Source organism: Eleutherodactylus coqui, chromosome 10, assembly GCF_035609145.1.
Source record: "Eleutherodactylus coqui strain aEleCoq1 chromosome 10, aEleCoq1.hap1, whole genome shotgun sequence".
NCBI lineage: Eukaryota > Metazoa > Chordata > Amphibia > Anura > Eleutherodactylidae > Eleutherodactylus > Eleutherodactylus coqui.
The window spans coordinates 57,333,391-57,450,297 of NC_089846.1; the positions used below are offsets into that span (position 1 = coordinate 57,333,391).

General features: G+C 45.8%; 3 protein-coding genes across 3 annotated transcripts in view; 2 read left to right on the forward strand and 1 right to left on the reverse strand.

Moving 5' to 3' along the window:
- Positions 1 to 14,666, forward strand: part of PPT2 (palmitoyl-protein thioesterase 2) — a 23,648-nt gene extending 8,982 nt beyond the window's left edge. The window contains exons 7-9 of the mRNA XM_066581060.1: positions 4,131 to 4,215; positions 4,302 to 4,356; positions 11,642 to 14,666. Of these exons, the coding sequence (XP_066437157.1) occupies positions 4,131 to 4,215; positions 4,302 to 4,356; positions 11,642 to 11,785 (284 nt within the window). The 3' untranslated portion in view covers positions 11,786 to 14,666. The remainder of the gene's footprint in view (positions 1 to 4,130; positions 4,216 to 4,301; positions 4,357 to 11,641) is intronic.
- Positions 14,667 to 18,578: 3,912 nt separating this feature from the next.
- Positions 18,579 to 33,783, forward strand: LOC136580473 (golgin subfamily A member 6-like protein 4). The gene is made up of 11 exons (XM_066581061.1): positions 18,579 to 18,712; positions 19,159 to 20,282; positions 23,592 to 23,699; positions 24,897 to 24,971; positions 25,056 to 25,160; positions 25,851 to 25,988; positions 26,437 to 26,616; positions 26,720 to 26,932; positions 28,554 to 28,745; positions 30,768 to 30,861; positions 32,573 to 33,783. Exons 2-10 carry the CDS (start codon positions 19,161 to 19,163, stop codon positions 30,858 to 30,860), a joined length of 2,226 nt encoding a protein of 741 aa, XP_066437158.1. The 5' UTR covers positions 18,579 to 18,712; positions 19,159 to 19,160; the 3' UTR covers position 30,861; positions 32,573 to 33,783.
- Positions 33,784 to 36,242: 2,459 nt separating this feature from the next.
- Positions 36,243 to 106,911, reverse strand: SLC44A4 (solute carrier family 44 member 4). Its single transcript, XM_066581062.1, has 22 exons — positions 106,854 to 106,911; positions 95,537 to 95,585; positions 94,831 to 94,904; positions 64,510 to 64,588; positions 63,124 to 63,223; positions 62,882 to 62,998; positions 61,913 to 61,973; positions 59,540 to 59,645; positions 59,006 to 59,089; positions 58,502 to 58,614; positions 51,173 to 51,295; positions 50,647 to 50,746; positions 50,473 to 50,565; positions 47,724 to 47,826; positions 45,251 to 45,504; positions 43,172 to 43,266; positions 42,959 to 43,062; positions 42,138 to 42,211; positions 40,060 to 40,130; positions 39,682 to 39,776; positions 38,892 to 38,976; positions 36,243 to 38,058 (listed from the first exon to the last, which is right to left on the reverse strand). Exons 1-22 carry the CDS (start codon positions 106,873 to 106,875, stop codon positions 37,931 to 37,933), a joined length of 2,130 nt encoding a protein of 709 aa, XP_066437159.1. The 5' UTR covers positions 106,876 to 106,911; the 3' UTR covers positions 36,243 to 37,930.
- Between the last annotated feature and the right edge of the window lie 9,996 nt (positions 106,912 to 116,907).

Consider the following 116,907-nt stretch of genomic DNA (forward strand, 5'->3'; position numbering starts at 1 on the left):
AAACGATTGCACTGCGATGGATGGATCGTAAGAACCCCTCACTCTCAATGTGGAGAAAGCTGGTCAATTCGGTGGTGCCATATAATTAAATAGCCTACAAGGGACGTAAGTGTCCTGGGAAATTGGATAAAGTGTGGGGTCTGTGGTGTGATTTTCTCCCCCCCCCCCCACTTATATTCACAACAATTAATGTCTTCTGGAGCTCAGACGTACTCCCTAGGATACGCATTCTGGAGCGGGACCTGTGGCCTCTGAGATTTGGCTTATGTGTATCTGATCAGGCTTTAAAGAATTAATGTGTTATTTATGATGTACTGGAGTGACTGAACCTCCCTACCAATCTAATTATACAGTGATGTGTATTTACGTGCTGCACCTGTCTGACTGTATGTTTTTCTATGCTACTTAATTTTCAATAAAACGAGTTTAAAAAAAAAAATCAATGTAGGCTAATTAAAAAGAAAAAAAAAAGTGTATGTACTTTGCTGCCTGGCTCTCCCACTTCTATCCTGCAAAATTCCAACCCTCATCTTAGGCTATTTTAACATCCCCACTAATGACCCCATCTGCCTCTCAGTTTCTATCTCTCACCTCCTCCCTTGGTCTCTCTTAGCTCACAGCCTCTCCCACTCACAGGGATGGCAACACTCTTGATCTGATCTTCCTCCGTCTCTGCTCTGCTTCCAACTTCACTAACTTTCCTCTCCCGCTTTCGGATCATAATCTCCTCTCTTTCTCTGTCACACTCTCTAACATCTCTCCAGACCCACCTACCTATCGTACCTACAGGAACCGTAAGGCCATTCACACCCAGGACTTTGCTGAATCCCTTTAGTCCTCTCTGTCCCCGATCTTTCTCCTCTCCTGCCCCAACCTGGCTTCAGCTTACTACAACACTGCTCTCAAACATGCCCTGGATGAAGCGGCGCCCCCCATGACCCAAGCCATCTGATGTAGAACGCGGAAACTCTGGCTCACGCCTCAAACGCGCTTCATCCGGCGGTGCTCTAGAAGTGCTGAATGGCTGTGGGGGAAGTCACAAATGTTCAGACTTTCTTCACTACAAATTCATGCTCAGAACCTACAACCTCGCCCTCCACTATACCAAACAAGTCTATTTCACCTCTCTCATCTCCTCACTATCGCACAACCCTAAACGGCTCTTTGATACTTTTCACTCCCTTCTCAGCCCTAAACCGCAGCCCCCTGTGACGGATCTCAGTGCTGAAGAGCTGGCTGCTTACTTCAAAAAGAAAATTGATGACATCCGTCAGGAAATAACTTCCCAATCCCAGACTAGCCCTGACCCTAGTCTTGTCAGCATTGCATCTAGCTCCTGCTCACTGTCTGTACTTAAACCTATGACAGAGGAAGAAGTCTTCAAATTGCTCTTCTCTGCCTGCCCCACTACCTGCGCTAGCGACCCTCTCCCCAGTGGTCATCTCCCATCTCACCACTATATTCAACCTCTCTCTGACCGCTGGCATCTTTCCCTCTTCTTTCAAACACGCCGTCATATCCCCACTACTAAAGAAGCTGACTCTGGACGCGACTGATGCTGCCAACTACCGACCCATCTCTAATCTTCCCTTTTATCTCCAAACTAATAGAATGTCTGGATTTCTCCCGCCTTGTAAGCTATCTATCAGAGAACTCTCTCCTCAACCCCCTACAGTCTGGCTTCTGACACTTGACAGAAACTGCCCTTACAAGGGTATCCAATGACCTAGTGACAGCCAAGTCGAGGGGCGATTACTCCCTACTGATCCTCCTCGACCTCTCTGCAGCATTTGACACTGTTGACCACGAACTCCTCCTCAGTATACTCCGCTCCATTGGCCTGAAGGACACTGCTCTCTCCTGGTTCTCCTCCTACCTATCTGACCGCTCTTTCAGGGTCTCCTTTGCTGGTTCTACCTCCCCCCCCCCCCCCTTCCCCTTGCTGTTGGGGTCCCCCAGGGCTCGGTCCTCGGGCCCCTCCTTTTAGCCATCTACACAGCCCCTATTGGACAAACCATCAGGAGATTTGGCCTCCAATACCACCTCTACGCTGACGATACCCAGCTATACACCTCTTCCCATGACATCTCTGCACCTTTCCTCCAAAACCTCACCGACTGTCTGTCCGCTGTCTCTAACACTATGTCCTCTCTCTACCTAAAACTAAACCTCTCTCAAACTGACTTATTGGTATTTCCACCGTCCACTAACCGACCTCATCCTAACATCTCGATCTCAGTGTGTGGTGCCACCATAACTCCTAGACAACACGCCCGCTGCCTTGGGGTCATATTCGATTCTGACCTCTCTTTTACCCCCTACATCCAATCTCTTGCCCGCACATGTCAGCTGCACCTCAAGAACATCGCAAGAATCTACTCTTTTCTCACTGTAGACACGCTAAAAACGCTTACTGTTGCCCTCATCCACTCTCGGCTCAATTATTGCAACTCGTTGCTGATCGGCCTCCCCTGCACCAGACTCTACCCTCTCCAATCCATCCTGAATGCGGCAGCCAGGCTCATCTTCCTGTCTAGCCACTACTCGGACGCCTGTGCCCTGTGCCAGTCACTGCACTGGCTGCCCGTTAAATACAGAATTCAATTTAACCTCACTATCTTCACCCATAAAGCCCTCCACAGCGCAGCGCCCCCCTATATTGCCTTCCTCATCTCAATCCATCACCTAGCCCGGGCTCTCTGCTCTGCTAACGAAACTAGACTGCGCACCCCTCTAATTCGAACTTCTCACTCCCGCCTCCAAGACTGCTCCAGAGCAGCATCGGTCCTCTCAAACGGACTACCAAAGACTACCCGAGCAATTCAGGACTCGCAGAACCTCAGGCATGCTCTAAAACGCACCTCTTCAGGGAGGCATACCACATACCCTAAACCAGGGGTCCTCAACTCCAGTCCTCAGGGACCACCAACAGGTCATGTTTTCAGGATATCCTGTGGAAAGAACACCTGTGGCAATGTCTAAGGCACCGACAATATTTATATCACCTGTGCAATACTGAGGAAATCCTGAAAACAGGAGTTGGGGAACACTGCCCTTAATAAACCCCTCTGTACTCCGCCTGATAACATGCTCCCTGACCTACTGACTGCAATCCCTGCTAGCCGTCATAAACCGCTCATGCAGTCATACCGATTCTGCCGTCACACGGCTAAATGTCTGACCATTGTCTATGTGTATAATATCGCTCACTCTCCACCTCGCCATACCGTGCACATCTCCAGCCCTTTACCTTCTGTATCACCCCATTACTTGTAGTATGTAAGCTCGTTGGAGCAGGACCCTCACCCCTATTGTTTCCATCAACTGATTACTATGTAACCGTGGTTCTGTAATTTTTGTACTTTTGTCTTTCTGTATTCCCCCTGTCTATGTAAGCGCTGCGGAATATGTTGTCACTATATAAACAAAGATATAGATAGATTATATATATATATATATTTTTTTATTTATTATAAATACATTTTTGGAGGGGTGACTGTGGCGCTGAGAGAATCTTTTCTAATATACACTGTCAGGGACATGTTCCCCCAGCAAGTACTGAGAAAGAGGTTCATGTACCTCAAAATGCATTTACAAGCTTTTCTTTTCATTTTCTTACTAATACTTAATAATTAGTAATAAACTAATACTTCTTTTGGCCAAAATATATATGACAGTCATCTTTGTCTGAAGGTTGCGCCATGGGCTCCCCTCCAAAAATAATATATAGATATCTAATTTTATTTTTATTTGGTCTGCGATTCCATCCGTTCACCTTTCTGGGTAGAACATTTCGTAGGTGGGCTGCACCTTCCTAAGAAAAAAGTTCTCCATTCTTTCCCTGCTACCATACTCCAAGTTACTCACTTCAGACTTTTCCACATCGTGTTGTTCCATTTCTTCCCGTTTTTTTTCCCCCCTATTTTTATATTGAAATCAATGGGACTTAAAACTGAACGTTTTTTTTTTTCCCCCCCGCATTGTAGCTTTTTTGACAGAAATGCAAAACGGAAATCGAAAATGGTGATGTGAACGAGTCCTTACAAATGTTATGGTGGCAGAGTCTTATTTTATTTTCTACCATTTTCTGCCCTTCTTTACAAGAATTCATTCTCCCACTCCCCTCACAGATTGGAAGAAGAACTTCCTACGCCTTCGTAAGTTAGTCCTCGTCGGTGGTCCCAATGATGGCGTCATCACACCATGGGAATCCAGGTACAGAGATGTTGGTCTGCAATGCATGCTAATCCATAACCGCGCATGTTAGCGTCATCTCATGGCGTCACTTTTTGTCTTTTCAGCCACTTTGCATTCTACGATGAGAATGAGAAAGTTCAGGAAATGCAGCAGCAGAAGGTTTGTACTTCCCATGAATTCCTTCCTTCTCTGAAATCTTTACTTTGCGTGAAAAATAGGCTGTTACCAGGCAGGTATAAGATCAGGGCATCTGGATGTTCCAGTTTTTTAAAGGGGCATTCCTATCTCAGCAATTTATCTTTCATCCACAGGATAAGAGATGCCTTGCTTGACCGGCGTGGGTCTGACTGCTGGGACCCCCGCCAATCCCGAGGTTTCAGCCCTTGAGTGTCCTTAAGGCCCAATGTCCACAGGCGGATTTGATTTGTGGAACCCGTGCGGAAGATCTGCAAATCAAGCCGCCCATAGGGATGCATTAGCTTTCGCAAAACAATTTAAAGCATGCAGATGTGATTTCCCCCCCCCCCCCCCCCCCCTTTCCCCTTCCCTTCGCATGGGAAGGAATCGCAGCATGCTCCATTTTTCTGCGGATTCCACAGGGACGGCTTCTATTGAAGTCTATGGAAGCCGCCTGATCTGCGGCACACTCGAAGCTGTCGCTGTGGACGCGACGTGGATCCGCAGGAAAGTGGGAGATTTAAAAATAATAATAAATTGCACTGCGCATGTCAGGACACATCCGCCGTGCTGAAGAAAGAAGATCTGCCCGACACAGAGGAGACCTGTGCTGGATCTGGACAGGTAAGAAAATATGTTTTCCTGTCCATGTCTGTGGGCACGGCTGGATTCCGCTGCGGAATTCAGCAGATGGAATCCGTGCGTGCAAGTGGACATCGGGCCTAGGGGTGTTGAAAGGAGGCTTCACCTTTGCTCCATTTACTTCATTAGGACTGCCAAAGATAGCTGAGTTCAAACACTCAACTATCTCCGAGGCTTCCATTGAAGTAACTGGCACTTGCTTGCAGTACTCAGAACGGCTGCCATAAAAGATACAATAAAACAAAATTCCATACAGGAACCAGCCAGGCTTTTTTACGTTTCAGTGTACAGCCTTAGTCATAACCTGCTAGGAGTTAATTACAGCCTTCCTTTTAAAACCTGCTGAGTCACAAAGCTGAGAATATATGCAATATATTGTATGACGGTTTACATCATATACTATATAATACAGACCTTTAATAATGGTAGATCAAATCCTGACGCTGATTTAACCCTTTGGATGTCTACTTAGGATAAAGATCTCTGTTGTAAAGCTTTCTCCTATGATTGCTGCCCCTATTGAGTTTGGAAATTCTTTCAGTCTCCATCACACATAAATCACTTGTGCTGCCTCCATGCAGATCAGTGCTAGAATTAGTCACATCTTATATGTACCTTCTAATGCACACTTTAAGCATGTTGGTGGTAGAACAATATTGAACGTGGCAGCCTGCAAGTAGTCTCATAAACCACATAGGATGTACTGCAATTTATATACCTCAAAATCGGATATTCCTGGCTGGTTACTGGAGATGAAATAGTTGCCCTTCTGTATGTATGTATAGGTTATACATTTATTGTGGCCGTATCTGGATGCCCCGTATTGAGGACCAGGTTTTACCAACCCTTTGTCTATCTAGAAACAAACTAGGAAATAATCTTGCTGCCAAATAAAGCGCCATCTGGGACAGAAGCCCGAATACTGTGCAGTTATCTTCCTCACAACCTCATCCTGCAAGAGAACTTTGATATCTGTTATCTGTGTAATGCTATTAAATTGCCTACTATAGGTAGTCCCAGAGGTAGGTTGGTTATTCTGAGTATTCCTGTTCTCATCACTAACCGTGTCTGCTGTTTATTATCCCGATTGAGCTTCATCCAGTCTAAATTCCTTGCTCTAATGCAGGCTCTATCTACGGTTAGTTTTAGATAGAATGACTATCGCTCATGTGCTTTCACACAAGTGATGGGCGTTCAGTAAATGGGCAGTTGTTCATAAGACTGAGTGAGCAAGAAGTCGTTAATTAGTTTCAGCTCACTGAAAGAGAGCAACTTCTCTCTCGGTACCCTGTCAGATGCCATGTTTGCACGGCACGACCATTGCTAGTTATCGCTTGTACGAGTAATTATTTGGGTGACTATCAGCCTGTGTAAGAGTACCCTAAAGATTGTGGACTGTATCCTCTTTCCTGTAATCTACATGTAACTTCTCAGATTCTCTATAGTAAATAGTGATATGTAAACAATGCCTGCAGAATGGCAACAATTCTATTCTCCATCACATGTCGGGAATGACAGAATTAGGCCAACAGCAATGCATCACCTGCAAGTTCTTTTCTATGTGGCAATACAGATTACATCCCCTTCAGCAGACAAAGTGATATCCAGAAAGAAAATGGGTTTTACATGTGATCAAAAAACTCTGACCGCCCCCAAATAAATAGGAGATCGGCAATATATTTCCTGTTTCAGATTACTGCCAAAAAGAATGTGCTTTGTGCTGAGATCAAATGGGACTCCTCCCAATTCACCATGTGTATGTTTGTTAACGAGGGAGAGAACTCTGCCCCCATAGGGGCTGTCCTTTTCAAATATTAAAAAAACACTGTTGGAAGTGAAAACGTTATGGGTGAGCAAAAACTGTACTTCTATAATCAAAAATTCCTTTCCCTCTGAACCGCTGTATACTTACTGTACTTGTCCAAGAAAATGTCTTAAACATTCAATACCTAAATGTTGCAGAATGGAGAAATATAGGGCCATGACATAATATGTGCCATGTGTAACCTTCCTGCCATTGTAATCCGCTCATTATCTCTTATGTAATTTGGGATTTTTTTTTTTTTTTTTGTCATATACAAAATTTTACCAACTTCTGACCCAAGCCCCCGATATAAATGTCCTCGCAAAGAAACTGTGATTGGGCTGTCAAAAAATTTGGTGTTGAATGATAACCTAAGGCCGGTTTCACACAGCCGAGAATCTCGTGTGAGATACATGAATATGAATCCCATGTCCTATCTTTGGGCGTGCCCTCGCATTGCCCATTGTTTTCACTGGGGCCGGCATAGCATCGCGCCGCGTGCTAGGTGCACATGAGTACGATGCAAGGTTTCCCATCAAAAACAATGGAAAACACTCCGCTATCCTCTGCTGCGGCTAAAAGACGCAGGGGATGATCGCTACTTCCCTGAAGTAACGTGAGGCTGTTTTAACACAAAAATGCTTCGCATCTGTGGGGACATCGCACATTGGCGAGCGCGATATTGGGCCGAGGTTCACAGCCTGATATCACACAGGCCCGTGTGAAATTAGCCTAAAGAGATTTTCCGGGAGTAAACTATTGAAGAACTAGTCTGAGGATAGTTGATCGTTAGGGGTCTGCCGCTTGGGATCCACAAAGATCAGCAGATTGAAGTAGCAGCGGTGCTGATGTGAGCACCACTGTCTCTTCAGGCTCTATCAGGTACAGTGTCTGGTATTGCAGCTCACTCAATTGGGATGGAGCTTCCCTCAGGCCATGTGGCCGATGAATGTGATATCACAGACCTAAAAAGAGGCCACAGCACTCACTGGAGCGCTACAGCTTCTTCAATCAGCTAAATTGGTGGTGGCCCCCGGCTAATCAACTATTGATGACCTATCCTTAGATTAGGTCATCAGTATTGTAGTCCCAGAAAACCCTTTCATTCCCTATAGGTTGATTCATCTGATATAATCCCGAATCCATAACCAGTTTCCGGCTTATCAGCTTTCCTTATATTGAGGTCCTGATTATTCTCCAAATCCAACAGGGTTCTGCGCTCCTTTTGTAGTTAAATCTGCTGAAGGGGATTCCGTTTGTACTGCCATATAGAAAAGAATCTGCAGGTAACGCATTCTTGTTGGCCTCTTCCTGTCATCCCGACGTGATGGAGAATATCCCCACTGGAATTCTTCACATATCACTACTTGCTATAATCTGAGAAGTCACATGTAGATTATGGGACACACTATACAGTCTACAATCCTTAGGATCCTTCTACACCAGACGCCAGTTGAGCGCTTGAGACCCTTGGATAGAGCCTGTGTTTGGCCGGATTTCTATTGTGAAACCTGCGGTCGTCGTCCACGCGGAGAATCCGCACCAAATCACACGCATTGAAAGGTATGTACTCTTGTTTTTTCCTTCACACTCACGGATACAAATTGCATATTCCGCCAGCGGAGGAAAAATCACAGCATGCTCTGTTTTGCTGCGGACTCCATGTGGACAGCCTCCATTGAAGTCAATGGAGGCCACCTGACCCGCAGCCCATACGCAATTGACATTGTGGATAGGCCGCGAGTATCTGCGTCATCGCCTAGCAACAGTGCGGAAAATACTATTATTTTATATTTAAAAATCAGTCCTGCGCACGACCGATGGCGAGTGTCTGCAGTCATTTGCATTACAGAGTTTGCGAGTACGCAGGATCGCCTGCCGAGCTCACAGCTGGATTCCACTGTGGGATCCAGCTTGTCCGTGAGCAGCCGGCCTTTAATTAGGGAATTTAGATCAGATGAATCTTGTTGGGGATCATAAACAACGGACATGGTAATGATAACAGGGATGCTCAGAAGGAGAATAACCAACCTACCTCTGTGACTACCTACAGTAGGCAATTTAATAGCATTAAGCAGATCTATATCCCCATTCTCCTGCAGGATGAGGCTGTGAGGGAGATTATTACCCAGCAGTTGGGCTTCTGTCGCAGAAGGCAACGTATTTGGCAACTAGATTATCTCCATGTTTGTTTCTGGATAGAAAAGGGGTTGGTAAAACCTGGTGCTCATACGGGGGTTGCAGATCTTTCCACAATAAGTGTTTAATCTGTACATAAATACAGAAGGGCAACTCTACTTCATCTGCGGTAACCAGACTGGAATATGAGAATTTGGGCTACATAAATTGGAGGTACATCCTGCATGGTTTATATTGCTGCTTGCAGGACCTGCAGTGTTAAATATAATGGTTTAAGCATGCGTTAGTAGCACATATGTGTTGGGACTAATTCTAACACTGTTGGGTGTTCCATGTTGTTAGTGCATTTTTGTGGTGTACATGGAGGTGGCACAAGTGATTTATGTGTGATGGAGACTGATAGTTTCTAACCCCTTTAGGGGCAGCAATCGTAGAAGAAAGCTTTACAACAGAGAATCCTATTGGACCTTCATCCTATATAACGGACAGATGAAAAAAACGAATCTTATCGATGATTTCACCATTTGATTTACCATTATTAGGTGGAGGAGTTATACAGTCTTTCACTGCGACAGAGGAATCAAAAAGTAGAACCGTTTTCGCAGCGTAATTCCCTTTAAAACGTAACTATAATAAATAGTCTAAAACAATGGCTCAAAGGACAAACAACGTCTAGTCAACGCTAGCTCTAGTCTTTGTTTTTTGAGGGCCCCCACATTGGGCATGGTACCACCGATACCGTCCATTTGTGCCACTCTTCAAGATTCCTCTAGTTTTACAACAATCCCATCTGGATATTCCAGACTAGAGCTAGCGTCGACTAGACGTTGTTTGTCCTTTGAGCCATTGTTTAAAACTTAACTTTTAATAAATAGTCTAGAAGGGAATTACGCAGTGAAAGAGGAGTTATACAGTATATGATTTTAATTGATATACTATATATTGCATATACTCTTGGATGTTTCATGGTTTTGTTTGGTCATGTGACTCAGCTTGAATTTTAAAAGTAAGGGTGGGACTAAAGGCCCTTTTACACACAGTGATGATCGCTCAAAATTCACTCAACCGCCATCTTTTGAGCGATAATTGTTGCATGTAAATATGCCCATCTTTCACTTTTCTGCCACATGATGATTTTATGTTCGGCATAAAATCCATCATTCAGCAGAAGCGCTGATAGCAGGGACTTCACGCTGTGTTCTTCGCGGAAAGCGCTGATAACATTGTCTCGCCTGTCAGCCCCACAGCAGAACAAAGGGAATGTATTCAGAGAACAGACTACCCGCTGTTCTCTGTATAGCTCCCAGCATTAGTACTAATTAGTAGTTCATGCGAAATGATCGCTCAAAAGCCATCTTTTGAGCGATCGTCTTTGTGTGTAAAAGAGCCTTAATTCCCAGCAGGTTATGACTAAGGCCGAACGCCAAAAAGCGTAAACCATCTGACTTGTTCTTGTCTGCTATTTTGTTTTATTGCACTGGAATAAGACTCCTAACTCTTATTGGAGCCTGGTGCTGGATTTTCTGCAGCTTCAGTGCTATTTGGCAGCTGACTCCATGCAGATCCATTCACAGGCGGAGAAGGAGGTGGGGAGCTGGATGTTTATCTTCCTTTACTAGAACAAATATGGCGTTCTGAGCTCTCGGAGGTAAACATTATGAGGCTGCAGTGTTTGTACGGACTCCATCGGCTGATCGGCGTGCAGGGGTCCCAAGCGGCAGACCCCCACTGCTCAGATATTGATTTTTAAAGCCTTGATAAGCCCTTATGGTCGCAGCCTAGTTTGGTATCTAAGGACAGAATGATTTTTGGTAATTTTCATCTGCACTTTACAAACACCATAACTTTTTTTAAATTCTATCAGCCTATGGGGATGCGTTTTTTTTTTTTTTTAGATCTATCACAATCTATATCTTTTATTGGTACCATTTTTCGGGAGCATACATTTTTTATAGATTGTATATATGTATATATAAAAATTTTTCTTTTAAAAGTGTTTGCCATTCGAAAATAAAAAGTATTTTCATGTTATTGTTAGATTCAGCAATACCAAACATGACTTTTTATATTAGTTTTTTTTAAGCAAAGAGGAAAAAGTGTGCAGAAAAGTGTTTTTTTTTGTTTGTTTTTGTTTTTTTTAATGTAAGTTTTTATTTTTTCACTTTTTTATGTCTGTTTAAGGGATGTGAATCTGTAATCCTATAATCACTTGGATAGTATACTGCATTACTTCTGTACACTGCAGTGTGATTTCCTTGTCAGTACTTGGGATGGCAGATCCTCCCTGTGTTAACTCCATACATATTGTGAACAGCATGCAGGGGGTAAACGGTGGGAATCATTGTTCTTGCCCATGCCAGCTGACAGTCACAGCTGGCTCCCACTGTGGATGGCGTGTGCTCAGCTTCTGAGCCTGTGCCACCTACATGACATAAACCTACAACATTTTGCGGGAATACCTTCCCACCCATGACGTTCTTGTATGTCATGAGACAAGAAGTGGCTAAGGGGATTTTTTTATTTTTTTTTTAGTTTCAGTTTTGCCACTTTTTCCAATTCCTTGCCACTTAACAAAGATCTGTTTGCTGTCTGTTAATGATGCATCCGGAAGCTGAAAACCTATGAATTCTAATTGTACTCTGCTAAATCTAGTCCTACTTTATGACTTTCTGTACCTCTCAGGTGTACACAGATGACAGCTTCGGTCTCCGTACGTTGGACAAAAGAGGAGCCATCACCGTGTACTCGGTCCCTGACGTCACGCACACCATGTGGCACTCTAACGAGACTGTATATAAGGAATGCATCGAGAAGTGGCTCACTTAATATTGCTGGTGCGCACAGAGGGATTACAGGAAACCTCCTGTCTTACTTCTTCCTAATGCAGATTGACCCGGACTCGTGACACCTCCGTGTTCATCATCTTCTATCTGTCGTGGTCCGCTGCAGTCCTCTCCGTACTTCTCCCCTACCTTACTCCACCCCCAGGCCGCCCATGAACTATAGGCCATCGTGCAGCTCAATCTGCCTCCTGCCATTTTACCTCCCAGCATTGGTCTCCATGATGTAACTGTGGAATGGATAGATAAGGGTACTTTTATAACCCCCCCCAAACCTGACTTTTTGGAAGCCTAGAGTTGTTTTTTTTTGTCTCCTTTTCTAATATTCGAAAATGAATTCTGGGATACAGTTTGCACAATAGGCAGGAGGTGATCAATGCTTGAGGTTGTACAAACAGGGATCCTCTACCTCTGCGCCTCCAATCCACTGCTGTCACATTATGGGCTAACAGGGTGCTTTTTATAGTACCTTCATAGGAGTGTCGGCTGGCCCATGGACTCTTGGGTGCTGAAGTTCGTGGTACGCCATACTTGGCTCTTATATACTGTAGAGGTAGACGGTTTGTGCTGGGTTCCCACTGATCTGTTATATGGGTCATGCAAACATTTTTGGAATTGCTCTAATATGTTGAAAATGAGGACGTTTTGACATTTCAGTCTAAAAAAGCTCTGCTGTTTTATGTATACAGCTCCTACGCAGACCTTGCAAAGAAGAGCCAGCAATTGAGGTGATCCCTTCCCGACCTCCACCATACATGTACGGGGGATGTCAGGTGGGGGTGTATAGAGCGGGCTCAGGAGTCGTGCCCACTGTGCACAGTTTGACAGCAGATAGCCTGACGCAGCGGGTTAGGGTTGGCGATATCTCAAATCTTGACCGTAGAACCATTTAAAGTCTGCTGTTTGTGCTGACAGTGATGTTTAAATGGCCTGAGAGAAAGAGAAGGAGCCTCCCTCTGTCTCCCGGACAGCCCCTTCCTGCTACGAGATCGTAGAGTGTCATTTGGTTACTTGAACAGCTTGGAGCCTTTTTCTAAGAAAACATTTAAAAAACCTTGGTCATTACCTTTTTGAGCACCACAAACTACATTATGGGGCTCAAAGATGATAAGGCGGACAGGGAGGTCCACAGAGCTGCTTTTTATACTTACCTGGTCCCCCATTCCAGAGCTGTGCTCCCGAGAAATCTGCGTTCGTATACAGCGTGACTCTTTACAGAAGGCTGGGTGCAAGCGCTCTCCAATAAAGACGAACGGGAGAGCACGCTCACACAGCCTTGTGAAAAGATTAATGCTGTGCGCGTGTGTTCCTTTCTCAGGGTTCAGCACAGCAACAGAGGACACGGTGAGTATGAGACACTGCTCACCCCCCTCCCCACCTGTTTGAGTCCACAATTTATGGGGCTCAAAGCCGATGATAGAGGCCCTTTAAAATTACAATATAGTGCAATACTGAAGTATTGCAGTTTATTGCACATGTGATCTAATGATCGCCAGTTCAAGTTTCCTGTGGGGCCTAAAAAAAAAAAATTAAAAAAAGACAGTTAAGATAAGTAAAATTAAAATTTTTTAAATAGTACATTGAAAAAATATTAAGAAAAAACTTTTTTCAGTCATTGCGTAAAATTTTAATAAAAATAATTTGTATCGCCATCTCTGTTGAAGTCCATTCTATTAAAATATCACATTATTTATCCGCAATAATGAATGTTATTAGAAGAGAAAAAAACGCAATGCCAGAATTGCACTTTTCCTGGTGGCCTAGTCTCCAAGAAAAAAAAAAATTATTAAAAAGTGATCAAAAAGGTGTACACCTAAATGGTGGCAATAGATATTGCAGCTCGTCCTACAAAAAACAAGCCCTTACCGCAAAATGAAAATAATTATGGGTCTCAGAATAGGGCGACTAAAAGCTTTTTTTTTTTTTAAAGGTATTTTATTTTACTATTTCTTATTTGCATTTTTATTTATTTATTTTTTTTAAGTAGAACAACATTAAAAAGAAAACATGATTTTTATCCCACCATGAATGCTGCAAAAAAAAAAAAATACTATCTCGCACCTATGTTGAAATAGGGCTCCCACCAACCTCGGCCACCCTGAACGTGGTGGTCAGGATGATGGGAACAGCTGAGCTAGGCTGTTTCTGTAACTCCCATGGAAGTCCATGAGGCGTCATCGCAACCACCTTGTATTCAGTGAGGTTCCAATGTTTGACAGAGACTGTATAATCAAATTCTGCACTTATGTGTTAAAGGAATTTTCAAGAGTTTGTAGTCAGCAACTATAGATGCACATAGGTCTGCATAGGAGCTGCATACACAAAACCGGAGATTATCAGAGATGCGCTGGAGCAATAAATTGGTTGCAAAGGTGGTACGATGGGAGATTTGACAGATCCATTTTAACAACACAGCTGGCCTCATCAATGGGGATACAGGCAGCGATGCTACAAGTGCTGGCTCTGCCTACAGTATTGTCGCCTCCACAGTGTGTAAGGAGTTGAACCGGAGCTGAAATTTCCCTGTGTTTGCTGCAAAAATAAAGCCCTCATCAATGCAAGTGTCCCCTCCACTCAACGGACGTCGGGGCAGATTCTTTTTATACCTTTTCTTAGAAGTTTGTCAGGTTCGCGTTGCCGCAAGACTGGACCGGGAAGCTCAGGACGCAGGTTATTTATGTATTTATATATTTCCTTGAAGACGCACTGTACCCAAGGCACAAGAGCTGACACTCCTGGACAAGAGGGACTGTGTTCGCTGGTTACGTCAGGGAGTTTACTGCCCAGTTAGACTTGTAATAATTGTATTTTTTTTCTGCTTTTTTTATGGCTGTTTGTTGTGTTCAATAAAACATTTCTGCATTTAACTGGTCACTGAGTGTTTTCTAGGTCTGCAGCGTGACAGCAATCAGACATTTAGACAAAGAAGTGTCATGGGTTTCATGCTGCCATACTTTTACGTATGCAACAAGAGGAAGGTGTGCTTAGAATGATGAGACCAATCTGCGCCTGGGCGCAAATAACATGTCATGGGCTTGTTTTGTTTTTCTTTCTTGAAAACAGCGCCACTCATGCCTACAGGATGTGCTTGGTATTTCAGCTCATTGAGGGTGAACACCCACTGGTGATACGATATCCTTGCGATATGAGAGTGAGTGAAAACACAAGATAATGAAACCAATGGTTTCATTCTTATTAGCAATGTTTTCAATGTAATCTCGCATCACAAAGAATCATCTGCGATATTGCCTATTGTTTTCAGTGGGGCCGGTGGCAGCTGTGCTAGCACCATTGAAAACATAGGAAGTACATTGCGCTCCCTTGACACAGCTGTGACAGCTATGGCAGGGGATTCCTTCATCCCCGCAGGGATAAAGGAATGCCCTGTCACAGCTGTGACAGAGGTCCGTGATGCTATCCCATTGCTTTCAATGGGATCGGCGCTGCTGCAGCCCCATTGAATGCAATGGAATAAAGGCTACCACCGCAGCAATGATTTTCGGGGAAGGGCTTGAAATATAAGCCCTTTCCCAAAAAAAATCATGGCTAGCTGTAAAAAAAAAAAAAAAATTAACTTGCCCAGAAGAGCCATCTGGCTCTTCTCTCTGGCCCCGACTGTCGTCTTCTGTGTTCTGGAGGCCGGAGATTGAAAAATCCCCACCTCCAGAAAGCGCTGCTCTGATTACCTGAGCGCTGTGACCAATCACAGGCAGCACTCAGCTGTCATTCGTTCAAATTATGTCAAAATCCATGGTTTGTGGGCACAGATCTGCACGTGGATTTTGCCAGTTTTCGCATCTGTATTCTGCATGCAGATATTGTCCATTTTTAGGGCAAAATCCGCATGCAATTCCGCGCCAAAAACCACAACAAAATGTCACAGATTTTAACGATTTTGTTTTTTAGGCAGAATTCGCCGCAGAAAATTCCTTTGCAATACTGCCGTATGAACATACCCTAAGGTCCTCTCACACAGCGTTAGTGAAATACTGCATTTGATTTCGATCAGTGTTATTTAACCGCTTTGTACAGTGTTCAACAGCGTTTTTTAACGCACTGCGTCATTGTAATGGGTGATGAGGGGGCATTAAAACACTTAAACGCACAAAAATAGAGCAGACAGCACAAAAAAAAAAATTACAGCATAAGGGCTCCTTCACCCCGGCGATACAATCTATGGGAAATACGCGGCTAAAGATCACAGCTATTCTTCATTCATACAATTTTACAGTGCGTACGGGCGACCATAAAAACGCATATGGTCATGTGAAAGAGCCCTTAGGCTGACTTCACATGGGTGAGCGCGATACGAACATGTGATTTGCCCGCAGATGTGAGGTGCTTTTATATCAAAATCGCATCGCTTCGGGAAAGTGGCGAGCCATGCCAAAAATCTGCAGCAAAACGACCATGTAAAGATAGCGCCTTCACACGGGCTAATTTGCGTGCCTGTGCAAAAATTGAATGCGTAAAATGCAGTGCATAAAACCGCTTGATTTCAATGGGTTCATTCTCAGTACCTTTTTTTTTTTTTGCACGTAAAAAACTGGAACATGCTCTATTTTGTGTGTATTTGTGCAGCAAAGGGCCCCATAGATGTTTATGGTGGGTGTGCACATAATACGCAAGGGTATGCTTGAAACATAGCGCAAACCAGTAGGGAAAAGAACACATCTGGACCTCGGTAGGCTAAATGGGCTTTTAAATTGGGGCATAGGGGTTCCCCCGTGCCCATGCGAACATGTCCTGTACAATACAGTAAAATGCAAAATACTACAAAAAGTAGCCCAAATACATTGCTCTGAAGCATGCGTAATTGCGCATATAACCGTCTGAAGGAGCGAGGTAAGGGTAAGAACACAGATAACAGCGGCCACGTGCAGCCAAAGACTGTGCCAACATTAGCCACATCACAGTTGGCACAGTTTCTAAATAGTTTTTTAATGATGCCACGATTCTGCAGGTTAAAGGTCAGAAGTGCGCGGCTCTTAGCACTGCCTATTAATGGCCATGTCGTTTCACTGGCTGTTTCCCTGCGAAATCATGCGCCTGTTAATGTGGCCAATCATGGCCAGGTTTTTTCCATGTGCGGCGGCTGCTGCGATATATGTCCTTGCCCTAAAGCTTTAGGCCAGGCTCACACAAACGGGTGGAAATCCCTTTGTGGATTTCCGCAGCAGAAGACCTGCGATCATTCGTGAAAAGTAATTGTGAATGGTCGCAGAAGATCGTGGATGCGAGCGTTTTTCCGCACGGATGTTCGCATATGCACAGCGTATCATCTGCATGAAAGAAAGATCTTTCCAGCCAGCAATCTTGTTTTTACTACCTCTTTACATATGACATAGCGAGCATTTCCGCCACTCGTACGCAATGTTAATTTCTTATGGACGCTAGAGCACTCTCAGCCATTCACTTCAATGGAGGCCATCTGTGCGTAATCCGTGCTAAAATAGAGCATGCTGCGATTTTTCTTCCACTTGCGGAATCCATAACTCCTACCCGCACGTCTGAGCGAACTGGTGAAAGTCCACACCTTTCAATGCCCGCGTATTCCCGTGTATGGTTCACCGATTGCGGAATCCGTAATTCAAATCTGCCCGTGTGCCCTAGCCTTAGAAGCACAATCATAATCATTACGGGGTGAAGATGCCCCCTGTTATCTAGTTGGCCCCATAAAGCTATTATGTCCCAAGAGCTTCAATTAACTCCCACCAGGATTGTCACCAAACTTTTCGGGCATCTTAAATTTAAAGATGTTCTGCAGCACTTTGGATCTGTTAACAAACTTGCCAGTCAGTAATCTGTAAAAAAAAAAAACAGGTGCCAACCCCTGTGGGCGTGATACAAGCAGCCATATTGGTTGTCACCCAGGGAGTCAGAAACGCCTACATCATGTAGTGGATGCAGATTCACTCTCCTTCTTGCGCAGTCTCTTTTCTCTGCTTTATTACACGATCGCCCATATTTAAGGAAGCCTAATGGCATTAGAATAACAGGAAAATGCGCACAATTTCCCAGATGCTTTTAAATGTCCTGTCTTTTTAAAAGGAGGCGTGGTCTGACTCTTCCCACCTGTGCAGGTGAGTCACACCTAAGGTAAATATTTGTGAACAGATTAAACCAACATTCCACAAGGGGAGGAATTGTTGTCTAGACTGTACCAAGTTTTCGCACTATATGTGTTATTAACCCTTTCAGAAACTGAAGCCCATACGGCATCAGAGTATTAACTCCTGATTTGCCAAACACTTCTTCCTGCACCTTCTGGCATTAATAGTCCTACAACCTCATGCACTGTGAAAGTTCTGGGGACGTCCGCATTTGCATGTATGTCCCTTTAACTTATTTTTCTCTCTAGATTTCATTGGGGTAAAAAAAAAGGCAAAATAAGTAAAGCAAAATATATTTGCAGCAATTCCTCCTCAACATCACATGCTGAGCCTTGTAGTGCAACAGGCCTATTAGGGATGAGAGCGCTATACTTTGTGTCTAACAGAGCTCTAGGCAGAGATTAGAGAAGCTATTTATGGTATAATCTCGCCAAACTGCCCTTTAACCCTTTAAATGCCAGGAAGCTCTCAGAGCAAATATGTTTCCATCGCTACATTTCATTACTAAGTGTTTTGTATGCCGCATGCAGAAGTTGATTCATTGTGGCAAACCTGCAAAATAGAAACTTTGTTTTGAGTGTCACTGGAAGGGTTAAAGCGGCCCAGGTAATAACCTGGTGCAACACCTCTGCTCCTCCCTGCTGGGAGTTTCCTGGAGGGAGAGGTGAGCTGGCAGAGGGGAGAGTCAGTCTGCTGAATCCTGCACACCGGCCTGTCATGGGGGCATAGGAGTCTCAGAGCAAAACTGGATTACTTCTGCATGTGGAAGGAGACATAAGAGCCCATCCGTGCCAGTGAAGGTGGGTGGGGGCTTACTGGTTGGCAGGGACTGATTAGAGCAGCTGTAGAGGAGAGGTGAATGGATCTGTGATGACAGGCTCCTCGGCTCGCTGCACCATGTTATTCACTCTGGGTGGAGAAGGAACAAAGTTTTACGGGAAAGCGCCAGTAGAATAAGCTGGCAATCCCATACCGGCCTCCTCGCATTCCCTTCCTGCAGTGTTATGACAGATGAGTCAGTGCTGTGTAAACGTGGACAGAGTTTACTTATTTACTATGTGCGACAGAACTAATTCACACCGCTGGCCGGAGAGGGACGATTTGCACGTACATAAGTAATGCAGTGACCGTCATGTGTCTGGCGGGGATTTGTCAGGATTAGAAAGTTTTTGAAATATTTTTGAATTCTTTTTCTTCCCCAAATATTTACTGCTTTCGACTAATTTCTTTCCATTTCCTCCTCTAGAGATGTCTGACCTTTGCCGCCTCTGTTCTTCTCAACTTCAAGGATCACGCCGTAAATGGCTCTTCCGGGCCTCTGGATCTCTCCCTACCTTATTCTCGCATGTCCTTGGGACTCCTGTCCTCCGCAGTCCCCCTGGAGTATCCTCCAGGCCTGGCAAAGGGAAAGGAAGCCCAGAGGATGCAGAGTTTCTCTGTGGAAAGTGCTGCCACTCGCTTAACGTCTACCATCGTTATGACCTGGTTTTGTCTCGTATGCGGGAGCTGTACGAACAGAGGTCCACTTGTTTAGCGAGTGAGAAGGAGAAGCTTTCGTTTAACTTGCGTACCCTTCATGCCAGGGCCTGGGGCCTTCCATTACCGGAGCACCATGTGTATCGAGGCTCTTACAATGATCTCAGTTCTGCTGGCTCCTGTAAGTCTCACAATAATTTGCTTTCTCCAGGATACCAAAACTCCTATTCAACTTCTTCTTTTCCTGACCGCCTGGGGTCTTTCCGCAGTTCTTTGAGTTCATTGTCTTCAAAATCCTACCAACATCTTCTGGACCAAGACCGCTCCTTGTGGGAGCACGAGAGCTGGTGGGATGACCCCTACAAGGGCTGCTCCAATTGCATCAAGGGTGAGAAGTGTCATTCTTGTTCCTCCTGGAGAGTTTCTGATGCCAGTTACGAGTCGGTATGTACCGTCCCTCGCAGAAGGAAACACAGCAGAAGAGCAGATGACGGCTCAAAACTTCCAAGGAGCAAATCTTTGGGAAGTTTTGGTGGAGAGAGCAACAGCAGTAAGGGCTCCCTCCTCTCCTTATCGGTGTCCTCTTTGGATTCGCTTTCTTTAACGGGTGAAGAAGTGGAAAGTGTGTTTTGGAAAGAAAAGTCTCCTTTGGCTACATCTCCTCCTTCGTCATTCTCTTTTCCTAAACCTGTATTGGGAGATGTGTTGAAAAGCTTGAAGGAAATTAAGTACAGTCCAGTTAAAACACCAAAAAGGAGCAAGATACCTGTCAGGGGTCAACAGAGGGCAAGGTCAAATAATTTGGTCCAAGATCTAGAAGAAGACCACTATGAGAGGCCACAGATTGTAGAACCAGTCGGAGACGTGGATGCATACATGGTAATCGGACCTGAGGTACGTAATAGTAGTACCAGTGAAGAATAGAGTGGACCATGTGCCAATGATGGGTCATGTGGGTAGTACATAGGTGGGTTCATCTGCCTGCCCAATTATCGTTATAGTTGCCCTTTACAATAAAATACAGATGCCTAGGGTGTGCCAAGACAATAACAAACATTACTCAAGACAACCTGCTCATCAGGTATCATGAAAATAAGGGTAGGTGACGCTCCACCCTGCACGGTGCATTAAATCTGTGGCATTACATGGGCGTAATGGTCATGATCATAACGGGACACCGTTTTATAACTGTGACACTAAAGGTGGCATTTTGACAAGTAGAGGTACCTATATACTTGCAGTGCATGATGAGCTAGTGACTAAGGCATGAAGGATTTAAGAGGGATTCCACCTGCATCGTATACATATATACGATGATACAAGAGGTCATGTACCTATATAATATATTAATCACAATGAGGCATCACCTGCATCATAAATCCGGGCCAAACAAGTTCCCAGAAATGTTCAGAGGAATCTAATATACCTAGAAATTTACTACTGATGCCTTTCTGGGTTGCTTCATGACTTTTATTGCTTGGCCCTCCATTGAGTCAAATCAATTCCTGGTGTGTGTGTATGAGGCAGAAGGGATTTTGAGGATTTCCACCTTCATAGTGTTAGTTTTATAAAGCTGGCTATACATTTTAAAGGGGTTTACTGGGACTTGACTATTGATTTCCTACCCTCAGGTTGACTGTTGAGAGTGTCCATCACTCGGGATTCCCGCCGATTGAAGTGAGTGCTGCTGTCAGCTCAGCTTATACGAGCACTGCAGCCTCTTCGATCAGCTGACTGGCGGGGATCCCAAGTGGTGGGTAGGTCATCAATAAGTTAGTCCTGGAAGACCTCTTTAAGACAGTGATCAGCTGTAATGCAGCCTATTGATCGTATATGCGATTGCTCATATGAACGATCCCACCAGCAACAGTAAAGAAAGTTATCTGTGAAGGAAAGTAAAAGGTCCAGAGTGGTGTGATAACCTAAAAGAAGGAAAGTCCACTTTCCCACCTCCACTCTCGTTCTTCTGGTGGCTGATTGCCCGTTGGTCTTTGCTTTCAGGTGAACATTCTGACAGTCATGTGACCACTTCTGCAGCGGTCCAATGACTCTGTGTCAGGACATGCACCTGGAAGTAAAGACCAGCCACCAGAGGTGGGAGTCGGGGCAGGTGGGTGTTACTACTTTTATGGTTTTAGGCTAGGTGCACACTAGCTGTAAGTGTGATTTGTGTTTTAGAGGCTTGGGCACAATTCGCATAACACCGCACACGGACACCAGTCTGTGTGCTGTCTGATATACAAAGACAAGGCACATTGACATTTCTCGTCCATGTGCATATCCTCAAGGGCTTTAATGAGACTCTGTGTGGTCCTTGGAATTCCATGGACAGCACATGGCCCCATAATAGGCTAGTGTGCTGAAGGCCTTCAAGAGAAATTTGACTAGCATGGCAAATGATTGCTGAGGTTTTGCAGATCATGCCACATACTTGCAATTACTTGCCAATACTTGCTGAAATTTTCCTACCAATATATTAGGTGTTTGGCAGACTGTAGTCTGCTATTGCAAACTATTGTTTGTGTTACTTTATGAAGTAATGGTTGCCCGATGTGGCTGGTTCATCCAACCACTATCATCTACTGATATGATAGTAGAACAGCATCCCTAATGGTGTTGCTGAATGGGACTATAACTTCGAGCTCCTGACACCAAGGAACACGTCGTAAGGTATTTTAGGAACTATATAGTACAGTGTGTTTCAGCCCTCTCTAGGGTCTTCATCAGGTACCAATTGGTGTCAGGAGCTTCAGGATATGATCCCATCTAGCAGTGGCATTGGTGATGTCTTTTCTATTATCCTATCATTCCACAGAAAGGGTCTGAGATGTTTTGGATGACCCACACACTCCCGTCCCACCTTTTCATCATGGCTTGAAACTGGTGGCACCAGAAAACTGTTACATTCATAGAATATTTGGTGATCATTGGAATTGTGCCCAAAGGAGCACAACTCCATTAAGTGAGAGATTATGTACATCTTGTCCATTTTTTGTTGTTGTTCTTTTACTACTATCTCATGTTTTTGTTTCAACCCTGCTGGAGTGCAAGGATATTCTGTATTACGTCATTTATGCTCCCCTTAATATATGCAGTGAAAGCTCTCTAAAAAGGCCATTCTTCATCTAGACCAGATTTTCCTGTGATGGAATATAGATTTCCTTATAGCTTGTATATTGACCCTTCTTCCTTGAGATGCCCATCATCTCTTACAGCAGTTTTGAATGCACATATTACAGAGGTTTCACAGGTGATGGATAGGACATCGGATGGGATAGATAAAGGAAGATAATAGAATTCTCTAACATATACTCGTAGATGCGAGCGCTCGCCTAGCAGCATTGGGTCATGTTTTGGGTCTCTACTCTAGGAATAACTCTAGACATGAAGGCTTGCGTGTACACAGGTTGAGATTATCACCTCTTTTCATTGAGTAGATTATAACACGCCTTAAACACCAATTGAGGGATTAGAATAATCCTTCACAAACCATGTTAGCAGCCTATACTTAGATGTGTCGTCCTGCATCCAAGCTGCATTGATTAACATAACCTTTGATTTGTTCACAAGGAACCTGTCACCAGGTTAATGCTGTCTGAACCACGGACAGGTATGAACATTGCGGTCATGCATGTCCTATTTTGAAATGCTGCCGTGTTTCAGAATAGCTCTATTTTGAAAATCCAATCGGAGCTCCAAGTTATGGTGGCAGTCACCTGCCTGGGTCACCTAGAGTGACAGCTGTCTCCCTGTTAGTGCATAGAGAGCTGCCACTCTAGATGATGCGGGCAAGGAGTGACCGGCGAGGCACCGCACCCTTGGCACAGCTCTACTTGGAGTGAATCCTCAAGGAATGTTCATTCTGAAATGCTGCAGAGTTTCAGACGAATACATAAATGTCTTCAATGTACATGCTGGTCCTGAGATTCAGCTTTGGGAAAGCATGAACCTCTTTAAAGACCCCGTTAGAATTTTTTTTGGAACCTTAAAGGCATTGTCTAGGATTAGAAAAACACGAAACTTCCCTACAAAGATAGCACCACACAGGTCATGTCTGGTACTGCAATTTCAGTTCAACCACAGCCCATGGACCGGTGTGGTGGTGTTTCTAGAAGACAGTAGCTCATTTCCTAATCCTAGATTACCATTTTACTTTTTTACATATATTATCAGCTTCATATTCATGTCCTGTTTGTCTTCCAGGTCTGCAAGACACAAGCGTCTCATTCCCGCCGTATCCAGGAGACCCTGAGCTGGCTGGGGACACAGCTGAAATTGGCTCAGAGTGGTGGCACCATTTCAGGGCAGCAGGTAATGGTTCAGTGTGGGGAGGACCGCTGTCACAATAGTGGAATTATTTATCAATGGTCCCTAAATACAGAACAGGACTGTCATAGTGCTGTGTGATCAGTACTGGAACATGGTTCAGGTTGTGCAGTACAGACGAGATCCCTCTCTTTTGGGTATGGCCAGTTAGTAAGTGGAGTCTTGAATGCTTACATGATTGCCTCTTCGGACATTGTGAAGGAGCAGAGATTTATGGTGGTAAATAGGCCCAACGAAAGAGCATTGTGAAACTGGTTTCTGCATATTCAGTCCATGGAGAAGGGTACTTCATCTCTGCTCAGTGGAAGTTCTCCATGGCTTAGTCAAAGATGTCCAGTCCTCCTTGTCTGCTGAAGTTCAGCCTGCCATGCAGATGAGTTTTTGCTATACAGCCTACCTATTTTTACATAAACCGGGTAGAACATGTGGCATTTGTGGGCACAGACATCATTGGTGAAACACTTGCTCAACCTCAGTATTCCTCACTTGAATCTCTTAGAACGTACAGATTCTCCTTGAGGAGATCCAGCTGCTAGGGAGTCTTTAGGGCAAAGCACCCTGGGGAAAAGTATGTGCAGATACCCTGTATGTCAATGTGCAACCCTTTTATAGAGCACATGGGTGTCTGGTTTGGCGGATAAACCATATCTTAGTTGAAGGCTTTATAAAGGGTCAGACCTTGATTTACAGGATGGCTACCTATAGGTGGCAGTTGTCTATCTCCTTGAAGTGGTTCTCCCATCAGATTCAACCAGGGTTGCCAACTGTATAAAAATTTCTTTCAGAATAGGGGACTTTTTTCAGGTGACGGTGAAAAATATTAGATGTGTCTGGATTTTTTTTGAGTCTGGGGGTACTATTAGAACTGTAATTATCCTTCTTTTATAGTTCAGGTAATAAGCTCATGTCAGTATATTGAGCTATAGACCTGTATTACACAGTATGCGTTTCTGATGTGTCCGGGAAAAAGAAAATGTTGGCTGCCCATGATTTTTGAATAAGTTGTGCAGGAAAACAAATAATTCAACTTGGCAACCCTGGAAGCAACTCCTTCAGTATACAGCTTCTGGGGTGAGCAGCTGATTGCCCCTCAGATCTCCCCCTCTCTGCACCCCCTGATAAACAACTGATTTTGCACTTGCTCCAGCTTTGGTGTTACTTTGGTTGCTACTTTCCTTCTAGGACCAAGTAAAAGAACAGCAAGAACTAATACGAGAATTGATCAAGAGACTGAAGTTCAAGGATGAAGTCTTGGAGGTAGGTGATCAGGGCAGACTGTATTGTCAGTTGGTAGATTGAATAATGACCCTTCCTCATTGGGACTTGTCCTCTTCCATGTAGGACTCTCTGACCCTGCTGCTGACTCTTCCGGTGGCCAGTGACTCATCGGAGGAACTTATTACAGACTTTGTTGAGAAGTTAAGAGCACGAGAAGAGCAGATAAAGGTGATGTCCAGTGTCCTCCATGCCCCTGATAATATTTAACAGATGCCAACACAGACATTAGTTCATAGCATGATCATATTTGTTTCATCCTGATGTCTCTTTCAAAGCTGTGGAGTCACTGTGTATATGCATTACATTACTTATCCTATACTGATACTGCGTTGCATCCTGTATTACACTCCACATCCACAATTCTATATCCTTCAGAGCTGAAATCTCCCAGTATTCTCTGGGTATTTCTTGTCCATACAGAGTTACCTCTGCTAATAGGCCTTCGTTACCTACCCCACTTGATTGTAGGAGCTCAGATAAGCTGTTGGCCATGTGTTAGTGGGAAAGTATTTTAACTGTTCCTGATCATAACCACCAGCAGACGTGTGAACGCAACCGTATAACAGTAAAACCTCTTGGTGGTCTAAATCTGGTTAAGAAGATGAGGAAGGAAGGAGTGGGGTTGCACTCCTATTATGACCATGTGAAACCATCTACAACACTCCATAGGTTAGTGGAAAATGGGAATCCAGCCTTATATAGTAGGTCAAACCCTCCCAGCAGTTGTTGTACTCTTATATAGTAGGTCAAACCCTCCCAGCAGTTGTTGTACTTATCCATAGATCCATATCTTCATCTTCAGGAATGCGCCCACTAGGGCAATGTCTAATATACTGACACTATGACCTATCTGAGCAGAAAGAAGGGGATGAGTTGGCTGAAATGAAGCGCCAAGGAGAGGCAGAAATTGCACATCTGAAGGAAGGCTTGCGAGCGAGAGAAGAGGACATCACACAACTGTCCAAGGTTTTGCGTGGCAATCAGGACACTATAACAGTGAGTGATTCCTCAGGGCGGTCCTACGGTTCTAGGATTGGTTCTCCTGCCTTGCAGCACTGTGGTCTTAGCAAATCCTGTTAGACAATCATTGCATGAAGTTTGTATGTTCTTTCTGGGCTCATATGGGTTTCTTTTGGTTTCCTCTTCTACACCAAAAATGATACTAGCTGACAACCAATGTGGCCACCATTGTAGATCCCACAGGGAGCCAAGTTTTTCTAGAAAATTAAACAGTAAATCTGCCTATTTTAGCAGTGATGCAGAAACGAGGACCTGCTTCCTCATAATTAGACTTCTCCACCATTCAGGACTCTGAGTGGCAACACTTTTTAGAGTGGTAATTGCACCCTGATCGGTTGTCACCCAGTTGTTCTAGAAATTTTTAGAATGAGGATACCTCTGACCTGTTGCAGAATATGTAACAGTCTTCTCCTCCATCATCAAGGCTCTACGTGACATATTGGGAGAGAAGGACTTCACCATCCAGAGGCTGGAGCTGGCACTGGACTCTGCCACTCGCTCTGCAACCTCTCAAGATGCTTTGCGCCTCGCTGCTTTGCGGGAGAAAGATGCTCTGATTGCAGCGGTACAAGGAGCCCTGAGCAGCAGCAATCAAGATGTTGAGGTGAGTTTGAGCAGCATACCAACTGTCATACCTTTTTATATAAAATATCCTCTGTTTTGCTCCATGATATCACCTTACATCATAGATGTCTCTCCCATTGCAGGCCCTCGCAGATTCTCTTTTATCTCATGGACTGGATGACTTAAGTAGCTCAATTCCTGGACTACCTGCCTCTAATCCTCTAGTATCCCAGCTACAGGAGAAAGGTCGACTGCTATCTCAGGCCCATGCAAACAATCAACGTCAGAGTGTTCAGCACCAGCGAGACATCCAGGATCTATTGAATGCGCTCAATGAGAGCCAGTCACTGCTCCAGGTGAGTGAAAAGGGCTCACGCCTCTGACACTGCAATATAGCTACTGTAATACAAGAATATAACCACTATAATACTGCCCCCTATGTACAAGAATATACCTACTATAATACTGCCCCTTATGTACAGGAATATACCTACTATAATACTGCCTCCTATGTACAAGAATATACCTACTATAATACTGCCTCCTATGTACAAGAATATACCTACTATAATACTGCCACCTATTTGCAAGAATACAACTACTATAATACTGCCCCCCCCCATGTACAAGAATACAACTACTAATACTGCTCCCTATGTACAAGAATATACCTACTATAATACTGCCCCCTATGTACAAGAATATAACTACTATAATACTGCCCCCTATGTACAAGAATATAACTACTATAATACTGCCTCCTATGTACAAGAATATACCTACTATAATACTGCCCCCTATGTACAAGAATAAAACTACTATAATACTGCCTCTTATATACGGGAGTATACCTACTATAATACTGCCACCTACAGTATATACAAGAATCTAACTACTATAATACTGCCCCCAAGTACAATAATTATATGTACTATAATTCTGCCACCTATTTGCAAGAATACAAATACTATAATACTGCTCCCTATCTACAAGAATATAACTGCTGTAATACTGCCCCCATGTACAAGAATGTAACTACTGTAATACTGCCCCCATGTACAATAATTATATGTACTATAATACTGGGGACACTATCTGGCTATAAGCAGCCAGGGCTGTGCACATGCTTCAGGTGGTGTTCAGACCTCTTCCTCCTTGTCTGCTGTAAGTAAAGTATTAGGCACTCTGTACTGTAGTAACACCGCCACCCCCTCACCGGTTCCTGCAGCTGGGAATTTGTGAGCGTGTTTCACATATGAATGATTTCTAATAGAATCTGTGCTGGTTCAGTGAGTGTATTATGAACTGCATGATGCTGGGAGCGCAGGCCCTGAGTCAGCTGGTAGCCGGAGGCCCCTCTCACCCCTGCATGGGACCAGGAGACGGGTCTGGATTTATAGGAATTGGTCAAATGCAGTGATCATGGTTTGGAAGCCCCATGTAAGCGCCAGGTCTGAGAGCCGCTTATATTTGCAGCATAGCTAAAATGGGAAGTGGGTGGGGCTAATTGCTGTTATACAATTTTTTAAAAAATTTTTTTTATCTATAATTATGGAAAATGGACTAAGAAATTACCCACAATTCCCTGCATGTGGAACTAATGTATTGGCTGCCACATGATGGAGCTGTTGTGACCTCAGGGGAATACTGATCTACTGTTTATTCATCAGTCAGTTGCTCTTTAGCTCTGCTTCATTCGGGCGCAGCTATGATGAGGGACGCCAGCTTAGCTGCAATGATGATGGAGTCTGGTAGTCACAATCCTACCTCCTACTTTGCCCTCCCTCATGCTTTACACTGCAGCTCTGCTTGTTCAGAGTTGCTGCTGTGTAGAAGCACAAACTCAGCAGGAAGTTAATGCGTGGAAGCTGAGAGCCGTAGGTTGGAGGCCATAGAGCATTCCCCTTCGTTATGTTGTGTCCTATGCCTCTATGTAATCTACTACAGATCCACCATAACCTTGTCCTTCATCTTCAGGAACAGCTGCGGCATTGTAAGAAGCGGCTGCAGAACGGCGCTCAGGAGCAGAAGACGCTGCGAGAGGCGCTGAGAACGAAGGAGGGTGAGCTGCAGGAAGTGAGACTGAAGCGCAGCACCAACCAGCACAAAGTCGATGCCAAACTACTGCAACTACAAGAATCTGCCAGGGAGAGGGACCAGGCTACCAAGGTAAGGACCCCTGATGCTGGCATCCTCTGTGAGGGCACACATGCAAGTGTCTCTGCACCCTTAACTACGGCTAGCTCCACCTTGTGTTTAGATCTAAGATGACGGTCTCTAAACACAGGTGGATTCAGGAATGTCTGGAGGCTGGGGGAGCTCATGGACTACAGATTTGAATGGCGCTACTAGGGGGAGTTCAATGTACACAGATACATATACAGCCACCACTAGGGGGAGCTCAATGCACATACGTATGGATTTAGGCAGACAGCACTAGAAGTGGCTCACTGTACAGATATATATACAGCCACCACTAGGGGGAGCTCAATGCACATACGCATGGGCTTATGCAGACACCACTGGAAGGTGCTCAGTGTATAGAGATTTATACAGCAACCACTAGGGGGAGCTCAATGCACATACACATGGACTTATACAGCCACCACTAGGAGGAGCTCAATTTACATACACATGGACTTATACAGTCACCACTAGGGTGAGCTTACTGTATAGAGGTATATACAGCCACCACTAGGGGGAGCTCAATGCACATACACATGGACTTATACAGACACCACTATGGGCAGCTCATTGTACAAAGGTATATACAGCCACCACTAGGGAGAGCTCAATGCATATACACATGGACTTATACAGACACCACTAGAAGGTGCTCACTGTACAGAGATGTATACAGACACTACTAGCTGCTGCTCATGGACTACAGATTTATATAGTGCCATTAGAGGGATTTCACTGCACACAGATATTTACAGATACCACTAGGGGGCATTCACTGCACATGGGCGTATTTGCAGAACTCGGAGCAGGCATCCGCCTCCGGATTATGCCGCAAATACTGTCCACAGACCTGCTATGGAAAATCGCTTTTCCATGTCCACGAGCAGAAGTCAATTGCGATTTTCTTCAACCCCCCCCCCCATCCCCCACCCCCTCCTGTTCGCGGATGGAAAAATGCAGCATGTCCTATTTCAGCGTGGATTCTGCGTAGATGGCTTCCATTAAAGGCCATGGAAGCTGTCTGACCCGTGGCCCTTCCACAATGATTCCACGTGACCTCCTAGAGACGCTGCAGCAATTTCTTTACTGCACATGTGCGCTGCCCGGCACATCCGTAATACAGAAGAGATGACTGCAGACAGCTACACATGGGTCACCGGCTGGGCACAGAGTCAGATTCTGCTACGGGATCCCGCATGCGGAATCTGACCTGGCAGTGTGCTTTCGGCCTAACGGGAATTCATAGTATACAGATGTATGCAGACACCACTAGGGGGAGTTCATAGTATACAGATGTATGCAGACACCACTAGGGGGAGTTCATAGTATACAGATGTATGCAGACACCACTAGGGGGAGTTCATAGTATACAGATGTATGCAGACACCACTAGGGGGAGTTCATAGTATACAGATGTATGCAGACACCACTAGGGGAGGACTCCTTACACACAGTTATACAGCCACCAGTAAGGGGAGTTCATAGTACACAGATATATGCGGCCACCACTAGGGGGAACATGCTGCACAGGGATTTATACCGCCACCACTCTTATGGTTCAGAAGTGGGTGATCTGTGAGAACCTCATCTCCTTACTGAGGTTTACAATGTAATCTTCTAGTCCCAGACACTCTCCAGGGGCAACTTCATTCACTGTATATTCATGCAATCCTCCGTCAGGTAAATGCTTCAGCTGCACACATCCCTCTCCTCTGCTGATGGTTTGTTACAATGTATCAGTCTGGATTTCAGGCTATTTAGCTCACACATGATTGTTTGGACTGGTTACAATTGTAACAAAACCTCAGTTGTGAGAAGTATCACTCACATGCAGGGTTTTAGCCTTGGGATAAACCATTACATTCTCTGACAGCAAGCAGAGATCCTAGAAATAACGAAGTGAAACACAAACTAGATTTTTTTTAAATGTGCAGAACTTGAATCATGTGATCAGTCAGCCTGACTTACTTCCAGCATCTGTTAGCCTAACCGTTACTTGTCTTCTAGAAACTGCTGCAAGATGCCGAGAGCAGAGACCAGATGATCAAGAAGCTTCAAGAAAGGCTGACCTTGGCAGGGGGCATGCGAGAGACGCTGTGAGGTGAGTGAGGGTGTCTGTTATGGTGGTGCTGTGTGGCACTAGCTTGGCAGTTGGCACTGGTTGGGTTCCTGCTGCATGTCGGAGACACAGTGGGATGGCATCTTGTGACATAAATGTATTGTGCAGGTGGGCATGGTTGTAACCTCGCCGGTCTCCGATGGGTTGGTAATAGATACAATTGTTGTAATTCCTTACAGTTGTGTCGTCAGACCCTCACATACTAGATGCGACAAGGAGGAATATCTTGAATAAGGGGCGTTTATTAATGGATTGAACTGATCTTTAAATCAGTTGACATATCTTGCGTTTTTGTGCTAATTTTTAAGCTACATCATGCCTTTATACTCCAGTCACATCTAAAGCTGCATTCAGAATTCTGCTGGCAACCATGTGAAAGCATGCTTTTATTCTTAGATCAGACTGTCGTAATGTACCTGGTGTAACGTGCCACAGCAGGGCAGGCTCTGTATAGCCTATGAGCCAGGAGATGGCAGCAGTGAGATGTGACGTCCTGCTTTCTAAAAAAAAGCAAAAGTGTGGTAGGCCACACTGCTGGTAGCATACACATTACAGAGGTACACCACGCTGCTGGTAGCAATACCCAGTGCAGAGGTACACCACGCTGCTGGTAGCAATACCCAGTGCAGAGGTACACCACGCTGCTGGTAGCAATACCCACAGTGCAGAGGTACACCACGCTGCTGGTAGCAATACCCACAGTGCAGAGGTACACCACGCTGCTGGTAGCAATACCCACAGTGCAGAGGTACACCACGCTGCTGGTAGCAATACCCACAGTGCAGAGGTACACCACGCTGCTGGTAGCAATACCCACAGTGCAGAGGTACACCACGCTGCTGGTAGCAATACCCACAGTGCAGAGGTACACCACGCTGCTGGTAGCAATACCCACAGTGCAGAGGTACACCACGCTGCTGGTAGCAATACCCAGTGCAGAGGTACACCATGCTGCTGGTAGCATACCCACTGTAGGGTGAGAGGTGACCCAGTACTGAACATTGTCATAGAATGAAATTAGCAATTTGTAAAAAGAAGCTCTCCATCTGTAGGGGAACCTTTGCTGTTTTGATAGACAAACAGTGATAAGGCTACTATTGTGCATAATATGTCATGTGGATTGATCGCTATAGCCTCCTCCAGCCGCAGCAGTACAGGCACTGCTGTGTGTAATGGACAGTGAAAGAAGGGACAGGAGGAGATCTGGTGCTGCTGAATCAAGTGCAAATGATGCCGGGAGCCCAAGGTAGGTAATAGCTGCCACATTTGAGAACCTATATGATACCTTCTGTGGCCTACCTGGTACTGAAATGTATTGTCCATTAAAGTCATTACCTACCTTCACCTCCTGCCATTGTCTGCACTTGATGAGTAGCGTTGATCATCCTCCTGTTTCTCCTCTAATTTCCAATTGAATGAAATTATACAATTATGGTTACTTATAGCTGCCACTAGGGGGCGCTCACTGTGTTCAGATTTACACAGCTTCCAATGGGTTCACTAGTAGTATGAATCTATAGGCAGAGACCTTCCCCCTAGGTCCTATTGGATGTGTTTTTTGCAGGTGGGCCACATGATCTCATTCTGTACCTTTGCAGGAACAATGTTATTATATTTTTAGATGACTTGAGTTCACAAAATCTTGGGTTACATCATCCATAGCCTTTATTTTTGTCCTTGTCTTTGCTTCCAGATTTGCTGCTTTTCTACTTTTTGGATGGGATGAAATGTGGGCATTTTAACACGTTGTTTACCAGCTGGAGACTCTGAACTGGGATCCTCTCTCTACTGGAGATGGGGGCCATCATGTCCGGAGTAACTTGGGATCATTGGTCAATGGAAAGAGACTACTAGAAATATTTGTGGTGGAATCTGGTGATGAGATATCACGAGGTCAGTGATTGGACGCAAGTTTACGGCAACGTAAGGGAATGGTGGGGGGAATTGCAAGTGTAAAAGGCTGGGATTGACTAGGAGGGTCGGAGATTTGTAATTACAGAAGGTTGTAGTTTGGTCCGAGGCTGCTCATGATTATTATATATGCTTAATTTCTTTACCTTTTGCTGGGGATGTGGGTCGCGCCTGGAGATCTTCTACTCCAGATCATTATATTTTTTACATTAGGATGGTAAGAAATTGGGGTTTTTTTTTGTGTGTGCCGTATCTACTCAGTTGATGTCCTGCAGGAAGACATGGAGTACAGTCCAGACAGAAGAGCCCAAAGTCCTGATCTAGTCTTCTCAAGCTAAGATGGGACAAACTGGTTGACCTTTCTTGATCTGATGGTCATGACTTCTTTGGGACTGGGAAAAAGTGTCGTACCCTCACTGGATCTTCCTCTAATAAGTTACCGGCCATAGAAGCCATTTGGGCTACATAGGTGACATTCGGTCTTCGTACTGCCTGCACTCCTCTACTATGTGGTGATATGGAGGACTTTACTACATCAAGACCACAACTCTGGATGTAGGGGATTGCTGCCGCTGGTAGAATCCACCACTGTTCCCCAGCAGACCTGGTGTATTGGTCGTATTTCCATAGAAGCGGAGACCATTTATATGATCACAGCCCCAGGACTATGGGCATATGTCGGGACCAGACCATGTACTATGTCATGGTTCAGGGATCACTTACTTTAAATTATATGCTAGAATGGGAGCGGAGATGTAACTAATGACGATTTCTTATACTTGTGTTGCATTTTCTTATTCCGATATTGCTCAGGTCTTGGCATTACAGAAGAGTACTGGACATATTTAAGGTAGCAAATGTCACCTTCTATCTCAGCTCCTTGGATGCCTGAGATATGAGAGGTACAGAACATTCGAGTTGACTAAAGTTGCTCCCATGTTTTCAGTGGTGTTTTTACAAGTTTGGTACAACATCATTGAACACCAACTACATCTCTTGGACTCTGTCAAAAGGGGTTTTACCACTAAAGACATTTATCCCCTAGCTACAGGAATGAATGAGCCGCAGTGATCCAAAGAGTGGTGCATACAGAATGCCTTATGAGTAAAGTAGTGGGCATGCTCAACCGCCGCTCCATTCACTTCTACGGGCCAGAGCACATTGTTCTCCTTTCGTGCAATAGAAGTACATGGAGTGCTCCCTTCATAGGGGGCGTTCAGATTGTGCTGTTATCAGGATCCCTGGGGTCCCAGTAGTCAAGAATTTGTCCTCTATTCCCGGCACAAGGGATAAATGTATGTAGTGGTAAGACCCTTCAAGCGACCCTTCATGCCTAGAGAAACAAAGATGGCTGCACCGCTTCATTGACTACTTATTGCACACTGTGCATTAGTATAAATTATAAACATAAGACCGTACACCTACATGGACTAACCAATGCTGGCCTGTCAGTGTCCTAGACAACCAATGCATACTAATACACAGTGTGCATCAGGTAGTTCGAGAAGCTGTGCAGCCATCTTTGTTTCTCCAGATCCCTTGAATAAGGCAGATGGGAGGATATTAAAGAGGGTGGTAGAAAAATGGTACTGCTGGTTTTTTGTTTTTTTTCGTAAAGGGGGTGCCACTCTTGTCCATTGCTTTAATAGAGCTGAATTGCAAATACCAGGCCCAACCAAGGGTGGCACTTTTTTTTTTTGGAAGACAGCAGCCATTGTTTTCTAGTGACCCATATTTCAGGGGTCTTAAAGAGTACCTGCAGAGACCCCAGCTGATATGAAGAATCTGCAGTGGTCACCTGAGCACTGTGTCCCTGCAGCTGCCTTTGAGCTGCTCTCGGCAACTGAAAATACACACATAGACATCTGAGTTTGTCTGCAGCTGCCGAAAGGAGATGATAGCAAAAGGGGCAAAGGACTCGGGTGAGCGCTGCACCCGCTTCATTTCAGCGATCAGTGCGAGTCTTTGCACCTGGACCCTCACGGATCAAAACTTTGTCATTCTGACTTGTGAAAAGTTTTTAAAGTGCAGGTACTTAAAGATTTTAGTGTACAATTTTGATCAATGTTGACTATGACCGTTCTGATAATGTAGAATACCGTATGTGCCTTACGTCAGGGTTTGTCTGGCTGGCCTTACCCTTAACACCATACTTGAATATCATATGACTGTGCTTCCCCAACCCATCACTGCCATGTGCCAGGCCACCCCACACTGCCATCTGTTAAGTTCCAAGTGGTTCAGGGCTGGTATCGGGGATAAATAGTTGGGTTTATTAATTGCCGTGGTATTGGCACTCCACGCTTTCCTTTTAGGAGCAGTGGGGTAGATTACTGCCATACCACATCCTCCCATGTTTTATTTTGCCACAATTGGAAGACTATAGACTAGCGCCATCACTGCCAACCAGTACGTCTTAGTCTATAAACCATTTGTGTCAGGCAGCGTTTCCACCATGTTTTTTGCTATGCTGTGGGATTCTGTCACAACTGTGAAAACAGCACTGCGATGGAATCCCCAACCAACCATTCACTTGCGTTATGAAGTGGGCATAACTGTCTGTTTTAAAAGGGTTCCGTTAATTTCCACTATATTTGGGGCATAGAATAAGTAGACTATGTTATTCTATACTTGAAATAGAATGGAAATGAATGAAACCCTTGTAAAATGGGCACCAAAGTGGAGATTGTATTTGCTCAGGGCTTCCATCACAACACTGATTTAAGCAGCTGTGACTGAATCCCACAGAGCAGTGAAAACCACTGTCTGAACGCTCCCTTATGGAGCTACCTCATCTCAGGAAATAAATGGGTATATAGTCGTATCATGTACTGGGTGACCCACCTGCCAGTCAGTGGCTGCCTCTACACTGCCGGCCTGTCTGCCATAATATAGGCAATTGACTCTATTAAACTGCTGCCATTAATGTATGTAGTAATTCATGTTTTGAGGATGTAATAAGTTATGATTCTGTGAATAAAATGTCTATATTACACAAGTGATATCCTATTATTTTTCTTAATACAGCAAACTGGTATGTTCTGTATTAAAGTGTATAAAAGCAGATATTCTAGAATGTTCCACATAGACCCAGTTCACATTTTGCTGTTCAGTAAATTTCAGGGTTTCCTCTTAAAGAGCATCAGATAAAACCTTTTATGGATATCAGAGAATTCAGTTTTCTTGTAGTACCTACTCCCATCACTAGGTGTCCCTATAAGTAAAGAAGAAATATTGATGAATTCCACCATTGCAGGATTTTCTGCTGCTGTTGGAGAAATGATTCTACCAATATAAACTACTATTATCCAGGCATGGCGTTAAAGGGGTATGCCAACCTAACACATTTCCCGTCTATCCACTGAATAGCTAATTCTGTTTTATACTGGAATACCCCTTTAAGACTACTTAAAGTCGCCTCTGCAACATCATAATGTATAATAAGACAATGAAACATTTGATGACTTATTTATTAAACTCTTATGAAAATACTTTTCTATAAATCTCTAGACCATATACAGCATTATATACATACCAAATAGGATTTAGAACATATAAAAAAAATCTATATGCAGTAGATGTGATTGGATATTTCCACATAACGTACAAAGTATTATACACACTATAAAGTGCATTCCAATGGAAACTTTTTGGCTCATTCTAGCCCCTAACCTTTTGGCTTAATTTTGAAGATTCTTTTTCTTTAAAGGGGTGGTCCAGTTGTAAACTATTTATGACCTATGATAGCCCATCAATAAAAGATCGGTGGGGTCTGCCACCCAGGACCCCTGACAATCAGCAATATGCTGGGTCAGTATGTCAATACAATAAACGGATTTTTGCAGGAAGCAGACAGCTTGGTTTCCTCTGCAGTGGCTAGGCTTGATATTGCAGCTCAAGTTCCCATTCACTTCAATATGATCTGGGCTTGCAATACCAAGTGCGGCCCCTACTGTGAGAACAGAGCTCTCTCTCTCTGCTTCCTGCAGAAATCAGCTCAGTGCACAAGCACCGCAAACTGCTGATTGGTGGGAGTCCTGGGCAACGGCCCCTCCGTCAATTTTCTTTTGATGACCTATACTGCTACTAGGCCATCAATAATTTACAACTGGACAACTTCTTTAAATGCTACTTTGGTAACTGGAGAGATTCCAGACACTGAATATAGAAGCATTAACGCCAACAAGCAGATGTAAAGGCACTTAAAAAATGCAGAAATAGACAGATCTCTGGTGTCACCTTTCAGGCTACATTCAAGCAGCCATAATATGCTGCGTATTTTAGCATCTATATTATAGTTATAGAACCAAAACCATCAATTTGATAAATGATAATTCTAGCCCCATACAGCCACCACTAGGGGGAGCTAACTATATAGATTTATGTTTTTACCAATAAGTTGAATAAATCTGAATGTAGTGAGCGCCCCCTAGTGGTGACTGTAGTTAGTGGGATAGCTCTCCCTATAGCTCTGATGTGCTCACAGAGGCAGAGCTCTATAGTTAAAGAGGAATTCCATCCGAGTTACTTTTTTGATGTCTCATAACCAGTCAAAAGTTGAACTTGGATCTAATACCTCATAAAGAGATGGTCCCAAGAAGACATCCCTAACTCACTTTTGGCTTCTATCACACATATTCAGGTAGTTGTGCCTTCTAGTAGAATGCTAGACTGCATTATTGTTTCAAAATGGCTGTCTTTAAAATAAAGAAATAAAAAGGCAGGGGAGATGAAGCAGCCATAGTCAGTTATGAGGTCACAGAAGGATTAGTCACACACTGTGACAGATTCTCCTCTCTCATATTGGCCACACAGGAACTGCCTAGAGTATTGGCTGAAGGCTTGGTAAAACGGTTGACACATGACTGATAGGGTATTCAGTGATCGCCCACCCTGGAGGGAGTGCTAATGTGGTCAGCTGACTTCTCTCCCAAGCTGCTTATTCCCATAGAGAATCTGAAACTAGTTGTGGCCAATTCCTGTGAATCAACGTGGCTGGCGATAGAGTCTTCAAGGCACAGTTAGATGATTGAAATGTAAACAACATGGCCACCCTGAAATCTGAGGAGGACACTGAATAAAACAGAATAAAAATATTACAATAATAAAATGAGCTATGATCCTCCACTGGCAAATTAACTTATTTCTTCTTCTTCTTTTTGCCCTCTGCTTCAGGTGGTCTGTTTTTCTTGTTTAGGATGGACATCAGAGACTTGGGCATGTAATATGGCTTCTCTGCGGAGCCGTCATTGCGTTCTAAGTCTTCCACTGGGGAAAAAAAAGGGGGTGGTGGAGTTAGGGTAAATGGCACACCATCCCAGAGTGGGTAAGTCGAATAGCATCATAGTGCAGCAGGTCCAGGTATCTGCAGAACATCTGTGCTGGTTCGTTCCTAAGGCCTCATGTCCACAAGCGGGTCGGGTTCTACATCGGAACCGGACCGTGCATACCTGTCCAGGTCTGCACTGCGGATATGTGCAGAAGTAGCGGCGGGTGCCGCACACGTGCAGTAGAGGTGTATTGGTTTTTTTTTTTTTTTAAACTCCTTTCTCATGGAATCCGCAGATCGGACGGCTTCCATTGACTTCAATAGAAGCCATCTGCCCGGGAACCGCACTGAAATGGAGCTTATGCAATTTGATTTTCGCATCCAAAGATCCGCAAATCAAATCCACATGCTTTAATTTAGCTGCGAACATCCATGTTTCCCTATGGGCGGCTTGAACTGCAGATCATCCGCACGGATGCCCTGCGCAGATTCCGCAATTCAAACCTGCCCGTGGACATTGGGCCTTAGTATATTGCAGTACTGGACCGCTAGATAAACTTTAATAGCAATGCTCATGTGGAGGCTTGTGCCAAGTCTGGTCTGCTCTGATGGTAAAGCAATGCACAGTTCCAAAGAAGAATACAATGCATGCCATGTGTCCATCACAGCATCTTCAAGGGATTGTATTACGTATCAAGGCTCACTATACTTGGTGCACTAGTCAACATTATGAAATGGGTTTGTAAAGCAAGTTCAGCTCCATATTGCACATCAAGCTTCACATCTATATTGTAAGTCTTTTCAGGCCACCATAGTGGTAATATATACTCACAGAAGCACAGGAAGAGAGTGTCCACGCACATATTGTACACACTAAAGAAGCCTTGAGCAATCATATATGATCCTACCACCACCGTCTGCAAGGAAAAAAAGAACACTGTGTAAGAATGACAGATCTCCAAGAAGTGTTCTTCAAAACGACAAGCCTGTAGGCCATAGAACATCTGTTATGGGAAGTCTAAATTCAACCCGTTTTCCAGATACCCTATTAAGTGGTTTTAATAATAAACTAATTTAGGAGTCTGACCTCTTGGCCAGAATGGAGAGCAGATACAAAGAGGATTTTTCTTTCTGGCACTGGAGGACTTGGCATGTCCATAGTTTAGACGGACAATCCATTGCTTTTAATAACCACAGTGTAATACTTCATTTTACCTGTGGAGGTGATGTAGGAAATTTAACACTACCAAGATTACACCTTAGATTACAGCAGATCACTGGAGACGCTAGTAAGTAAACACTGTGTGATCACTTTATTGTCAAAGGACCCTTCTAATAAGAAGGGCAAACCCTTTAAAAAAGGTATATGGGCCTACAGTAGAGATGAGCGAGCACGCTCGGATAAGTCAGTTACTCAAGCGAGCCTCTTGTCCGAGCGTGCTCGGGGGGGGGGGGGGGGTCGAGTAACTGACTTATCCGAGCGTGCTCGCTCATCTCTAGTCTACAACTGATATTTATCATGTACCAATCTCACATCCCTTCTCCCAAGGATCTTAGCGCCACCAGAATGGACACTTCTTAAACTATTGACATCCCTCTATGGTGCACCCTCTACCACTCACCAAAATAGGTATCCAGTAGTAGTTCAAAGTTGGTGACTTGAAGGAATCATTTGGAATTGGCAGACGACCAGAAAAGAAGAAAAACGAGAGGACTCCTGAGGAATATAAGTCACAGCACATAAGTGTCTGGAAGGAGGAGGTGCGATATATAAAACAGGGGATACGGCATGATAAGAAAGACTATTCATTGGTGACATATGACGTGACAGAGTTTGGAGACCATGACAGGGAGTTAGGGGTCATGTAGTGCAATGAAGAGGGTTGTGGTAGCAGCACGTGGCCACATAGGGGCACACGTTTGTAGCATTGGAGCCACAGAAAGTGGAGAAATTGTCAAACACCAGCAAGATTTTCTTATTGCATTTTTTGATTCCTCACCTACTCCACCAACAACGATCAGTTTCCCAAAGAATATCAGCAAATCTGTGACCTTGTCCAAGACAACAACCCTGCCGAGAGAAGTGCAGATATCAGAACACATATACTAGACATGTCAGACATGCAAGAAGCTACACTGCAGAAATGTTAGCTGGAATATGCAATCACTGGAGAGGAGAGAAGCTGCTAAAAACACACAGGACATGCTTAGTTATCCAACAGTCAAAGCACTAAGTCACCCATATCTCGCCTAATCACATACTCGACAACGTGGCATATCCAAATCAACATGCCAAGACGAGCTCAACATCAGTCCAACTGAAGTGCTCACAGTCCAAGTCTGGCACAAAAGCTCAACATATCAGGTCTGGCTCAAGGCACACATTACTCCGAACATGCAGAGTCCTACGTTATACTCAACATACCAAGTTCAACTTAATTAGTCAAGCGATAGGTTACTCTAAAATTGAAATTAACACATCAAGTCTAACTATGTTAAGTCACTCAGAATGTGCCAAATCCAAGTCACACATGCGATGTTCTACTCCACACATTGCTCACAAGTCATATTTGCTATAGACAAACCTATCTGCAGAGACGTAAGCCCATTTAACAAGTAGGAGGTACATGTTCACTCAGTGTCCAAAAAAAAAATAAAAATCAAGCCCCTAGAAGGAATCATATCTGCATATCGAATTTTGCAGCAAATCGACATCTCAGGCAGATATGAAAATGATTAGAGTTGTGGTGATTAGATGAACAGTCTTGTCACCTGAGGACCTGGAAGTGGTTGTACCCTTGGCCTATAAAAGGCTCTCAGATGCTTCTTGTATGAAGTGACCTCTTCTTCCCCTTGTGTAGAGCTTGTTGACCACTAGACGCCTCTACGACGCAGAGAAGAGATGTCACCCCGTTACCAGAGTCTGAGAGGGGCGCATTATTGGGATGTGAGAAGCTGGGTGGTCATATCGATGATTGCCGCCATCTGACCAGACTGTAAGCAAGTATTGGGACAAGTGGACAAGGCAACCGGGCTCATGACACCCCCCAACAGACCACCAGTAGAGAAGATCATTCAAAAAGCACGAGCAGCTCAAAATATTTTGTTGTCCGCCATCCAGAGACAGGTGGCACTATTGTTACACTCCTGTGTCTGTCTGAACCATCTAGGTTTTGTTTGGGCACAGATGACAGCTGTCTTCCTGTTTGGAGAATTAGAAGTGATTGCCTCAATCCTGCCTTTGCTGTGGAGCGGCACACTGCCCTCTGCTGGTGTGATGGTTTGGGGGGGCTATTGCATATAACAGTCACTCCTAGTAGTGGTATGAGGGACAATGACGGCTCAGCGATATGTTCAGGACATCCTGCAGCCACATGTGTTCCCCTCATGGCGGCTTCCAAGAGGTATCCAGCAGGATAATGCCTGGCCGCGCACACAAGGGGGTCACAGGAAAGCTTCCATGACATTGTCACACTTCTGTGGCCCACCTGGTTCCCAGATTTATCAGCAATAGAACATGTATGGGACCATCTGGGACACAAACTTCAACAACCTATGAGTTTGCAGGATCTACAGCCTCAGTTACAGCAAATATGAACAGATCTGCCGGAGGATACCATATGGAACCTGTATGCTACCATGCCCGCCCGTATCACATCTTTTATCCAAGCTAGAGACGGTACAACAGGGTACTAGAGCCTCCATGCCTGCCTGTACCACATCTTATATACAAGCTAAAGGGCAGTACAACAGGGTACTAAAGCCTCCATGCCCGCTGGTATCACATTTTGTATCCAAGCTACAGCCGGCACAACAGGATACTAGAGCCTCCATGCCCGCTGGTATCATATTCTGTACCCAAGCTAGAGGCGGTACAACGGAACACTAGAGCCTCCCTTCAAGCGGTCAGTCTTCTACAATTAATTCTCCTTTTTCTCTCATATTCTAATCACTTATATCAATGTTACAATCACACATAATTTGATTCAATTATGACAACTCCTTCTAGGTGCTTGATTGTTTTTTACAATGAGTGTATATGGGCAGACAGACGGGCATAAGAGCTGTGTGGCGTCACCTCACAATGTTCCTCATCAGCAGCTTGAAGGCGTTTTTAGCAGAAACACAGAAATTCTTTCCATAAACTGCAATCTGCAGAGGAAGGAGGAGAAAAGAGGAGAAAGGTAGCAAAGTATTAGGAAATATTGAGCTTGTAAAAGACTGGGTAGGAGATGGTACAATGCCTCTAGCGCACCACCTATTAGAAGGCAGCATTTCTACTAGTCAGTGTCGCGAATGCTACCTGCTAATAAATGGCACCCTAGGGGTACTGTTCCATCTGCCATTTGCATACCACATTTCCCAGAGGAGCATTGCCTGGCCTTATAAATCTCATCATCCTTACTAGGTGCTCTCTCCCCCCGCAAGGAGAAACTTTACTATTCCTGACCTAAAAAGAGAGGAGTCATGAGCAGGGCATACCCCCCTTCCCCAAAATACCCTACTTTGCTTCTGAGCAATGTCGTCTAATATCCCAAAGTTAAAATCTACATAAAATGTTGAGTAACTTCCTAAATCCTTTCCTCGCCTGGCCCTGGCAGAGTTAAATGTCATTTTTTTCTCTCCATTCACATTCAAAGCAGAATTCAAGATTGTGATGGTTTCCTGCTACCAAAGAGCAGTGCATTGTGGGTGCTCAGAAAGGAGCGAGAAGGGAAGAGCTAAACTGTTGCCTATTTTCCAAGGGAAAATCAGGAGGATTTTTCACAGTTGCTTCGGATAAAAATGGAGATGAAAAATAACTCAGAATCAAAACAGTTATGTAAATATTTGCCAAAGTATTCCACGTTTTAAACCGATCACGATCGCTCCTTAATGAATGGTAGAGATGGGCGTTACCATGATGTACGCATTTCTATTCAAGAACTTGATGAACTTCTCCAAACACCAGAAACAGCATTTCAAGCAGCAGAGAAGAAACCGTGTGCAAGGGTTCTGCGCCCCTAGTGGAGAGAGCTGTTATTACACAGAGGTGGACATAGAGAACTCTTTTTGTAAGCCGCCATCCTGCAGCATTTACTAGATGTCGCTGTGTCGTAGATAAAGTGTTACCTTTCAGCTTGTGGTCCAGATACTCCAGGATGATTCTGATCATCTGAACAATGGTGAGTATGAGAGACCCAAACGCCAGCGATCCTGTGTGATACCTGGAGGTAAGAGAGAGGCAAGAAGAGTCACAAACTTTATACGAAGACCATGGGATTTGGTAACTTTGTACTCCAGATATTTGCTTGGCATAGTCCTAAATTCATAGGTTACAATGCTGTGTAATATTTAAAGGGAAAGTCCACCTCCTCAGCCAACTGTGCTAATTGCTCCACTGCATTAAAAATGGGGGCCTTTTGAAGACCCTAAGACCGCCAAGTATTTCTGCCTAGTAAGACGCAAGTACAATGCTAATATACCATAATAAAAGCACGATGCTAAAACGCTGATAGATTCTCCATAACAAACGGATCAGTAATTGGATTAAGTGATTAACAATATTAAAATATAACTTTTATTAAGTATCAATTAAAATAGGATATCCATATCAGACAAGAACCAACAAACCCACAATAAGCAGCATCCAATACGCATTAATATGCTAAATAGTGCGATATCTGATGAGGAATTAGGGCACTGGTGTAACTATAGGGGATGCGGTTGCACCCGGGCCCAGGAGCCTTAGGGGGCCCATAAGTCCTCTCTTCTCCATATAGGGAGCCCAGTACTATGAAGAAAGCATTACAGTTGGGGGCCTTGTTACAGGTTTTGCATTGGGGCCCAGGAGCTTCAAGTTACGCCTCTGTGTTAGGGGGTTAAGAGAAGTTGGGAGGCCCCAAGATAAACTTTTGCACCAGGGCCTGTGAGCCTTTAGCTACACCCCTGAATTAGGGCTTATACAAATAAGAGGAAAAGTGGAACAGTTTCACCAGCATGTAGTAGATCCACCTCCACAAGACAGGGAGCGGAAGTAATATTTTCCAAAATTGGAATCTGTGGACCGAAAACCTGTTGAGGGTTTGATCTTGGTAGGATGCTGGCAAAGCACACAAAAGTATCCACCGGGTTGAACACACTGGGGAGGGGGTGATGTAACAGCGCTGTCCCTACACAACTCTGACAGTAAGCATTAAGATGCTTAATATGCTTTAATATTGTTAATCACTTCACCCCATTACTGTTTTCTGTAAGTACAATGCCAGCAGAAATACCATGCTGCAGTACTAAAGTATTGCAATATATAGAATAAGTGATCAAACAATCACAAGTTCAAGTCTTCTTAAGGGCTTAAAAAAAAGTATAGTAAGTGAAAAAAAAACATTATTTTAAAGTATAAAAGATTTAATACAATTTTAACCCTTTTTTAGTATTTATGTAAAAATAAATAAAAACAAAAACATATTTGGTATCGCTGCGTCCGTAACAATCTGATCTATCAAAGTAAGGCCGCCTGCAGACGAGCGGGTCGGATCCGGCAGCGAGAATTCTTGCCGCGGGACCCGAACCGAGAGCCTGCAGGGACGAGCGCGTACTCACCCGCGCCTGGCGGCCCCGACTCTTTCATGTGCCGGCTGCGGCGCAGCCGGCGCATGCGCAGACCGGAGCCGGCGGCCGGGTGAGTGCGTGCCCCGCACAAAAATAGGACATGCCGCGGTTTGTTTGCCGCACGAGATTTCGCGCGGCCGTCTGCATAGGAGTGCGTATTGTAATGCACTCCTATGCAAACTTTCAGTGGCGGAAATCCCGCGGGAAATACCGCCGCGGGATTTCCGCCCGTGTGCAGGCGGCCTAACAGAGTATTTATCCCGCACGGTGAACGTCATCAGAAAAAAATACACAACGCCAAAACTGAACTTTTTGGGTCATCCCATCTCCAAGAAAAAATGTAATAAAAAACAAATCAAAACATTGTATGTAGGCCGAAATGGTACCAAAAGAAACTACAGGTCATCCTGCAAAAAACAACCCCCCACACAGCTAGATCAATAGGAAAAAAATTAACCGTTATGGCCGTCAGAAAATAATTTATTATTTTTTCAAAGATATTTTTAAAAAGTAGTACAGAAAAAAAACTTTTGAGAGATTACAGATGATCTGCTGGGACCTTGTACCAGGAGGGCCACTCTACATGGATTCATGGCTCACCTCAATGTTCTTATAAAAGCAGCAGAGATGGGGAAGTATGGGATATCTTTAGGTTTGTGGAAAGCCCAATAATAAGAAGCGAAGGCCCCAGCTAGGACACACTGGCCCAGGGCGATGACAAAGTTAATGCACCACAGGAAGCCAAAGATGTTGTAGATCTGCAGGTTGAAGAGGTTTTTCTGGATTCCATCGGCGTTATACTTGTAAAAAATACAGCTCGCCTCGCTGCAGCCGGTACTGGAGGCGTTAAAGGTCTGCAAGAGGGAAACCATAGAAGAAACACTAGAAATATAGCATAAGATAACGCCTTAAAGTGACCATCTGATCTGTTCCTGGATTGGGGGGAGGGAGTGGTTTTACCTGGTATCGTCCACCTGGTTCAGCCGCTCATTCAACTGTTCCTGGGGCCACTCTTCATACATCCAAGATGGCTACGCCGATTCTAGGACTACCTGAGGCACAGGGCACTGGTCTGAGGCATTACATTCTGCTCTGATTGGCTTACACCGATGCACAGGAGTGTCACGGTCATGTTGGAAAGAATGAAGAGGGACCCCGGGAACAGGTGAATTGGTGGTGGAACTGGGAGAACGATAGTAACCTGGTAATTGGATTACCCTTCCAATCCTGGGACAAAATGTGTTCTGGAACCAAAGGGTCGATTTAAAGGGGTCGTCCAGTATTTTATAAATGATGCTTAGTCACATACTGTATGTAGCAATTTATCATTGTTTTAATGTAATATTCCATGTAATGTATACATATCTGTTCCTTTAAAAGCTAAGTGACAACACATATAGCCACTATCACCGCTGCCACAAGGGTTGTCATGCAGTACTGAACAGCAAATCTCTCCAATTATGTAGTGATATCAATGGATTCACCTTCATGTCATTTGATAGAAAGGACTGTAATGGATGCCACACCGGTAACACAAAGAAATAGTTGCCCTTTAAAGATGTGCTTTGGTTTAGAGAATAGCTAACTATGGAGTTAATAAAGGGGGAAGCTTTCCCTGTACAGGACCCTTGTTTATTAACCCAAGCACAAAGCACATACAAAGTGTGTTTCTCACCCTTAGGCCTTATTCACATAAGCATTTTTACGCGGCATGTGAAGCATGGAATTCCAATGCATACAGTCACATGGGCGATTTTCAGGTGCGTGAAAAATAGTCTTGATGAAAAACAATGGAGGCTCCCATGGACTCCTATAGGAGCTGAAAAAAAAGGAGCGGGAGGGAGTTTACCTGCGTCCGGAGCTCAGAATTGAAGACAGCTGGCTCTATTTAAGCATTGGAAGTCATTCCAAGAATGTCTGCCACCCAGTGGAATTCCATGCTGCAGTGCAATTTTATGTGATACGGTCACGTGAATGAACAAGAAAACGCTAATTAATCTCAGGATTCAATCGCAGCTAATCTTCCTTAATGCGGCCAGCGTAAAAATGCATCGCCCATGTCAATGAGGCCTTAAGGAAGTGTTATGTACTGCATTATACAATTAGCTAACTGATTTAAATGAGAATGGTGTAATGCTTCACATGCCCAGAGGTGGTGCTGCAGGGAAATTGAACACTTACTGCCAGTGTTCTACACAGATGACAGCAGATTACTGTGATTAGCGAACTTTCAAAACAAAAAGCCGTGATCTGTTAAAGGGGTTTTCCACTACTAAACTATTGATGACCTGTCCTCAGGTTAAGTAATCAATGGTTGATCAGCAAGCGTCTGCCGCTTGAGATCGCCGTCAAATTTAGGGAATGGATTTGTAGCTGTAATACTAGGCACAGCCACTTTGCTTTGTATGGACTGAAGTGACAGCAGCGCCCACCTAAACGCCGCTGTCACTTCAATCAGTTGATCAGTGGGGATACCAAGCAGTGGATCCTCCTCAATCAAATATTGATGACCTATCCTGAGGATAGGGCCGAATGCACACAGCCGAGTCGGCTTCCATATTCGGGATCCCACAGCGGAATCCAGCCCGGTGCCCCCTGTGTACTAGTCTGCAGTGTTCTTCACCTGTAATGCTGCTGTGCCGGCTAGCACGCCAGCGCACATGCACAGTACAGATGACGCGACGCTGTCGCTAGGTGATGATGCGGATCCTGCGGCCCATCCACAGTGACAGCTGCAGATGGGACGTGTATTAACTGCTTCCATTGACTTCAATGGAAGCCATCCGTGCTGAAATAGAACATGCTGTGATTTTCCCTACACAAGCAGAAAAATCGCAATTGATTTCCGCTCATGAATATGGAAAAGCGATTTTCCATAGCACGGTGTGGGCAGCATTTGCTGCAGAATCTGGAGGCCGACGCCCACTCCGGATTCCGCGATGCAAATACGCCTGTCTGCATTGGGCCTTGCTCGTCAGTGGCTTACTCCCAGAAAACCCCTTTATTTAAGTATAACCAGGTGGTCCAGAGGATACATCGTTTCACATTTTAGTCAAGATGTACATGTACTCACCATTGGATCACAGGTGTTATTACCGGTTATATTCGAGCACCCCGGTGTACTGCTGTTCAAAGTAGACACAACATATAATGGAGCTCCAGAGGTTGCCAGGTACCTGAATGATGCTAAGGAATCACCAGAGCTCTTTTATACTATCAATGTCTTCTACTATGCACTGGGCTCTTCGAACAAGCAGATGATGGCGAGGTGGGGATTCTCATCTTCTGGCCCCCAGCTGCCTGTTCCCTTCCTACCGGCTAATATGATGCACAACACGGGATCATCCCCTACCTTATATCATCTGCATGGCAACTATCTAGAGTCCTTATTAAAAGGTCCCACAAAAAACTGTTTCAAGTGGACATGACCTTCGAGAACTAATGGATCCTCAAATCGAGAAGACCCAATACAATTCTCCTAGCAAAGAAAACATAAAGAAATGACTTCTTATGAAGATCCTTCATGATATACCCTAATGTGCCAAAACTCATGGGACAGAAACAAATATGATGTGATGACAATTTATCTGTTCAGTCGTTGCCAACTTTCAGCCACCTTGTGATCGGCATACGCCATGCTTCCTTGTCTTTGGCGGCTTCCTTCAAATTTTCTGCAGTCATGTTATAGTGTCAAACTTAATTGTGTCTAGCCAGCGTGTTCTTTGGTGTCCTCTTCTTCTTGACCCACTGACTGTGATGAGCATTAATGTTGTTTCCAGAGAATTGGCTCGTATGACACGACCAAAGCATGAAAGCCGTTACTTGGTGATTTTGCTAGCATAAGGACCCAAGATATTACTGCCTTAAAGTAGCTGTGCCTGTGCCGATTCCCTAGTTGTTACTCATGTGGAATAGAAGGACCACGATAACTCGTCCTATCTGACTGAGTAAGGTTAGCTCAATACCATTTAGGCTAAACTCTGCAAAATCAGGCCTTAACCATAGTTATTCTGAACATAGATTAAGGCTTAGATGTATACACGAAAATAACAAACGGGCGCCATGTCAGTCCTGATGGTGGACTGACAGCATTGTCCACCATCAGGACTGACATGCCGCCCGTTTGTTATGCTAGGGTCCGTAATACGGACTTGACGGAGCAACTCAATCCCGCTCCTGTCAATTAGCAGGTCTAGAACTCAGAAGAGATTTACTCTCTAGGCAAGTTTAGTTAATCAAACATCTTGCCTCTACTGACTCTAGGGTACTTCACTATATATATATGAAGCCAAAACTGAGTGATTTGACTCTCTTTTTCCGCTAATATAGTTCATGCGAAAGCAATACTAGCCACCCTCCAGTACACTTATTCTGGAGTGAGTGATCTGACTCTTTTATTTCCATTAATATAGCTCATGCGGAAGTAACACTAGCCACCCTCCAGTACACTAATCCTGGACTAGATTCTGGTCCCTGAGGAGCCCCTTTTTTTGGGCGAAACGCGTAGGGTATAAATTAGCATACTTTATTGTCCTCTTTGACTTATGACGACAGCTGTATGCGACTCCGACTTGAATCAATGAACCGTGTCACTAGTTGGAACAAAAAGTTATGATTGTTCCTCCAACGGGTGGCATCTTTGCATATACTAAATTGAGCTGCTAGTAACACGTAATCTGGATGCATAACCAGATCTCACCTATCATTATAAGGGGAATCAGTTGCATATAACCCCTCTGGTGTATATGTTTGTCTGTTTGTCTATTCATAGAATTTTAAATTTAATTAAAGGGGTTGTCCCGCGGCAGCAAGTGGGGTTAAGCACTTCTGTATGGCCATATTAATGCACTTTGTAATATACATCGTGCATTAAATATGAGCCATACAGAAGTTATACACTTACCCCCTCCGGTGCTGGCGTCCCCGTCTCAATGGCGCCGACTAAAGCTGCCTTCTCCCTCGATTAGACGCGCTTGCGCTGTCTGGTCTTCTGTTCTCTTGAATGGGGCCGCTCCGGAGTGCTCGCGCCGGAGAGCTGGTCTGCGCATGCGCAGAAGACCTGTGCGGCCCCATTCAAGAGAACAGAAGACCAGACAGCGCAAGCGCGTCTAATCCAGGGAGAAGGCAGCTTTAGTCGGCGCCATGGAGACGGGGACGCCAGCACCGGAGGGGTAAGTGTATAACTTCTGTATGGCCAATATTTAATGCACGATGTATATTACACAGTACATTAATATGGCCATACAGAAGTGCTTAACACCACTTGCTGCCGCGGGACAACCCCTTTAATAAAAGTTAATTTTTAGTATTATTAGTCTGTCAGTCCAATTAGTAAGCCTATTACAGGTTTGACCACTTTAATGACCTTTTATACAGACGTAACTAAAAGTTAAAGAATATGATGCTGAAGAGTCCTTATCTAACATATACAATGGGGGTGGTTACCACTATAGGAAGGGCGCTTGTATTAGTAGGAACCAGTATGAAAGACAAGACCAGAAGAGACAGACATTTTCTCCCCCTCTACCAAAACAAAACTTGCAGACCATTGAAGAACTTTCAGAAGAACATTTAAAAGGTGTTGTTGAGGATTCGAAAAACATGACTGCTTCCTTCCTAAAACAGCGATACACCGTCACTTGGATTGGGTCTGGTATTGCAGTACAGCTTCACTAAAGTGAATACAGCGAAGCTGCAATACCACAAAGGACCCGTGGACAGCTGTGGCAGTGTTTGTGGAGGATAGCAGCCTTGGTTTTCTGTTCTTGGCGAACCCCTCTCTACCAGGGAACCGTATGACAAAACGCGGTATTGAAGGATACAGAGCAGTAATGCCCCAGTATGCCACACAGACCATCAGAAGAACAAAGGTGATGACTGGATAAAGCAGGGAGGACATGATGTATCCGATGGCCCTGTGGAGGGAAAGAGACCACAATTACCATCAAAAGCATTGGCTTGGAGCACAAGCTGCTCAGTAGTTGCCCCTCGCTCACCTGCTGGCTTCTTTAATCAGCGCGATGGCGATGAGAATCCTCTTCCGCAGGAACAGCAGGAGTAGTAACAGAATGGCTTCAACCACTGCGAGGATGATTACTGGAGGGGCAGAGGGTAATTATACCACTGTCACAATATGTCATAGTACATAGATCTCTCTTCCACCTGAAAGGATCAAATGTATTATGGGTCTGCCCCCGGCCTGGTGTCCCCCCTATTCTCTATAATCTGTCCAATAAGAGATTGTGGAGCCGCGGCCACACCCCATAAGAATCTATAGCAGATGCTTGGATGTTTCCATGTCTCCTATAGACTATAACGGACCGCGCTGCATGCGTTGCCTTCGCTCCACCAACTCCTTCCTCCTTCATAAGGGCTGATCATAGAGCAAGAAAGGCACAAGACCCCCAGTCTTGTGATTAGTGGGGTCCCCTTACAGACGTGTGTAGGCTATTATAGGGTCTGTACACCGTAATAACTGAACACAAGTGATATGCGAGTAGAGTCATGCAGTGTATGACTTACAGGCTGCCAGCCACGTCTCTTTCACATTGCCATAAACACTCAGGTTGGTGGTGAAGCCCACATTGGTTATAGTTGCCCCTTGTTTATTAAAGGTGTCATACTCCTTATAACAGTGATAGATGCCTGGGAAAAAGAGATAGAAGATAAAGGGAAAATATTAGTGGCAGATAGGAACAGCAATTAAGAAACAGATATTTTTGGTATAACTTACCGTAAAATCTCTTTCTCGTCACGTTCATTGGGGGCCACAGCCTAGACCATGGGATATAGCCACTGCCCTAGGAGGCGACACTAAGCAAAAAAGTGTTAGCTCCTCCCCCCTGGCTATATCCCCCCCTGCAGGCACTCAGCTAATTAGTCTGTCTGCAAGCAGTAGGAAGCCAGTGGGAGTACGATTATGCATATTATGCTTCATACATACCAAAATACATACTTTGGCATAATTCTCTGCCAAACAATGACCAAGGAACAGAAAGTTCCAGCAACCGCCTAAATAAACAAGGGGTGGGTGCTGTGGCCCCCAATGAACGTGACGAGAAAGAGATTTTACGGTAAGTTATACCAAAAATATCTGTTTCTCGTCCGTATCATTGGGGGCCACAGCCTAGACCATGGGACGTCCACAAGCAGTCCCGAAAATCTATATATAACGGGTGGGCACTTAAAGTTTGACCGTGTGGTCAAAGGACCGCCGCCTGCGAGATCTTTCGGCCGAGTGCGGCATCTGATGATGCAGATATATGGACCTTATAAAACTTTGAAAACGTATGTAAGGAAGTCCAGGTGGCTGCCTTACACACCTGAAGTGCCGAGGCTCCGTGCCGGCCCGCCCAGGATGCCCCTACCGCCCGTGTGAAGTGGGCCGTAACCCGAAATGGTGGCGTGCGTCCTGAGTTGCGATACGCCTCTGTTATCAAGGACCTTATCCACTTAGATAGGGTGACCTTTGAGGCTGCCGAGCCCCTCCGAGTCCCCTCCGGAATTACGAAGAGGGTGTCAATCTTACGGAATCCTTTGGTTCTTTTTACATAAATCTTCAATGCCCTCACCAAGTCCAGGTGGTGCAGCATTTTCTCTCTCGTGTGTAGCGGCGTTGGCCAAAAGGAAGGCAAGACAATTTCATCATTGATGTGAAACTCTGAGACTATTTTCAGTAGAAACTCTGGTGACGGTCTCAGTACCACTTTATCTTCGTGGAAAGTCATATATAGGGGGTCTGTATAGACAAGGCCGCCAGGTCTGAGGCCCTACGAATAGCGACGAGGAATACTACCTTCCAGGTCAGTAGTCGCATAGGAATCTCTTTCAGCGGCTCAAACGATTGGTCTGTTATAGTCTCCAACACAAGAATAATATCCCATGCTTGAACCGAGGGTTTCAACGGGGGTGTCGTATGGCCAACTCCCTGAAGGAATGTACGCACAGCCCTTCTGTTTGCGATTGGCCTCTGAAACAGCACCGTCCGTGCTGACACCTGCCCCCTTAGCGAGCCTACCCTTAATCCTATTTCGAGACCCGATTGTAAGAATGCCAGTATTCTGGCTACTGAAATTGCATCGGCTGTACTCGCCGCTCCTCATACCAGGTGAAGAAGCGCTTCCAGATTCTGTAATAAATAGCCGACGAGGCCGGTTTCCTGGCCCGTATCATTGTCTGAATCACCTTCTCCGAGTAACCTTTTCTTCCTAACACCTCGGTTTCAACGGCCAGGCCGTCAAATGTAGAGATCTGGAATCCGGGTGTAGTAAAGGTCCTAGGGATAGCAGGTCTCTTCGATCCGGTAGGTGCCATGGTGTGTCGGTCAACATTTCTATGATGGCCGCGTACCAGCTTCTTCTTGGCCAATCTGGCGCTATTAATCTCGCTGGTTGCCCTTCCTGTCTGATTTTCCACAGGATTCTTGGTATGAGGGGGACTGGTGGAAATACGTACAGGAGTTTGTGTCCTCCCCACGGAATGGTCAGTGCATCCATTGCTGTCGCTTGCGGCTCCCGTGCTCGGGCCACAAATGGAAGAATTTTGTAATTCAGTCTGGATGCCCTGAGGTCCACGTCCGTTGTACCTCATTTCCGACATATTGTCCGGAATACTTCGGGGTGCAACCCCCATTCGCCGGGATCCACCGTTTCCCGACTTAGGTAATCTGCCACCCAGTTGTCTACTCCGGGAATGTAGACTGCTGATATTGAGCTCAGATGATTCTCCGCCCACGTCAGTATGCCAGCCACCTCGTTTATTACTGACGCGCTCCGTATGCCCCCTTGAAGGTTGACATAGGCCACAGCTGTGGTGTTGTCCGTCTGGATGCGCACATCCTCCTTTTTGAGACTGGACCTGAAAAGCCGGAGAGTCAGGTAAATGGCCCGTAATTCCAGGATGTTGATGTGCAACCTTGTTTCTTTCTGAGACCAAACTCCCTGAACCGACTGGCCCCCCAGTGTTCCGCCCCAGCCTGAGTGGCTGGCGTCCGTTGTCAATACTACCCATTGTTTTGGGCCCAGAGGCCGTCCCGCTTGAAGCCTCCCTGGTTTCAACCACCACTTCAACGCATCCTGGACTTGAGGGGTTATCCGGATTCGTTGTTCCAGAGTCAGTGTGGACCTGTTCCAGCAGGACAATATCAGATGTTGTAGCATCCTTGACCGGAACTGGGCAAAGGGGACCGCATTGAAGGCTGCTACCATCTGGCCCAGAATACTCATACAGTGTCTGATGGTTAGCGTTCTCTTCTGTATTAGAGACCGAGCACCGTGTAGAATCTTGTCCCCCTTGTTTGGGGTAGTAACACTCGGTGCTGGCTGGTGTCGAATATCATGCCTAAGAACTCCAACTGTTGTGTTGGTATTAGGCACGCTTTTTCACGGTTTACTATCCAGCCAAATTCTTCTAAAGTTTCCATCGTGACATGTAAACTCCTGATGTTGCCTTCCCGTGACGGTGCTTTTATTAGCACATCGTCCAGGTATGGTATGGCCGCTATGACCTTTGCATGGAGTAGTGCCATCACTGCTGCTAGTACTTTCGTAAAGACTCTTGGAGAGTTTGACAGGCCGAATGGCAGAGCCGTGAATTGAAAATGCCTTCCCTGCGTCTCGAAACGAAGGAATTTTTGGTGTGCTTCCCGAATCGGGATATGGAGGTAGGCGTCCTTGATGTCTATTGAGGATAAGAATTCCCCCGGCTGCATGGAGGCTATCACGGATCTGATCGACTCCATCCGGAAATGTTTTGTTTTGATGAATTGGTTCAGTCTCCTTAAGTCCAGTACTGGCCTGACCCTGCCGTCTTTTTTGGGCACTAGAAAAAGATTTGGGTAGAACCCTTGCTTCTCTTGCGCCCCTGGCACTGGTTTTATAACTCCCTGTGCCAGAAGATTTTCCACTGCCAATTGTAGGCTGGCTACTCCTTCTGTGGTGGCAGGCACTCTGGACTTGCGAAACGAAACCTGTGGCAGAGTCGCGAATTCGATCGCATACCCAGATGCCACGATCTCCTGCACCCACTTGTCACTCACGCGACTCCACCATGTCTCCCGAAATTGGGAGAGCCTGCCCCCCACCCTGGTGACCCTGGGTGGGGGCGGCACCTCATGCCGCATTCTTTGATCCCGCCGCCTAGATGTTCCCGGTCGGGATCGCCATGCTTGTCTCGCCTTGAGGGTTGGACCCTTCCTTGCGTCTGTCGGGGTCCTCCTAGATTGGGACCACTGCCCTGACCCAGAACGGGACGAGCAACGCCGCAAGGACCTAAAAAATGGTTTCCTCTTCCATGGAACCTTTTCCTTTCTTGTTGGAATTTGTGGCAATGACGTGCTTTTGCCGCCTGCGGCGTCCTTTATCAAGTCATCTAATTTAGGCCCAAAGAGCCTATTTCCCTCAAATGGCAACTTTGTCAGGACCATCTTGGACGCTGAATCGGCTGACCAGTTCTTTAGCCAGAGGGTTCGTCTTGCCGTGACGGATGTGGCGGACGCTCGCGCCACGAACTTAGCTGCATCTAGCCCTGCTGCGCATACGAACTTGTTCACTTGTATGATACTGTCTGTTGCTTCCTAGTAGTTCACTAGGTGGAGCGCCTGCTAGAATGTCTTTCCGCAGCTGTTTGGCCCAGGCTATGGACGCTTTACTGACCCATGCAGCCGCAAAGATCGGCTGCAGGGCGGTGCCCGTGGCCTGAAAACACTGATTTCATCAATGTATCCAGTTTTCTGTCTTGAGGATTAGCCAGAGTTGCCACTTCGGCTGTTGGCAACGCCGTGCCTCTAGATCGCCGTGACACTGGTGGGTCGAATACCAGGGGTACCGCCCAACCCTTTTTCAGACTTCCTGGGAATGGGTATGTAACTTCCCAGGTGCCCTAAAAAATTTTTGTCACGGTTCTGCCATTCTTTATTAAGGACGTCAGGGAAATCCTGATGGTCTGGAAAGACCCGTCGCGATCTCTTCTGCCGTCTAAACGACACCGTGGAAGGAGTCGTCTCTACTGGTTCCTCCGTTACTTGGAGGGTTTCTCTTACAGCTATTACTAAGCTGTCCATTAGGCTCGCCAGCCGCGAAACCTGTTTGTCGTCCAGCTCAGAAGCAGACGAGACCGTGGAGCGTTCGTCGTCTTCTGACCCACTGCTCTCGCCCGCTGTTTGCGCCGTATCCTGAGAAGCCCGCAAGCACAATGCTCGGGGGGAGTCCTGGCGAGCCCGGACCGGTCTCGCAGAGTACCGGGACCGCGAAGAATGCCTTGACCTGTGGTACGTATGGACGGACTCCCTGGACCCATGGAAATCATGAGAGTCTCTGGACCGCCTGGACTTGGAGGGTCTAGATGACCTCCTGGTATGGCGAGATTTACGGGAGGTGTCCTCGCTGCTGCGGGATCTCCTTCTTTTGCGTGCCCTCCCGCGCGCATATTCCGAAGAGGAAACTTCCGAGCTGGATTCTAACCGGCGTAAAATTGCCACAGAAGATGTGGCCAGGTCGGAGACGGCAGCGGCCAAGGACCTCGCCCATTGGGGTTCGGGCCCTGGCTCCACAGGGGCGGCGGGGGGCACCGTGATCCCTGGAACCGCGCGTGCCGTGGCACACTTAGCGCAGCGGGGGTCGACTTGACCGCAGGCAAACTTAACGCTGCACGCTGTGCAAGCGTAATGCTTCACCCTCCCCTTGGCCGGGCTGGAACCCTCAGATCTAGGGTCAGACATGGCAAAAGGAAACCCAGGGTAAGTGGGGCTGCTACGTACTGCCACAGGAGTACCTGCAGGGGGGACAGGGGAGGGGTAGGGGAGACACCGCACAGTGCTGCCTTGGCAGGGCTTACCCGGTCTAGCAGCTGTTTTAGCGGTTCCCCTGATCCAGCTGGAGCCTCTGGTCCTGAAGCTTGAAGGCCGTCAGGAGTCGACGTGGGTCCACCAGACGGAGATAGTAGTGCTGGTGACCCGGCAGGTGTGTGGCAGAAACTGCTGCGGTGCTGCTACAGCTGCTGGTGCCCATTACAGGAGATGCTGCTGCTGTTCGGGTGCTCACTCTGTAGCAGAAGTCTGCAGGGCCGTATGAGGGCTGGATGCTGCTGTGTGCTGTGTGCTGCAAGCTGAGAGCTACGCACAGTGCTGGGCTCAGTAGTGCCAGACGACCAGGGTGTCTCGCTGCTGAGAGCGGCCATTCTTCTGTCTGGTTGCTTCTTTCAGGTCTGCCGCGGTCGGAGGGGGCGTGGCTTGCCCCGGAAGTCCGCCCGCGACCCGGAAGTGACGTTTTCCGGCCCGGCGCCCCGACCCCCGCACCCGGAAGTGACCTGCCCAGCCAGCGCCCCCGCGTCCTGCTAGCATGCCGTGCTCCTACCCCTGCTGCCGCCGCTGCCATCCTGCTGCCGTTCTTCACTACGTCCTCCTTGAGGTACCTTGCGCCATCAGGGAAGCCACAGCCTGTCCGCCCGTCGACCTGTCTCCAGCAGTGCTACCCCCTATGCGTCACTGGTCAGGCAGTGCGCCACTCCAGGGAGGGGGAGCCCTATGGCTGGCGGGTAACCGACTCAGATGCGCATTGCATGGTCGGGCCCCTTTTTCTTCTCTGGGTGAGACGCCGCAGAAGTGGTGGAGGCACCCCCTGCCTGCGTCTCCCCCGGGAGGCCAGTAGAGCCAGGGAAAAGCCCCGACTCCCCGGATTCCCGTGAATAGCCACGTCTGCCTCCTAGCAGACACTAAGCTAAAGACTAATTAGCTGAGTGCCTGCAGGGGGGATATAGCCAGGGGGGAGGAGCTAACACTTTTTTGCTTAGTGTCGCCTCCTAGGGCAGTGGCTATATCCCATGGTCTAGGCTGTGGCCCCCAATGATACGGACGAGAAATGTGCTATCATCTCTTTAATCTAGATTATGTCAGTACTCTAATTAACTGGATGCACTGTAAAGTGAGGTCCTCTTGTGCTGGTGGAGTTACCATATACATACATTACTTATCCTGAGTTACATCCTGTATTATACTCCAGAGCTGTACTCACTATTCTGCTGGTGGAGTCACTGTGTACGTATATTACTTATCCTGTACTGACCCTGAGTTACATCCTGTATTATACTCCAGAGCTGTACTCCCTATTCTGCTGGTGGAGTCACGGTGTACATACATTACTGATACTGAGTGACATCTTCTATTATACTCCAGAGCTGTACTTACTATTATAGTGGTGGAGTCACTGTTTACATATATTACTTATCCCGAGTTACATCCTGTATTATACTCCAGAGCTGCACTCACTATTCTGCTGGTGGGGTCACTGTGTACATACATTACTTATCCTGTACTGATCCTAAGTTACATCCTGTATTATACTCCAGAGCTGCACTCACTATTCTGCTGGTGGAGTCACTGTGTACATACATTACTAATCCTGTACTGACCCTGAGTTACTTCCTGTATTATACTCCAGAGCTGTACTCACTATTCTGCTGGTGGATTCACTGTATAAATATGTTACTTATCCTGTACTGATCCAGAGTTACATCCTGCGTTATTCTCCAGAGCTGCACTCACTATTTTGCTGGTGGAGTCACAATGTGTATACATTACTTATCCTGACTTACATCCTGAATAATACTTCTGTGCACAGTGACTCCACAAGCAGTATAGTGAGTGCTGCTCTGAAGGATAATATCCTCAATGGATGTAACTCCGGATCACTGCCGAATGTGTAATATATTTATAGAGGGACTGGAACCTTACGTAGATTAATTCTACATGGAAACTGGGGTTTATTGGTGGATGTCTTCTTATGTTAAATTCTCACAATTTCGTATGGATAGGCAATAAACATCAGTTGATGCTTCAGGTTGATTGCCTGGACTTACCATATGCAATAATCCCTATTACACCAATGATGAGCAGCCACACCAGGATGCCGGCAACGAACCTCAATAAGATGAGGAAGAGAAGGCTGACCAACATAGCTATAGCCAAAGCTCTGAAACATAAGAAGATTGAAGATTATAGAATATCAACTCTTCTACCCAGACTACTCTCAAACACTATGATTTAGTGACCATTTACTTAATACTCTACAAGGCGTGCTATCTAAAAAAAGTAATTGCCTTCAATCACACTTCTTGTAGCTGTTGCCCCATCACTTCAAAGTCTTCAGGTTCCATCATCTCATCTACAGCATATTCTTCACCCTTGTCACCCTCTGTCGCCTACCACATGGCTTCTTTGCACCCTATACACCATGTGATGCTTATACCGACCTACCTTCAGCTGTCACCATCACCACAGCTTATTTAGTGTCCCCTATCCACCTCTACTACTCCCGATTCATTGTCTGCATCTTCAATAAGTTAAGTCCCATCATTACTTACATTAGGATCCAGGGCCATGACTTGGCAAAGTCCTGAAATACTTTCTTTCCAAGGTTCTGAAAGTTGAACGAATCCAATATTTGCCTAAACAGGAAAGAAAAAAGTTAGGAAATGTTCACAGTGGCGGGAGAAATGGGAAAGTCAACTGAACCACTGTATAATGTACAGTAAACTAAAGTGATACAATTTTTGTGCTCCTCTCGAGTCTCGCCTTTCTGCTTCTGCTGTATGAGAAGACCTTACAAGGTTGGCAGTGACATCCTGGCCCTGGCTAGTATAGCACCAATGACTGGGCCTCATTGGAAGCCGCTCAGATCGCTGGATTTTCCCATCTAATGTGGATTCACACAAACTGATCCATGGAAAATGTATTTGATTTTATGCCGCACTCCGGGGTCACCGGTCTAATTTCCATACAAGGAAGCACCAATCATGACAGGGCTGGGGTCTCTAATGAAGAGGCTACTCAGTGTAGGATCGTAACAAGCCACAACAATGTTGGAAGAAAAGTAGTAAAGGAAAGAGGATACTTACTTGGCTGCTTTTGCGATCTCTTCCTTTGTCTGGTTTTGACTCATATTGTTGATTGTGAAATCGGAAGGGAAGGAGAGATTTGCGCTGGGAAAACACCTGTTAAAGACTAAAACACAAAGTCCAGCTCAAGAATACATTTACATCAACTGACTGGAAATCCCATGAAAGGGTGGTCTACACTGATCATTGGTTAATATTTATGTAAATGCATTCCTGGGTTAATGGGCTGGGATTAATGACATCATCATGCAATGTGTGATGTCATCAAATGCACAAATGAGCTGTGTCAGGAGCAGCTAAAGGAGCGCCAAGTAATCTCTTTCATCGAAAGCTAAAAGCCAACGCTCACCCATGAAAATAATTTTAACTTTTTAAAAATAATCTAAATAGGTTTAGTATTCTGTGTAAATGTCATAATACATCCGGTTTTCAGAAACAGAACTCCAAATCACAATACATACACATGACTTTAAAATATAACATGCTGGCTACCTGCAGTCATCATAAGGAGGAGCTCAGGAAAATGCTGCATACAGATTATACATAGAGCCCAATAATAAGTATGCAGTAAGCTCATCAGCTCCCCCTAGTGGCAGCTGCAGGCAGTCAGATTGCTATGTTTTAACACTAAGGTGGAAATATATTAAGACAAGAGATGAGCGAGCACCGAAATGCTTGGGTCCTCGCTATTCGAGTCGAGCTTTTCATAAAATTTGAGAGCTATATATTCATTCTCTCTCTCGCCACAAACTAGCGTTGATGTGCGCAGCGGGGAGGGGTCAAATCTGACACATCAGCGATGGGGAGAGGCGAAAACTGGGGCGGGGTCGAACACAGCGTGATGCTCGCTCGAGTAGTGAGCACCATCGAGTATGCTAATACTCGAACGAGCATCAAGCTCGGCAGAGTACGTTCGCTCAACTCTAATTAAGACCAGCATTTCAAGTGTCAGTCTTAAAGCAACCCTCCGATTTCCGTTCAAAATTCGGTCCCAGGACCACAGTGGGACAGGGTGTATATTGCCTGCAGTTCTTCTCTGCCATCCCTCGGATGCACTGGTTTTAATGTCCTGTTTTGGGTCATCCAAGAAGGCCAATGCAATTTTCAGACTACCTAATCCCCACAGTGCATTGCTGATAGTCTTAGACTACTGTAGTGGCCCAGTACATGCTTTCCTGGCCTCCTCCATAAATTTTATACATGTATGTCTTATGTAGGTGCCCTGTGCAAAACTGTCTTGTCGCTCTGTTAAGTGTATTGCACAGCTGCCGCGTGTGATGGGTTAATGTCTGCAAAGTGTGAGCTGTCTGTAAATGTATCAATTTATGTCCTGTCACGTGGTATGAGTGAGGGTATAAATGTGAGTACTTGAGAGCGGGAAAGGGAGATCAGAGAGTTCCATCTGGTCTTCCATCTGAGTTCCACTAGAGAGAGAAAGCACAGAGGCACATGGGGGCACCTTCAGCCCTCATGTGTTGAAGATGGAAGAAAAGAAGAGATTACCCGAGCGCAAGGATCAGCATAAGCAGTAAGTGAGCCCAGAGAGAGAGAGCGTGAGCCTGTCCTAAGTTTTTCCTATACAAGGCCCATTGCAGAGGTACTCTTCAATTGTTCTCGCCCAAGCGTCCTGAAGTCTGGGACTGTTAGGTGGAGGTACACGTCTACAATTGTCACACACACAGGCGTCCTGAAGTCTGGGATCGCTGTGTGGAGGTACTCGTCTTCAAGTTTGTCTGTATATATTCCTAACTCTACCTGCACGTGGAATACTGTCTGTTTTGCCCTGTATCTTTGGAGCAGATACCAAGTAAAGTTATTTCCAGGCCCTGACCGTTCCCATGGACCTGAGGTACTATATCATTGTCTGTGGCTCAATTATTTCCCCACCGATGTTCATGCCGGTAGGTGCCGGACGGTGGCGTCACCCATGACAACACCTTCACCTGTCCTAATGTTTATTGGGCATCCCCATGCCAGAGGTGTCCGGAAGAGGCTCAGCGCTGCCCTGGCCTTAGCTGCCTTCTCTCCCAGCTCCTCAGCGCATGCCATGTGTCCGGAGTCAACCTACGGGACGCTGCACTACCAATGCACTATACCTGTTCTCTGACTATCTTTGGCAGTCTCATTAACAAGAATGGAGCTGTGGTGCACAGCTCAACTGCTGTTCCACTCATACGGGGACTTTCAGAACCCCTGTTTTCAAAATCAGTAGGGGTTCCGGTAGTCAGACCCTCGCAGATTAGCCAGTTATCCCTTGTCCTGGAGAGAACCTCATTTGGTGGAACAAACCCTTTAAAGTGCACCCTCCCCAAAAGAATAGTTCCTCAGGTTTTGATAGTTAAAGAAAAAAAATACTGGTTAATCAATACTCACATGGATTAGACGGGACCATAAACACAGGACACAGCTCCTTTGCTGCTATGTCAGACACACTCTGAGTACGATTGGAAAAAGACATAAAAATAGAATCACATAAAAATCTAAGTCACTGTAAATACTGTATTTTACAACACTTTGTTCTGTTGCATTCACAGTTCTGTTGTCTGTAAGTGGAAACAGTCAGCAAGCTTGTTGATGGCCCCACCCCTAACAGTTTATTTGAATTCCTATAATGCATGGACACAGTTTTTCCTACATTACTGTACAAGTCCCTGGTGTAAAAATTACATTTACCAGATAGCAAGTCAGCAGAACAAGTTCTATGCAGACAATGAACAAGCAGGAAATGCTGACAGATTTCAACTCAGAAACCTGCAGAATGGTGAATGCAGCTCTAGAGTATTATACAGGCTGTAACCAGGATAAGGCAAATGTGCGCATGCAGCTTTATTCGATTACAGCAGCTATGATGTCTCACAATATGGCTGGCATGCCTTTTATAGGTCCTCAACCTGACAAAGTGATTACTATAGAGGAAAGTGGGTTGCATTCAGGACTCACATCTAATAGTCAGAGCAGAGGGTGGTTACAAAGTGTCTGGAGGACCCAATATTTTCAAATACAAATCACTGACTTCAATTGGCACTATGTAATACTTCATTTTCCCTGCGGGGGCAATGTAGGGAAATAGACCACTTAATGCCAGGTTTTCCCACAGAGTACAGTTGATCATCAGTGGTCCCAGAAACAGAAATGACAGCCAACAATAAGTTGACCACATTGAGTCCTAACACAATGTGGAAACCCACTTTCAATAAAACGAACTGTAATATACTCATGTATTAACCAATATGGAGGCAACCAATACTTGGTTTCAAAATACAGTAAATTAACACACAGTCGATCACTGTAGGTTAGTGTTGGATTGAATAGTACATATAAAATACTCCACACCGTACTGACCAGTTGGGTGGTGGTTAGATTAATGCTGGGCTGACAATACTCCTGAACAAATGCGTCTTTAGGGGAGCCAAGAAAATTTGTGCCTATGAACCTATCCGGGCATTCGGCTACGCACACCTGAAATATAGACAGATATGTTAAGTCACACAAAAGACACGATGGGCTAAAGAAGTAACTTTAGCAAGGACGTCTCTGGATATGGCAGCCAGGGGGCACTGCAGCCATATAATGAGGAAACATACCTGGGTGGTGGGGCATTGTAATCCGTTCATTGCAGATGCCAAGATGTTTATACCAGTGATGCATTTCAACAAGTTATAGTATAACACAAAGGGCTTGTCCCTGCAAGAAAAGAAATACATGTGAAGAGACAGCAGGTAGGCAGAAGAGCACAGGGTCCCAAAGCCTCCATCTTGCCTGAGTAGGGAGTTACTAGAGGGAGGAGACTCTGGGGCATGCAGGGAAGAGAAGCAGAGGTATAAAGTATGACTCATCTGGAAAGATACAAGAGTGAAGGATTACAGGGTCTGGGTCATATGGTAGAGACAAACATGAAGGCCGAAGATAAGCAAATAAAGGTGTTAGGAACCTAGTTCATAAAAAGCAAACATCTTATTAAAGGGATTTTCTCATGATGTAAGATAACCTCACAAGTACGCTGTCCTTCCTGGTTGCTGCCGACAAAAACATTTGACTGTTACAGTCAATCACTGGCTATAGAAGGTCACGGTTGTGGCCTGCCAGTGACTGCAACAGTCACATGTCCTGGCAACCTGGAAGGATAGAGCGGTTGTGAAGCAATTTTACAGTGTGGGAAAACCCCTTTAAATTAAAGGCGGTTTCCAGCTCCAGCGTTTGTGATACAGACCTCCAAATTCCCAGCTTTCCTTCACATTGGCAGAGTTAGGCTGAGATCCAAGAGACATCCGACGGACCCCATTTGCTATAATAAAGTCCATTAGGGTTCCACATGCCTTTCAGCATTTTTTTGGGAAACATAGCACAGCATTCTGCGTCAGATCTCCACTGGAGGTTCTGAATAGAGTCTCTAGTGCAGATATGAAGACATCCTTACCTGATAAAATTCTGCCTCACAACAACTTTCACTAGAGGGAGTATACCATAAACGGATATATACAGCTACCACTAGAGGGAGCTCATTGTATACATAATTATATGTTTCCATTCAAGCCAATTAGAGCAATAATATATAGGCAGCCACCTAGTGTTGGCGGCCAGCAGGCTTTTCAGGGGACCTGCCTGCTCTGCCAGGAGAGCAAGAGATATCCCCTACTTTGGGTGTCTCCTGGACAATCTGAGAGGGAGATGCAAGATTCTGAGACAGCTTGGGTTTATTGCATCAGTTTTTGGATACATTTGTCAACATACAAAAAAATGAATGTTATTGACACCTTGGTATTGGGGGAGGCTGGTGACTTTTGGGTATGCAAATTTCATTTAGGACTTCTACTTGCTAGCAGTTACACATGAGACTTTCATTCCTATTGAGGTAACATTGTAGGACAAGCAGTTTCAGGTCTGAAGAGTGGCTATATAGAAGACATGGGTGAGCAGAAGACAGGAAATGGGGTTTGGGGATTTTGTAATTCAAAAGCAAGAATACTCACTTGTTTTCCCCGACCCCACAGTACATTCCAGTGGAATTTCTGGGATAGATCACCTGGCGAGGATCTCCATACAAGAAAGCTAAAAAATAGGAGGAGAGACTGAATAATGCTCAATAATCACATTTACATCACAACAGGTTTAGATTTACATTAGACCGCACCGATTACTGAAGAAACCAAAAAGGTAGACAGAGTGGTGGTCTCCAACTTTTGCAGTTTCTCCTTAGCTGGAGGCCATTGTTGTACAGATTGTGTCTACATTCATTTCACGTCCAGCTTATTTTGATATGTAGAATTTGATGGAAACCACAAGGCTTGACGATACCAAAAGTAACTGTTGAAAGCCCGGTCCTCAAAATTGGCTCCTAACAAACTGTACAAAAATGATTCCCAACCATTATACCAGTGTAGATCCACTGAAAATAATTTCTAACTATGGGAACCCCAGTCATTGGCATAGTAATAGGGTGTGCAGTGGTGGCATATGTATCTGTACCCAGATCACTGCCATATAGGAAAACATAAGTATTTAAAAAAATGGCACATGGTACACTGGGCCCCAAAAACTCCAAGTGAAAGAAACACTTAAAAATGGTTACAGACTTCTGCTTGGACTCCTACGCCACCCAATGGACTAACGAGCCGTGAGACAGGCCCAATCATGCTACTAAATTCTCATTTAATATTTGAATAAAATTGCACAACTGTTTATACGTACTAATCGCATAAAAAAGGGAAGGTTCTTAGCTCACATTTTGATCAAAACATGTGGGCCTATCTGCCATGTCCATGTTTTGATCAAAATGTGACCTGAGAACTTTGCTTTTTTATACGATTAGTATAATCAACAGCTGTCCAATTTTATTCAGGACATTAAATGTGTATGAGTGCTGAGGCACGTGTTTCTGTTACTGTATCGGTCACAGCCACGGCTTATGTGCACCTTCACATTTAACTTTGTTAGAAGTGCTGAGTTTTTGTCTGTTATTGCATGCTAAACAACTTAGCTTCTATGGTTGGAATGTGAAGGTTGTTCATGACAACAGTGCTGTATGTTACAGTGCTGCATCCCTATTGGCAGATAATCTCTGCCTTGATCTGTGACCTGGTCTGGGCTGAAATGGCTGGTGTGCCTGTTATTTGGAGGCTACTCAATAACAATTGGACTTTTCAGACATCTGAAATTTTTATTTTATGGTCAGTCTAACGGGTTTCGCTGCTTTGGACAATCCCAACTTGTTAGAAGGGTTCTTAAATAGCTCATCCTCAAGATAGATAAGTCTGATCGTGTGGGGGTTCCCCGCTGAGATTCCCATCAATCTAAAGAATGGGGATACCATGCACCCTGCTCCTCACTGCACTTCCTGCAGTAAGGAGATTGAATGAAGCAGTGGTTGTGCATATGCATTAATTTCCAATGGGACTGCCGGAGACAGCCAAGTAAAACTCCCATTGAAATTAATAGAGTAGCAGCCGCATAAGCAAGGCCACAACTGTGTTAAATACGAGTTTACTGTGGGTAGGTGAAGTGACCCCACAGTGATGAGAAGATGGCAACATGGGACCCCCATTCTGGGGACTGATGGGGGTCTCAGTGGTAAGATAAGTATAGGTGATAAAAGTCTATCTTGGGATAACCCCTTTAACAATAAGCAGATCACAAATGGTCCAATTGCTGGGGCCTCCAGCTACAATTCTTAGGATAACCTGGCAGGAACTGGTCAATTCTCCAACAGCACCCCCACAGGAAAAATTAAGTATTACACAAGGCCCATTCACATCAGTGGGTTGTCTGTGTAATACAAGATAGGACTCATTCTCCAGAGTGATACAGTGTCTTTTGTAAACTTTTTCACTCCGGCCAAGAGAGGGGGATTGAGAACAGAGGACTCCATTTATTAAGTCAGAACTACCGTACCTAATGGGGTAAATGAAAATGAGTTTTCTAAACTGAACAACCCTTTTAGGACTTTGGCAGCTTTATCCGAATAGCACAGTGGTTCGACCCATAACCAAATTAGTGGCCCAAAAAGAACCAGGACCGCAGTACTGCTCAGAAATCTGATAATCAGGCCATAAATAAAAGAACCTGTAGGCAATGCTGGACGTTACTACACTATGTCAATATATAGACTGCAGTTCCTCATCAGATCCTGTCATTCTGTGGCACCTATATGTTAGAACCTCCACACTGATCCACCTATGCTTCTCGATGGGCTACAACACCAACCATCCCTTCTATACCACTCATACAGACTGGCAGAGAAAGTGTTAATTTCAATGAAGTGATACAGTTACTGATAAGGAACAAGGAAATGATTCTTGTATTGTTGCTTGGGGATTGTTCATGTGCAATTTTGTGTTCTTATATCCTCGTCTCCGGGACTGAAACTCTTAAGTCTGAGGTTGGAGATCACACACTAAGTTCAGCAGCACTCTTTAAAGGAACTTCTAGAAATAATATATAAATCTCGGACATCCCCTTTAGGCCTCGTTCACACGGGCGACAAAGTTGCATTGCTACAATGCTACAAATTCCATGTATGTGAAGCCCATGTTTTCTCGGTGGGTTACTTCACATATGTGATGTTTTGTAGCATGCGACAATCCCGAAAAAAAAACACGGGTCTGGCGATATGCCTGTGACTCATGAGGTTTTGTAGCCCATGTTTTCCTATGGAGCCTTGCTCTCTGTTGTATTGCATAAAAACGCGATATTCGTGCGGTGCAACTTTGACAGTAGAAAAACGTACTGTCAAAGCCCTAATCTAAGCCCTAGCTGCAGGAAAAAAAAAAAAAAGTAAAATAAAGTAGAAGTAGAAGTGCTGTCAGCCCGGCTGCATCTTCTTCCCGGGTCCCCGTCACTGTTTCTCTTCATTTCTTCTGGCTGGGGATTGAAAAATCCCCGCCTCCTGGAAGCACTGGCTGTGATTGGCTGACGCTTAGCCAAACACAGCCATTCATCGAGCACTGGCTTTGATTGGCTAGGCATCAGCCAATCACAGCCAGCGCTTCCTGGAGGCAGGGATTTTTTAATCCCCGTCTAGAAGAGATGAAAAAGACCAGTGCCGGGGAGGAGAAGATGCAGCGGAGCCCCGGACAGCGCTTCTAGGTGAAGTATACTTTTTTTCTGCAGTTAGAAGCTTATTCTAAGGGTAGGGCTTATATTTCAAGCCCCCCCCATGAAAATCCCCGCATGTGGTGCTACAAAATCACGGTATTGCCACGAGAAGACGCAGCGATATTGCACAGACCAGCAATGCGATAATGTACGCGTGAAGAAGGCTTTAAGGGCTCATGCCCACAAGCGTCGCGGATTTACGCAGCGGGAGTACTGAGATATAAACATATAAATGCAGATGATGAATATGAATAAATGGGATTTTAACAGGAGGCACCAAAGCTTGATTTTACAGGACCAAATCCCGGAGCTACTCCTATGTTCCCATGATAACACTTCTTGGCATTGTGCCCCTTTAGCAAACTAATAGCAGCTCAGCAGATCTATATGCAAAGACTAAATTGGAGAGCTACTCCTTAGCCCAGTGACACATGAGCGTATTCCAGCTTCATTTACACATCCGTAATACAGATGAATGTTGCAGCCTGAATATGGGTCTCCTGACCCAAACTCAGAGCATCGCAGGGTCAGGAAACGAGCAGTCAGGCCAGTACATGTCTGAATGCAACCAGAATACACTGGCCTTTGCTTGACACTTATGTTTCCTTTACCAAAGCCACAACACATATCCATTTACAAATGAGGCATACTGGGAAATAAAATGGCTTTGTTATTGTAGAGGCCACTGCTCAGTACACCCAACTCCACAAAACCCAGTCAACCCTCTCCAAACCACTTCCAATAAGATTCCGGTTTGGATAGTATAGACCAAAGCAGCTATTTAATAAACAAACAGTAATATGTAAAATACATACCTTTATCAGGGTTTCCCAACTCCAGTCCTCAGGGACCACCAACAGGTCATGTTTTCAGGATATCCTATAGTAAGAACACCTGTGGCAATGTCTGAGGCACCGACAATTATATCATCTGTGCAATACTGAGGAAATCCTGAAAACCTGACCTGATGGAGGTCCCGAGGACTGGAGTTGGGAAACACTGAACTATATTAAAACTTGAATTACACAAAAGGCACCAATCACACCAACTAAGGGCTCTTGCACACGTGCGTTTTTCTTGCCCGTTTTTTCACGAGATATCGCTGCGGTTGTTTAACACAAATGTCAATAGGACTTTCTAATGTTAAAAATGCATCGCACAAAAATCACAAAAGCACAAACTTGCGATTTTTGTGTGATGCATTTTTAACATTACAAAAGTCCTATTAACATTCGCATGAAAAAACACAGCGTCATTGTGTGAAAAAAATGCAAGTGTGCAAGAGCCGTAACAAATATAAAGCAATTAAAGGAGGGAGGTCTGAAGCGACAAAGATCTAGCACTAAAAACGTGCTCGGTGTTACCTGCCACCAATCGATCACCAACTAAAAGGCCCCCCACCAGCTAACAACAACCGTATCGTACAAAGCAGAACACCGAAAAATTACTATAGGCCACCATTAGGGTGCGTTCAAACGTTGCGGAACGCTGCGGATTTTCCATAGCGAAAATGTTCACTATTAAAGTGAATGAGATTAAAGCATATCCTGCTCACATGTAGAGGAAAGAAAACCACTGCAGATATTCTGCTGTAACTTTAAGCCCCAATGTTTACGGGAGGATTTGATTTGCGGCACCCGCGCGGGAGATCCGCAAATCAAGCCGCCCATAGGGATGCAAACCTCCTGGATTGGAGGTTTGAAATCCCCACCTCCAGGAAGCGATGGCTGTGATTGGCTAAGCCAGCCCTCAAGAACCAATCAGAGCCAGTGCTCGATGAACCAATCAGAGCCATTCATTCAATGGCTGTGATTGGTTTATTGAGCGTTGGCTCAGCCAATCACAGCCAGTGCTTCCTGGAGGCGGGGATTTTAAACCTCCAATCCAGGAAGGGCTGCTTGCTGTCTACAGAAAAGTGTGCCGTAGCTTCTGGGGAGAAGCGCCGGAGCATACAGTGCCTTAGAGGTGATTTATTGTTATTTTTTTTATTTAAGCACATAGGGCTCATCTTAGCGCTTTGACAGTAGGAGTTGCATCGCACTGCATAAAAACCGTGTTTTTGTGCGATGCAACGCAAAGGAAGGGTCGATAGGGAAACACGGTCTACATAATATCGCAAATCATGGCTTATAGAGCATGCCGTAATTTAGTATTCAATGTCGCAGGCTACAAAACATCGCTTGTGTGAAAGAAGCCATTGAAAAGCATGGGCTCCACATGCGATGCGATTTGTATCAGGAGAAAGTTACACGATTTTGTTGCCCGTGTGGAAGTGGCCTAAGTGATTGGCAGAGATCCTTAGCAGCAGAACTACACTGATCAACTATTGATGACTTAGGCCGCCTGCAGACGAGCGGAAATCCCGCCGCGGGATTTCCCGCGGGATTTCCGCCGCTGAAAGTCTGCATAGGAGTGCATTACAATACGCACTCCTATGCAGACGGCCGCGGTTTGGCCGCGCGAAATCTCGCGCGGCAAACAAACCGCGGCATGTTCTAATTTTGTGCGGAGCACGCACTCACCTGGCCGCCGGCTCCGGTCTGCGCATGCGCCGGCTGCGCGGCAGCCGGCACATCAAAGAGCCGGGGCCGCCAGGCGCGGGTGAGTACGCGCTCGCCCCTGCAGGCTCTGGGGTCGGATCGCGCGGCGAGATTTCTCGCTGCCGGATCCGACCCGCTCGTCTGCAGGCGGCCTTATTCTGAAGGTAGGGTCATCAATAGTTTAGACCTGGAAAACCCAATTAAGCCAAAATCAAGGGAGAGAGGGCAATACTTAACGTTAGTCTGTCCCAAGTGATTTTCCCGCTCCCTGCAAAGGGTCCATAAAACCCACCGGATACTTATTTTGCCTATCCCACACTAGACCTTCCTACAAACCTAGTTTTGTGGGCCATCTTCCTAATTCTTACCCCCAGCTGCAACCACGGGGCACAAAAAGACACCACACGATAAGTTTCTACAAACCTAGTTGTGTGAGCCATCGCATTCGGCTTTTGGCTTGGGCTCTGGCCTTTCTTGTTGGGTGGTCCTGTTTGAGCCAGTGTGATATCCCATCAAAGGTGTAACTAGAAGCTCCAGGGCCCCCACCTGCCATGTGCCATTTATGGGACTGGTGTTGTCTTATGTGGCAGAAGGACTTTGGGCCCCTTCATGTACCAGGACCTCTGGACCCCTAAACTCCTTCTTGGACAGATCCCGGGAGGCAGGTATATTAAGTCCTCTGTAAGAACCCTCATAGACTTACAAGATGGCGCTCCGGCATCAGGCTCTGAGAAATATATTTCCATAGATTAGGTTATCTGAATCAGTGACGGGGCAACTCAGCCAGGACGTATCGCCAGTGTACACAGACAAGGCGTTTTGTTTAACTAGTGCAGATATGCCGCTGTCCCTTCCCACAGCTATTAAAACGGAGCCTGGTGCGACACGGTACCAGATTAGCTCCGGTGACTGGCACTTGCAAATGGCGGCCATATTGTTTATGCTCTTCCTATCTATTTTTTTAAACATATATTCATTTGGCGCACAAAGCCTCGTGCCACACCAATACCATCCATTTATAATGAATGGACAGAAAAGTTAATTTTTTCATGTTGCCGGCGAATGGATTTTGTGTGTTTTTGATGCATCGGTGGTTCGTTCAAATGAGAATCGCTCGATCTTTCACATTCGCTGTATAAGTAGCTGAGAGGGACTGAACGATCGCTGTTTAACCCGAACGTTAAGTGAACGAGCCAACGATGGTTTTTACGCCTGCATAAAATGAATGAACGGAACAAACGTGAAGGATTAGCGTCTGTCGATCATTGCTCGGGTTTAAAGCGATATCAAATCACCTTCGCTTGTTTGAACGATTTACTGAACGAATCAGTCCATCTAAAAGCACCTTAAATCGCACTCGCCTGTGTGAAATTAGCCTAAGCGTGAGATGGCATCACTCAGCGCCTGCAGATAAACTTATCTCTTTCTGATAAGCACGAGCCATTTTCGTCACTTCGTACATTCAAGTGTGTTTTGACTGCTAATTCTAGCAGTAGTGATAAGACTCATGGACTTCTGATCAACTCATCAACTTCTGATCGTCATGCTTCATGTATATACACTACCCTACTAAAAGTAATTGGACACCTCAATAACCAAAAGTAGTATTTATTTCCATATGTTAATACTTTGTGGGGCTGCTCTGGCCATAATGGCATTGGACACTCTCGATGACATAGTTTCTACTAACGCCTCATACACTCCAGCTGGTATTTCCCTCCATTTATCCTGCAGTGTATTTAAAGCCCCACATGTATACAGGTGGGTGCTCTCCATATTGAACCCTTTCACACTATATCCAATATTCAAATGTTCCAAATCATTCACCGGCTGATTTTTGTTATTTGTGACAAGCTGGAATTCAGTTCCTGGACTCTAATCCTTGGAGGCCATTGTTACTGGCATCTATATACGTGTTCACTGACTTTGAATGCCATCTATGTAAAACAGACCTGCCTCGGTTTGTGGCTCCCAAGATACAGAGCAGGTTTGTCAAGCCCTGTGCTCTTTTAAACTAACTTGATCAACCTTGAAAAATCGTTGTCAACCCTAAAAGCAACCCTTCAGTCAGGAGCTCAAAATTGCTCACCTACAGGCGATGATCACCTGCTACTTATTTTTCTCGGATCACGCTCCTTGGCTGCTTTCCATCTCAGCTCCATTAGGACAAAGCTGTGATCTGTGACTAGAGTTTGCTGCAGTGACTAATCCGAAGTAGTCAGGGACACACCCATTGTCTGCCTCCTCTGCAGCCTCAACCAATGATGAGATGGGGGGGGGGGGGGGGTATCCCAGATTACTATAGCACCTTGGCTAACCTTTAGTTACAGATCTCAGTTCTTTCCTCATACAGCCAAGCTAAAAGGAGCCAAGAAGCAAGAGCTGAGGAAAAAATAAACAGCAGTTAATCGTCCCCTCTTAGTACTGACTTACATATTAGCTTTGAGCTCCTGACCGGGGGGGGGTCACTTTAGAGGGAATGTGTCATCAGAAAATGATTGGTTGTATAATTCAAGTTTTTATGTAAACATTTTTTCTAAGAATTTTTGGTGATTTTTAAAATTTTTGGTCATTGTCTATATAAAAAAAAACCCCAAAACCTACAGTCTTGTAGTTTTCACACTGACTACAGAGCCTAATAATAGTCTTCCACTTTCTGTTCTGTAAAGAAAACTTCTCAGTAGTCATCTCATTACTATCACAGGCAGGATTACAATGATAGGATCCACCATTCACAATAAGTGGTAGTCAGAGCTTACCTCCTGCCCCTCCCTGTACAGGTCACAGAACAGGACTAAAACAGTCTCCCCATAGAAGTCAATGGGTCCCCTCCTGTCCATCTTGTGAATGGTTTAAGGCTGCTGTAAACCATCTCTCTAAATGCTGCTAACTGCACCTCAGGGAAGATGGCTGCCCCCATAGTCATGTTGAGAATATAGAATTAAAAAAAAAAATTCTACAGTTAGAAAATAAAACACATTTGAAAAACGGAAAGGGTTTCGCTACCAGACTTTAAAACTAGGTTTAGACGTGGCGGATCCATTAGAGATCCTCGGTGCAAGAGGGGGGGCGTGGCCAGCGACCAAGATGGACGGTCGCATGTGAGTGAAGCTCCCAGGGGAACTAATAATCCTGATATTTATCCTGGCCTTTCAATCCGGACTACCTCTCTGACGGGTTGAGATCAATCTTCTGATCCTGCTGCAGGTGGCTAGCTCGGGCCAAAAGACTGCCTTACCCCTGAACGCCCTGCACTGTGCAGCACACCGGCGCGGGAACAAGGCCGCGCGCCGGCGCCCAATTTCCGGCATCGACAGCCCTGAGCCTGCACTGGGTGTTTGGCGCGCCCAGCCCGAGAACTCCCGCTGGGACATCGCTGCGCGCCGCTCCCTACCTCCTTCACTGTCCGGTGGGTGCCCTTGTCTCGGACGCCGTCAGGGGTGGAGCTGACGGAGCTCACCAGAAAGCGGCGGCCGTACCCGTACTAACCGCCAGCTGCGCTGCACTCTCCTGCGCGCAGGCCCTGCGGTCCTTGGAGCCTGGACGGAGTGCTTCTGTGGAGGCGCCGGCTGAACACAGTAAATCCAAATCGGACCCTGGTCTCGACGGTCGGCAGTGACAAGTATGTCCCTGACAGAGGACGGGGAGAGAGACTTTGGAGCCTATAGGGGCATTTGAATTGGGACTGTGAGCTCGGAGTGCAAGCCCCACAGTAGCAGGCCCTCATACATCCCTGGGGAACCCCCCTTTTGCCAACGGGGGCCATTTTACAACTGCAGCTATGCGCAGAGATAAGCGCTGCTGACTATCCAAAGGGTAGCAGTATTCCCAGCAGTGCCCTATTTAATTGGCTGCTACAATTTGAGGGGCCCCTCTATTCTGACTGTCTCTGCTGGGGCCCATGACAAAAGTCTTCCACGGTGGACTTTGCTTTAGACGGACCCTAATCTGCGGACACAGCGGACCACCATACTACCCCTTGTTTCCACGCAAAGCTACGGTTGGATTAGACCAAAATTTGCTCTGACAGCGATTTGAGATCTTATCCTGAACCCCAATTTGCTAATCATAACATATGAAAAAGTGGACTCTGGGCACTCAATTTACTTAAAGCTTCCAGGAAATTTACGTTTTTTTTTCCTAAACTGATAATCTGCCTTCTTAAGCGGTGCAGATAGTTCCAGTAGTTTAATGTGATAACACAGAAACGCTGGTGCACATTCTGTTAACAGTCTCTACCTTACGACCGCTTATCATGAGCACCCGAGCTAAAGGCTGCACCGCTGCGGAGAAATTAAAAGAATTCTCTCGTGTTGAGGTGTCCGATCATATGCCGCGCTCGTCACGAACTGTCCAGGCAAGAGATAATGTAGCCAACTCTGGGTAGAGCTCGGAACCAACTATGCGCCAACTATTAGAAGCAATGAATACCTGTAAATCCTCTCTCACCGGGAAGATAGAGGTTAAATCGGACGTTACTTTATTAAGACAAGACTTGCAGAACATACGGGGCAGGATACATGAGATGGAAGACCGTGTCTCTAACATAGATGACTCCCTTCATCCGCTCCCGGCGGCAGTACAGAAAGCCATAAGGCAAGCAGAATTTTGTCAATCCAAGACGGATGACCTGGAGAACCGTTTGCGTCGTAACTACTTACGCATAATTGGTCTCCCAGAGAGAGCAGAGGGCTCCCAACCAGAATAGTTTGCAGAAAACTGGCTTAAATCTATGCTGGGTGATGACACCTTCTCTGCCTCTTTCACGGTGGAAAGAGCCCACTGGGTCTCGGCGAAGCCTCCGGCACCGGGCGCCCCACCGCGTCCGTTCTTGGCAAGAATTCTGAACTGCAGAGTTCGAGATGCCGCTTTGCGTCAAGCCAGACTGAAAGACCCTCTCAAACATAATAACTCGGTGATATCTATTTCCCCTGATTTTTCGGTGGATCTGCAGAAACAGAGAGCCACCTTTGCAGAAATTAAAAAGAAATTTAAAGACAAAGGCATGAAAAGATAACACCCCCCCTTTTTTCCCCTTGTCTTTAGGTTGTCTCGGATTGTTGGTTCTTCCCCGAGCAATCATTGCCATGGCAGTGGTCTGATATTATGCCTAAGGGAAGGGAAGTTTTTTCCCCCTTTTTCTTTCCCTTCTTACCCGTAAACCAATCTCCTATAGGCCACTGGTATATCCCCTACTCACTACAACCGCTGCTTTCAAATAGATTGTAGCTTACTCTTTTTTACAGACACCTGCGACACATTATTGTTACCGTATATACCGGCGTATAAGGCGACGGGGCGTATAAGACGACCCCCCAACTTTCACCTTATACGCCGGTAATACAGTGGAGAAAAAAAAAATCATTACTCACCTCCCCCGGCGTTCTGTCGCGCTCCGGCAGGATGTCGCTCGCTCCTCGTCCCCGGCGCAGCATTGCTTTCTGAATGCGGGGCTTGAAATCCCCGCCTCCAGAAAGCTAATACACACGCCGGCAGCCAGTTACAGCCATTCAATGACATCATTGAATGGCTGTGATTGGCTAAAACACACGTGCGCCTTCAGCCAATCACAGCCATTCAATGCTGTCATTGAATGGCTGTAACTGGCTGACGGCGTGTGTATTAGCTTTCTGGAGGCGGGGATTTCAAGCCCCGCATTCAGAAAGCAATGCTGCGCCGGGGACGAGGAGCGAGCGACATCCTGCCGGAGCGCGACAGAACGCCGGGGGAGGTGAGTAATGATTTTTATTTTTTTTTACACTTTTTTTTTTTGTATTACCGGCGTATAAGACGACCCCCGACTTCAGAGCAGATTTTTCGGGGTTCAAAAGTCGTCTTATACGCCGGTATATACGGTAAGCAGAATGTCAATTATTAGCTGTTTAGGCTGTTTCAGTTCAGTTTCTATTAGGTTACAAGCAAGTCTGTGCTGGTATAATCTACCTAATATTGGTAATTTGCTCCCCTATTTGGAAAAATTAATCGTGTCACATTAGCTGGAACGTGCGAGGTCTGGGCACCGACAATTAGCGTAAAGCAGTTTTCTCCTATATTAAGCAATTTAATCCTCATATTGTGGGTTTGCAGGAGACTCACCTCACTATAGATAAAGCTGATGCCCTCAAAAAACCATGGGTACAATGGACATGCCCCTCCTTTCATACTTCTTTTTCCAGAGGAGTTTCACTCCTTATCCATAAATCATTAAGGTGGAATCCTATAAATGTCAGAAGGGACCCTGAAGGTAGATTCGTATTTGTGCACGCAGAGATTGATTCTAAACCCCATGTTATTTTATGTATATACAACTCACCTTATAATAACCTTTACCTTCTACAGGCCGCTATAATATTCGCTCATCAGTTCCCCTCGGCCTATATTATTTGCATGGGAGACTTCAATCAGGTAATAAACCAAGTAAGGACAGGTTCCAACCGTCCCCCAGAGGCCCCGTCATAGATAGCTCTTCTATGCGGCAGCTACTTGAAAGCGTTGGCTGGATAGACCTTTGGCGCTTGCAACACCCTGACACTCTCGAATTCACCTGCCATTCCACGGGTCACAACACGCTATCAAGAATTGATTATATCTTATGTTCCCCAGAATTAGCGCACTATATATCCACTATATCCTCATTGCCCACGAGGTGTATCGGACCATAGCTCAATACTATCTTTAAAATTTGCCAGCTTTAAGATCACTCCCATTTTGGCTTAAATTACTAAATTCTGATGACCAGACGCCAATCCACATATCTATGTTTCTAGAGGCTCATGACGGTAATACACACTATGCCCTGAAATGGGATACCTTTAAAGGCATATCTCAGAGGATGCCTCAAATCCGCCATCTCCTACATTAAAAAAATCAACATCCCAAATTGATAAGGAATTTGAGGTCCAGACATCAGAGGCCGAAAAAACATATCTCTAACTCCACTGACTCCAATAGGGCAAAATGGCTTAGCCTTATCCGCCCCTTTAGGAATCAAATATATGTTAAGACCAAACGTAAATTATTCTTTACGAAACAATATTACTTTGAACTTGGCAACCAATCTAACCATCTACTGGCAAACCTCATCAAACGAGAAAACCAAGCCAACACGATCCTAAAAATCTGCAGGGTATAGAACTTACCGACGCGCAATCCATAACAACTCGCTTCATGGAGTTTTATGCCAATCTCTATAGTTCCTCAAAGGACAAAATTACCCTAGATGTCCTTGACTACCTACAAGACCTGACATTTTCAACTCTCTCTGCTGAACAAGAGGAATTTCTGGAAGCCCCAATTACTCTAGGAGGAAATCCAACAAACTATTAAAGACATGGCGCTTAGTATGTCCCCTGGTCCTGACGGCCTCCCAATAGAAATATATCGGAAATATAGCAAGCTACTAGCCCCATGTCTACATGATACCTTACATCAGGCCCTGCTAGAAAAGTCCCTTCCTCCCTCACTTTATGAAGCCACAAGGACCAGACGGAATGCAGCTCTTATCACCCAATCTCATTAGTAAATGCGGACTATAAAATCTTAACAAAAAATCTGGCCACTAGATTAAACCAGGTAATCCTATCTATTATACATCCCGATCAGACAGGCTTTATGCCAGGCAAATCTACAACGATCAACATTCGCAAGGTTCAGGCGGTCATTCAATTAGGTAGACAATACAATTTGCCTTGGGCTTTGGTATCATTAGACAGGGTGAAAGCCTTTGACTCCCTGGAGTGGAGTTTTCTGGAGGCCTGTTTAGCCCGTTTTGGGTTTGGTCCCAAGTTTAGGCAATGGATTAAAATTATATACAAATCTCCGAAGGCCAATGTGGTAATAAATGGGGTCCCCTCTACTGACTTCCCGCTCTCGAAACGCACCTGCCAGGGATGCCCCTTGTCCCCGGCCCTGTTTGCCATAGCCATAGAAGCTTTAGCGAATCGTCTGAGGTGCTCTACTAATGTGCTGGGCATCAGATGCAGATGATACAATCCTTTTTTTTTAATCGGACCCCAACACCTCCTTTTCTCAAGCCATGATTCATATAGACAAATTTTCCCAATTTTTTGGGCTATACGTTAATTGGACTAAAGCTACAATTTTATACACGAGCCACAACCCTAAAAATTACCCTTACGTTTCTAGATATAATTTAGCCGTAGTCTCCACAGTCAAATATTTGGGGATGATTATGTCTCGAGACTATCACAGCGCTATAGCTGATAACATTGCTCCGTTACAAGAAACTCTAAGGTACAAACTTAAGAAATGGGCTAAATTACCACTATCGGTAGCCGGTCACATAAATCTTGTCAAAATGGCTATTCAGCCCAAATGCCTATATATATTACAGCACATGCCACTGCACGTCCCAAAATGTTTTTTCCAATCCTTTAATTCCCTCATTAGATCATTTATATGGAACTAAACCCGTTCTAAATTAAGCCTTTCATCACTGCAGAGACCTAAAGATCGGGCAGGAATGGCCCTCCCGGATCTCCAGCTATACTACTTAGCAGGACAACTATCGAACATTCAGCCGTAGTTCTTGCACCAGGAGATGCCCACTGCAGACCAATACCTGGCGAAACAAGTAACGGGCAACAATTTACTAAACTATTTAGAATTTCCAGAGTGCGCAAATTCTTCCGAAGTATCACATTACATAAACTGGCTCTTTGTGTGTGGAGAGAAGCGAAGTCTCTTCAGAGATATGGGAATGTGGTGTCTGACCTTTCCCTTTGGGGCAACCCCGGCCTAACAGCCTTACACTCAGTTCCGGATCTACATTACTGGATCGGCTTGGGGGTCGTTTCACTGGGAGATGTATACACGGACGACACGCTTCCCACGTTTACCCATTTACGTGAGATGCTCCAATCCCCGCATCTTCAATTATTTAGGTTCTTTCAATTGAGACATGCATTGAACACGCAGTTTCCCCCGACCTCAACTCAAATCTGAAAATACCCTATCATTGGTATTTTCAAGTCCCAGGGTCCCAAAGGTTTGATTTCAAAACTATACACAAACTTACTCTCAGCAAAGTTAAGCTTTAACCCACTTCCTGTTTTCGACAAGTGGAAACCCCATATCCCATCCTTAACATCTGAAGAATGGTTAGACGTAGAAGAGTCCCACCTATCAGTTTCCCCTGCTCTAAATAACAAATTGATCCAACTATATATCATCCATCAATCATACCTCACCCTAGCCGTTTACTTAAAATGAGGAATACTTATTCAAACTGCTGTCATAGATGCCGCCAACCAGATGTGAATTTTTGGCATTTGATGTGGGACTGCTATTTTATTGGATATTTTTGGTCTAATGTAGTCTCTCTCATAAACCAACTTCTGATACCTCCTCTTAATATGAATTTAGATCCTAAAATAATCCTATTTGGTTTGTTAGCAGAAGAATTATGGCCAATATACACTCGCACATTTCTCAAAGAGGTACTATTCCTAGCACATAAAACGGTAGCCATGCATTGGATGGCTGCAGAACCACCCTCAATCGCGCACTGGATCCAGTTAGTAAACGCAGTAATCCCCTATGAAAAATCATTTACCAAAATACAGGATGTCCAGACAAACACCAGAAGATATTGGGCCCCTGGCTAAGAACGTATTCTACTTTACCCACTGAATAAATGTAATACCACCGAAACAACACGACCAGCACAGTCGAGTTCTTTTTTTACATTTTTTTCTCTTTTTTATTATAATTGTTAGAAGTTTATAGTCACAACCGCTGATTATAATAGACAGGAAATGTATCTCCTAATGTTTTACACTTTGTATGGGACACTATTGCTTACTACACTTGTCAGATATTCAATAACTATTCTGATTTCAAAACCTTGTAGAATCCATGACAAATGACAAGTGTGGCGAGTTAACTCTTTCTTTATAAAGTATCACATCAACATAATCAGCATAGACAGTCTAATAAAGTTAAAAGTTTATTGATGCAATTGATAAAATATTCTCTAGAAATAATAATTCTATTTGCCACTAATACACAGTATATAAACATACAAGATATATGTGATTTGTACTTAATAATTTTGTACTCAGTGAGGCCGGAACCGGGGCACACAGGGCTGTAGGTGAAGGCGAACATGACGGGGTTAACGGGGAGGAAAGGGTTAATTTTTTAAAAGATAATAAGGTGAGGATCAGGTTAAAAAGGGAGGGGGTAAAGAGGGGGAGCAAAAAGGATTATGGGATAGAAAGAGCGGGAAGAAAGGGGGGAGGAGTCATTCCGGGTGCAGCAGAGGAAGAAGACGGACCTGGAGCCGGACGGGGAGAAGAGTCCCACCCACCCGCCCATAGAGATAGGGGTAGGGGGGGTTAGGTATATCGTCATAGCAGCGGTTAGGGAGGGGTCCTTGGAGTCAATATACGAGGGGGTAAGGGGGGAGGCAGGGGTAGTAGAGTTACCTCCTCCCCCCTCTGGTTAGTTCTAAATTGTAGGTGGGTCTGTCGCCTCTTGTTTTTGGCAGGGGGTTACCTGCTAAAGTTGTGGTTGTTGATAGCCGGGTTATGGCTAGATAGCCTCGGGGTCGGGAGGTTGGTGACTCGAGGTAAAATGGCGAGTCTCCCGAGTCAGGTGATTGGAGACGGGAGGCGTGGTTTGGAAAATAGGGTCTCCCGAGTCAGGTTTTTTAGGAGACGGGAGACAGTGACACCTATTTTCCTTGGTTGGTGAGGCGACAGATAGTTTTGGTTGGGAACTCCAAGGATCTCTCCATAGTAGTTAGGAATAGGGTTTAAAAGTGTTATTCATGATATATTGTTATTAGAGATGAGCGAACTTACTCGTCCGAGCTTGATGCTCGGGCGAATATTAGGGTGTTCGGGATGCTCGTTACTCTTAACGAGCACCACGCGGTGTTCGGGTTACTTTCACTTTCATCTCTGAGACGTTAGCGCGCTTTTCTGGCCAATTGAAAGACAGGGAAGGCATTACAACTTCCCCCTGTGACGTTCAAGCCCTATACCACCCCCCTGCTGTGAGTGGCTGGCGAGATCAGATGTCACCCAAGTATAAAAATCGGCCCCTCCCGCGGCTCGCCTCAGATGCGTTGTGAGTTAGCTGAGGGAAAGTGCTGTTGTGTTGGAGCTGCCGTAGGGAGAGTGTTAGGAGTGAGTGTAGGCTTCAAGAACCCCAATGGTCCTTCTTAGGGCCACATCTATCAGTGTGCAGTACTGTGGAGGCTGCTGTTAGCAGTGTTGCACAATTTTTTTTTTTTCAAAATCGGCTGTGCAGAGCATTGCGCCCTGCAGTAATACTACAGGGACAGAAGTGGTGGTTAGGCAGGGAGAGTGTTAGGAGTGAGTGTAGGCTTCAAGAACCCCAACGGTCCTTCTTAGGGCCACATTTAACCATGTGCAGTACTGTGCAGGCTGCTGTTAGCAGTGTTGCATTTTTTTTTTTTTTAAAAATCGGCTGTGCAGAGCATTGCGCCCTGCAGTAATACTACAGGGACAGAATTGTGTAGGCAGGGCCAGAAGACATATATTATTGATTGAATATAGTCAGTGGGCCTTTTCTTTAAAAAAAAAGGGAAACATTCTATTTGGCCTGCCTCTGACAGTCCTCAGCGTTCTGGGTACGTGTGTGGTGGGTAAAGAACGTAAAGAAATCATACGCAGCCAGCTACGTTTAACAGCAGGCTTGCGCCAATTTATTTCCTGCCTGGGAAAAATCACCGCTCTACTGCACTTCATATACACTGCAGTTCTGTGGAACACATTTCTTATCTGATTGAATATAGTCAGTGGGCCTTCCCTTTAAAAAAAAAAGGGAAACATTCTATTTGGCCTGCAGGCTTGCGCCAATTTATTTCCTGGCTGGGAAATCACTGGTAATACAGCATGCTGAGGGGTAGGGGTAGGCCTAGAGGACGTGGACGTGGCCGAGGACGCGTAGGCCCAAGTGAGGGTGTGGGCACAGGCCGAGCTCCTGATCAAGGTGTATCGCAGCCGACTGCTGCGCGATTAGGAGAGAGGCACGTTTCTGGCGTCCCCACATTCATCGCCCAATTAATGGGTCCACGCGGGAGACCTTTATTAGAAAATGAGCAGTGTGAGCAGGTCCTGTCGTGGATGGCAAAAAGTGCTTCGAGCAAGCTATCATCCACCCACAGTTCTGCGCCGTCCAGTGCTGCAAATCCGAATCCTCTGGCTGCTGCTCCTCCTTCCTCCCAGCCTCCTCACTCCACTACAATGACACATGCTCAGGAGCGGGAAGACTCCCAGGAACTGTTCTCGGGCCCCTGCTCAGATTGGGCAGCAGTGGTTCCTCTCCCACCAGAGGAGTTTATCGTCACTGATGCCCAACCTTTGGAAAGTTCCCGGGGTCCGGGGGATGAGGCTGGGGACTTCCGGCAACTGTCTCAAGACCTTTCAGTGGGTGAGGAGGACGATGACGATGAGACACAGGTGTCTTGCAGTGAGGTAGTAGTAAGGGCAGTAAGTGCGAGGGAGGAGCGCACAGAGGATTCGGAGGAAGAGCAGCAGGACGATGAGGTGACTGACCCCACCTGGTGTGCAACGCCTACTCAGGACAGGTCTTCAGAGGGAGAGGCAAGGGCAGCAGCAGGGCAGGTTGCAAGAGGCAGTGCGGTGGCCAGGGGTAGAGGCAGGGCCAGACCGAATAATCCACCAACTGTTTCCCAAAGCGCACGCTCGCGCCATGCCACCCTGCAGAGGCCGAGGTGCTCTAAGGTCTGGCAGTTTTTCACAGAGACGCCTAACGACCGACGAACAGTGGTGTGCAACCTTTGTCGCGCCAAGATCAGCCGGGGAGCCACCACAAACAGCCTCACCACCACCAGCATGCGCAGACATATGATGGCCAAGCACCCCACAAGGTGGGACGAAGGCCGTTCACCGCCTCCGGTTTGCACCGCTGCCTCTCCCCCTGTGCCCCAACCTGCCACTGAGATCCAACCCCCCTCTCAGGACACAGGCACTACCGTCTCCTGGCCTGCACCCACACCCTCACCTCCGCTGTCCTCGGCCCCATCCAGCAATGTCTCGCACCGCACCGTCCAGCCGTCGCTAGCGCAAGTGTTTGAGCGCAAGCGCAAGTACGCCGCCACGCACCCGCACGCTCAAGCATTAACCGTCCACATAGCCAAATTTATCAGCCTGGAGAGGCTGCCGTATAGGGTTGTGGAAACGGAGTCCTTCAAAAGTATGATGGCGGCAGCGGCCCCGCGCTACTCAGTTCCCAGTCGCCACTACTTTTCCCGATGTGCCATCCCAGCCCTGCACGACCACGTCTCCCGCAACATTGTACGCGCCCTCACCAATGCGGTTAGTGCCAAGGTCCACTTAACAACGGACACGTGGACAAGCACAGGCGGGCAGGGCCACTACATCTCCCTGACAGCACATTGGGTGAATTTAGTGGAGGCTGGGACAGAGTCAGAGCCTGGGACCGCTCACGTCCTACCCACCCCCAGAATTGCGGGCCCCAGCTCGGTGGTGGTATCTTCGGCGGTGTATGCTTCCTCCACTAAAGCACCCCCCTCCTCCTCCTCCTCCTCCTCCACCTCTGCCTCGCAATCTAGATGTGTCAGCAGCAGCAGGACGTCGCCAGCAGTCGGTGTCGCGCGGCGTGGCAGCACAGCGGTGGGCAAGCGTCAGCAGGCCGTGCTGAAACTACTCAGCTTAGGAGATAAGAGGCACACGGCCCACGAACTGCTGCGGGGTCTAACAGAGCAGACCGACCGTTGGCTTGCGCCGCTGAGCCTCCAACCGGGCATGGTCGTGTGTGACAATGGCCGTAACCTGGTGGCGGCTCTGCAGCTCGGCAGCCTCACGCACGTGCCATGCCTGGCCCACGTCTTTAATTTGGTGGTTAAGCGCTTTCTGAAAAGCTACCCACGCTTGTCAGACCTGCTCGGAAAGGTGCGCCGGCTCTGCGCACATTTCCGCAAGTCCCACACGGACGCTGCCACCCTGCGCACCCTGCAACATCGGTTTAATCTGCCAGTGCACCGACTGCTGTGCGACGTGCCCACACGGTGGAACTCTACGCTCCACATGTTGGCCAGGCTCTATGAGCAGCGTAGAGCTATAGTGGAATACCAACTCCAACATGGGCGGCGCAGTGGGAGTCAGCCTCCTCAATTATTTTCAGAAGAGTGGGCCTGGTTGGCAGACATCTGCCAGGTCCTTGGAAAGTTTGAGGAGTCTACCCAGGTGGTGAGCGGCGATGCTGCAATCATTAGCGTCACCATTCCTCTGCTATGCCTCTAGAGAAGTTCCTTGCAAAGCATAAAGGCAAATGCTTTGCGCTCGGAAACGGAGGCGGGGGAAGACAGTATGTCGCTGGATAGTCAGAGCACCCTCCTGTCTATATCTCAGCGCGTTGAGGAGGAGGAGGAGGAGCATGAGGAGGAGGAGGAGGAGGGGGAAGAGACAGCTTGGCCCACTGCTGACGGTACCCATGCTGCTTGCCTGTCATCCTTTCAGCGTGTATGGCCTGAGGAGGAGGAGGTGGAGGAGGAGGAGGCGGAGGAGGATCCTGAAAGTGATCTTCCTAGTGAAGACAGCCATGTGTTGCGTACAGGTACCCTGGCACACATGGCTGACTTCATGTTAGGATGCCTTTCTCGTGACCCTCGCGTTGCACGCATTCTGGCCACTACGGATTACTGGGTGTACACACTGCTCGACCCACGGTATAAGGAGAACCTTTCCACTCTCATTCCCGAAGAGGAAAGGGGTTCGAGAGTGTTGCTATACCACAGGACCCTGGCGGATAAGCTGATGGTCAAATTCCCATCCGACAGCACTAGTGGCAGAAGGCGCAGTTCCGAGGGCCAGGTAGCAGGGGAGGTGCGGAGATCGAGCAGCATGTTCAGCACAGGCAGTGCAACACTCTTTAAGGCCCTGGACAGCTTTATGGCTCCCCAGCAAGACTGTGTCACCGCTCCCCAGTCAAGGCTGAATCGGCGGGAGCACTGTAAAAGGATGGTGAGTGAGTACGTAGCCGATCGCACGACCGTCCTCCGTGACGCCTCTGCCCCCTACAACTACTGGGTGTCGAAGCTGGACACGTGGCCTGAACTCGCGCTGTATGCCCTGGAGGAGCTTGCTTGTCCTGCGGCTAGCGTCTTGTCAGAGAGGGTGTTTAGTGCGGCTGGGGGAATCATCACAGATAAGCGTACACGCCTGTCAACCGACAGTGCCGACAGGCTTACACTCATCAAGATGAACAAAGCCTGGATTTCCCCAGACTTCTCTTCTCCACCAGCGGACAGCAGCGATACCTAAGCAATACGTAGGCTGCACCCGCGGATGGAAGCATTGTTCTCTATCACCATCAAAAACGGGGAGATTTGTGCTTCATCAATCTGTGTATTATATTCCTCCTCCTCCTCCTGCTCCTCCTCCTGAAACCTCACGTAATCACGCCGAACTGGCAATTTTTCTTTGGGCCACAAGGCTCACTCATATAATTTTTCCAAACAATTTTTATACGTTTCAATGCTCTTACAAGCGATGAAACTTTAACTTGAACCAATTTTTCGTTAAACTGGGCTGCCTCCAGGCCTAGTTACCACTTAAAGGGGTTGTCCCGCGCCGAAACGGGTTTTTTTTTTTTCAACCCCCCCCCCCGTTCGGCGCGAGACAACCCCGATGCAGGGACCTAAAGAAAGCTTACCGGAGCGCTTACCTTAATCCCCGCGCTCCGGTGACTTCTATACTTACCGATGAAGATGGCCGCCGGGAACCTCTTCCTCCGTGGACCGCAGCTCTTCTGTGCGGTCCATTGCCGATTCCAGCCTCCTGATTGGCTGGAATCGGCACGTGACGGGGCGGAGCTACACGGAGCCCCATAGAGAACAGGAGAAGACCTGGACTGCGCAAGCGCGGCTAATTTGGCCATCGGAGGGCGAAAATTAGTCGGCTCCATGGGAACGAGTACGCCAGCAACGGAGCAGGTAAGTATGAAACTTTTTATAACTTCTGTATGGCTCATAATTAATGCACAATGTACATTACAAAGTGCATTAATATGGCCATACAGAAGTGTATAGACCCACTTGCTGCCGCGGGACAACCCCTTTAAGCCACATTAACCAAAGCGATTAATGGGTTTCACCTGCCATCTTGGTTGGGCATGGCCAATTTTTTCTGAGGTACATTAGTACTGTTGCTACACCAATTTTTTTGGGCCCTCACCTACAGTGTAATCATTGTAATTTCTATGTTCTTCGCCTGCACTCATGGTACAGAAAGGTGTGTGTAGTTGGCCTACACTTTTGCTACATAAATGTAACTGGGGCCTTGTCTATACTGCAGCTACTGAAATGTGAAAGAGACTGTTATCTCCCTAAACTGCTGCAATGGGAATTGTTACTGGGGCTTGTCTTGAGTGCTACTATTACTGAAATGGAACTAAGACTGCGTTCCCCCTATACTGCTGCTAGTGATATGTTAGTGGGGCCTGTCCCTAATACTACCGCTGCAAAGGTTAATAATTCTGGGCTCTGCCTATACCGTAGCTAATGGTATGTCACTGGGGTGTGGAAACAGAGGCTTCACAAAGACATGATGGCGGCGAGGCCATTTCCCACCAACGCTGTTACTGTTAAGGTGCATATAACCACGGACACGTGGAGAGGACACATAGTGCCTCCAAAACATCCCCCTCCTCCTCCAACAATGAAAACATTCTTGGCAAATACCTTTGCATTGGTCCGTCTGGTGGCAGTCCAAGAATTTCACCTTTAACGACACAAGAGAGCACCACCACCACCCCCCCGCCACGGACCACTTAATCATGGCCACATTCCGAAAACCAACTACATAAAACCGCGCTACTAGGTCCGCAGTCACCACCACATTACCACCAACGAGGTTACTGTTAAGGTACATATTACCAGTCTGACTGGGGCATGCAGTGTGGGCCAAAGCCCACCTGTATTGTATCTGACGTTAGCTCTGCTGAGTAGGGCACTGCAATGGGATATATTTATGTACCGCCGGTGGGTTCCAGGGAGCCACCCATGCTGTAGGTGCACACGGAGTTTAACCTACATCTGTCAACTTCTAAAGAACCCCAGTCAGACTGGGGCATGCAGTGTGGGCCGAAGCCCACCTGCATTAAGCACGACATTACTACCTCAGCTGTGTTGGGCACTGCAATGGGATATATTTATGTACCGCCGGTGGGTTCCAGGGAGCCACCCATGCTGTTGGTGCACACGGAGTTTAACCTACATCTGTCCACTTCTAAAGAACCCCAGTCAGACTGGGGCATGCAGTGTGGGCCGAAGCCCACCTGCATTAAGCACGACATTACTACCTCAGCTGTGTTGGGCAATGCAATGGGATATATTTATGTACCGCCGGTGGCTTCCTGGCACCCACCCATGCTGTAAGTGCACACGGAGTGTAACCTACATCTGTCCACTTCTAAAGAACCCCAGTCTGACTGGGGCATGCAGTGTGGGCCGAAGCCCACCTGCATTAAGCACGACATTACTACCTCAGCTGTGATGGGCAATGCAATGGGATACATTTATGTACAGCGGGTGGGTTCCAGGGAGCCACCCATGCTGTGGGTGCACACGGAATTCCCATTGCGGAGTTGTACCTGCCTGTGACTATTTATAAAAAACCGCGGTCTGACTGGGGCGTGCAGACACCTTGACAGAATGAATAGTGTGTGGCACATAGGTTCCCCATTGCTATGCCCACGTCTGCAGCTCCAGATGGAGGTGGCACAGGATTGGATTTCTCATTGCTTCTGTACAGCATTGTGGGCTATCGCCCCGCCCCTTTTAAAGAGGGTCGCTGCCTAGCCGTGCCAACCCTCTGCAGTGTGTGCCTGCTTTTCCTGTGGCAGACGCACTTATAAATAGACATGAGGGTGGCGTGGCATGAGGGCAGCTGAAGGCTGGGCAGGGACAGTTTGGTGTGCGCTGTGGACACTGGGTCTTGGGGGTGGGGGGGTGGGCAGCATGTAACCCAGGAGAAGTGGCAGCGGAGTGTCATGCAGGCAGTGATTGTGCTTTGTTGGAGGTAGTGTGGTGCTTAGCTAAGGTATGCCATGCTAATGAGGGCTTTTCAGAAGTAAAAGTTGTTGGGAGGGGGGGGGGGCCCACTCTTGCCGGTATTGTGGCTTAATAGTGGGACCTGTGAACTTGAGATGCAGCCCAACATGTAGCCCCTCGCCTGAACTATCCGTTGCTGTGTCGTTCCCATCACTTTCTTGAATTGCCCCGATTTTCACACATGAAAACCTTAGCGAGCATCGGCGAAATACAAAAATGCTCGGGCCGCCCATTGACTTCAATGGGGTTCGTTACTCGAAACGAACCCTCGAGCATCGCGATAAATTCGTCCCGAGTAACGAGCACCCGAGCATTTTGGTGCTCGCTCATCTCTAATTGTTATATTTATAATAAATTGGCTGCTGTGGCCAAAATTAATCCAAAAGAAGTTGTTGGTGTTTATTTTAGATAAGCGGGGGTTTAAAAGGGTGGGGGGTAAGAGGTCACAGCGACGACTCCGTTGTACCTAGTCATGTACTGTGTAAAGTTTTTTTGTAACAAATAAAACGGTTAAAAAAAAAAAAAAAAAAAGATCCTCGGTGCAGAATCAGAGTTCGGTACAGTAAGTGTGGATGGTGTTTTTTAAAGCCCCATTTACATTGAGTGCATTTTGCTGTCAAATTTGTCACACATTTGTTGCCTATTTTCTTCACGTCTGAAGTGTCCTTAAGAAACGCTTCCAGGGAGAAATAAAATGGTTTGCCCCTTTACAGACTGCATACTGGTAACAGCCGAAGTACCCCAATAATAGATCTGTAATAGAGATGAGCGAGCGTACTCGCTAAGGCAATCTACTTGAGTGAGTAGTGCCTTATGAGAGTACCTGCCTGCTCGTCTCTAAAGATTCGGGTGCCGGCAGGGGGCGGGGAGTGGCGGGGGAGAGCGGGGAGATCTCTCTCACTCTCTCCCCCGCTCACTCCCGCAACTCACCACTCTCCCCACCGGCACCCGAATCTTTAGAGACGAGCGGGCAGGTACTCGCATAAGGCACTACTCGCTCAAGTAGTTTGCCTTAGCGAGTATGCTCATTTCTAATCTGTAACATCCACATAATAGTGCCAGCCAGAGAGGCCCCATAATAGAACCAGGGTGGTAAAAAAAAAAAATCCACCGTTCCCAGAGAGCTCCATAATGTAAGGCCAATGATACATTTAGGAGCAGAGGTCCCCTTTTGCCAATTTTACTCTATCTCCACTGGTGGCTGTCCCAAAAAAGGATCCGAATAGTTTTCATATTATTCATCATTTCCTACCCCAGTAATTTATCACTCAATGAGGAGATTGATACTAATTTATCTTCTTTTGGTTCAGCATTGGTTTTGTTAAGGCATTCTGACCCAAGGGCCTTATTAGCCAAAACCGATTTCAAATTCACGTTTTGCTTTTTATCCGTGTCCCCCTCTGGCTATAATTCTTTAGGTTTCCAGTTTGAATGGAAGTTTTACATCGACATCTGCCTCCCTATGGGATTTTATCCTGTTTTTACCTTGAGGCCTTACCGGCTTTTCTAGAGGGGGTTGGCACATATTATAAATTCAGGGAGTGCTACCACCTGTAGGACCTCTAGGCTTCCCAAAAGAGGAATTCTATTTAACCCCTTAACGCTCCATGATGTACAGTTACATCATGAAGGGGGATTGAGAGACGATCCCGCTCCATAGAATGTGGGTGGCATTTGACGGTGGCAAGGGTTCTTTTAAATACTTTTATTACAACGTGGGTGCCGGCGGTCTCTTAGAGCCAACACACCAGCAACAACTCAGATTAACCTCGCTGCTGATCGGAGCTGTTAACCTTTTAAATGCCACTGTCAATTTTGACAGTGGCATTTAAATGCCTCGATCGATGTTCGGTGGTCGTGAATGCCCCCTGCCACGATGAGATCGCAGGGTACTGTGCAGTTGCCATGGCAGCCGGGGGCCTTCTGAAATTCCCTATAGCTGCTAGCACAGATTATAATGCAATCTTACACGCAATAAATGTAATACTATTGTATTATACTGCAGGAGCGATCAAACCATCGCAACTTCTTGTCCCCTATGGGGACTAAAAGAAAAGAAAAATGGAAAAGTCCGTTTAAAAAGTTTTATTATCTTCTCAATATTTTAAAATAAGTATTTAAATGAACCCTTTTGCTATATTTTTAATAAAACCAAAACACATATTTCGTATCTCTGCGTTGATAGAAGTTTGATCTATCAAAGTAACGCATCATTGACGCCGCACAGTAAAGGTAGTCAGAGCCCCCTACCCCCAAAAAAACACTAGAATTGCACTCTTTTTTGTTACCCTGTCTCCAAGAAAAAATATAATAAAAAGCAATCCAAGAGTCACATGTACTCCAAAATGGTACCAATAATGGTGACATCATCACAGGTCCTGGTAGCTGCTGTCAGCTTATCCAGTATACAGTACTTTCTACCAAACTGCATAATGGCTCCTCCCACAGCAGTGATGTCACCACAGGTCTTTCAACCCACTGGATCTCTTTTACCAAACTGCACAATGGCTCCTCCCACAGCAGTGACATCACCACAGGTCCTTCAGCTGCCGGATCTCTGGTGGCGGTAGGTCAGCGTCTTCTGTCAGGACTGCTGAGTTGTGTCTGAGATAATAACAGCTTAGGGCTCATGTCCACGGGCAAAATAAGAATTAAAATCCGCAGCGGATTTTAACTCTTCTTTTGCCCGCGGATCCGCACCCCATAGGGATGCATTGACCACCCGCGGGGTAGATAAATACCCGCGGATCGTCAATAAAAGTGATTTAAAAAAAAATGGAGCATGGAAAAATCTGGACCATGCTCCATTTTCATGCGGGTCTCCCGCGGGGACGGCTCCCGCGGGCTTCTATTGAAGCCTATGGAAGCCGTCCGGATCCGCGGGAGACAAAAATCATATTTTACTCACACGCTCCGGTTCTTCTCTTCGGCGCGGCGCCATCTTCTCTCAGTCGCGGCCGGATCATTTTGCTTCGGCCCGGCGCATGCGCGGGGCACGTCACCGACGTCATCATGCACATCCGCCGAGCCGAAGAAAGAAGATCCGGCCGCGACGAGAGAAGATGGCGCCGCAGCGAAGAGAAGAAACGGAGCGGATGGGAGGTGAGTTAATTCTTATTTATTCTCCTTTTCAGCGCTCATGTCCGCGGGGCAGGAGGGACCCGCTGCAGATTCTCCATGGAGAATCTGCAGCGGATCTGATTTTCCCCGTGGACATGAGGCCTTAGTTGTATTCTCATTTTGTTATTTTTGTCTTTTTTTCAAGAGCCCTAACTTTGTTGTTCTTCTGTCGGTCAGGCTCTGTGTTTTATATATGTTGTAGGACCTTTGATGATGTCACCAGGGGGTGGAGCGATGACATTACCAAGGCCGGAGCATGAAAAGCACTCACATACTGACAAACAAGTGGTTGTTAGTAGTTTGATATACACCACAGGTCCTTCAGCCCATCGAATCTCTTTTACCAAACTGCACAATGGCTCTTCCCACAGCAGTGACGTCGCCACAGGTCCTTCAGCCCGCCGGATCTCTGTGGTGGTAGGACCAGTGGAGGGGTGTACTGAGAGGCCAGACGGCTGTCCATGGTGCTGCTAAGGAAAGCCAAGCCTTTACGGTTCCCCAGTTGCAGGCTGAATGGAGTCCACCCCCTAGTTCCCCAACAATAAAGAGGATAAGGGGCTATTGCATGACCGGAATGTATGCCCTGTACTGGGCGTCTGTGCGCAGTAATTAGTGCCACCACCAACGCAGCACCAAATGATCTTGTGCCTGGATCGGTGTACCTTCGATTGCCTCAACTGCTCGTTATTTCACCAAGAGTGGAAGAAGGCCAAGGGGCCACAGAGAGGGTTATAGCCGCATAGTCCGGGGAGGAAGGAGAGCCGCGCACCGCAGATCAAACCCGGTCCTCTTTAAAAGGAACTCTCGTGTCCGTGTCCACTGTAGGGACAGGAAGAACGTCTTCCTGTCCCTGTACAGGTCAAAGGGCATCCTCCACTAGTGCTGTCATGATTGGATGAAGTAGAAAACAGTTTTCCCATGTGCTTGTTTTAAATTTTTAGTTATTACTATTGACAGTCGTACTACGGAATGTCTTTTTCCACAAGACAAATTGCAATCTAGGTAATCTTTTGAGTACGGTACTACACAGTAAAAAAAACATTACGTTAAAGCACTACAATCTCTCTTAGGGCAATTGGTCTTTTCCACAAGGGTGACTCCGATTGGTTGTATTTTTCTCGAAGATTTCTTAGTGTCACTCGGGGACTTAAATCTCCTTCTTTACATTTGTGTTTGTCTCGTACATTGAAGGAGGACTTAGCAATTTGGTTCAAATTTTTGTCTGATTTTAGCGGTCAATCAGTTTGGCGAGTTGATTTTGTTGAAGCCTCAGAATTTCATTTATTTACTGATGCATCAGGTACTCGTGGATAAGGCGTTTTCTGGGATGGGCATTAGACGACTGAGCCACGGTCAAAAACAGCGCGACTAAGGATTATGTGTTACTAGAGTTATTCCCTGTGGTAGTGGCGGTTGTCCTTGGGGGGGCGGTCAGTATTTTCTAATATTCTGTTAAATACTGACAAAGATGTTTTTTGCCATTAATCGTCAGTAATCAAAATCTGATCTGATTGTACAATTGTTGCATCATCTGCTGCTTTTAGTTTTGAATATGTTGTTGAGAGTGAGGCGTGTTTGGGCGCAGCAGTGTAAGTGCAGAGGTTTTGGGTAGCAGCAGCGGATGCAGACGTGGTGGGCTTGGAGTGTCCAACACATCTATGGGGTCCGATATGGGACTAATGTATCAACTACGGGCTCGATCAGTCACACCCAAGATACGGCAAGATTCTCAATGAGCTGAGGAAATATGGACAAAACTTTGTTCTGAGAAGTATATTGATATTTTACTTCTGATGCTAATGTAGCGCTATCGTTTTATGTTCTCTTTTTTGTCTGGGTCGGTCGTACAGCCATGGTATGAAACTTTTAGCTGGAATTTGTATTTTGTTGTTATTCAGAAATGGCGTAATGTCCATCCAATTAATTCTAATTTTCAGGTTAAACAGTTGGTTGAAGGCTATAAATGAGGCGTCTGGGCCTGATCGTCAGTCTCCTATTTCAGTTATTCAGTGAATTAGGGCTCCTTCACACTTGCAAAATTGCACGTTTTTTGAGCGATGTGGGAGGGAGCGAAAACACAATTATGAAACCAAGGATTTTCAATGGTTTCATTCACATTTGCGATGTTTTCACTCAAGCGATGTGAAGTGAATTTTTTTTTTTTATTTAAAATTGCATGTCTTTTCTTTCTTCATTTCTTTTTTTTAATCTCACATTTCCCTATGGAGCTTCCTTTTTATCGTATCACAAAGCACAAACCTGTGATGCAAGTGGCAGCGATGACGCTCAGACAAATAATGATCAAAATTGCTATTTACTGCGATTTTCTCGCTGCAAAATCGCAATCGCCAGTGTGAAGAAGCCCTTAGTATCAGTCTTGCCTCAGGTTTGCTTTTCAGATCATGAAATGTTGTTTTGTTGCGCCTTTTTATAGTTTTTTTTTCCATGCACTTCGCATTGGTGCCAAGGTTTCTTCACCCCCTCTATTACTGTCAGATGTGCGTTTCGGTGAATTATTGCTGCGTCGCTCTAAACCGGATACGTCGGGTCAAGGCGTTTGGATTCGGGTGAACAGTTTGGTTAATTCCCATCTACGTGCGGTTCGTTACTTATTTGAATCTCGGCCCCTACGTAGCAGTTCTCTATTAATTCATGCTGACGGCTCTCCTTTCCCGGTTTCAATTTATTACTTTTTTAAAATAAATGTTTAGTGTTATTGGGATTAAGTAATGCGCGGCTTACTTCACATGCATTCAGAATTGGGACCGCTATGGAAGCTGCCACCTTGGGCTTCGGCAAAGAAGCAATACGAAAGATTGGAAGATGGAATTCTACGCCCTTAAGATTGTACATTCGGCCAAATTTGATAATGTATCACAAAGCGATATATTTGGATAATCGGTCGCTTCTTTGTTTTTTGTGCCTAGAGCAAGTTACTCTGAGAATCATGCACTGGATGGCTCTAGATTCCACATTTTTTGGGCTAGTGTTCGATGTTTAAAACTGGGTAGGTTATTACCTGAGATTAAGAGTAAGAGGCGGATTTGGCCTGACCCTAACATTTTAATATTGCACACTGGAGGGAATGAGATATGCAAGGTTAATATCTTAGATCGCCAATAATGCAATGAGATATATAGTGTGGCATAACAGTGCAGGAGAGCGCCTATAGTAGTGTCAGCCAGTGGACTACATAATAGTGCCAGAGTACCCTCATAATAGTGTCAGTCAAAGCGCTACATAACAGAGCCAGAGTGCCTCATAATAGAGCCAGTGTCCTTATAACAGTATCAGCCATCGAGCCACATAGCAGAGTCCGGTCATTCTGTAACACTTCCCACAGACTCCCTTATTTGACTGGTGAACACACAATATAATGTATACTGGACCCAACCCATGTAGATATATTTACATATCACTGACTATATCTAAATCACGATTTGCTGGCTTACCTATAATTCCAACCACAATGTACCCGAGAATGAACACCATGAACAGGATGCAGCAGATGATGTCTGTGCAGCTCCTATGTTGAGAATGGAGACAGTCAGCAAGACAAAACACATGCAAGTGCATTCATTTCTAAAGAGATTTACTAGTTTTATGTTACTGAAACTTAAAGCGACCCTCAGGTTTCAGAGCAAAATTTTGTTCTAGGACCAGAGGGTCAGTTATATATCACCTGCTGCCGGTCTTCTGCGTTGACTCCTCTCCAACCTACCAGTTCCAGGTCTCATTTTTAGCAGTCCACGATGGCCAACATAATTTTCACACTACCTAATCCCCAAAAAGCATTGGTAGTGTTAGACTTCCAATGCACTATACCTGTTCTCTGACTGGTCAGCACTGCTCACATGATTCGTGCTGGCCAATCAGAGAGCAGTGCACAGTGCGCATTAGGTAGCTAGAAAATTGCAGGGGCCATCTTCGACAGCTGAAGACAGGATCCTGAACCAGTGGATCAGAGGAACATCATTAAAGAAGAGCAGCAGTAGATAATTTACTCTTCCCCCTTTGATGCCAGGACAGCATTTTGTCCCAAAACTGAAGAGTTGCTTTAATCAACGTAAAAAAGAAAAAGTTCAGCAAATGTCTAATAAACAGCGTTTCATTTCATCATCATGAATATGTCCGAGTTAAGGGAGAGAATTCACCCACCGATTGTGGATTGGTCCTTTAAATTTTGGATCGTATTTTGCCGGTTCACCTATGAGGAGAAGAAAGAGATATTAACAGACTTGTAGCTAGAGACTGAGGACAATGATACGAGTCAGAGGCGTAGCTAAGGGCTCATGGGCCCGGGTGCAAAGGTTTATCTTGGGGCCCCCACCAACTTCTCTTAACCCCTTAACGCAAAGGCGTAACTTGAAGGTTCTGGGCCTCAATACAAAATCTGTAACAGGGCCCCCAACTATAATGCTTTATTCATAGTACTGGGCTCCCTATATGGAAAGAAGAGGCCTTATGGGCCCCTCTAAGGCTCCTGGTCCCGGGTGCAACCGCATCCCCTGCATCCTCTCTAGTTAGGCCAGTGGTATGAGTGGTATAGTCGGCGCAGATTATAGTGATCCTTCAGTCGCCCTTGGAGAGGGAAACAGCAACTCACGCCATCTTCAAATCCATCATCACCCAATTTCCTCCAGCCCGTTTCAGATGTCAGTCTACAGTTGGATTGTTCTTATGCACATTAACCCTTTCCAATCCACAGCCTTCAATCAGAATGTCTGACGTCTTCAGATATTCTGACTGAAGGCTGTACAGGTCTGATGTCAGAACACATCCGGCAGGGTATTCTTACTGTATATTACTGGGCACTTTGTTGTCGGAGGCCTCTCCAGCATGTCTCATTACTGCAGTACTGGCCCTAGCCAGCAGATCGTGCCATTGTATAATGGCAGAAAGAGAAAAACCCCTAGGAAACCCTGAATCCAAAATTGGATTGCAAAGGGTTAAATTGACCTACCACTATTATCCAATGGCAATGTCCACCTTAAGGGGTCCTCACTAAATATTTTGCCCACCATAAACCTTGTCCAGCCCTGGTGTGATCCTACACGGCCTCTGCTTCTCCAACGTTAGCAAATAAGTAAACTTGCCTCAATTGTCACATCTCTCTTCTAAGAGAGGATAGAAGGAATGGGGCAAGGAAACCTGGGACCCTTCTGCCCTGGTATGGGGAATTATGGTGGTGGGAAGTATTATCAGTCAAGGACCTTCATTTTTGTTAGTTGTGAAGCTACATGGTTTTGTAGGCAAAGTTTTGGTTTGCAGACCTACATACAGTAAAACCTCTACTAGCATTGACATGTACCAAGACCGATTTCGGGCAAGGCCAATTTTTTTTAGCCAAAATTTTGTCTCTAGTAACATTGGCTGCCTCTAATAACACCGGCGTGTGCAGGCCCACGTGACCTTGCTGCTGAACCCAAGGGATGTCCTGCTCGGCGTCTCCTCCTCCTGCTGCTAATGCAACTCACCCTTATTCATCATCGGCAACAAGTAATACACTAGTGAGGACAGATGATGTATTGCAGTGCAGCAGACGTCACCTGCAGCCCTATGTAACAGCACAGAGAACACAGTGATCACGCTGAGGATAGATAATGATGCCATCTGCAGTCCTATGTAACAGCACAGAGAACACAGTGATAACGCTGAGGATAGATAATGTAGTAGAGGTATTACTTGTATTTGACATTGTGAGCCATAAGACTGACTGTGAACGTGTTACGTATTCCCCCTACGGTAGTCACTCCCCATATCCTTCAACTCACTTCCTCATCATAGGGCAGTAACCGGCAGAGAAATGTGTTAATTGCAGCATATTTATCCTCTTATCAGTTAATTACCGGCAAAATTATACACAACCTTGAATCTTGTTGACAACCTTGATTAGTTATATTCCTGGCAGAAAGTTTTTATGACATGTAGTTTCATCAGGTATTATACACCATGGCTAATAAACACACAGCCATCTTAAAGGGGAGGTGGAGTGGACTTGTGTTGAAGGGAGGGCAAAAAGGGGAAAATGCCCCATGGCCCCCACCATCTAGGAGCTTCCACAACTGTCCTGAGGGCGATACTATATGGACAATTTCTGACTGCTTTATTCGGACACTACGCGGCACTCTTATTTGTACACTTCTTTGTAACGCTTGTTCTATTGAGGGGGGGCTTTGATCTTGGATCAGAGTATTCAGATGATATTGTGACCACCAGATGGTTGCTCATTTTCCTCTATAGTACATACAAATGTATACAAGACCCCATATAGACGTAACTATTCCAACCAGAATGAAAAATGCCTATAATAAGAACTGGATAATGGTCCACCAACTCAGCCATGGACATGACTTGAAAAACATGCCTGCAGCCTACTACTAATGGAAGATGGCACCAAATTGTCCCCATCATAGACATCAATTGGCAACATGAGACAAGACCCATTTCCACTTCCCGTAATTTGTCTTAACATCTCTGTTATTAGAGACGGACTTCACTTGATAACAGGCAGTGGACAGCAAATTAGAAGAGGGACCTCTAAAAGCACTTTAGAGGGATCTTCCAGCACAAAAACATAATTTTGCTGGTTATCACATTGGCTATCATATTAATACAACATCTTTTTTTTGTTCTTTTCCATTTCTCATCATGTGATATACAACTTTCGAATCATTGGGGATCCTTCTACAATGTCTTCATCTCTGCCAGTAGCTTGCAACACACATGCTTGATTTCAGCCTTTGCAATCTTGATGAAGACTAACTATACATTTCTGTGTTTGTACAGTGTGTATTATATGGGTGTGGAACGTTTCCAGTCACCAGGAACGAAAGCACAGGATGAAATTACAGGTCATGAATGTGCCGTTTATAGTCTCACTTTTACCTCCTTCACGCAGTAATTCACCCCTCCATGCCCGATACCCATTGAGGCCAAGAAAAGTACCCTCCTCATGCCAAGTTCCCTTTATTCATACTCTCAGGATAGTCTTGAGCCCAATCTTCCTGCAACCGCCATCCACATCCTGGGTCACTATGGAAGATTACCATGTTGGTGCCATATGTAGGATTACGGGTATCTGAAGGTTTCCTGCAGTAGTACTCTAGAGGAGCAATAGTATTGGTGAGAACAATGAAGAAAAATCTACAGGGTTACCAGGACTGGCAAGGACAGTAAGGCCCCCTGTCAACGGGTGATATTTCACTGCGTTACCTGCAGCAATAATCTGCACGAACGCAGTGAACGCTTTCAATGGGATAACTATGGAAAGTGCAGCCCGATATACATAAGCGGAAAATCGCGGAGATTTTGCTGCTCACGTATAAAAATCACAGGATGTCGCGATGACCTATCATAATGATAGGATCATCGCGAAGACAAAGTGCTCCCTGGCGGCGGCTCCCACGGTGGTATATCGCATCACCCATGGACAGGCGGCTTTAAGGAATGCTCTGCAGTGTTATTAGTAGTAGCAGAAAGGTTGATGGAGCAATGCTCTGCTTGGTTAAGGAGTCCGAGATGAGTACAAGGCTCTGCAGAGGAGTTGATGCAGTATTGTGTTGCATGGGTTCCAGAATCGGGGTAATTTATAGAGCAATGCTCAGCGGGATTTCAAGAGGTCGGTATTTTAGACAAACCATGGTTGACAACTGTAACTCTCTGGTACGAATTACAAAAATGATGATGGACGCTAAGAGTACGTCGACATGTAGTGCTAAATGCATACCAAAAAGCATGTCAAGATCTGCACCATTGATGTGGCTATAGCCGTGGATCCGCAGCAGATTTCTCCCTTACAATTGAAGGACTGAAGTCTGCTGTGGATCTATGGTAAATTCCAAGACAAAATCTGTACCACGTGTGAACGTATTCTTGGATGAACCAATGCGAAGGCTGTGATTGATTCATCCACCACTGCATTGATTGGTTCATCCTTCGCTGCTCAGGCAATCAGAGCCATCGCTTCTTGGAGGCGGGATTTATGAATCCAGCAACCAGGAAGTGATCTTCTGTGGGCGAACAAGGAATGCAGGATGCCCAGCGGAGCTCTGGAGAGCAGCAGGAAGACCCGGACCAAGCATTTTAGGTAAGTATTCCTTTTTTTTTTAAATGGAGTGCAGCTAGGGCTTATTTCCGAATGTTAAAGTTGCAACGCACAAAAACTATGATTTCATGCGTTGCAAAAAAAAAGGCTCCATAGGGAAACATGGGCTTAAAAATTTTTTATTGCAAATTGCGGCAATATAGAGCATGCCATGATTATTTTTCCTAGCAAGATGGCATCAGAGAAAACAGCGCTGATGTGAAGCAACCCATTGGAAACCATGAGCATCTGCACCAAAAAGGTCGTCCCCTGTAAAAGGACCCTTACTCTTACACCTCTCACTTTAAAAGAAGGTCTCCCTACACCAAAGTATCAGTAGTAAGGGAAGCGGTCATCAATTTTTTGGGTAGTTAGTTGTACTCCCCTCCTCAATGGAGGTGCCACATTGATCCAAAATCTTCTACCCTGGTCTTCTTACCCCTCTGGATCGCAACGCAATCATGGTTATTCATTTCGAACCTAATATTAAAATTAGCTGTGTAGCCTAGTGTCGGCCCAGGAGGCGTAAAGCATGCCATCTTGTGTTGATGGACAGCACAGCCCCGATCCCAAACGCCCACCTCTAGGCCGAAATCCTGCACTCTGCCAATACTGTAAAGCGAGTGTGCAGAAAATCTGCCTCAATCTTTCAACAATTTCTGTAATAAACAATATTTCTGGTTTTAATGTCCATTTGCGGTGCAAAGTATACCATAATATCGTTATCTACCGTCCCTGAATTTGCCTATCACTTTCTCAATGGAGCCTCATTGCAAAAAATTATTATAGGCCCCCATCCTAAAATGGGAAAGAAGCATTTCTTGGAAAGAAGCTGGTATGATGCGCAACTTGCCCTCAGCTTGATGCATACATATAGCCTATGGAAACTACCCACAACATTTTCTTGTATGACTGCGGTTCCAACGTCACTCTCTGTGTGTAATGATACTTGGCCGAACAAACATTCACTGAGGTTCGAGACCCGTAATCGAGCATGAGCCAATATACAGAAATTGCTGTGGGAAAACTAATGGGACCTGTGTAATGCTTCATTTCACCTGTGGGGGAGCTGCAGGGAATTAAGCATAGAGTTGCTCCATAGAACCAAAGCAGCTCTCCAGCAGGAGGACCCCATCAGACAACTTCTGATACCTTAATTTCTGGCTCTTATGGACTTAACATTAGGGGGTGGGATAGGGTGGTACTTTGCTGTCACACTTGAATTTTTATCTGAATTATAAGGCTGGCGTCACGCGGGCGTAAGCATATTTCAGCGCACATTTGCACTATGTATTTGTGCAGGTGCCTGTTTTACTATACTTTTTGCACATGCAACCATGTTCCCATTTATTGAAATGGGCAATTAAGTTAATTAGTCCAAATATGTGCCCTTTCCCTGCACAAATCCACTGAAAAATAGAGTGTGCTGTGTATTGTTTGCGCAAACGTAATACAATATACTATACATATAAGACACGGACCTAATAATTAGCGCACAGTAGGAACTATTAGCAACATGTCATCTCCATCGTCATTCCTGGAAGCTAATCAGTAATTAAGAATAACAAGCCGCACCATGGCAATGCCACTCCCCAGGGCCTGGCGATGCCCGCAGCTCCCATCACAACAGACAGTGCTCTGATCTCGGCTCCTCTCTGTACATACAAGACACAGAGCTGCCAGCACACCGGCTTCTGACCACAATGGAGTCGGTTTCCAATTCCACCTATGCAATAGATTCTGTCTGATCTTCCTAGAAAACAAATATCAAGTAGCCGGGAAACTTTGCAAATGGACTTCGATGTGCAAAACAGCTTATTTCCCATGACCCATGCACAATATAGTTCTTGTTTGGCACACTGCACCCTCCTTCCACTTCGCCGGCAGCATCAGCAATCCACACTCATCAATGCCGGGTACTGTTCATATAGACAATCGCACAGCAACCACATCGCTTATTACATGGTCAGAAGGGCTTCTGAAAAATGGGAGCTGGAATTTGATTGGCTTCTATGGCCAAGCGCAGGTGGTCTGAACCAACACCAGAAAGGGAGGCCATTTAGATTCTGCTTAATGTGGTCCTGCTCATTCACAATATACGGTTGCCAATAATGTGACAGTTCCTCTACATAACTATTCCAGAGAATTAGCAAGGACTACATATAGCGATTCAGTCATGTAGATGGGTATACATCTCATATACAGAATATTGCGGAGAATTTCTTAAAGGCGTTGTTCAGTTGTAAATTACACATGGCCTATTCGCAAATTATAATTGATCATTGGGGGTCTGCCACCTACTAATCAGCTGTTTGCTGGGTTGGTGTCTTCATGCAATGATCGGATTTCTGCAGGAAATAGACAGCACTGTTCTCACTGCAGTGGTCAGGCTTGGTATTGCAGGCCAAGTTCTTATTCACCCTAATGCAAGATGGGCTTGCAATACCAAGCCTGAACACTGCAGTGAGAACGGAGCTGTCTGCTTCCTGCAGAATTCAGCTTCGTGCACAAGCACACTGACGCAGTGAACAGTTGATCAGAGGACCCCCTCAAATCTACTATCGATAGCCTAATTTACAGCTAGACCATCAATAGGCTTACAACCGCTTTAAACAGCAACTCCTCATCTTGTTATTAGGAGGTATTTCTCTTGCTTGATCTCCTGTTACAGCTACATTTCATGGGAACAAGCCTGTTTCTAAGGGCTTATTTAGACGACTGTATATCGGCTTGGTTTTCACGCCAAGCCGATATACGGTGTCCTTGTCTGCAGGGGGGCTTGGGGGGGGGGGTGGAAGAGCCAGGAGCAGGAACTGAGCTCCTGCCCCTTCCCCGCCCCTCACCACTATTTGCAATGGGAGGGTCGGGGGCGGAGCTAAGTGACACTCTTAGCTCCGTCCCCGTCTCGCCCCGTCCTATTGCAAATAGTGGCAAGGGGCGGAGAGGGGGCGGGAGCTGAGTTCTGCTCCTGGCTCTTCCATCCCCCCCCCCCTGCAGACAAGGACACCGTATGTCGGCTCAGCATGAAAACCGAGCCGATATACAGTCGTCTAAATAAGCCCTAAAATTGTATGGGGCAATTGTTATTTTAGCAATGCCATAGAAAATTCTGTCCAAATTTGACACCACGCCTGTGTCTGGTGGCCTTAAGCAAGATTGCTATGACTGTAAGGGCCATATATTCAGGCCGTGTGTTGTCCATGTAGCACACACCCCATTATAGCCCATGAGGCTATTCGCATGACCAATTTTTCATGCAGACTGAAGATCTGTGTGGGGGAAAAAAAATTGCTGCATGTTCTATTCAAGTCCATTTTCACATATGAGATGAGGCCAGGCCATGTGCGGGGTCTACGGAGAGCCCCTCCGTCTGCTGACCGCTGCGAGTTGTGCCCATGTTTCTCCGACACAACATGCATACGTCCGTGTGAATCCGACCTTGGGGTGTGCTCACACATACATGATCTTGTCCAGATTTTGGTGCAGATTCGTAGTAGATTTTACCCTTTCAATTCAAACTGAAGGAGTGAAATGTTCTGTAGATCTGCACCAAGATCCACAGCAAACGAGCTACGTGTGAACGCAGTCTGAGAGATGTAGAACGGGAAAAAACAAGGCTTCCCAAGATATTTATCCGTTACTTATAGGCATCGGAGTCAAACAGAAATCTCTGCTCTTAAAGGAAATCTATTGACTGAGAATATGACGATCGGGGTCATTATGGGTGTTGTGCGCAGTTAGACATTAAGCCAGAACTGTCACTTTATTGCAAAACGGCCTCGTAAAAATGGTTGATGCATTACACACCATATTAGTTCACCTTGTGCTGACAGAGAAAGATGAGTGGAGGGCGAATTTAGAACAGTTTGTTGGATCCACAGACATCGAAACTATGCAAGGGCACCAAGGTGATCTGATCAAGTAGATTCTCAGTGCAATCTACTGGAGGACGGGGTCAGGCATAGACCAGAGACCATATCAGGGAGTTCTGATGGACAACTTCAGATAGCGGACCACCAAAGGTCTATCTTTATGGGGAAGAAACGGGACCCATAGGTCACCTCGACTGTCTGACTTCCTGATCACTCAGTCTAATATAGACCGCCATCATTGTTGCTTGGCTGGTGGGTTCAGATCTATCTTCATCCGTTTAGTCAAGGTTGACTCTCGGACACTTTATGGATCAGCCCTCTCCTTGCGGTTCTGTTTTGTATAGCTTCTTTCAGTTCGACCATTTGCATGTTGGTGTCGGCTTTGATAGTATCAAGCCAGCGCATCCTTTGCCGCCAGGTCTTCTTTTGCCACCGACCACTCCAAACCTTATCAGTGTTTCTAATGAATTACTCATAGCTCACATTAAGTGGCTGAAGTATGAGAGTTTCATAGTTTTGCCCTCCAATGAAAACTTTGGTTGGATGCGATCTGGGACTGTTTTGTTCGTGATCTTGGCGATCCAAAGAATTCGTAGGAGTTTCCTCCAGCATCAAAGTTCAAAGGCATCAATCTTCCTCTCCTCCGTTTTTTTCAGTGGCCAACTTTCTCAGCCATAAGCTGTGACTGGGAAGAGGACTGCGTTGACTATCTGGCATTTCGCTGCAATGCTTGTGTCTTTGTTTTTCCAGATCGTATACATACTTAACATTGCGCTGTGACCCTAGTACGATTCGTAGAATTTCAGGTCCTGATTCTCCATTGAGGTCGATTTTTCATCCGAGAAAGATGAAGTCTTGAACTACTTCAATTTCTTCATTGTTCTTTTTGGTTTTTCCTGTACCGTTACCGGCGGTTGTCATGATATTAATTTTCTTGATATTTCTTTTCAAGTATCGGATGGCTTTATTCACTTCCTTCTTTAACTTTTAGTATCAGTTGTTCCAGATCCTCCTGACTTTCTGCCAGCAAGGTTGTATCATCTTCATAACTGGGATGGTTGAGGTTTCTTTCACCGATCTTGACTCCGATGTTGGATTCGTCTAAATTGCATTGCCTCAAGATCGCCTCTGCATACCGGTCGAACAATGCAGAATTAAAGATGCAGCTTTGGCGTACATCTTTCCGGATTCTGAACCATTTTGTGTCACCGTTTGAGGTCCTGACCGTGGCCTCTTGGTTTGCATATAACGACTGCATGAGTCGCCCCGGATCAGATTCAGATGCCCCAGATTGAGTTCACATCTAGAATTTGCAACGGGACTCCTTGCATCTCTGCGGACATGCATGAAGGGACGAAGCACAAAAGTGATGCAAGATAGCAAAATGCAACTGTCAGAGAAAGGGTTAATGGTGTTTATTTTCTAACCTAAGAGATTTGAATACATTTCTCAAATTTCCATAACCTCAGGACCAGGAAGTAGTAGAGAAAGCACTTCTAATGTTACTGTGGTAGAGAACTCACTGGAATGTAACCCTGGGCACTGCCCATTCAGCTGGCGCAACACTTCTCAGCTCATTAAGCAGGTTAGTTGTAAAACTACAAGACCCTGCCCAATGCGAGTTCTAGTTTTGCAGAAGTTTCAGACTACTTACTATACTATGGGTCCAAGAACCCAAATGTTGCAAGCATCATGTGACACTTCAGCTCTGGTGGTCCTTCAACCAAAGAAATGCATAGCCTTAAAGGGACCATAAATGAAGGGGCAGCTCTCATAGAGGTCTCCGCAGTCAGTATGAGGCATCTGGGGGTCCAGCAGCTGCATGGCATCCTACTGTTGAATGATATCAGGAAAGCAGGTCGCTGGTTACACGAATCCCAATGCTCGGGAGGAGAGCGGGGCAGAGACTCCTGTAGAACGGGGATAGAATGAGGAGGTTCTGGCTATGCAGGGGTACAGAGTACAGGTACTAGGCCTTATTCAGAGGAGCGTGTCTGATTTTAGTCTGCAAGAAACGGACGGTCCGTGTGTATGTCCGTGTATCATCTGTAGGTGTTGTGCGTGCTTTGTGTTTTTTTGCTGTGCAAGAAAAAAAATGGAAGGAGGCCAATTTTTTCTTTTAGCGCCTCTTACCAACAATCCATGGAAATCAGAGCGCAAATGGATCGCGTCAATCCGGGTTTGCTTTTTTGATTTCCATTTAGTTGGATGGATGACTGATATCCGAGAGATCGATCCCAAGTAGGACATGCTGTGTTTTTAAAAAAAATTTTCTACATAGACGATTGGTCGGTGTTGAGAAAAAAAAAAGTATGCCTGAACAGTCTGTGTGCTATCCGTATACAGTCAGTTGCGCACATGGACAAGAATCACATATGTCTGAATAGGTCCTTATTCATGGTGGGCATTGCTTCTGCACTGACTGTAGACGTGATAAAAAGGTACAGGGAAGCCACAGAATGCCCCAATGCGCAGCGCAGTCCTAGAGTTGCTTCATACACAATACCAGCCAGTCCTAAGAACGGGGACATGTTAGTCCGAGAAGAAAGTTCTGACACTCCTTAATGTGGCCAGAGTCAGACATCTGTCAGAGCCTCATGGCAGAAGATGACGGGGGTCTTGGACACACAAACACTTTGTCTGAAGGGTCCATGATAAACTTCCATCGTCTGTGGTACCACAAAGGAGATAGCCAGAAACCTTACTCTATCCCAAGAAGTTAGTGCACCCCGAGGAAGTAGCTTGGGGTCTTAGACCCTCTGATAGCATCAGGTCACTAATGGACTTCAGGAAACCTGCGCCAACATCCCAGATCAGTAGGAGGAAATCCCTTGAACCTAGTGGTTATCACCCTAATCTCCAGAGATCCTGGACATGCCAGGGCATCGAGGGCACAGTAGCCAACCAGGAAATGTATTAATCTCAGTTACACGGGCAACACCAAGTGCAAACACGAGAGAAAGATGGAAAGTACAATGTCACTAATGATGTTATGGGAAATGTTTACGTGGCGGGCACAACAGCTAGCCAGAGCGGGCGTTACAGGATGTGGCATCACAACAAGTAGTCATGTAATAAGGCATTATAGTGCAGGTATATAGAAGCTAGTGATGTTTATCACCAGTCTGTAGGGGGAGGCGACATATAAAATATGTAGCGATCTATAGGAGCAGCAGATCTACAAGTGATTACTGATACGTCACTTACTTCTATAATATTAGCTTCTACATCACCTACAGGTCAGCAATCCCTTCTACATCGCTTGCGCCTATAGAACTGTAATGCCTTCTATATCGCTGGCTCCTATAGATCAAGGATACTCTATACCTCCCCTACAGGTCAGTAATACCTTATATTGAATAGTAACAGTTGCCTGCCCGTATAGGTCAGTAATACTCTATATGTCACCTATAGATCAGTAATACCCTATACGTCCCCTGCTTCTGTATAAGGCAGGGGACACACAGGTTATTCTGGGTGACTGTATGCAGGATATATGAGGGCAGGCATCACTCACCGTACTCCTCCTCCACCGCCATCCTCTCCGCTCTCCCGCCGTTGTACGGTAGTTTCTCCGCTCGTGACTCCGTGTGGTCACCTGGCCCCGCCCACTCCTCACACCTGCGGCTAGCCCCGCCCGTCGCCGCCGACCACGCCCATTGCCGGTGTCCCAGAGCCGAGTGCAGCGGTATAGAGATAGTGCTGTACGCAGTAGTGCATGCAGTGTACCCGATCCAGCACGCGTGTTCCCCGTCCCTGGTGGGCTGAGGCTCCCCCTTACAGCCGCCCAGCATGTTGTTCTCCTCCCGGGCATTTATCAGGGCAAATAGCAATAGCAGAAATTAAAGCGCCTCTGCGATCCTGGAGGAACACGGGTGGCTGAGCCGGCGACCTGCTGCATCATCCAGGGGCGCCCCAAGCTTTTATGATGTCTGAGGCAAAGTGTGAAATCCCCCCCTCCCAAAAGAAACAAATACACATTTTACAGGCATTGCAAGCAAGGATACCCAGCGCACCAAACCACCGAGACTTTCCTGAAGTTACAGCGCACTAGTGCCCCGTAGTGATCCCAATAGTAAGTGACCCCCTTAAAAGCCCCAGTAGTAATCATAACCCCATTAGTGGCCCCAGTAGTAATAGTAACCCTGCTTATGGTAATAGTAACCCCGTTAGTGGCCCCAGTAATAATAGTGACCCCGTTCGTGGTCCCAGTAGTAATAGTTGTCCTCTTAATGGCGCCAGTAATAATAGTGACTGCATTAGTGGTCTCAGTAATAATAGTGACCCTTTTCGTGGTCCCAGTAGTAATAATAACCCCCTTAATGGCCCCCTTAGTAATATTGACCCTGTTATTGGCCCCAGTAGTAATAGTGACCCTTTTCGTGGTCCCAGTAGTGATAGTTGTCCTCTTAATGGTGCCAGTAATAAAAATAACCGCATTAGTGGTCTCAGTGATACTAGTCACCCTATTAGTTGGCCCGGTAGTACCGTAATAGTGTCCCATAGTGAATCTCCAGCCAGACAGCAACCCTACAAGTCTTCACACGGCCGAGACAATCGCAGGAGATTTCTGCATTGCGAGACACACAAATATGAACCCAATTGTTTTGAATGGGGTTATATACATGAGTGATGTTTTTCCTGCATGGCACCACAATGCAGCGTGCCCTGTCTAGCTGCGTGATCTCACATCGTAGATGAATTGTGTCCAGTGGGGCCGGTGGCAGCAGCGCTAGCCTCATTGAAAGCCATGGGAAAACTCTGCAATCCTCTGCCACGGCGGTGACGGCTGCGCCGGAGGATCCCTTCATCCTCGCAGTGATGCCAGGCTGTTTTGACATGAAAATGCTTCACATCCACGGGGCTTTCACATTGATGGCGAGTGCGTTATGGGAGTGGGATTCCCGGCCCCATATCACGTTCGCCCGTGTGACGTTAGCCTTATTCCAAAAGCATTAAACTGTTCTATGGTGATGGACTGTGAGATGTGCCAAAATTTGCACTAAATTTAGGCACTATAGAACTGAGCATGCTCAAAGGGCACTTTGTATTGGCAGAGGCTCTTCCATATAAGAGGCAATTTATGCTGCACCAATAGGAGAGCACAGGGGGATGTAAAGGGAGCTGGAGGCTCTGCTGGAGACCTACCAAAGAGGGGTGCAGTAGTCTGCAGAGGAGCTGCTGCATGTGAGATAGACAGGAGCAGAAGCAGAGTCCAGAGACTGAGAGAGAAGAGCCAGCTTGGGGAGGACAGCGGGTGTTGGACTGGAGAAGTGGAGTCTTCCTGCAACCAACAGAAGGAGAAAGACTGGCCGCGCTACAGCTCCAACCTGGTAAAAGCCACTGGAGTGTGACACAGATCAGTCCAGTGATAGAGTCCGGCTCCTCACCACAGACAAGCTTAGGTCGGTAGTAACGATGACTTCAACACCACAGAACCGTAAGTGAGGCTGGCCAAAATTTAAATATTAGGTGTGCACACTGTTAGGGGCGCAGCTAAGGGACAATAGCCCTGTTACACAGGACAGCACGATGCCTAAAGACTTAGACTATTTGCCAAATTTCTATTGTTTACGGTTACAGATTGGGACAATGGTACAGGGGCGCGAGTCTACATAATAGAGTGGAGTTTCAGCACTGTGTTTCCATAATACTGTATAGAGAATAGTAGAGTGTTAACCCTTTAAGGATGAACTGTTACGTTGCATGATCTGTATTTCTATTCAGCAGGACTGATCTTTGTACGGCATTATAATACTGTTCTTCCGCCCATATTCTGTACTGTGCACAGTGTGATGTCCTAGGATTTAGTTAGCCGTCGCTAGTGTCATGTTTTTAAACATAAAAAATCAAATTGTTAAATCATTCTCGTTATCTTATCAATGTTCATTTTTTTTTTGTATCCAGTAAACATTGTACACCTTGGTTACTCCATCTGCTGCATCATATCCTGAACCTTATATCGATATCCCACCACACGTGACATTAAGACACTACATGCCGGTTTGACTCACCAGTAGAGATGAGCGAGTATACTCGTTTCGAGTAATTACTCGATCGAGCACTGCGATTTTCGAGTACTTCCGTACTCGGGTGAAAAGATTCGGTGGGCGGGGGGAGGCATGGCGGAGCGGGGGATAGCAGCGGGGAACAGGGGGGAGCCCTCTCTCTCTCCCTCTCCCCTTCACTCCCCGCTGCAACCCCCCACTCACCCACGGCGCCCACCGAATCTTTTCGCCCGAGTACGGAAGTACTCGAAAATCGCGGTGCTCGGGCGAAAAAGGGGCGTGGCCGAGTAGGTTCGCTCATCTCTACTCACCAGACTACTGATGCATACTAATACACGCAATGTGGCCATCTTTGTTTGTCTTGGACTGGACGGTCCCTTTAATATAAAGTTAGACATAAGTTATATGCAGAAGAAGAAAGCAGCCATGTTTTTCTACTTTCATACAACCCCTTTTAAGAATCAGGCTAAATGCACAGCAACATTTGCCCAAGTCAGACTTTTTGCAGTGGTTTCCCACACCTGAGATGATGTTGCAGTAAAGCCTGCAGGGTTGCAGGAAGTGACCTGATTAGTTGCTGCCAACAACTGGTTTGGTTTATGGTGACTTTTCATGACCCATAACGACCTGGACTGAATTATCTGATTTGGGCTATAATTATACATATACATGATATAATCGGTCAGTACCAAGAAGTGAACTCCTGACTCATAAGAATGTATGAACACACCACAGCCAACAGAGGGCGCCACCAAATCATTAACAATACAGCAAAGGGGAACTGGCAACTTGGGCTGGAAGAATCCAACAGTCACAAAAGATTGATATGCTGGGCCCCAGTGCAAAATCTGCAACAGGCCCCCCAACTATATGCATCATTTATAGCACTGGTCTCCTCATATAGGGAAAAGAGACCTCATGGACCCCCTAAAGTTCCAGAGCCCGGTGTGACTGCTCCTCTGCACCCACTAGAGTTACATACCTGTCACTAAGCAGCATGTGATCTGTAGCCTTCAGCTGATCAATTATTGGGCAACTACCACACCTAGAACCTCTTGCTGCATGGCAAATGCAATTCAGATGAAACCTTGCCCACCTGCAGTGGCTGATAGCCGTACAATCTTGTCAATAATGTCAACAGAATTGTGTGGTCAGTGGTTGCCCAAATCGGTGGGGTTTTGGACATATCAGAATTTACTCTAAAACAGAGGGAAAACAACCAGTGTAATAAACATGTACCACACAGGTAGAGCCAGACATAACTGTGTAATTATCCCTGTACTGTGACATCACTGTTAATTATCCCTGTACTGTGACATCACTGTTAATTATCCCTGTACTGTGACATCACTGTTAATTATCCCTGTACTGTGACATCACTGTTAATTATCCCTGTACTGTGACATCACTGTTAATTATCCCTGTACTGTGACATCACTGTTAATTATCCCTGTACTGTGACATCACTGTTAATTATCCCTGTACTGTGACATCACTGTTAATTATCCCTGTACTGTGACATCACTGTTAATTATCCCTGTACTGTGACATCACTGTTAATTATCCCTGTACTGTGACATCACTGTTAATTATCCCTGTACTGTGACATCACTGTTAATTATCCCTGTACTGTGACATCACTGTTAATTATCCCTGTACTGTGACATCACTGTTAAAGGAGATGTCCCGAGGCAGCAAGTGGGGTTATACACTTCTGTATGGCCATAATAATGCACTTTGTAATATACATTGTGCATTAATTATGAGCCATACAGAAGTTATAAAAAGTTTTATACTTACCTGCTCCGTTGCTAGCGTCCTCGTCTCCATGGTGCCGACTAATTTTCGGCCTCCGATGGCCAAATTAGCCGCGCTTGCGCAGTCCGGGTCTTCTGTAGTCTTCTATGGAGCCGCTCGTGCCAGAGAGCGGCTCCGTGTAGCTCCGCCCCGTCACGTGCCGATTCCAGCCAATCAGGAGGCTGGAATCGGCAGTGGACCGCACAGAAGAGCTGCGGTCCACGAAGACAGAGGATCCCGGCGGCCATCTTCAGCAGGTGAGTATGAAGACGCCGGACCGCCGGGATTCAGGTAAGCGCTGTGCGGGTGGGTTTTTTAACCCCTGCATCGGGGTTGTCTCGCGCCGAACGGGGGGGGGGGGGGGGGGTTAAAAAAAAAAAAAACCCGTTTCGGCGCGGGACATCTCCTTTAATTATCCCTGTACTGTGACATTACTGTTAAAGGGGTTGTCTCACGAAAGCAAGTGGGTCTATACACTTCTGTATGGCCATATTAATGCACTTTGTAATATACATCGTGCATTAAATATGAGCCATACAGAAGTTATTCACTTACCTGCTCCGTTGCTAGCGTCCTCGTTGCCATGGTTCCGTCTAACTTCGGTGTCTTCTTGCTTTTTTAGACACGCTTGCGCAGATGGATCTTCTCCCTTCGGCTGGTCTTGGAAGCATCGGCGTTTTGGCTCCGCCCCCTTGTACGCGTCATCGCGTAGCTCCGCCCCCATCACGTGCCGATTCCAGCCAATCAGGAGGCTGGAACCGGCACACGTCATGGGGCGGAGCTACGCGATGACGCGTACAAGGGGGCGGAGCCAAAACGCCGATGCTTCCAAGACCAGCCGAAGGGAGAAGATCCATCTGCGCAAGCGTGTCTAAAAAAGCAAGAAGACACCGAAGTTAGACGGAACCATGGCAACGGGGACGCTAGCAACGGAGCAGGTAAGTGAATAACTTCTGTATGGCTCATATTTAATGCACGATGTATATTACAAAGTGCATTAATATGGCCATACAGAAGTGCATAGACCCACTTGCTTTCGTGAGACAACCCCTTTAATTATCCCTGTACTGTGACATCACTGTTAATTATCCCTGTACTGTGACATCACTGTTAATTATCCCTGTACTGTGACATCACTGTTAATTATCTCTGTACTGTGACATCACTGTGCAATATTCCTGCACTCCATATAAGTACCACTACCCCATATAGTGATTTCTGCACAGCTTGTGTTTAGTGACAAGCAGCTCTACACATGTACAAATACTTTCTGCTGTGATGAGATATGCACCTTGCAGCCGGCGAGTCGGACAAAGGGACAGTTACAAATCTTTGACCATAAGTAAACTATTACACATAAAAGGAGCAGCTTGTGTCTAAAGAGAGGATTGTGAAACATTAACAAGGAACTGCGCGCTCCGCCAGCCCTCCTCACCGGCCCGGCCTCAGCACCTGGGAAACCTGGGCAAACACCAAAAAACACTTGGCTCAGGAGTCTCTCAGCATTTTGGGAAAATGTTATACCAAGACAAAGGTGGGTCTCCTATCAACCAAGTGCCCGCTACAGCATCAGGCTATTTATTCTGCACATTGTATGCAAGGACCTGGAAATGTCCGCAAGCGGCCCTGCTTCATCCAGTTGATGAGCTCATTGATTATAGTAATCATGGGATCTGGATATTACTGTTTTCCCCCGAAAGTAAGCCCTACCCCATTTTTGGGGGAGGCTTAAAATATACTGTAAGCCCTAGCTAAAGTACATGAAAAAGAAACAAAAAAAACCACACATCAATACTCATCTGGCCCGCGGCATACGAGTTCCTCACAATGGTCCCCACCGATGCAGCAAGCTGCCGTGTCCTCCGCACTGAGATATCCTCTTCTTTCTGGTAATAGGGCTTTGAATACCCCGTCTCCAGCAAAGCGAACGCTGTGATTGGATCGAGCGCCAGCCAATCAGAGCCGGAGCTCGATCATTCACAGCCATTCAGTGAATGACATCACTGAATGGCTGTGATTGGCTGGCGTTTAATCCAAAATCCAATCACAGCACTCACTTTGCTGGAGACAGGGTATTCAAAGCCCTATTACCAGAAAGAAGAGATGATATCTCAGCGGGGAGGACACTGCAGACTGCCGCAGCGCCACCGAAGACCAGCAGCGATTGTGACTTGTTAAACACAGTAGGTTGTTCCTGTCTTAAGAGTTGTTCCATCTTGCCACCCCTCCCCCAGCCATATAAGCTTGTATGCATTCCCCTGTAATGTTATATGGTGCCAATTCACATCAATAGGATACTATGTAAATATCCTATAGAACGGTGCGGGGACAAGAGAAGGATCCCTCTATAATGTCCATGTGCCATAATCAAGATGAGACAACCCCTCCTAATAAAGGGGTATTGTCGGTTTTGACAATTATGGTATAACCACAGGGACTTGCATCTATCTCTAGATCAGGGGTCTCCTGAGCCAAACCTGCCTTTTGCAGAAGTCACAGACAAAAAAGAGGAAGCCAGAATTATGGAAACACACAGTCCAGACACTTCATGATGAGACAACTACTTGTACGATAATCTGGAGGCTGTTGTCACTTTAACAAAATTTGCATATTAAGGGGGAGGCCGCCTTATTGATTCTGTCAAAAACAATTCTAAAAACAAGAACAGCGCCATCTTAAGAGATATAAAAGATTCTGCACTGGCTTTTCTAGTCTAGAAAAGGAATTTGTTTCAAGTACAAAAATGTGCATAATGTCCAATATTAGAATTAAAATTACCTTTATCAGAGACCAAAAAAATGTGGCTCCTTGCAAACAGTCAGTTTTGCAAGGTGTAAGCCATGGTCATCGGCATTTGTGGTACCCAGGAAGTTGTCATGTACCTAAAGAGTGCACTATTATCTATATATATAAAAATAAATGTGTGTCTGTCTGTCTGTCCTTTATGCGCTACTACACCATTCATCCGATCGCCATGAAACTATGGGAAGTTGTTGAGTACACTCCTGGGAAGATTATAGGCATAGTACATCTATCCTATGATAATTGGCGCGCGCGTCGACAGTTTATGTCATAAAAACCTGAAATTTGGCACAAGCATTGATTATGTCAAAAATAGGAAAACCTAATGGGTCCCAACTCGATTATTCAATTCTAAGCGCAAAAGAATTAGCGTCCAAATTTTACGTACGGAATCTAATTCTCACTTCCCGATGTCATCTTTATATATAAAAACTAGCTGATATACCCGGCTTCGCCCGAGTTAATTTGGTACTGGTGTTTATCTGGTGTTCACACGGAAAAGCTTATGCAGTCGTGGTTACTTTAGAGATACTGAGGAAAAAAATATGTTCACCATTTTGCGTAGTTCTCTGCGTTACCCAGGAAACACCACGGGGAGGCAACCATGCAACGTTTCCTTTATATAAAATGACATCAGGAAGTGAGAGAATTAGATTCCATACGTAAAATTTGGACGCTAATTCTTTTGCGCATAGAATTGAATAATCGAGTTGGGACCTATTAACTTTTCCTATTTATGACATAATCAATGCTCCTGCCAAATTTCCCATTTCTATGACACCGGAAAGTGAAAAAATTACATTCCACACGTAAAATTTTGACGCCAATTCTTTTGCGCTAGAATTGAATAATGGAGTTGGGACCCATTAGCGTTTCCTATGTATGACATAATCAATGCTCGTGCCAAATTTCACGTTTCTATGACACCGGAAAGTGAAAAAATTACATTCCGTACGTAAAATTTGGACGCTAATTCTTTTGCGCTAGAATTGAATAATCGAGTTGGGACCCATTCGCTTTTCCTATTTATGATATAATCAATGCCCGTGCCAAATTTCACGTTTCTATGACACCGGAAAGTGAGAAAATTACATTCCGCACATAAAATTTCGACGCCAATTCTTTTGCGCTAGAATTTAATAATGGAGTTGGGACCCATTAGCTTTTCCTGTGTATGACATAATCAATGCTCGTGCCAAATTTCACGTTTCAATGACACCGGAAAGTGAAAAAATTACATTCCGCACGTAAAATTTGGACGCTAATTCTTTTGCGCATAGAATTGAATAATCGAGTTGGGACCCATTAACTTTTCCTATTTATGTCATAATTAGAGATGAGCGAACACGTTCGGCCCCGCCCCTTTTTCGCCCGAACACCGAACTTTGCGAACACTTCAGTGTTCGGGCGAAAAAAGTTCGGGGGCCGCCGTGGCAGCGCGGGGGGGTGCGGCGGGGAGTGGGGGGGAGAGGGAGAGAGAGAGGGCTCCCCCCTGTTCCCCGCTACTGCCGCCCGCGCATCTCCCCGCCCCCCGGCGGCACCCGGACCTGTTGAGTACACTCCTGGGAAGATTACTCACATAGTACAACTATCCTACGATAGGTGGCGTGCGTGCGAGCATCGTCGACAGTTATGCCCCCCAGACAAAGATCGTTTGATTTCCATCTCAAGCACGAAAGCAAAAGGCATTACGAGCAACGGGATACGTGTTCAACTACAAAATGATGCATCTGCCGAACGTTTCGCAAGACAATTGCTGCATATTGAGAATGCTGAGGTAAAATGAAAGCTGTGCTGTGATTGGTTGCTATTTCTTATACTGCTGAGGTAACATGAAAGATGCGCTGTGATTGGTTGTTATATATTATACCGCTGAGGTAACTTGAAAGCTGCGCTGTGATTGGTTGTTACCTAGATACATAAAAACAAATGTATGTATGTAAGTATGTCTGTCCTCACAGCAACGCGCGACGGGTAAGCTAGTATTTATTATGTTTAATGTCTGAATATGCTGAGTTGTTTTGCACTGCTGTAATGCTGCTATATTGTACAAGGTGGCCTCACTGCACTTCCAACTCCTATCATGTGATTGCTGAATGCTTAAAGGGCTTGTCTTAGACTTTGACTGTTGATGACCTATCTTCAGTTCGGGATCCCCACCGATCAGCTAAATGGACCTTAAGGCCGCCTGCAGACGGGCGGAGATTCCGCGGGATTTCCGCCCCTGGAAGCTGCCATAGGATTGCGTTAACAAACGCAATCCTATGCAGACAGCCGCGATTTGGCTGCACGAAATCTCGCGCGGCAAACAAATCGCGGCATGCTCTATTTCTGTGCGGGGCTCGCACAACCATCCGTAGTTTTGGCTGCACTGCCTCCAGCCTGGCTGTATGCGGAGGTCAGGACTAACAGAAACAACCAAGCGGACTTTACTATGCAGTTTCCGAAACTCCCAATAAGTCAATGGGAGTTACAAAAACCGCACAGTACCATGAGCTATACTGTTTCCGCAGCTCCTGAGTAAGGGAAACACCTGTAGCTTCCTCTGCTACACTGTTTGCATAACTCCCATTGGCTTCTATGGGAGTTACAGAAACAGCATAGCCAAGGCCAACTAGTTGTTTTTGTTACTCCGACCACTATTCAACCAAGCCAGGGGCCATAACTAGAGATAGGGACCTGCATTTATCAGACTGATGGCATAGCCTGTGGATATGCTATGAAAGTCAGAGAGGGGAACACCCCTTTAAAGAGGAATCACAATACTCAGACATCACTGCGTCCATCAGTGGACCCTGGTCCCTTTGCTCATGTTTTGCCCCGATTCCTGCAACTGTCCAGTCCTCCCCACCAGTCTGCTTTTATGTCACTATCAGCTTTGATGGTGAAATACAAGAGATTAGAAAAAACTCTGATCCCCAATGTCAGATTGTGACTTTGTATTACATATATTGCTCCTTTCCT

Coding starts and splice junctions, on each gene's coding strand:
- LOC136580473 (XM_066581061.1), top strand. CDS start 19,161: ATGTCTGACCTTTGCCGCCTCTGTTCTTCTCAACTTCAAGGATCACGC. Junction 26,617..26,719: donor GCAGCAATCAAGATGTTGAG/GTGAGTTTGAGC, acceptor CTCCCATTGCAG/GCCCTCGCAGATTCTCTTTT. Junction 26,933..28,553: donor AGAGCCAGTCACTGCTCCAG/GTGAGTGAAAAG, acceptor CTTCATCTTCAG/GAACAGCTGCGGCATTGTAA.
- SLC44A4 (XM_066581062.1), bottom strand. CDS start 106,875: ATGGCGGTGGAGGAGGAGTACG. Junction 64,589..94,830: donor CATTGTGGTTGGAATTATAG/GTAAGCCAGCAA, acceptor CCTATTTTTTAG/CTTTCTTGTATGGAGATCCT. Junction 38,059..38,891: donor CACTCTCTTCCTGTGCTTCT/GTGAGTATATAT, acceptor TTTTTTCCCCAG/TGGAAGACTTAGAACGCAAT.